Genomic DNA, 138,904 nt, shown 5'->3' on the forward strand with positions numbered 1-138,904 from the left:
ATGGCTGGGATGGGCTCCAGCACCCCCGCGACCCTACAGATGATAACTGATGCAGATAATGGATGGAATAGATCCTTTTTAAAAAAAAAAAAAAAAAAAATCATTATTTTATTTTGTGTATTATATTTTAAGGGCAGCACGGCGGCGCAGTGGTTAGCGCGTGTGCGGCACAGTTCTGAGGTCGTGGGAACCTCCTGCGTGGGTTCAAATCCAGCTCCCGGCCTTACTGTGCGGAGTTTGTATGTCCTCCCCGTGCTTGCGTGGGTTTCCTCCGGGTACTCCGGTTTCTTCCCACATTCCAAAGACATGCATTTCAGGTGGATTGGCCGGTCCAAATTGTCCCTAGGTGTGACTGAGCGAGTGAGTTGTGCCCTGCGATTGGCTGGCAACCAGTTCAGGGTGTCCCCTGCCCACTGCCCGATGATTGCTGGGATGGGCTCCAGCACCCCCGCGACCCTACTGAGGATAAGTGGTGCAGCTGATGAGATGACATGAGATATTACATTTTTATTTGTAATATGTGCCACCAGGTTGTGCTTGCCCAAGACACACCACAGTAATCTAGTGGTTAAGGAATCTAACCCACAAAAATACCAACCATTTTCTCCCAACACCATTTTACTTAAATGAGGGGTGGGTCAAACTGACTGAGTTTTTTGACAGGACTATTAGCCAATTGGTTCATTGCTGATCCGTCAGTAGTTGAAAAGCTCAGGCAACATTTAAGAAATATTTTGTTGTGATAAAATGCAAGATTAGATGGAAAATTATACGCAAAATAATATAAATTAAAATGTGTAAAGCAAAAGAAGCGCAGTCTCTATGGAAGGTTGAATGCACTCTGGTTTGGAGCCATCAATATCATTAAGAATAACACAAATTTGGCTCATTTTCCAGATTGATTCATTTTGTAAACATACCGTAGTGAGGGTACCACTTCCTGTTGTGTGTCTCGGGCAAGTACAGCCTGTCAGTGCCCATTCCTCTCCAGGCCTTTTATATTTTTTGGTTTAGGGAGCGCTTCCCCTCATGACGGATAGTATTGGTTTACATGGAAACCAGTAGCGGATAAAGCCTCCTGATCTGCCTCAGATACGGCATCTTCATCAGTAAGTCGCTGTTGTTTTTCCTTTTCTCAACAATGAGTACTAAATGACTACGCCACTCATACTGACCAGTCAAGCGCGCCTTGCAGAGGATGGCAAGAGATCGAGTCAGGAATATAGTGAAAAGGAGAAAGGGAAGGAAAGCAAGAAACAGAAAGAGGGGGGAAAACAGAGTGTTGGAGAGTAAATGAGAAATGGCGAAATAGGGAGAAAAACAGAGTAATGGAGACAAAGTAAGAGAAGGAGAGAGGGAGAAATGGATGGATGTAAAAAGACAGTGAGAGAATAATATTAAGGGAGAAAGAGTGGGAGGGATAGAGATAGAGAGAGAGAGAGAAAGAAGAAAATAAGTAAGCATTTCGAAGAGTACCGGCTCATAAAGCCGTTTCGTTCGCGAACGTCCCATCACTAGAGCGTGCTGAAGGTCACATGAGGGAGAAGGAGATGCGCGCGCTCACGCTTTTTCACGTCCACGCGAGCTGATTCATGCGACGCCCACTCCTACACGAGCGTGGCTTGCATCATTCCATCCATTGTCACCAAAAGTTGGGCTTTTTGGCGTTTATTGAGTCCTTCCGTATGTTTAAACATCCAGCTGTATTGTATGGTGCAACTGACAAACGTGCGCTAAAGAGCACGAGGAAGAACACAAACTACAGGTATAGTCTCAAAGTGACCGATTTTCAATCAAATATTATTTAATTTTACTTCAAGAGCAGTAGTTGGGCAAACTACAGCTCGTGGGCCACATGCAGCCCGTCAGGTTTTTTCATCCGTTCCACTGACGAAAATGGACAAAATATGATGACAACATATATACTAGTAAATATTGTATTAATAATAAACAAAAGTTTTCCTGCCCCATTCTTCTTTTTGTGTGTCTAGCAGCAAAAATATGATTACAGAAATATCAAATTGCTACATAACAGAATATCAAATTGCTTAAAAATGGGGACCTAATATATATTTGTCTTCATTTTGAAAAGAAATACAATAGAATAGAAGAATAGAATATGCCTTTATTGTCATTGTTACAACATGGAATATGCTGTGACAACGAAATAGGACGACTCTAGGTCCACATTTACAGTGAGGATAAGGAAACAAAGAGACAAAGGAACAAAGAACTAACTGACTTTGTTGTAAGTAGGCTTTGTTTTCCTCGGGGGGTCAAACAGAGTTGCCGGATACAATAGAAATGCTACTAGAGTAATACTATAATACAAAAATATTACAGAAATATTAAAACTACAAAAATACAACTAAAGTAATATGAGAAAAATACTAAAATAGTACAAATATACTTGTGTGGGAATACTTCAAAAATACTACTACATCAGTACTACAAAAACGTCACAGGAATACTGCTACGAAAATACAACAGAAATATTCAAAAGTAAGAAAAAATACTAGAAACTCTTATGGGAACACTTAAAAATACTTCTACATAAATACTGTATAAAAGCATCACACTAATACTATAATACAAAAATACTGCTGCATAAATTTAACCAAAGGAGTACTACAAAAACACCTCAACAGAAGTATTATGACAGATATACTACTACAAAAATACAGGAATGCTAAAGAAATGTGACTGCAGAAATAAATGAACTCACCTTTAAAATCAAACTATTTCCAGATGTATCAGGACCATTATTGGATTTCTTAGCAGGTTATATGGATTTACGTAACCAGGATACTGACAAAATTCTGATTTTAAAGGTATATTGTGTAAATCGTGTTTCCTATTGAATTTTGTGAGACTCTGGCGGATGGAAAGTCTGGAGGTGTCCGGGTACATGCTCATTTATATAATATGGTATACTTCTTATTCACATGCATATGGTTGGTTGGTTGTGTCCCTTACCATTTCCTGTGGTGTGTTTTGGGCAAGTACAGCCTGGTGGTGCCCATTTCTTTCCAGGCAAACGTGTTTCCACCCGGTCTCGTATATTTAAAAGTATTGTTCTATTATTGACAATTCAAAGTTATGAGACTGGTGGGGCCAATTAAACCCTGGTGGCCCGTCAGAATTTTCCTATTGTATGGTTTGACCACTAGATGGAACTGTATTGTTAAAAAGTGAAGGAAAACCAGTGCCAAATAAGCACAGCACAGTGTAACAGCAAGATGACAAACGTGGCAACGACTAGGTGTGTGAAATACAAATATCATGATAGATCAGGGGCAGCATGGCGGCACAGTTCTGGGGTCATGAGATTGAACCTTCTGTGTGGAGTTTGCATGTTCTCCCCCGTGCTTGCGTGGGTTTCTTCCGGGCACTCCGGTTTCCTCCCACATTCCAAAAACATGCATGTCAGATTAATTGGCCAGTCCAAAGTGTCCTTAGGTGTGAATGAGTGAGCGAATTGTCTCCCTGTGTGCCCTGTGACTGGCTGGCAACCAGTTCAGGGTGTCCCCTGCCCACTGCACGAGAACAGCTGGGGTGGGCTCCAGCGCCCCCGCGACCCTACTGAGGATAAGCGATGCAGATAATGGATGAATGGTTGATTGATCAGGTTTTTTTGCCCAGTATTCAAATCAATTGTTTTATTTGAATGAATCAAGGTTTTAAAAATTTCACATTGTCCCTTTAGTCCAGGGGTCGGGAACCTTTTTGACTCAAAGAGCCATAAAAGCAAAAAATATTAATTTTATTTTGGGAAAGAGCCACACCATATATTATGAGACAAATTTACTAAATTGCTAAACCCGCGCCCCAGACAAAAGCTTAGTCTTCAGCACATTTATTTTTGATGATTTGATAAAAATTATGAAAAAAGAATAATGCCAGAGCCCCTGTCCCAAAATCAACAAACATACCACTTTAAACTTGTCTCTTTCTTGCAATGACTCAAGATCGGTTAAACTCCTTTTGACCCTTTTTTATCATACATATTGGTTTCAAAACCAGATGCAAGCATTTATTTTGTAAAAACGTCACAACATTCTGAGAATAGGAAGCCTTATGTGCTTACCTTTGGCGAGAGATGGGAAGGAGTGCTTGTACTTTTTGCATGGCTTTGATGCTAGGTCCTTAGCTTGGCCTTTTGGCCTTAGCTTGGCCTTAGCTTGGCCTTTTGTGTACTTTCTATGAAGTCACTATCTTTGATTTTTGCATTTCGGAGATGGAATATGAGCTTGCTCTGTCCACTCCACGCACCGGCCCGGTATTGCAGTACCTCCGGGAACGGTGCATTCGCAATGATCGCAGCAAGGCTTTAGTGCTAGGACCTTAGCTTGGCCTTTTGGCTGAGAGTAAGTGTCCCGGCTCCTAGGCTTTGTAGCGTATTATGAACTGACCGATAATGGATAATGAATAACGAAGATAGATCAATAACCCTTAAAAACCCCAAACCCCCCCCATCCCTCCCACTCACCCAATCAAATGACTAAGTTCTCTTCCGGTGTTTTGGCGTATTTACAGTTCTGTGGATTCATCATAAGGTATCTGAACACTGAACACAGATTACATAGTGAACTTTTATATAAAGGATTCTTTAGCGTTGTACAGCTAAAACGAGTTTTTTTTTCCCCATTTTTTTTGTGTGACACCTTGACTGTAAATTGTAGTGAAAAACGTGCCATATATATACTGCGAAGTAATTGTTTGTCAGTAAGTTTCGGTCTAGCTTTACGTGTAACTTAATAGGATAGACGAAACAACTTTTGGACAAGATGGAGAAATTGTACATGCAATCAAATCTGTCTCTGAGCCACAGATACTCGTAGAAAGAGCCATATATGGCTCGCGAGCCATAGGTTCCCGACCCCTGCTTTTGTCGGACTATTTTTTTTGCACAATGTCAGTACAATATATGGGCTTTCCAGTGTGATACTCCCATTCAAAGCAAACAGCACGTACTTTGTATTAGAAGGAGTAGCTACTATTAGATGAGGAGTGGTGGGAAAACTCTTTGGAGTCAAGGGCCGCATTGAGTTGTGGCCAAGGGGCTGGTCCTGGAGACTTGTACTATATTTTCACTTATGAATAAATATACATGTATGTTATATTTATATTTGTTTTTAAATAGATTTGTTTTCTTAAATTGGTTTTGAAATGTTCTCAAAGAAAGACAAGTTTTGTATTTTGGAGCAGTAATCAATTTGTATTATTTCTGATGAAATAATTTTTAGTATTTCTCTGATAGTAGTTTCTGTTTTTTCCTGTAGTATTTTTGTAATTTTACTGTTGGAATCATTTTGTAGTATAGCTGGATTTTAATATTTCTCTAGTATTTTTGTAGTATTGCTGTGGTAATGTTTTATTTAGTAGCATTTTCCCTCTACTGTGTTTGTACTCTCGCTGGAGTAGTACTTCTGTAACATTGTTGTTGTAATATTTGTATAGTATATCTGTGTTAGCATTTTTGTACTATATCTGTAGTATGTTCGTAATATTGCAGTGGTAATATTTTAGTAGTATTTCTATAGTAGGGTATTTATTGTACTACTGTCGTCATATTTCTGTATTTTTATAGTGTTTCTGTTGATTTTTTTATATTGTGGTAACACTTGTAGTATTTGTAATATTTTCATAGCTTTTTTTTGTAGTATACCTGTTGTCGCATTTCTGTAGTATGTATTTCTGTAGTATTTGTAAATTTTTTTATAGCATTTTTGTGATATATCTGTTGTCGTATTTTGTAGTATATTTTAATAGTATTTCTATAATATATTGGTGGTAATACTTTTCAGGGATTTCTGTAGCATTTCTGAAGTTCTATGTTTGTTAATCTTGGTGTGATATTTTTTATTGTATTTTTGTAGTATAGCATTACTGTAGCAGATTTTTTTCCTTTCAAAATATGTCTGTTTTTAATAATATGTTTGACTCACAAAAGGACAAAGATGGCCCTAGAAAACCAACATCTATTTGACGAAGATCTGCGCCCCCTGGTGGTCAAAACAAAGTGCAGCAGAATACAAGCTTGGAAAGCAATTTTATTGTGAAAACCAATCCGCTTCACATCTGTTCAGCTTTTACAAAAATCCTTCCACTGATGTCCATCTTCAGACAGGCTTTATTTTGAAATCCGAGCCGGATGCCCTCTTAAAAAAGGTTTAAAAAGAAAAAGGCGTGTATATGACTGCGCAGGTCTTGCCACACTCAAAACTTGCGGAACAATTTTGCAGTTCCGAATCACGGAGCGAGGCGGGACTTGGTGAATAAAACCGTATGGCGTTCGAAGGTCGCTTGGAGGTCGCTTGAAGTTGGTTTGAAGGTCCCACCGACATGATTAAGCGGCCAACATTTCCGCCTTTTTGCGTGGACGATCTGTTGCTGATGCCGACACGGGTGAGTCACCAGCTATGTTGGGTTTAAAAATAATAATACATTAATAAAATTCATTTAAGACAAATAGAAGAAACATAACACGTACTTATATAAATCTCCATGATTGTTCATTCATAAATGCATATGATTGCTACTGTTCCAAAAACACTGATTTCCATTTTGGTGCGGAATGGATCGTGCTACAAATGCAAACATTTTTTTAAATGCCAAACAATAGAGCAGGGGTCTACAACCTGGTGCCCCCTAAGGACAGTTAAATAATTAACCTTGTAATAACAGTACTAACATTATATAGATTTCCCAAAAATTCCAGTTCATGGTCTTTATGGACAAAAAAAATATATTTTCAAGTCATGTTAATTTGTATAGCCCTTAATCACAAAGAGTCTCAAGACTGCACAGATCAAAAACTATTGCAAACTACAGACTATTATGACACAATCCCCTTATATTGTCAACATAAAATATAGGTTATTCATATGCTAGAGAGAATAATAGCGCAAGTTGCTTTGTGAGTGGCTTGGCCTAGCTTTGTCATCACCAAGTGGACATATTTTTGGCGAGAAAAAAAAATTCTTTAGATGAGGGGTGTCAGTCATTTTAGCTAGAAAAGAAATCTCACAGGCCAGGCTAGTAGATAAAAGAAATAAAGAAAGAGAGGGAGAAAGAAAAATTGAGAGAGTAAAAGAGAGAACGACAGAAAGAGAAAAGGGGAGGTAGAGAATTTGAGAACACTAAAAGAGAAAGGGAGAACAAATTGGAGAAGAGAAAGGTATAGAAGAGAGAAAGAAACTACAAAAGAGAGAAATGAGAAATAAAAAGGGACAAAGGGAGAGAGAAAAAAGAATGAGAGAAAAGGAGAGAAGAGAAAAATAATTAGAGAAAAGTAGAGAGCAATAAATATATAGAAAGAGAGAGAAAAAGTGAGCAAGAGATGGAGGAAAATAACGAGCATAAGAGAAAGAAAAAAAGAGAAAAAAGAGAAAGGGAGTGTCATGCTTGCCATGGCAAATCGAATTATTTTTCAACAGTAGAACGAGAATCTGCATGTATTAAACACGTGTATTCATTGTTTTTTTTTTACAGTAAATACAACAAACTGAATTCCAATGTATTGGTTTTGTAAAGCTCCTTTTTTCAAGCTTGGTAGCTAGCTGTCCTCCATTTTTAGTTAGCTAGCTATTTTTGCATGCCATACAACTAATATTTGATATTTTTGCTAGTTATCAAGTTATATTTTGCCCTCCTTTCTAGCTAGCTATCAAGCTTGTTTTTTTAGCTTTATATCTGGCTATTAAGTTGGCTTTTTTTATTTTTTTAAGCTAGTGATCTATCCTTTTTTTACCTGTTTTTCTCTAGCTAACTATAAAGCTACTTCTAGCTAGCCATCTAGCTGAAAATCCATATAAAGGTGGGTTTCCTTTGCAATGCTGAGAGAAGCACAAGAGAAAAGTGACTTTTGGAGAGAACGTTGTCTGGTGTCGCCCCAAAATATACGCAGAGAGGAGATATGGCAAAAAGGGAACGCTCTTTATTGTACTAGAAACACGTTCATGATTTCCCGTTATTTCAAGAAACGTTCAACGTGCTTTTTCTCACATTGGCGTCTTATACTGTGTTCAAAACAATTCATGATGGTCGCCCACCCCGGCTCACTCAGCATAACAACTTGTGAATTCCTGCAAAACCATCCTCCCATGACTTCTGCCAGATGTCTACACACAATAGGCTATTGTCAGCTACAAGACTGTTCAAGTTAATTTACGGTTAAACTTTCCTTATTAATTATGTTCTACTTTCTACAACTTACGGTTTGTTTATGTCAACTGGATGTCGTTAAATCCACGCACCACGTGCAAATCACCCACTGTAGCTGTAGTTGCTGACTGCCATTTATCACCAGGAGAACATTGAGGAAAACCTTTGGTGTTTTTGCAGAGGTTTAAAGAAGCTTGAGCTCTTTAATAGATATGAAGTAACAGTGAAATTCCTATTTAGATAAACCTTTTCATCAAAAAGAGTGGAAAAAAAACATATGCTTTTGAAATATCAAATCAATCATTCAAATTACTGTTTGTCTGCTATTTTTGTTACTTTCCAGCTGCGTGTGATACCCTAAGTTAAATAAATTAGTCTTGTGAAAATTAATTCAATTGTTGTTTTACCAATGCATGGTCAATACATACTACGAGATATTCAATCTTAGTGAAGCAAAAGTCCCTCAATAATTGTTTTGTAATCAAATTATACATCACTGAATCATAATTGTGAGCCTCCAAAAACACCCCTAGCACTTCATAGTCATAGTCTGAAATGTTTTTTTCTTTAATGGCCCCCAGGGTAAAATTAGTTTGACCCCTGCAATTAAGGGTACGTCTTTTTAAAATGGCAGCTACGATATGAGAAAAAAACAATTGGCCTATCAGTTTGTTCCGTACATAAGGCGCGTTGTATTCTGAGGAGCACGTTCCAATTTCCGGCCAATTTGGGGTTCTTGGGTGTGCCTTACAGTTCGGATAATACGGGAATGTTTACGCAACGTTCTTCCAGAGGGTGGCACTGATGACTTACCTGCTTTGTAATCAGCAGCCTCGGGAGCCGCAGGGAGTTCGTCTGAGGGGACGTCGGGAAGAAGCAAGTCTCCCTGCAGAAAATTGACAGAAAACATCAGACAGTGCCTTGCAAAAGTCCCAAGTGCTTTTTGACATATTGCCATATTTCAAGGTTCAAACTTATAGATAAAACTGAAAATATTTTCTAAGAATATATAAAATGTGAGCGTTTGAGTCCTTCCGTATGCTTGGAGAGTGTGTAAGAAGTAACACCCAGCTAAATGACCAAAATATAGACATTGCAAAACAATTGGCCCACTTTCACGTAATACTTTTTACAAAATCATTTTGCTGTGATCACGGCTACATGTCCTTTAAGCTAAGTAAGTCTCAAATTTTGAAACAGAAATATTTGCCCATTCTTCCTTACCAAACATCTCAAGTTCCCAAAGGTTTGATGGTGATTGTTTGTGCACAGCATTTTTCAGATCTTTCCAAAATGCTCGATATTTTTTGTACAGTTCCTAACCAATATTCTATTGTATATTTTGTTTTATGTTTAGGATTGTTGTCCTGTTGGAAGGTGAACCTGCGCCATATTTTAGGTGTCTTGTAAGACTTCATATTTTCTGCCAGAATTGCCCTGCATTTGGCTTTATCCATCTTCCCATCATCTCAAACCATCTTTCCAGTCCCTTCTCAAGAAAAGCAATCCCAGAGCGTGATGCTGCCACCACCATGTTTGACGGTGGGGATAGTGTTTTCAGGGTGATGTGCAGTGCTGCTTACGCCAAAAGTAATGCTTTGCATTCAGCCCAAAAAGCTCACTTTTGGTCTCCTCTGACCAGAGCACCTTGTTTCACCTGTTATTTGTGGTTTCTTGCAAATTCCAAACAAGCTTTTTTTAATGGTATTCTCTCAAAAATGACTTTTTTTCAAGCCACTCTTCCATATACAGGGCAGATTTATGCTGAGTATGTCTAACCTTATGCACAGATTGTCCCACCTCAACTGTGTGTACCTGGTCATCCAATGTGATCGCAGGTCTCTTGGTTGTTTGTCTGATTAGTTTTCTCCTCATGTAGGCCAAAAGTTTAGAGGAACAGCCTGCTTTTGTTAGGTTTGCAGTGGTTATACGCTCTTGGGGCACGATTGGCTCAGGAGGTAAAGCATTGTCTTGGGATCAAGAGGTCGCAGGTTCAATTCCCGGCTCCTCAGTGTTATATGTCGACGTGTCCTTGGGCAGGACGCTGAATCCCTAATGCCCCTGATAGCAGGTAGTTGCCTTCCATGGCTGACGCTGCTATCAGTTAGTTAGTGTGTAAAAGGGAAAAGTGTGAAGCAAATTGCAAAGCGCTTTGGGAAGTCTTCATTGACTTGAAAAGTGCTATATAAATGCAGACCGTTTACATTTACTTTCCGTTTTGATATTATTGCTTGCACAGTGCTCCGGGAGATGTGTGAAGATTGCGAAATCCTCTAATATCCCATTCCTGCTTTGAACTTTTCCAAACTCTGCCTGTTGTGTTCTTTCGTCTCCTTTCACGGACCTTTGAGCCCATTACAGAGCAAGTCCATTTTAACTGACACTTAATGATACCCAGGTGCACTTTGTCATTGTTAGTCATTAAGTTCGATATTACATCATTCTAAAGTCATCAGGGAACTTCTGGAGTCAGTTGGCTGAGGCGAGAGGACACGGGGCCACTATTTTTGCACAATTTTCATATTTTGTTGAACAAATAATATAACGTGTTAGAATGATTGTATTGCACATATTGTTGATTCTAAGAAGGATTTTTAGTTGTTTAGCTTTAAGTTTGAAGCCTGAAATGTGGATGCATGTCAAAAAGTTCTAAGTTTTTTTCCAAGGCATTGTCAAACCATCCGATGATAATAGTATGAAAATAAAAATGAACCTGGGTGATGGCCTCCAGCTCAGCCAGGACGGCGTCTTCGTCCTCTTGCGAAAACGAGCCGGCCAAAATCTCATCTATTTGCTGAGCAGATGAATGTAAAATCAAAAAAGTGACTTACTATGATTATTGACAACCTGCGACGTCTACTTACCCTTTGGTACTCGACGGCGTCGTGCGTTTCGTCCATGATGCGCTCGACTTCTTCGATGGACATCGCCTTGAAAATAAGAAAAAGACCCCTTTAATCTTCGGTTTCTTTGTATGCTGCGTCGCAAATTACTTTTAAAACTGAAAAGCTTGGACTTGTGTGTTTCAATGTGTTTTGCTAATTCAGTAATCCCTTGCTCCATCTTGTTTTACTATTTGTGGTTTTGCTACTTCGCCGAGTTCCAGCGTGCAATGTGTTATGCATTCGGATTCGCTAACCAGTAACTCTGTCCCTTTTTTGCCTGAGACTGTGCCTTCAATAACGTTGCAGTCTAAGTTGTACACATACATGAAATGGATAGAAGAATCTTATTACATACACGCCAATCTTATTCAATTTCGAGTGTCTCCTAAAGCCGTCACATCAACAGAACACTCTGGACTGACAAAAACACCTAAAAGCAGAGAAAGATGCTTTCTACCACCAACAAAGTTGGACTTCGACATGTTAACCACTTGACGTTCCTGTAAAATTCGACTAAAATCCCAATCCAAAGTAATTCGAATGTTGTTCTTGAACCATTTGAAGAATATGGACGGTTTTGGTTTCTTTTGAAGGGTAAAACTCTGAAGTTTTGTCCCAAACCAAAATCCTTACTGCTCGTATGGCCAACACTTGGTCATCTAAATTGGAACACACAGACATAGAAGGTTTTTATTCTCAGCCAAATTCTTTTGCTATTAAATGCTTGCAATTAAGTGCAGCATGGGCATCTTCGCTGGAAAATAGGTGAAACAATAACTTAAAGCTTTACCTAGTAGCTTGTCAAATTTGATCACAATTTGAGGATTGGAGAGTCATTGCAGTTTTTTTTTCATAACGTCCTCATGATTGCAACAAAGTATCATGTAAAGTGAAGTGGATTGGGTCCCTAAAGGGACACGGTTTTAAATTTAGTACCTCAGTATTAAAAAAATATTTTTTTTTCTGTAAAAAAACAAAATTGATATGAACACTAAATACAAAAATAAATTAACTATCGTACCAATGTTAATTTTATAAATTTCACAAGTCGAGAAATTTGTATTTTTACATATTGGAATACATATCCAGTAGTCGCCACTATGTTTGTCTGGCATCTTGCTGCTATACCCTGTGCTCATTTGGTACTAGTTTTTGTTCACATAACAATACAGTGCTTCTTGTTTAACAATAGAGGGTCATCCAGTGGTCAAATATAAAACTCAGGCTTTGCTTTATAAAGTAGTGCAATAAAACGGCAAAAATATTTTTGGGATTACAATTTGACAGTACCCCAAGGTATTTTTTAGACTGAATCAAGACCGCTGATAATATTGGGATTTCAAAGTCGGATTAAAAAAAAAGGGAGTGATTAAGATATAGCGTCAAGTGTAGTTAACCTATTTTGGGGAATCACGTTCAGATGGGGACCGATATATTAAGTTCTTATAACACTAGTTTGTCGATCAAGCATGTGTGTTTGTGATTGAAAGAGCAGACAAACCACGCTAAAGTGGGAGGCTGGGTGATTAGCTGTTACCATAACATTAGTTTGTCAACCTGGTTCTAAAACAGAAGTGCCAACACTTTTCAATTTCCAAGCTCAGTTGAACTTTTGATGCACTTTTTGTTTATTAGTATAACTTATGTTGGTTGCATTGACGCTTTTATTCATTTATAGTAAGAAAAACAGCGAGCTTTTTAAGTTTTTATGTAGAGTTATACAAGTTGCTGAAAAGCCCAATTTGATTTCCCGCACTGTTAGTATTTGGTTTATTGAAAGATTAGTCATGTTAGTTGTGTTGACATTCTAATTTATTTACTGTAAAAGGTTTCAGAAAGCTATTAAAGTTACAGCAAATTAATATAGGTTTCCAGCCTCCTTAATACTCATAATCTGCTTCAGGACCGGCCCTGAAAAACCCATATCAGTCGATCCTTAGTTGTGATCACCCACCTCGTGCATTTTCTTCAGACATTCGTTCCCGACTCGGAGGCCATCGATGACTTTCTTCTCGATCAGGGCAAACTCGAGGTCTTGAACCTGAAACGTCGACCAGATGAAAGGTGAGGCCCAGTGAGTTTGACGGGCGCCGTTACCGATGACTTACCATTCGCTCCAGGTTGCTGATCTGGTTGTCTGTCTTGTCCAACAGTTGCTCTTGGTAACGCTTCTTTTTGAGCAGGAGCAGCGCTTTGCTAAGTACGAGAAATACTACGTCACTCAAAGTAGTAACAGGGTTTGTACACCTTTTTTGTGGCCAAATTCAAGCACCTTTAAAGGGCTTTCATGGTTATTTTCCAATTTCTTTATTACCATTGACTCATTCAGGTCCATAGATGTATTTTCACTTCATTTGCGTTTTTAATGTCAACACTCAATATATTTTTATATAAAATATTGGAGTGTATATTATATATATTATATATATATATATATATATATATATAAATATATATATATATATATATATATATATCAGAAAATATAAGATTGACAAAAAAACCTTTAAAATAAACAACATTTTCTGACTTTTTTTGCAATGACCTTATGTATACTTTTGCCATGGACTTCAGTAAAAATATAGTAAAATTAAAAATAAAACAAGCAGAATTTTATGATAATGGGTAAGATTAATATTTTGTTGCAACGTGTGTGCAATTTTGTTAGATTGAAGTAAAAATATAAAATTAGAAAAAAAAACAAATGACATTTCTGACAATAGGGTAAAATCATAATTTACTTTTGCAATGCGAATATAATACTGTTAAAAATAGAGGTAGATGGATTGTATACAACCCCCAAAATAAAATAACTTCTGGGACTTTTTTTTTTAACTGGGGAGCCATGAGCTGCTGCACCACCAGTGCATACCACCAACTTTTTAGATCACTTCCACCCGCTAAATCCACTTCTCTGTCATAAAAATCCTAATTTTAGTTTCATATGGTAGGCTTTTTTTATAGGAATGATGCAGCATTATTCACAAATCCAAGCTGGAAGGTTTCTATGCCAAAATATCTGATGATAATGAAGTGCTCAAAGAAAAAACTTTATGGACGCTTCTGAGATTTCTATTCCTTCTGTTGTAGATTTTAAATTCAAAAACTCTAAAAATCTAGTCTACAGCTCTTTGAGACTTCTTAGGATTAAGGGGGTCACAAAAAAACCTGACTTGACAACATTTTATGACAATGGAGGATTTAATATAACGCAATTTCACGACTATAAGGCACACCCCCCCAAAATAGCTTTCCCCCGTATATTTTCCATACATAAAGCGCACCAGACTATAAGGCGCTATAGTGGGAACGTCAACAAAATAGTCCGATAGTTCAGTCAAACTAATTAACCCCTTAACATACCAACGGCTCGCAAAGAAGCAAATACGTGTCTCGGACACGAAATACCACAGAGTCTGTACAATGTCACCAATCACTCAAATGTGTCATTCCACATATCATTAGGATGGTTAAACTTATTCGACTCAAGAAATGCCAAGCATTTCTTAATTTCCATTTTACTTTTTGCTGACAACCGTGTGGATGGCATAGTAAGAATTTCATTGTGCAGGGAAACATTGTTCTTTACTGTGCTTATGACAATAAACACTTTGAATTGAATTTAAAAATAGACTCATCACAGAAACAAAGTTCAGTTGAAAACAAGATGCTGTAAACTATAAATCCGCGGTAGCTCACCAAAGTCGTCTTGCAGCCATCACGTTCAATAATAGTACGCAACCATGGTCCTCCTACATCCGTGAGTGTAGTAAATCCAGCAGTGTAAAATAGTTACACACTCCAAAACACGCGATAATGCCGACAAATAAAAGAAGTGATTCGCAGAGAAGCATCTGCATCGATGGACATTGCTTGTTGCTAGCTGCCTGTTCAGCTCCATAATTCCTGTTTACAAATACAGACTACAAGTCGTAAAAAAATGTTCTCCAGACCGTAGAGCAACCAAACTTGTGATTCACATTCATCTTTTTCGGCCAATTGCATGCCTTGTTTTGCCTCGCTTTACCCTATGCGAGTCTGTAAATGCTAAAAAGGACCCGCCTTCCTCACCTCCGAATAACTTTGGCCAATAGTGACCGATTCAAATAATGATCGACACATTGGTTAGGGGGGGGTTTTTAAGGGTTATTGATCTATCTTCGTTATTCATTATCCATTATCCGTTATCGGTCAGTTCATTATACGCTACAAAGCCTAGGAGCCGGGACACTTACTCTCAGCCAAAAGGCTAAGCTAAGGTCCTAGCCCTAAAGCCTTGTTGCGATCATTGCGAATGCACCGTTCCCGGAGGTACTGCAATACCGGGCCGATGCGTGGAGTGGACAGAGCAAGCTCTTATTCCATCTCCGGAATGCAAAAATCAAATGCAAGGCCAAGCTAAGGACCTAGCATCAAAGCCATGCCAAGGCATAGCTAAATATCCTTCATTAAAGTCCACAGTCTAAAAATCACAGCCGGTAATGAAACAGTGGTGTATATATCCCAGCATACACCGCAGACTTTGCCTACGAGGGAAAATCTAGTCGGCGGCTGCTTGCCTTAGTTGCGAGACCTTACGACTCAATATTGATCCATATATAAGGCGCATGGTCAGCTTTTGAAAAAAAAATAAAGGCTTCTAGGTGCGCCTTATAGTCGTGAAAATAAAAAAAAAACTTATTGCAATTTCTTTAAACCAGTACTGCATTTTGCGTGCTAGGTTTTCTTTGTGCTTAACCGTAAAGTCATGGTTTAACCTTAGGAAACGGCGCCTTCTTCTTTGTTGGGGTTGCCGTAAGTTTGAGGCATAGCGTGCTTCCTGTGAACTTGCCTTTATTGGCTAATGAAGTTAAACTTGCCTATGATTGGCCGCTGAGAACCGAACTGTAACTATTCCGGTTGGCCAAACACTCAGTCACTCAGATAAGACAAACAAACATGGTACTATAAATACTTGTGAAAAAAAACCCAGTGTCTTGCGATTACACAATTGCACTGCGTCCTGGCATGGGGAGAACATGCAAACTCCACACGGGGACACTGCAGTAGTTGGACTTGAACCCTGAACCTCCACACAGATTGTGGTGTTCTGAGTCAATTAAATGTTAAAAAAATGGGTGATACTTACTCTTTCTTGCCATTTTTCAGAAGCTGCTTGGCTAATAGTCTTTCTTTTTCTAGCTGCAGGTCGATCCTTTTCTGGTACTGCCTCAGTTTATCTCGTTGCTGTTTCAGTTGCTGCGAGCGGGAGAGAAGTTTCCAGTAAATGTCTTTGATTCCATGCCCTGCACTTTCTTTGTGATATTATTCAAAAAGTTTTAGTTATGTTGATAATTTATGTGTCGGGCAAATTGTAATACCGCATATGTGCAGGATTTGCACAATTATCTGACGGAATGTTTTAACGTTACTGCTAATTTCATTAACTGTATTAACTAATACCTCATCTATTTTGTTGCGTTAAGAACAGTGGTGAGCTAGCTACGGTCCGCGGGTCAAACTACTACAATGGTATTACACACGCTTCTAATCAGTGCTAACTTTGCAGTCGCTCAGTGACTGTGGCCTTCAACCAGGAGAAGATGTCAACAGGTGGTGTCCAACTGTCACTGGGCGTTTCCACCCTAAACTACAACGCCGTCAAGTTGGCGGGCTGGCAGTGATGGCCAGTCACTGTCCATCTTCTCCTGATCTCCAGCTAAGCTCCCCTCTCCTACTCCAGAGCCAGCAAGAGGCTCTCTCCGCGGCTTCCCTCACCCTACGGGCAGCTGCCTTCCCCTCCCTTCCACTTATTCCCAGAGCTGTTAATGTGTCCCATAAAGACTGTGCTGGGAAGCCCCTGCACCCGGCCTCCACTGGGAATAGCCAGGTCTGCCATCCCTTGTCCCTGCACTGTTGGACCAGTTCTTGATATTTGGCGTTTTTCCTTTAAGGGGCTTCGCTGCATCCATCTTCCCACGGTACAGTTAGCTCAATCAGGATGATCTTTTGGGCCTCTACTGACCAAATCATGATGTCTGGCCTCAAGGAAGTTTAGACTACCTGGGGAAAGTGTAATTTCCTTGCCAGGTCTACCCACATCTGCCATGCTGGCGCTGTTTGCAGGAGGCTCTTCTTGGTCTTCTCGGAGGATGCTGTTTTTTCCCCTTCCCTGACGAACTGGATGGAATGTATGTGACTAGGTTGAGGTTGGTGCTTCTTCCGCCTTTCCTTCTCCAAGATGTAAGCAAGTGTACCGAGGACCTTGTCGTGGACCTTGTCGTGGCGCCAGTGGTATCTGCCCTGGCTAAGAGCAGTCTGGCATCCTGCCAGTATATGCGCCAGTGTCCCTCTCCCACCACATAGCCTGCACTGACAAAATACTACAACATGATAAGACACCGAAATACTACAAGGACGATATACAACAGCAACAAAATACTGCAATGACAGAATTGTAAGTGTGAAGCACATTGTAAAGCGCTTTGGGAAGTCATTGACTTGAAAAGCGCTATATAAATGCAGACCATTTACCATTTATAATACAACAAAATGCTGTAAAGACAAAACACAAAGACAAAATACAATATTAACAAAACACAAAATACAACAACAATAAAGTACGACAACAAAAAAACAACAATGGAATACAACAATAAAACAATAACAAAATACAAAGACAAAATCACTGCAATGACAAAATGTATAAACAGATGAATACATTGAATATATGTCATATTTATGTATTACATGATTTGTTTATGTATTTATTTATTTGTATAGCACATATTTGTGGGATAAATACATTGAATGTATGTCATATATTTATTTATTCCGTGATTTATGTATGTGTTTATTTATACAGTACATAATTGTGGGTATATTTTTAAACATTTACGTCTACTATTTCTACACATTTTGGACAGGAAACATGAGTGTTAAAATCGTTTTCCAGCAAATTTCAAAGCGACAACTTAAAAATAATATCACAAAAAGACTAATACGGGAGAGAATTGAAGACTGGAGTTTCCCAAGCAAGTAACTTACCAAAACGGCCTTGTCTTGTTCCGTCACTCGGCTCTGTCTTTTCTTGCCAAAAATATTTCCCATCGTGAAAAAGCATCACAGCCGCAATATGACGGCCACCAAAACGATCGCAAAATCAAGTGATCAAATCATTGGATTTATTTTCCCTGATACGCGTAATAAAAACTAGCGGCAGGAGCAGCGAACGCTGCCTAGCACGCAATGCTAAATTTTGCCACACCAGAAGACGGAAACAGCGAAGGCTCAAAAATAATGGGATGGGTCATTCGCGAACGAAAAGACTTTAGAATCCGGCTTCTTTCGAAACGCTCTCTCTGACCTCTTTCGCTTTCTTTCTTTCTCCTCACTCTCTCTCTCTCAAACACTTTCTCTCTCTCTCTAACTCTTTCCCTGTTTCTCCCTATCTTTATCTCCACTTTTTCTCTCTCCCTTTTACAATCTTCATCTTTTTCCTTCCCCTTCCTCATACCCGCTATCTCCATCTTACTCTCTTTTTCTTTGCCTCAAAATTGCTCTCTTTCCCCAATCTTTCTTTCTCTCTCACTATTTCCTTCTCTCTCCCTCTCTCAATCTTTAACTTTCTTTCACAATTTTAGACTTTTGCTCTCTCTCTCCCTTTTTGTCACTCAATCACTCTTTTTTTTCTATCTCAGCATTTGTCTTTCTTAATCTTTCTCGCTCCCTCACCCACTCTTTCCCTGTATGTCCCTCTTTCCCCTCTTTCCCTCTCTTTCCTTCAGTTCTCTCTCTCTCGATCTCTTCTGTCTCCATCTTGCTCTTTGCCTCAATATTGCTCTCTTTACCCAATCATTCTTTCTCTTACCCTCTCTCTTTCCCTCTGTCCCCCGCCCCTCTCTCTCAACATTTTACTTTCTTTCCCACTTTTAGACTTTCTCTCTCTCTCTCTGTGTCGCTCTTCCCCCCACTTTTTTTTCTGTCTCTCCATTTGTCTTTCTCAATCTTTCTCTTCCTCACCCACTCTTTCCCTTTATGTGCCTCTTTCCCAATTTTTTTCCCACTCTTTCCTTCAGTACCTTCTCTCTCTCTCTCTGTTGACTGGGCAATAGGAGTATCTTAGCAGAAAATGAGCAATTTGACAGTTAAAATGAGGTCAAAGTGTACTGTAAATTGGCTATTATAATATTATGTCATAATATATTTTCAAAATGAATTAATTTTGTGCCAAATGGTTCATTATTACTGGTAAGATATAATTAAAACCAAACAATCTAAAGAACTAATTGGGAACCGAAAGAGCTGCCCTTTTCAGTGACCAGAGCTGAAAGAGACTGTTCTCCAAAATGATCCGGAATTTCCATCACTACAAAAAACAAAACAATTATTAGAAGGCGGAAGTGATTTAGTCGTAAATCGTAACAGAATTCCATTAAACAGATTAAAGTGTTTCTCAAGCATTTTTAAACAACAGATTTTCGCAAAAATTTTGGAAAATGAATTCCAGTTTCATGGTTCGTTTTTTAAATATATTATTTAGCGCCAAGTGGTGTTAAAAAAAACTTTGAAATAACCATCATTTCAAAACACTTGGCGGTTGATAAATTAATCTTTTTTTTTTAAAATGTTTCATTGTTTCTCTGTTTTCCATTTTTTTCTGGCTTTTAAAAATATTTTCCCTACCTATTTCTTCTTTTCTTTTCTTTGTATTGTTTTCCTCCACTTTTTTCCGTTTTTTTTTTGCATTTCTTTACAACATCGGCGTAATAGCTGCTTTGAATTGGCTTGATGCAATTTATAAACGTCCCAACTGCTGGGAGTCTCAGCTGGACAAGTCTATCGTGGAGCAGGCCCGACGGAAGATCCTGCAGATCCTCAACACGGGCTCCCTCAAAGAACTGAAGAGTCTGCAGCAGATCGGCGACAAGAAGGCCAAACTCATCTTGGGCTGGCGGGAGGTCCAAGGCGCCTTTTCCAAGCTGGAAGATTTAGGTCAAGTGGAGGGCATGACGCCAAAAAGGTTCTCCACCTTCATGAAGGCAAACCTTTTGAGCGTGATGGGAAAGTGAGTGCCCACTATGCAGCTTTTTTTTTTCTTTAACTTTATTGGGATGTAAATATGTACATATCGTGTAAATGACTTTGAGTGCATCTGGAAAGTGTCCAGAAGATGGCTTTTTATACATCTCACATGCAAACCATCCCAGCCATCTCCGGGCAGTGGGCAGGGGACACCCTGAACTGGTTGCCAGCCAATCGCAGGGCACACAGGGACAGACAACTCATTCGCTCATTCACACCTAGGGACAATTTGGACCGGCCAATTCACCTGAAATTTATAAATGTAAGTAAATGTAATTAAATGGTATGTAAAATAAGCATAACATTTCCTTGTGGTCGAACAGAATTAAATACTTCCTTTACAGTTACATTGAGAAAAAAACTTAGCTATGCACACAGGTATATATCTTATACACACTGAATATTACAAAAAAATACAAAATGTTCTTAGACATTTTGGGGATAATTTTTCAATTTTGCTCAATGGCATATCGTAAAATGTTGTTTTTGATCAGGGCACTCTTCTTTTCCTCATTTTGTGGTATTTGAGTTTTCCCTTGCCCTCATGTAGGTTTTAGATCAGGGTATGGTGTAATAATAGCCTGTAGTTTGCAATGATCTGTGCAGCCCGTTGAGACTCCTTGCGATTAAGGGCTATACAAATAAACATGACTTGACTCTTTTGAAAGGGTGGGGGAATCGATCCATAGATCGATATTATCGATACTGAGCAAGTACTTGGATAAGATCGGTACCATTGTTTTGGGATTGATATTCTCTTCCCGTTTTAACCAACACTAAAATAGTGTTCATAAGATTATACATTCATTATTACTTTTAAATTTGAGATAATTGGGCTCCAGCACCCCCGCGATCCTACTGAGGATAAGTGCTGCAGATAATGGATGGATAACGCATCTTTTATGATTATCCATATATCTGAATGTAGTTTTTTTCCTTGTTTTATTTACTTGACGTCTCAAGTGTCACTATCTAACTCAACTTATCTCTACATTGTTCTAAGTGGCGTTCTGATTTACTGTCGAGTGGAGGCCTCGAATCTTATCAAACCAACTGCAGGATTCAGTATGGACAGAGTACTGGTGAGAAGCAGGACATTGGAGAAATTTCCACTGAGTTATGTTCCGCTTTTGTCATAGCCCAAAGCGATCCGCCCCTTCTAGAATACAAACGAATTAAAAGTGCACTTGTGAAAACATAATTGTCTTGTGCAATCGCAGCCCAGAATATTCAGTTTTATTTGTTTTTGTTGTAATAAAAACCTCAACAGAATTGCAAATCGGTGCTTTTCGTGTATCTCGTCTTGAATGTTTCAATAAGCAGAAGACAATGGACGGATGTACTCATACAGAATTACACTTTGGCGAACATTTTGTGTACAAGAAAACACAATCTTCAGGTACTGTATTTCGAATATTTCAAAGTAAACACATCACAAAAAGGCAGCATTCAATAAATAATTTCTGGTGAAACATCAACTCAAGGAGATAAAAGAATCATTGACGGCAGCTAACTTCTGGTGGGGCAACATACATGGTCCGCTTTGTTGCGTCCATCTTGGAAGGGTTATACTTACAGGAAGGATACGCTGTTTGAGGTGTCTTTAAAAAATTGAAAGTAGAATATTTCTTCTATTAAGTATGTGTTAACAATGCCCAACTTAATTCATGGATCCTATATATTTTTCCTAACCGTGCTTTTCTGGTTTTAGCTTACTTTTAGCACTACTTTTCTGGGACTCGCAACCCATTTGGAAGCATGAAAGGGCTGGAAAGTGATTTCATGCTTGTTCCTGTTTTTTTGTTTTTTTGTTCGTGTAGCCTGAAAATGGTTGAAGTAAGAATAGGCTTGTTTCAAATACAGTCCAAACGCCAACCTAACCCCCATAAAAGATGAAAAAAACCCGTTTATTAGTACTTGAGGAATGAGCTGACTGAGGCTGCGATCATGACGTTTAAGCCAGGAGATGGCGGTAGAGAATAGCAAAATTTCAAGTTGCACACACCACCTTTTAAAACAGAACTAAGGCCCGTTCATACTGACCTTTAAAAACACCAGTGCTTTTTCGACACAACACTCTGAACTTTTTGTGGACCTTAAAGTGACAATTACCTTTGAAAAACAATATTGTATTGCAAAATCAGTCGTCTCCAAATACTTAAAATAGCTTTTAAAAACACAGCAAAACCCCCTTTCGCTTACTTTAGTGGATACTTTCCACCCGGCCGTCCGAGGCATTGAGCAAAAGCCTTGTTCGCGCTGCGCTGTCATTTATTTAGGACCATTCACGTTCATGGATCCCTTAACCACCTGGGTCACCGAGGCACCACTGAGGACGCAACTCTAGCAAGCTCTCTCCGCTGCTGAGGGTTCCCCAATTCTCCTCAAATACAACCTGCAACACTTGAACGGACATCTCAAAATCTGTCCGTCCTGTATCAATTTGTGTATCCTTTCATGACATGTTTGTAGCTGTAAGTAAAAAGAACGTTTGTGTCATGTTAAGTTTGTATGTTCAATAAACAGGAATAGATTACAGCTAACGCTAAGCTACAAGGTTTGTTCGTGTGCTTGAAATCCATGAATTTTTTTTAAATTTTAATGTTGTTTTTGGAAGGAAGTGCTTGGATTTTGGGTGAAGTGCTTGTAAATACTTGAAATTGTGGCCATGTTTCACAACAAGTCTGATTGAAAATGATGCCGACAGTGCTCTGTGGGGCTTTTGCCTTGCCATTGTGATTTTTCCTTCCTCGTGGTTAAAACCAGCTGTCATGAGTTTGTATGGCTTAGGCCTATGAAGTGTCATTGCTCCCTATGTGTTGAGCCTAGGAGGACAGGTGCATGCTATACCCAAACAGGGCATACATAAGGGACCATGCAAAAATGAAGGTAGCATTTCCCGGTAATAAATTGAAAAGGGAAGAACTTTTAACCCAAAAGAAGCCGGACCCATTTCGTTAACGAAAAATTACGTGATAGTCAGACATGGCCATTTATAACAGAAAGACTGGGGTGTTCAAAGGGTTCTTATGGGTAATTATATTGACCAATAACATTGAAACAATGCACAAAATTAATTAATTTTGAAACTGTGTAATGCTAGTACATTATACAACCCTTTTTTGTTTCAAATTACATTGAACTTTACCTATTTTAAAATTTCAAATTGTTTATACTTAAAATGCAACACAGAAAAAACGCCACTGATAATACCCAGTCACAACAGCTTTTGAGAGAGAGTTCAAAAGAGAGGGAAAAAAAGAGGAAGAAAGAGAACGGGGTAAAAAATAAAGAAAGAGTAAAGTGGGAAGAGAGAGACAGCAAAGGTGAGAAAAGAAAAAGAGCTAGAGGAAGAAATAAAGCGAGCTAGAGGAAGAAAGAAAGACAAAGAAAGAGAAAAGGCAAAAAAAGAAAAAGAGGAGAAAGAGAAACAAAAAATGAGAATGAGAGAGAGATGGCGACAGAGAGAGGGGGTAACAGAATGAAAGTGAAAGAAAAAGAGAAAGTGGAACTAAAAAGAGAAAGAGAATGAGAGAGAAATCGGGAGATAGAGAATGAAAGAGATAGACCATGGATGAAAGAAGGACAGAAACATAAAAAAAGAGAAAAAGAACGAGACAGAGGGATAGAACAAGAGAGGAATGCAGGGAGAAAGAGTGAATGAAAGAGGGAAAAAATGGAGTAAGAGAGAAAAAGAGAGACAGGCGGTTAAGGGATCCAAGGAGACACACACCATAGGATTTCAGACTATACACAATCGCTCTATTGTAGCATTTGCAGCGTGAAGGAGGAATTTCCTCAACTGCCTGGAAAGTTTTTTTGTACTCCCTCAAATTAGCGTGAAAGGGGGAACAAAATATGAGTGGCGACATGTTTTCACAAACATACACGGTCCATTTTTGCGTCACAGCTGTCGCACGACACTTTCGCTGTGGTTGTCATTCAGAGATTGCTCGTTGGTCAGGCGACTCCACTGGAAAGTTGTGCTGAGCGAGCCAGTCTCCTCACCCTCCTGCTCCTTGGCGAAATCCAGGAAGACCTGCACAACACGCAAAACACCATTTTATACACGTGGCAAGATGTATTCAGGAACATCAGCCTGGTTCTTTGATCTTAACTGCTTGCTATACAAGAAATAAGAACCAAGAGACCGCATATTCTCTAAAAACTGTTTGCTGGATGCCGGAAAGATTGAAAACACAGCTGTGGAGCCTCCTTTAGCATGACATGGAAAAGGTCTGTCTTATATACTGTAAGATAGTGCCTAGTCTTATAATGTCTTGGCCGCCCACCCACGCACGGCGGAGGGGCGGCCAAAACAAACCTCATTAATTAATTGTTGTTTTTTGCAAAAAAAAAAAATGCAAATTAGCTTTTAACCAATGTTGAGAAATGTTGTAGTGTGTCTCACTTGTTCCAACGTGGACTGCGAGAAGTTGTACTCTTCAATCTGGAACGTTCGTTTGACTGCACAAAAACACGTGACATCACACTCAAATGAGGAAATAACAACATTCCGTGTGCGTGTATTTGAATACATGTCGTACACGTGTCTGTTTTGTGTGTGTCGTCATTCTTTCACAAGTGCATTTATACATATGTATACATTTTATTTATATATATATATATATATATATATATATATATATATATATATACATATATATATATATTTCCAAGAAACTTTGTGTTTGTGGGTAAATGTGTGTGTCACATTATGTGTTAGTATGCATTTTTGTGGAAATGTGTGCAACTGGACGGTGTCTGTTTTGTGTAAATATTCGAGAATGTGTTTGTCTCTATACATCCATGTAGGTGTGTTTATGTGTATGCATTTTTGCAGGTTTCTTTTTGTATGTTTGTGGGTGAAAGTGTGTTATCTTGTGTGTGTGCATATATATACATATATTATACATATACATTATACATATACAGTGGCTTGCGAAACTATTCAGCCCCCTTGAACTTTGTGACCTTTTGCCACATTTCAGACTTCAAACATAGATATATAAAACTAAAATTTCTTGTGAAGCATCAACAATAAGTGGGACACAATCATGAAGTAAAACACACTTTCTTGGATATTTAAACTTTTTTAACAAAAAAAAAAACACGAAAAAGTGGGTGTGCAAAATTATTCAGCCCCTTTGCTTTCAGTGCAGCAAACTCTGTCCAGAAGTTCAGTGAGGATTTCTAAATGATTCAATGTTGATCTAAATGACTAATGATGATAAATGGAATCCACCTGTGTGGAATCAAGACACTGTATAAATGCGCCTGAACTGTGATAGTCTCAGAGGTCTGTTTGAAGCGCAGAGAGCATCATGAAGAACGAGGAACACACCAGGCAGGTCCGAGATACTGTTGTGGAGAGGTTTAAAGCTGGATTTGGATACAAAAAGATTTCCCAAGCTTTAAACATTACAAAGAGCACTCTGCAAGCAATAATATTGAAACGGAAGAAATATCAGACATCTGCAAATCTACCAAGATCGGCCCGTCCCCCTAAACTTTCAGCTCATACAAGAAGAAAACTGATCAGAGATGCAGCCAAGAGGCCCATGATCTCTCTGAATGAACTGCAGAGGTCTACAGCTGAGGTGGGAGAATCCGTCCATAGGACAACAATCAGTCGTATACTGCACAAATCTGGCCTTTATGGAAGAGGGGCAAGAAGGAATCCATTTCTTAACGATATCCATAAAAAGTGTTGTTTAAAGTTTGTCACAAGCCACCTGGGAGACACACCAAACATGTGGAAGAAGGTGCTCTGGTCAGATGAGACCAAAATCGAAGACTCTATGTTTGGCGTAAAAGCAGCACAGCTCATCACCCTCAACACACTATCCCCAAACATGGTGGTGGCAGCATCGTGGTTTGGGCCTGCTTTTCTTCAGCAGGGACAGGGAAAATGGTTAAAATTGATGGGAAGATGGATGGAGCCAAGTAGAGGACCATTCTGGAGGAAAACCTTATGGAGTTCGCAAAAGACCTGAGACTGGGACGGAGGTTTGTCTTCCAACAAGACAATGATCCAAAACAAAGCAAAAGCTAGAATGGAACGGTTCACCAAAAAACATATCAAGGTGTTAGAATGGCCAAGTCAAAGTCCAGAACTCAATCCAATTGAGAGTCTGTGGAAAGAACTGAAAACTGCTGTTCACAAACGCTTTTCATCCAACCTCAATGAGCTCGAGCTGTTTTGCAAGGAGCAATGGACAAAAATATCAGTTTCTCGATGTGCAAAACTGATAGAGACCTACCCTGAGCGACTTGCAGCTATAATCGCAACAAAAGGTGGCACTACAAAGTATTAACTTAATGGGGCTGAATATTTTTTCACACACACTTTTTTGTTTTTAATTGTTAAAAAAGTTTAAACTAGCCAATAAAGTGTGTTCCACTTCATGATGGTGTCCCACTTATTGTTGATGCTTCACAATAAATTACAATTTTATATATTTATGTTTGAAGTCTGAACTGTGGCAAAAGGTCACAAAGCTCAAGGGGGCCAAATAGTTTCGCAAGCCACTGTACATAGGTGTGTGTGTGTATATATATATATATATATATATATATATATACACTGTATTTTTAAGTGTTGTTCTTTTTTATGTGTGTGTGCATGACTGACTGAGCTCCAGTTGCAAAAAGGCAGTGGCCAGAGACCGGACGTCCTCCGTGGGGATTTTGTATGCCATCAGCGTGGTGAAGCTAACGAAGAAAAAAAAATAAGAAGTGTTAAAATGCTGATTTCTACTGTGGGGTATCGAGAAGGGATGCACAATTCTTATTACACTGATAGTTCAGTGTATCCAAACCCCCGTGCGTGGACAGTCTAGGGCAGGGGTCTCAAACATAGAAAGAATAGAATTAGAATTTACTTTTATTGTCATTCTTTGTAACAATACACACAGAACGAAATGTCGATACACGTGACCCGTACAGTTAAACTGTAGCGAGCCGATGCAGCCGCAGCCAAACAGGGCGCAGCCATTTTAGTCACTAGGTGACCAAACCCCCTAATTCCAACCCTTGATGCTGAGCGCCAAGCAGGGAGGCAATGAGTACCAATGTTGTAAGTCTTATGTATGACTCGGCCGAGGCTTGAACCAGCGACCTCCCAGTCTCAGAGCGGGCGCCCTACCATCTAGGCTACCGAGCTGGTAACATGCAGCCTGGGGGCCAATTGGAGCCCGCAGGGTCACCTTAATATAAAGGTTTAAGGGACAGTTGTATTATTTAGCACCTCCTAGTGGCAGAAAACAATCATTCATTAGAAAGAACAATATTGATTTAAAAATAATGCAAAATACAGAATCTTATATACATGCATTTTCAAAAAGTACTAGTTCGAGAAATTCGCATTTCCTTAACATAACATGAGCTAATTGTAAGCCATCTTGTTGCTACGAGTAACAAAAAAACTCAAAAAGGCTAGACAAGAAAATGGGTGAGGTAAAATTGTGCATTTTAGTCTCTTTGAGTCTTGTTTGTAGTTTTCCTTGCACTCGTTTTTGGTTGCACTACACAATACAGCGAAATCTAGTGGTCAAATAATACCCCCCAGGCTCCCTCAAGGGTGGCGCGGGTGTCATTAACAGGGATGTGATTTGACCAAAGTGAAATTATCTGAAAATTAGCGGGGGGGGGGGGGGGGGGGTGATTGCTAGCTGGGGGGGGGGGGGAACCAGGTAGGACCAGGGCAGTAAAAAGTACAATAAGTATAGGCCCTACAGTAAAGTGTTGGTGTAATGTACACATGAAAATCTATTATTGTAATTGTTAAATATTTATGGCCATTTTTATTACGTTATAATATTTTCGAAAAAAATGGGAAAACTGTCAAATAAATTTGAAAAGTTTACCACCTACCTCAAAATTCACGACTCTATCAGCAACTGGTACAGGTTGTTGGGGTGGATCACGTCTCTTTATTACCGCTTCCGATTGTGATGTCAATAAGGGATGGAGGCCGTAAAGTTTTGGAGTTTTCGTTTGGGCACCGAAACTTCCAGCGATGGAATAATTTGTCGTTCTTGACTGGAGTTCTTTCACGTGTTTTTTGCTCTTTGCGTGACTTTCAAGAGCTTTGAAACCTCTCCCACCATAGTCGATGGTATCATGACACCAAATGCAAAGTGCTTTCCCGGCACGATCGATCTTCCGAATAAAGTCATTGAACAAATTCGTCACAGTCTTCTTTCCAACATTCGTAGATAATTCCTTCTCCAACCAGTCCCATCGAAACTTGTTTTTTACAATCTTATCAATTTCTTTAGCTCGCGGAGCATCTTTGCGTTCGATCACGGACATCTTTCTTTAAACACCCGGCAAAAACGTGTGAGAAATGAACAATGGCACACTCCTATAACAAGCGCGTTTATTGGTCAACACGAGACTTCAACCAATCGCAAGTACGTTTCATTTCAGTTACGGAAACACTCAAATGGCATGCTGTCGAGACGAAATCGTTTTTTTTTACCAATTAAAACACCGGAAATTTTAAAATTTTATTTTTGGAGATAAAAAAAGCGGAATTCCGCGAATTAGCGGAAAAATCACATCCCTGCATTAAAGAACTTTTTTTTCCACAACCAATTAGAATGACACAGAAGATTTGCATGAGCTATTTTTTTTCTCTTAACCAGGTGTACCCATGAAAAGAGCCATAGGTTACCAACCCCTGTGCTAAAAGAAGGTAAAGGAAATTTCCCGCCACATTTCTGTTTTCCAATAACGTCCACATGAGGGTGACAAAATATCATCAAGTAAATTTAGACAGTGTCCTGAAACCATTTTCAAACCCGTTTGGAATCAACAGCGCAAGATTATTTTTTAAACTATGATTTAACAGTACAGAAGTTATTTGTACTAATACGTTTGTGAAAGTACTTTTATTCGTTGAAAAATGCTTGGGCCAGTAAATAGGGTTTGTTCTGTGGCTTTAATCTATAATAGAGTATTTAATAAACAAATAAAGGTTTCCTCTTTGTGGATTATGACTATTGCACTTCCTTTTCGGAATGCAACCCACGCGAAAAACGTAGGATTTCCTGTATATTTACGACTTTTCACCAACCTCTCCTGTTTGGAGGCGTGTGGAAAGATAGCGATGATCTCCTTGTGCAGCAGTGCCGCCTGCTGGAGGTCCTCTCCGAGTTTCAGCTCCAGGGTGTAGCCTCGGCCGTACTTGGCCTTTAGATGCTGGATGGAGCCCAGGCACCTGTTGAGGGGGTCAGTAATAGACCAAAGTGATGGATGCCAACTGCCGTTAAAGGTATCACAAAGTCCAATTTTTATTTAATTAGGTATTAACAGTGTAGTGTCTTTTCCCCCCAAATCGTGCAGATATGTTGCAAAATATTCCACGCACTGGGAACTCGAGAGCCTCTAAGTCAACTCTTTGGGCTTTTTTAGCTGTAGAGCTGTGATATAATTGAGGGAACACAACAATCCCATTAACACAACATGCGAGGCCAGCTCCAGAACAGACAGACATTGTATTGAGCAGTGATTGCATACAGCAAATTTCTGCTGCTTAGATAAATTGGAACTTTTTTTACCCTGTGGTTGGAGGCCTTATAACTGATTGTCTGAGATAAGTGTAAGTTCTGCCATTACAGCGTGTGTTCCTTCTTTGCCTTTGCCTGTTTTAAGTAGGCGATTGTGGCTTTTTTTCTCCACAGCGCATGTTGCGGGTGGTATAACATTGTACGGCTAGTTCAAATTCAGCGTGGTGGCTGCCAAAAGCTTTTTTTACTTGTTGTTTGGTCAGCCAGCCCCGCGTTTTTCCGTTGATCGGTTTGTTTTTAGCCCCATGTTGGTCGCTCTCTGCGTGTTATTTTTGCAAGTTAGCTGCTATTTGGCCACTCACCCTTTGTTGTACACCCTCTGTTGTACTACATCCACCTGTGACATAACGCTAAGGCATTCTCTACAAAAACAACCAAAACATGGCCTGAACACTCGTAACCTCTTTGACTAATTAACACCTAAACCAAAATGGTGACTGGCTTGCAATGGTGCTGGTGTTCCTCCAATGATGTCACAGGTCAGAAAGTCAAAAACGAGACAGGTCGTCTTCAAAATGCATTATTTGGGAAAATAATTAAAATATACCAATGACATATATATACATTTTATGCAAAAAACGTGTATTATTTCCTCACATTTTGCACGTTTAAGAATTTGTGAATAACTTTAACCTCCAAAAAGAAAAAGTTTAGACGAGATGGGGCAGGACGCACCTGAGACGGCCCGAAACCAGAATGGCTACGCGGTCGCACACAGCCTCCGCCTCTTCCATGTAGTGCGTGGTCAGCACGGCGCCACGTTGGCGATTTCTCATGGCGGTGCGGATGGCCTTCCTGTGCATGCACAAGCAGAGAACACTAATAAATGTGTGTTAGCTCCTCATATCAACTTGGAAAAATGTAAAAAATGTGAAGTTGAACAAATATGCACAGCTCCTAAAAAACTAAACTATTTGAAGAAAATAATTCAATCCCAAAGAAATTATATTTAGTTCAATAAGTCAATTATAATTAACGAGTAGTGTGTAGGGCGGCACAGCAATAAAGTGGTTAGCGTGTACGCGGCACATTCCTGAGGTCATGGGTTTAAAACCAGCTACCAGCCTTCCTGTGTGGAGTTTGCATGTTTTCCCCATGCTTGCGCGAGTTTCCTCTGGGCACTCCGGTTTCCTTCTGCATTCCAAAAAAACATGCCTGTCAGGTTAATTTGCTGGTCCAAAATTCTCCTTAGGTCTGAATGAGCAAGTGAGTTGTCTGTCTCTGTGTGCCCTGCGACTGGCTGGCAACCAGTTCAGGATGTCCCCTGCCCACTGCCCGAAGATGGCTGGGGTTGGCTCCAGCACCCCCACGACCCTCCTGAGGATAAGCAGTGCAGATAATGGATGGATAGAGAAGTGAATACAAAAACCCCTCTCTACTTTGTGCTTCGGTTATCACTAGTTAAATACTTCACGGATTGTGAATTGAATTGTCGTTATAGTCATTGATACTTGTGCATTGTGCTCTGCAGAAGACAGCATACAACGTGGGGGCAGGTTACAGTGGGCTTTGTGTGTTGGGTGGGTGTATGTGTGCGTGACAGTGGTAGGCTGGTGGAAGCCGTCAGTCAAACAGGATTGGGGCGCTCAAGTGATTTAAATCTAAAACATAAAAAGTATGGAGCACAGATAGTATTTTTGCTGCTCTTCACATTGGATTGAATCAATTAAATCGGACTCTAAGGAAAGTCAGAAGAGTGCAAAGAAGTGGTGATCACCAGCAGGTGCTCCGTGGATTGTTTTCAGAACCGGTAAAAGACTGACGCGTATTTAAGAGAGAATATATTCGCGAGGCTGCAGGTCCAGCCTACTGGACCGGCTAGGCTAAAGACTCTTTTATGCTACCCCTGCTAAACATGTATCTTACAAAAGCCAGATCCATTACCCATGAAACAGATAACCCTGAGTTACAACAGGTAGGAACCCACTACATTAAGGACGGTTGTATTTCATTCACCTGGCACAACCCAAAGACACCTGACGCTAGCATGCAGCTAGCCGGCCGCTCTCGCGTTCTTACACAAAGGAGACCTCCTCTAATTCCGTTGTACTATTGTTTGACAATAAAGACAATTAATTCAACTGCAATTCTAAGTAACGGTGAATTCTTTCAAAAGTTGAGATATTTTCATGCCTGTAATAATAATGACTGCCTGTAATAATAATGACAACTCTACCAGCAACAATGGGGCAGAGTAAAGTTGCATGTAATAGGAAGAATGAAAAATGTGAAGAAAGACAATCTGACCACACATGCTGTTTGGACTTGGGGTCCATTCCGGAGGAGGGCTCATCAAGGAGGACCATCTCAGGGTTCACGATCATGCTCAAAGCGAAGCACAGCTGGCGGGGGCACAGCATTGTTTAAGACAGTCTTTTGGACGTGGGACAAAACCACCATTTTACAAGACGTTCTACTCACCTTTCTCTTGAGTCCTCGGCTCAAAGATCTCGTCTGGTCATGCACGTGCTCCTTCAGCTCCAGTGCATTCACCACACTGCATAAAAGAAACATAGGAGCCACAAAGGTCACGAGCGCAGTCTTTTAAATCGGAATGTGTTTTTTATCACAACAGTGTTGGACCCACCGCTGGATGATTCCTGGCACGTCGCGTCCCTTCAGCCCTTTGATGGCGGCGTACATTTCCAGGTGCTCCTGTAGTGTGATCCTGGGCCAAAGAGGGTTGACCTGGGGGCAGTAGCCTACATGCTCCACACCTAGTTCTCCAATCAGCACCTGAAAACATGTCACATGTTTGCATTCAAACAAACTACAGTGGTACCTCTTAATACCAGCACTTCTGAACACAAGAATTTTGATACTATTTGGAACAAAAATCTTGCGCCACATACGAGGTAAATTCAAGATCACCAGCATGCCCAGAGGCCAGCGCTCGAGACCGCTCACTGCTTACCACCAGCATCAGCTTGTCCCAGTTTGTGCATGCAAACTACTACAGGGAAAAAATAAATCAGCAAAAAATGTTGTGTGTACTTTCCTTTATAGTTACAGTATCTTGAATTTTAGGTGGACAGTAAGTGCTTACAATAAATTAACTGTCTCTCGATCTCATAACTGTCAACCTCAGCCAATTGCTCCATGTATTAATGGTTGCAATCACCCTTATTAAGCAAAAAAAAGAAAAATGTATGACCGCTTTTAGGGGGGGAAGTCAATCAATGTTTTTCCCAACAGTATTCATATAATACATGACATGAGCAAAACGGAAGGTTTGACAGTACTTTTAACAGCAGTTATCAATAAAAAAATGGTAAATTGCTTCTGTATCATTGGCATTAATGTCAGGTTGCTAAAGTTTCCTTTGATCCATGAGGAACGATAACAAGTGCATGCAATTTGGTCTGGTACCATGGTAACCACCAATGACAACACAAAAAGATGACTTTCATGTCTGTGTTGCAATCTCGCACGATTCTCAGTATGGTTGCCCTGGCGCTGATGTCTAGAAGTATAGGGCTCACGGTTTACGCCCTGAGACCCGTTTTCTTTCGGCGCAGTATTGAATATATATGCTCGTCTTTGTAATCACCATCTTGAATGGTCAGATGTTATTTGAAAAAATGCCACGTAGACAACCTGTAGCAGAACTGAAAACGGTGTTACCACAAAATTGCCCACGCGGTTGCCGCCAGGTGTGCACTGGACTTTAAATGATAAGAATTGGACGGAAAGTATCTTATTTTTCTGTCTGTTTAAGCCTGTGGCTTAAAATCTAGGGCAGCTGGTAGAAATACAAAATTGAGTTTTGTTCTTAAATTAGAGCATGTTGCTTTTAATCAGGTGCGCTTTGTAGTCTGTAATTTACGGTGTTCATATAAAAAAACACATTTGCTGTTTACCCTCTTGTTCCCAGAGACACTGTTTTTTTCAATAAAGAACTAGATCGACTGCAAATCACTGTCCTGTCCTGTGGATGATGAGACACACATGATGTTTTTGTTGAAATTTCAGAACATGTAGAAAAATTTAGAAGTTTTAGAAAACTACTGAAAAATTGCAAAGGAAAGCCCACCTGTCCGGCTCTGGGCTTTGCATCCCCACACAGCATGTGCATGATGGTGCTCTTCCCGGATCCATTCGGGCCGACCAGTCCAAGAACTTCACCTGAACAAAGGCACGAATAAGACAGACATTCCCATTGCGGCCGAATGAGCAGTTGACTCAGGTCAGTTTTCAGAGCAAGCTACATCTTTGATATTTTAACTGAAGATACAGTAATCTCCCGGTACTTGATTGATGATTCACTGCTCTACAGATTTTAAATCGAGTTGTCATTGATACAAAGCATCGTGTATTGTGTTCAGAGCAGACGGCACACAACAAAAGCTATCATAGGGGCAGATTAGGGAGGGCCTTGTGTGTTGGGTGGGTTTGACTGTGTGCACACCTGTGATGGGCTGGTGTATGTTGGCAGTCAAAAAACAGGGCGAGCGCACAATTCAATGTGTCAGGTTCAAGGAGCAACTGAGGCGGCTCTGGGAGAGGAGGCAATAGCAAGGCTGCAGGTCCGGGCTATTGCTAAGGCCAGGCTACATAACTATCACATGCCGCCCCTGCCTAGCCTGTATCTAACCGATGTCAGATCCATTACCAATGAAACGAATGACCTGGAGCTGCAACTTGTAGGAAACCGCTACATTTGTGACCCTTGTATTTTAATCATCAGCCAGCCGCTCTTTAAATCGCTTTCTTGCACTGAAAGGAAAAGCCTTCCAAATTTGTTGTACTTTTGTATAATGACAACACAGACCATTCGTTTAACTGCAATTCTATGTTCTGTGTTTTTATTTGTAGATCTATAGTTTTTATTCTATTACAGTCGTATACTTTTATTTGGTAATTTTGAGGTAACCTCAGGGGCTTTTATAAAAGCCTATTCACTGATTTTTCACAGGGGGGTTCTGGTCCCCATTAACCATGATAACCGATGGATTATTGTATTCAGCTCAATAATTTGGAATACCAACTAGAAGTCAAAGTAAAACAGACCTTTGCGAACGCAGAAAGAAACGTTCTTGGTGGCCACTTTTACACGGGAGCTGTGAGCCGAACCTTTTCCATGACCTATGTACTGCATCCTCAAGTTGCTGGCGACCAGCAGTGGCTTCTACGAAAAACAAAAAAGCTTTGGATTTAAGAATACATCATGGGAATTTTTTCTTCCATGTTCACAGGAGAAAAAACAAAGTAAATAAATTTAAGTTTTCACTTTCAACTTTAACACATATAACGGAGTGCTCAATTGTGATGGAAAGAAATCAAGGAAAATGAAAAACGTAAGAATTTAAGATAGAGTTTGACACCCTCACGGGGAAAATGAATACATTGGAAGATGTCACACTTGTGACTTTATTGAAAGTAGTCAAATAACTGCTGAAGCACCTATTGATAGATTTCAAGAAAATGATAAAAAAGAACATTACAACAACAACACAACAATATACCATAAATCCTGGACTACAAGCGGCTACTATTTTGATACATTTAGCCCTTTGTTGGCTGCTCGTCCTCTGTTGTACTATTACTGCACCCACCTGGGGATGAATAAAGTATCTATCTATCTACCTGCGACACAAGGCCGAGGCATTCTCCACAAAACCTACTAAAACTTGTTCTGAAACAACCTTCTCGACTAACTAACACGTAAACCAATACAGTGACTGGCTTGCATGCATGCCAGTGTTCCTCCCATGACCTCAAAGCTCAAGAAGTCAATAAACCAATGAAATATATATAGATTTTATGCAAAAACCATGTACCAGGTCCTTACATATTATATATTTTAGAATTTAGGAATAGAGTAATCTCTCCCTGTATCGCGGTTTACGTTTTGCCCTTCCGATACTTTGCGGATTTTCATTGTGTCATGCAGTGTTTCTCAAACATTGTGCCAGGGCACACTAGTGTGCCGTGACACCTTGTCTAGTAGGTCGCGAGAAATTGACCAACTTCATTTTTGCAAAAAAGCATGCCATTGTTCAGTATTTTTTATTTCTTCCAGTCATCGGCCAAGTAACTAATATCAGTAGGTGGCAGCAAATTGCTATTTTTTCATTCCTTTAATATACTAATCATATGCTCATGAAATACTACAGGGAAATATATTTAATAACTAAAAATCATAAGGTTAATCTTTAGTAGACACTCAAAATAAAGAGAGTAGACATTAATGAATTTTGAACTTCCAAGGAGAATGAGAGAAGCCTTCAAATAAGGAACTCTAACCTGCTCTTCTAAAGCCCTCTCACTGAGCCATTTCTTTTTATTAAATGTAAGTTTGCACAGAAAAATAACAATCATACATCAAATATTGTAAAAAAAAAACTTTTTTAAAATTTGGCTTATTTATATTATTATTTCCTTATTTTATATATAAAAAAAGATACATAGTAGTAAAAGAATTCCTCAGGCTGATACTTATTGTTCATTTTATTTTCATTATCTTTTTTTTCATGTTTAAAAAAACCCATTATAAATTCCAAAATGGCAGTAAAATTCTACACCAAAATGAAAAATAATCTGTATTACCTCCTGAGCTATGGTAGCTACAAAGGATTGAAAAAAAACTATACTGTTAATTTTAGCAATATGATCATCTACATCAAACAGCAATAGCTTGGCCGCAGGCCTGGCCTACTGCTACAGCTAGGCTAGACCCCTCTGACAAGCTTCCCCTACCAAACCTGTACTGTATCTCACCAACAACAGATCTATTACCAAAAAAACTGATGACGTAGAGCTACAACCAGTGACAAACAATTCATTCATGACCCAAGTATTACCTATGCAGCTAGCTGGCTTGTCTGTACATTGCTTTGTTACACTGAAAGGAGAAGTTCTACTATTATATAATGAAAATAATGACCATTCATTCAACTGTAAATATGTGTGTAATATCTAAGAAATAAATACATGTTTTTACTTTGCGGGATTTGACTATTGCGGGAATTTTTGGGAACGCCACCTCCGCGAAAAACAAGGGATTACTGTACCTTTAGGTCATTTGTAATCCACTTGAATTGCTACTTTTAGTTGAGTTTAAAGAAAATCATGTTCACACATACAGTATGGTGCTTTAATAGAAATACTTGGAACAGGTATAAGAGCACAGACATTTGTGTCTCAGTAGTAGGAAGTAAAAATTAAATCAGACATACATTGTTTGCATTGATTCAAATGTCAGGTTACCTCATCACAGGACTGGCAGCCGAGCACCTCCTTGACTTTGGTCTTTTCCATCCAAACGTCTTCGTCCTCGCCCTCTTCCGGGCCTTCTTCGGGGTTGCGCTCTACTTTGGGGCGCTTTGAGGCCGATATCCTGCCGTGAGACAGACAAAACTTTAAAATGAGGAAGTAATTTCAGTTAGCGCAAAAGTTAACAAGGAGTACAGGAGAGCAATCCAGTGGTACCTCTATGTACAAACCTAATTCGTTCCAATATCGTGCTCGTATCTTAAATTGCTTTGTAACAAGCAAATTTTCCGGATATGAAATCCGGGAATTACCTTACTATAAGGCGCACCAAATTTTAAAACCAACACACCGTATTGTCTGATATTTTTCATATATACGGCACACTGATTATATGAGGCTTTAAATAGCGACTGCAGTAAGATCTTTTGTGTACGGGCACATATTAATGCATTCATACTGCTAACTCAAATCTCCTAACATGCAATCGGAATTTAACCTGAGTAATGGCGGTGATAACAGTAAAAGGAGAAGTTCTACCATTGTATAATAATCATCACAGAGACCTGGCTCAATTCAAGTATTACCAATGGGAGCATGCAGCTAGCCGGCTGCCTTCACTTCAGGACTAGCCCACAAGTAGTGCAGAAGACATAAAAAGGCATTAGAGCTATCTCATCATCACACTATTTTTACTCACGTTGCTACAACACTGATTTGCGTAGTCCATTCTGATATGTGAAACAGTCTCTCGACTTGTTCACTATGCAAATCTTCAATAAATGTTAGAGAATGGAAAAAAGAAAGTATTTCAACAAAAGACTATTTAACATATTAGAATGCACTATGCAAATAAGTGTTGTGGCACCGTATATAGTGCGAAAATGAAATAAAGTCGAATGCCTTGTCGTATGTGATTTATACCACTGGTGGTCTAGTGGTGAAGTGTCAGCACTCTCACCACCACTGCTTGTGTTACATTCCCATTGCATAAAACGTTTTGGAATTTAGGTCATCAAATTTTATCGATTGCTAAAATAGGGTCTTACCATGAAACATTGTATGGAAACGTATACCAATAATTACTGTGTGCATTTCCAATCATACCCGCCCGCCGTAATCTTCAGTACATAAGGCACCCTGGGTTATAACGCGCACTTTCAAATTTCTGGCCGAATTGGGGTTTTTGGGTGTGCCTTATAGTCCGGAAAATATGGTAATTAAAAAACGAATTGATCTGTTCCTGACATCCACAAGTTAACCCTAAATAGCTAAATACATTTTTCTGATTACTATAAGTAAAAAGTAATTAAACATAAAATAAAGTAATGAGATAAATAAGATTCATCATGAGCTGAAATGAAATAGTATGTGTGGTGCGGGAGAAGCACAAGAGACTGATGATATATAAGCACTTACACTACGCTTAACATTCAAGTTACTGTAACTTTAAATGAACATACACAAAAACATTTTTTACGGCACCATTTTTATTCTCTTGTCTGTTTCACTTTGCTTTTTTTACTTTCTTTTGCCCTTTTAGCTGATTTAAGCAGATTTAAAACAGGTACCAATTGCCTCCCTGCTTGCATTAGGGGTTGGAATTGGGGAGCTTGGTCACCTAATGGCTGTAAAATCGAGAAAAATCCCTACTTCCCCCCCAAAAAACAATTAACAATGAAACGGATGATCTAGAGCTACAACACGCTTCATCCGTGATGCTTGTATTTTAATCATCGCGGAGACCTAGGTCATTTCGAGGATACCCGTTGCCATCGTGCAGCTAGCCGGCCTCTTTTTAAATTGCTTTCTTGCACAGAATGGAGAAGCTTTCCAATTTCGCTGTTCTATGGTTAAATGATAATAAAAGGTGATAACTTTGTTAACTTAGGGATTACTGGGTAACCAAAAGTGCAGGATCGTGAGTCTGATGGCGGGAAGCGCATGCACAAAATGGTATGACCTGACGCTAGCAAAAAGCAGTAACAAGCAGTGAGCAGTTTTGAGCAGTCTGTAGTGTTAGCCTCTTTGAATGTTCATAACTTGGATTTCCCGTTGTACGTTTAGCAAGATTTTTGTTCCAAATACATCTCGTATATGGACATTCCCGTGTCTGTATACGAGAAGCAAAAAAAGGACATGGGAGAAAAGTTGTGGGATGGGGCTGCTAACCTGCACAAACGATCCGTCCTGATGGTCCTTCCGCCATGACGCAGCTCCAAGTAGCGTAGCACGAATATCAACATGAAGCACTGCAGGTACGGCTGAGTGTGCAAAAAAATAGGCAATAGAAAAAGGATAAAAAATGAAGGTCCCCCAATCCCAAAAACCAAGGGATTTTTGTATCCCAATTAACGCTGTGTTAATTGATGAAAAGCTATGTTGGATAGAATTTTACTATCAGTAAATATTTATATTTATATATATATTCATATATATACTCGCATATCAGCCTACATCACATGTAAGCCGAACCCCTAAAACTACTTAGAAAATGCCACATACTACCAAAACCAGTTTTTCTCAACTGGTGGGTCGGGACCCAAAAGTGGGTCGAAGCAATTGTATCTACTAATAATTCGATCTGCAACCTCAGTGGAAATGTTGAAATCCAAGCTTAAAACACGCTACTATTCTAAGGCATATGAATAACCTATATTTTATGTTGACAATATCTGGGTATTATTATTTGCCCTCATGTAGGTTTTAGATCAGAGGATGGTGTCATAATAGTCTGTGGTTTGCAATAATCTTCGGTCTGTGCAGCTCTTTGAGACTATGTGATAAAGGGCTATACAGATAAACATGACTTGACTTAATAATTTCCTCATGAGGTATTACAGAGGAAGCTTTATTTACATATTATGTTTGACTACCGGTAAGCTATTTAAAAAAACATTGCAAAAAACAATAAAATAAAGCAAATCAAGAGAAATCCATCCATCCATTATCTTCACCGCTTATCCTCAGTAGGGGGCGCTGAAGCCCATCTCAGCTGTCCTCGGGCAGTGGGCAGAGGACACCCTGAATCGGTTGCCAGCCAGTCACAGAGCACACAGAGACAGACAACTCACTCACTCATTCATTCAGACCTAGGGGCAATTTGGACCGGCCAATTAACCTGACATGCATGTTTTTGGAATGTGGGAGGAAAACGGAGTGCACGGAGAAAACCCACGCAGGCACAGGGAGTACATGCCAACACCACTCGGGGAGGCTGTGGTAGCTGGACTTGAACCCTAAACCTCTGCACAGTGGGGCTGCACGCTAACCACCTATCCAACCCGCCGTCCGTCAAAAAAAATAATGCATATAATTTTGCTGATTACCTTTTTATTATTTAAAATAAACAATTCAGATTTTTTTTGACAGAAAGATGTTTTTTTGCTCATTTTAAGTAGCAATTTAATTCTTTTTCTGGAAAAACAAAATAAAAATATAGGAAATAGGGCTATAGGAATAGACATGACATAAAATATGGAAAACCTTAAAAAAATATAATAAAACTCAAAATAAAAGGTGATCACAAATGTTAACAAAAACATTAATGTCAATTTAGGTAACATTATAAAAGTTTGAAAAAAAATACATGAAACCAGAAAGGATTTTTTTTTAAACTATTCGTGTTCCTCGAGATTGAAAATTATTTTGGGGGAATTTATTTCTCAATTTTACTCATTGCCATTGATATGAAAACACTGCCATGTACTGACCTTAAACAGTCACTTTGCAGGTATTACAGGTTGTGGGAAATGTAATTTTTGGTCAAAGGACATTTATTTTTCTCTGCTCAGATATTTTAAGGCTCCCGTGGGCAACAAAAAAATGATGTGGTGGGCAATGAGTTTGACAAAGGTACTCTATAATGCGTGCACCATCAGAAGTAAATTCATTCTACAACAAACTTTAAAAAGTTACTGAGAAAGCAAAATTTGTTGACTTACTGCAATGACAGAGATGACTGTGCTCTTCTGTACAGAGTCCACATCAAACATGCTACTTGGGAGGAAGGTGACCTGGCCAGAAAAAAACAAATAAATTAATAATGGAATACACCAATACCCTAAAATGTAAGCATGTGAGATGTGACGTTACACTGTTACCTTGATGATGCAGCTAAGGCAACCCATGAGCGGGTAAAGCGGGTTTAAGAGGCACACGACGTTGTGCAGTATGTGCGTCACCTTCTGCTTGTAGGTCACCATAGGAATGTGGACAAAAGAGGCTGATACCACGCACACCTATAGTGCAAAACATTTCCGGACCGTTGGATTTTGTATGTAGATTGATTCGAAGGCGTGGTAGAGAAAACATTTTCCCACAATTTTCTTAAGAACGATTGCTTTTGTGGACTTAATTATAACCAAGTGGTACAGGTGGTGAAGAAGCAAAGCAACCGCAAAAATTAATTGGCGAACTAGACCAATGGTTCTTGTACAGTATGTCACAAAAGTGACCCCCCTAACATTTATGCAGAGATTTCCTCATAATTTTAATTGAACAACACTGAAGAGACATCACTTTGACGCAATGAAAGGAAGTCTGTGTATAGCAGTGTAAATTCATGTTTCCCCTCAGAAAACTCAAAATATAGCCATTAGTAGCTAAACCCCCAGTAACAAAAGTGAGTACATTTTGAAGTAAAAGTTCCTGATGTTTAATATTTTGTGTGGCCACCATGATTTTTCAAAACCATTTAATCCACATTTCATCAGAGCCTCACAAATTGCCACCGGAATGATCTTCCACTCCTCCATGACAACATGGCTGTGCTGGGGGATATATCTTGTGCCTCTCCACCTTCCGCTTGAGGATGCCCCAAAGAGGTTCTATTGGGTTTCGTTCTAGAGCCACGCTTGGCCAGTCCATCACGATACCCTTAGCTCCTTTAGAAAAGCCTTTGTCATCTAAGAAGTGTATTTGGGCCCCAAATACAAATACGATGAGGTATGTTTTGGGGTCATCATCAGACTAGAACAGTGCCCTGCGACCCAGTTTCTGGAAGGAGGGGATAATTCAATGCTCCATTACATGCTTGAGTTCATGTTTTACTCAATGAAATGCAATTCCCCAACTGCAGTTGCACTCATGCAGCCCCAAACCATTCCCAACACCATGCTTGACTTTAGGCATGACACAAACATGTTTGTACTCCTCGCCACTCATGCTTCACACCATCTGAGCCAAATAAATTGATCTTTGTCTCGTCAGAGGATAGCTTTCCAGTAAGCCATGGCCTTTGTTCAGATACTTATTTTAATTATGTCAAAGTGATGTTGCTTCAGTGATGTTCTGTTAAACATTATAATGAAATCTCAGCAGAAACGTGAGGGATTTACTAATTTTTGCAACATACACTTTTGGTGCACGTGATGGAAATCTTGGGGGTAAATGTGATTTAAACATACAAATGCATTCATGATAAAATCATTTAAAGACACTATTGAAATAATGTTACTTCCTAAAAACATAATTACCGAGCATAAAATTAATTTTGCTTTTTACCTTTTTAAATATACTTTTGTTTCTGTAAAAAATAGTCACAACAAACCTTCACTGCGAAATAAATTATTTTGCTTATTCTAAGGATTTATGTTATTGTAATATATTCATATTATTCTGGTCATTATAGATAATTTTGCTAATTTTAAGCAGTATTTTCCTTTCTTTGCTTTCTTTCCCAAATCAACTTTTCCATTATTTGCCTTATTTGACTTAATTTTTAACTTTAATTCATGGTAAAACAAGAAAAAAAATATTGAATAAAGAATTTAGTTTTTCTTAGAAAAAGAAACTGTTTTTTTCAAATTTGAACTCAAAAAGACTGGCAAAATTGTCTGCTATGGAAGCTCAAACCAAAACTGAGAAAATGTTAAAATCCCCAAACGCTTTGCGTTTTCTAAATATATTTGCTATGCCGAAAACAACTGTAATTAAAAGAAAATAATGATACTTATTTTGACGGGCATATTGCGTGATTTTAATGTTTACTTTCCTGAATCACCAAAATGAAAATAGACTACGTTTACATGCAGGTAAAATTTGGTATGAGATCGGAAATTTGGTTTCTGGACCAATCATGATAAAACTTTTACATGACCTGACTAAAATTACCTTGAATATTGACTGAATTGTCTTTAGTGTCATTGATGACAATCTAGTGAAACATTGTATTCAAAGAGATTAGATATGACATTAATGTAATAAAGACTTTAAAGAGAAAATAAAATAAAAGACGGTCAAGATAAAAAGATGGGCAAGTTTAAGTTTGACCTTGAATGCACAAAAAGCTTAAAATATCTTTCAAGAACATACATTTTTGAATATACCTATGGCAGAGGTCCAGGCCACTATTAGTACAGCGCCCCACTAAATATTACTTACCATCATACAGACGACAGAAAAGAAGTCTCTGTTGCTTTGGACTCGAGAGAAGCAGAACGAGAAGACATATGTGAAGAGGATGACGGCTGGACCGAAGCCGGCAATACAGAACACCTGTGAGATAGAAGGACATTCCCTAAGTTCAATAACACCTTAAAATCTCCAGTGAAATGAATGAATTCACATCCAGTTCTTATTTTAAGCTTGACGCTCAACGGGCACCAACGGCATGGGGATTTTGGTGCCGTGACACGTTTTCATCTGTGTACTTTTCTGCTCCAAATGTTTTACATTACGTGACTCAGTCAAAAATTTAGGTGTCATATTTGACCCCAATCTGTCCTTTCAAACACATGTTAAGAATATTACTAGAACAGCTTTTTTCCATCTTCCTAAATATTGCTCAAATTCGCCCTATGCTGTCTCGTCAGATGCGGTGATTATGATTCACGCGTTTGTTACCTCCCGTCTCGATTACTGTAATACACTACTCTACGGTCTCTCGAAGTCCAAAATCAAGAGCCTTCAGCTGGGACAAAATGCTGCAGCGAGGCTTTTTACTAAGACAATAAAGTTTGATCACGTTACCCCGATTTTAGCTAACCTGCATTGGCTCCCTGTTAGCTTAAGATGTGAGTTTAGGGTTCTCTTGGTAGTATACAAAATCGTACATGGACTTGCTCCTTCATATCTTTCAGATTTAATTTCACCCTATGTTCCGGTCCGGAGCCTTCGCTCTGAAAATGCTGGTCTACTAGTGATCCCAAGAGCCAAGAAGAGATCCGCAGGTTCGAGAGCGTTCTCCATTCGGGCCCCGTTGCTGTGGAATGCTCTTTCCTCTGAGATTCGATCTGCAACTTCAGTGGAAATGTTTAAATCTAAGCTTAAAAAACATGAAGGCTTCGTTGTGTAAAATGTGAGTCCTATATTTCAAAACGACAGGGAATCGTCCTATGGAAAATAGTGCCAGATTGCAATACACACACGTGTCTTTTAGTGTTGTTGTCTCTGTGGTAAGGGACCAAGTTACATTTTCCTGTGATCGTTTCACGGGTATTTAAGGAAACTTCACCAACCTGACATTAATATGGAAGGTGTAGCGTTTTCGATAAAAAACTTCCAATGCTGTTCAGTTCATACATTGAGGATTTAATGGCACAAGCTATTAAAGTTTGCAAGCAGCACGCATTGACAACCACCCACCCACCGTATGGTTATCAGACAGCAACCCTAAAAATGCTCTCTAGAAGAGGCCACTGTTATCTTAAGGTTAAAGCTTGTCAGTTTATACTCACAAAAAAAAAAAAAAAACTAGCAAAGAAAATGCACCTTCATTTAAAAATTGAAAATTACATCAAAACTGCAATTACGGTCTGAAAATTCGCATTTTTCCACAGATGTGTCTTTCAGTTTAGTTGTTATCATCGGTGTTTGCCGCAGTAATGAACCAAATTGCATTGCGTTGTTATCATTCCTCCACGGAAAAACAGGTCGAAAACCGGGACAGGAGAGCAAAAATGTGGTCGGGGTCAGAAACGGGTCGTAAATTGGGATGGGAGAGCAGATGTGGTCGGGATCAAAACGGGTCGTAGCAGGAGACAGACAGGGGCAAAAACGAGACAGGTGGGAGTCAGGGTCAAAAAAGCCTAGTTTACATTGAGGTTCGCAGACGGACTGAAAACCGGGGATTGACATCTGGGGGTCCCTGACATCATTATAAGGTCAGAAATATCATAAAATAAAAACAATTGATATCCTTTAATGTTTTTTAAATTTTTTCCCAATTATTTAAAAAATCTGAAACAATATCGACAAAATGATTTTAAATTTCACAGATAAATTTGCAAATTTCAAAGATATGGCTGGTAATATGCGACCATCAAATGACACTGTATGCCATACAGTGTATGGTGTAGTGTAACCTAACACAAATGTTTAAAAACAAACTATGGAGACTCAAAGTGACAAAATGCAACATTTTACTTCACATTTCTTTCCTGAGCGAGTGTTTTTGGGTACCCGCATCAGCAAGAAAAGAGACAATTATGTCAGCATTAAGGTGAGCCTCATCCTATGTACGGGTATTTAAAAAATGCATGTCTATATGATAGCAATGTCTGAAACTCGTGACAAAAAGTTACCGGACAACAGGGCAGACAACTCTGAAAAGTTGCCTGCCCAGCCATAAAGTTGCCTGCCCCATTTTTCACAACTTGAAACACAATAAGACAACTAATCGCAAAACAAAAAAACATCTTTACAAAGTATTAAGGATTGCTAATCGGAATATATAACAGAACAACACTTTAAAATTAAATTTATTAAAAATCAACTTAAGAGCATTTATTGCATGTGTATGACATTGCTGTTTTCCATCTGCCATCAGTATGTACCTGTATTTACTCATCTTCATTCATGCAATGTTTGCGTTGCGTCGTCTGCTACAAGCCACGTGAACCCCCCTTTCCACGATGCTTTTAATGTACGTTTACGTTTTGTAGCATCATAAATGTTGCTTTGAATCTTTCTTCTGGGGCTAAGGGCCCGGTCACACAGCCGTTTGCGTCTGTATCGCGGCTGAATCACGACCAGAAATTTCTGCCCGTGAAGCAGACGCTGTTGCCCGCGTTGAGATCGCGATACAGACGAGATACAGCCGTGCTTTACACGCGGCAAGAAATTCACACGCGGTTGGCCGCGCGAAAAAGTTTTGCGCTGCTCAAAACATTAGACCACGGGTAACCGCAGGCGGTACACGTGGTACACACGCGGATATGACGTGGTACAGACGCGGAACGACGTGCTACGGCCGCGGCCAGGGCGCGGTTACACGCGGGTAGGACGCGGAATTTTAGCGGGTAATCGCGGGTAGAGCACGGTCATAGCACGTTTGTTCTGCGTCTGTATCGCGGCCGAATCATGTGAATTAGCGTGTGTAACGCGTGTGACGGTCAAACGCCTTTCTCCGCGTATATTCAGCGCGATTTGCCGAGCACACGTCAGTTGTGCTCGAGACGTCAAGGGGTGAACATGGATCCCCTTTCACCGTAGTGACCTCGTCTTAATCCATTTTTATTTCTTGACATTTCTTTTCATTTCATAACAAGATAATAAAATAAAAATGAAAAACTATTACAACAATAACATATTGGCTTCTTCTTCGGTGCCATAGCTTGAAATCTTGATCTTCACGGGACTGTGTCTTGAGCGGTTATGATTTCTACAGCCCGGCTCGGCAGCTTTTATACCCGTGGTCCACACGCGGAAAGGATGTGGAACTGACGCGATGAGGAAGCGGAACAGCCGCCGGCGTCTGTTTCGCGGGCATACCACGGATGAACATCGGGTTGGCCAATTTTGCGCATTTTCCACCGCGGGCAACAGCGTCTGCTTCACGGGCAGAAATTTCTGGCCGTGATTCAGCCGCGATACAGACGCAAACGGCTGTGTGACCGGGCCCTAAGGTTTTGGCTTGATTCCTAACCACTTATCTATTTTTCTTGTGTTCTCTGTGCGTCTAGTTTGAAAAATGATATGCAAATGACCTTCTAACGCTCGGGAAAGTTCGGAAGCACAAAGTTATTCGATGCAGGCTTCTGATTGGCTGCCGAATATGCCAAACAAACCAAAATTCCGAAATGTCCAAACCGAACGAAGATTTCGAAGTTGGAATAAAGCAAACATTTGATTAAAAAAAAAATAATAAATAAAAAAAATAATATTTTTCTTTCTTGAAAAAGTTGTCGGCCACCCGGGCGGAGACGTTTTGTAGGTTGTACGCCCGACGTAAAAGCTGCACGCCCCGGGTATTTTAAGTATTAAGTATTTTTTCTAATTTTTTAACTCAATATTGTTTTTTTTAATGAGTGAAGTTTTTTTTCTATGAGGTGCAAGGTCTAAGAATAACCTTTTTTTTTTTTTTTAACATAACACAAGCCCTACGTATAAGGGGCTGACAGAATTGTCTGCCATCTTGTTAATAGGGTACCTAAAAACCTGAAAGAGGCTAGGCAAAAACTGATAAGTAAACTGGTCACTTCGAGCCTTAACATAATAAACCAAACAGTGACATATAGATCTAACATTTCCAGGTATTGTGAACTTCGGATCAGCATGCACATTTTCAGAAAATAAAAAAATAACATTATGTAGTACACTGACCACAGTGCTGAGGTTGCTGGGGGTGAGCAGATCGTTGGCATGGAAGGAGAAAAGGATGGCGGTCATGCCGGATACAACGAGGTAGTAGAATGGCACATCCACCGCCGCCCGGCCACACCAATACGCCGAAGGGAGAAGCCCAGACACGCGTAGCATCGAGCGACACTTCAGCTAGGAGGGCAACGCAAATTAATAGCAACCAGTGTTGAGACTAAAGGAACGCGTTCCTGGAATGCATTTGTTCACTGTAACGCATTATTATTAAAACTTAGTAATGCTACTGACTTTAGTACAATGGTGCGTTGCTGCGTTATTCTGCTATTTTATTAAATGCAGATCATGAATTACACCGTCCTCTGCTTAAAGAATACTCCTGCATCAATCACGTTGTCACATACAACCCTCGATCTGCCAGCAACATTCTAAGAAGGATTCTCCAGGTTGAGAGAATATGTTTGAAACACCAGAAATACTGTGAGCCCGGCTAATATCACTGACGGTGAAGCCAGGTTGTATCAGTTGATTTTAAAAGATAGTGTGCTTTATAGTGAGGACAATATGGTAATTACAATTTAGGTACAAACTGTGTACAGAAATGATGGATAAAACATTAATAATACTGAAATCCACAGGTTTCAATACATTTGAAGGACTCATCTCATTGAATTTGATTTTTCATAATAACTTATTTGAAGAGATAAATTACCTTAAACAATGAAGAAATAAAGAAAATGGATTGTATGTGCAGCAAATACATAGAAATTGTGGATGATACATACTTCTCGGTCCCGTAGGTGCTCCATGGCAAAATATGCGGGCATGCCAGCCACCAACATCCCCAGTAAAATGGACTCAATGAAGATCATCAAGTATGATGTGGCGTTGGGGATTTTCTGATGAATGGACATGAACAGAACTTTCTTTCACAAGGATAAAATATTTTAACTCATTTAGTGCCATAACGTATATATACGTTTTCAGAAGCATTGTCCCCGAGTGCCAAAATGTAAAAATGTTTTGTTTTGTTTCGTCAGAACAGGTTAAAAACAATTATAAAAGGCTTTGGCGCAGCTCATCAGTAAGTATCAAGCCTCTGGGAATTATTTCTCACCAACGCCAGGTCCATTACCCATGAAACTGATGACCCAAACCTACAATTCAAGGGAAACCGCTACATTCCGGACGGTTATACTTTTTTTTTACAATCGATTAATTGGTCATTTTTTTTCAATGAATTGATGTATCGGATTTCTTAGAGACATTTTAAAATTTGAACATTGAAGTCTTGGACAGATAAAGAAATAGTGCACAAAACAACAGAATATTTTATAATAGGGTTGGTTGGATCCCTTAACCACATGGGTCGTAGGTGGCAACATTTCCTTTGGTTTGTCTTGGGCAAGTACAGCCTGGTGGTGCCCATCCCTCTCCAGGCCAACATATGTTTCCAGACAGTCTCAAATCGGGAACCTTTCGTCTTTTAGGCGAATGTGCTAACTATGGCACTACAGAAACATATTTGATAATATAAAAATCCAAGTGTTTGTCAATTAATTTGACAGTAAACAAAAATACATCAAATATAGTCTATACACCTGCAAATATGTAAGCTACTCTTTTCCAACCACCTTTTCCAAAGATCTTGTGCACTCTTCCTACAAACCAAAAAAAGAAAGAGCAATATATTTAATTTTACGTGAAGATATATATAAATATATGAAAAAATGTAAATCCACTTTTTAAAATTTTGTCAACAAATTATTTTTGGGGTTAAACCTTTGAATATGATGTAAAATATGCTTAAGAGCCCTTTGTGTAGAGTTAAATATATCATTATTAGATTTTGTACTTTATTTATTTTATTTACTTAATTTCATTTTTTTTCCTCTCTACTTTTGCAGCACTTTTTGTTCCCTTGAAAATTGTTACATGTTAAAACAGTCAAACACTAATAAGTTGAAACTTTCATGCCGATTGTGTTTGTAATGATGCAATGTTTAATATTTAAAACAATGTCAGGTAACTTTTTTTATAAAAATGGTGTTGTTTCCTTCTGCCGGACCAAAGTAGTACTGCAACCCTACCACTTGCACAACGAGATCCAATGCACTTATTTGCATTGATTTATGTACCTAGTGGCTCTTAAATCACGTGATACAACGAATCAATGATCTTGTTAGTTACCAAAGCTTTTATTAATCGATTAGTTATTGGAGCCTTAATTTGAAATCATCGCGGAGACCTGGCTCAAGCCAAGCATACCAGATGCGAGCGTGCAGCTAGCCAGCCGCTCTTTTACACTGAAAGAAGAAGCCTTCTGATTTTGATATACTTGTTTTTTAAAATGACAAAATGCATTTATTCAACTCCAATTCTTTGTTTGGAGTTCATATTTGTAGATTAATAGTTGTTTGTCGGCAAGGACGTCATTTCGATGTAAATTTGACACTTGAGGGCTTAAGGTGCGATGCTAATGGGTATTTTTACCTTTCACAAGGGGTTCTGGTCCACAAACTGCGATAACAGGGGATTACTTAACCGTTAAACTCCCTCTTTTACATCTGTTAGGTGTTATATGAATACTGTTGGCAAAAAGATCGACTAAGATCTCCTCTAGAAGGGCATCGTAAATATTTTCAAACGTCACCGCTGTTTTGTATTCAGAGTGTATGCCAGTGTCAGGAAAAAGGGCAGTTGGCCGTTGTCTTCTCTCCCAAAAGACCTTTATCTTCTTGATATTTTCATATTAATACAGGATTGCGATTGAGATCGTATTTTGGGAAAGACCATAACACATAAAACAATTACTCACATAGTCAAACGGTCTGGACCAAGTTTGGATGCGTGCGGTGCTGTTCAGACCTCTGAGCAAAGCGTTGCTGAGGATGTTTACTGTGATCGGTAACGAGTGGACCGTGGTGCTGTTGAAGGCCAAGCTGTACCTGAAGCCCTGCCGAAACAAAAAAACTCTCAGATCAATCTACCAAGAAATTTGCAACCAACCAAAAGTGAGCACCAATACAGACACCCAGTTAACTCATTCAATGCTAGACGTTTCTCTGAAATGGGAAGAGCCGGTGTTAGCCAATTTTTGCCATTTTGACTTAGTTTGATATGAAATTCAAGTATTTTCAAGGATTTCAAGCACCCCACAAACCGTGGTTTTACCATTGCTTTGTAGACAGTTAAAGATTGGTAAGTTTCTTGAAATATTAGTTTTCAAGAAAACGCTGCTTTCCATAAAAAAAAAATTAAACAACACGTGAAACGTCATCTCTCTCTGCCCCAACGATGATGAAGGGACTTCGTAATCTATTTTAGAAAGAAAAAAAGCTTTGTTGAACCGTCTGTAATTATCCATATCTTTGCTACTCTCACCACGCTGCTTCACTACGCCTACTCGCCATATGAGGCCGCCTACACGCTGGATACAGGAAGCCACACAAGGGAGTCACCATCCTTGATGTGTGGACAAAGATCTGATCAAAGCCAATCCTGAAATCTAATGGTGATACTGAAATCATTCCAGAGGCCTAATACTTACCGATGAATTGTGCTAAACCCTTTATGAAACAAAAAATATATTTTTACGTTTTGGCACTCAGGAAAAACGCTTCTGAAAATATATAATTATGGCATTATTTGAGTTAATGTGTATCTTATACACACAAAGGAAGATTGGGAAAAAAATTGGCACTGAAAAAAAATTATTTGTACTTCTTTTACTATTACATATATTGTTATCATTTTTCAATCATTTTTGTATGGCGGACCAGGTGAACAAGCCTGACGAACCGCAAAAGGCCTGCAGGCTGTACTTTGACCACCCAACTGACCCTATCTTCTAACACTAACTCCCTATGTCCCTCTAACCTCCTAATCCTACCATAACCTTGCACAGATACCGATACTTGGCATTGCTACCTACTGATGTCTAAAAACTACAGGCATAATTACCTGGGGAAATTATTTTTTTGATGTGAAACAGCTGCTATAAAAAAACAGTGGTAAAAGGTGTGTGGCAGCGTCCTTAAGTGACCTTGCTGGATCCCGTGACGTTGATTGCCGCACTGTGTGGTGCCGCTGCCATGTAGTTGTCCACATTCTTGACCTCCACAGCAAGGTTCTGTCCTTCCAGGTTGCGAACCAAGTCCGAAATATCGGTACCTGCGATCATGTCAAAACGCAAAGCTTCAGACCAAAAACTACAAGCACAATTAGTCTCCCCCATGCCAGCATGTCGATACCTGTGGAGTTGCAAACCAGGAGTGTGCTGGCGTATTTACGGGGTGGCTCGTTTCTTCCCAGGAGGTAAATGGGCAGGAAGTGGCGCACTGGTGAGTGAATCAGGATGTTGCCGATGGACAGAGAAAGGATCATCATAGACGCTACAAACACCAGAAACAAGGAGAGGCTGCCGGCCAACCGGCAGGAACACATTAGTACGGCAAGTAGTTGTGCATCGATGTACAAAGAACCCTCGCTACTTTGAGCTTCGGTCATAGCCTGTTAACTGCTTTAAAGTTGGAATGGAATTGTCTTTTATGTCATTCATATCAACGACTTAACATTGTGTTCTAAACAGACAGCACACAGCAAATGCTTTCACTGGGGCAGAATAGGGAGGACCTTGTGTGTTGGGTGGGCGTGACTGCATGCCCTATTGTGATTGACAACATACACCAGCTGGGCGGGCACACAAGTGAATGCCTCCGCACAAAACAAACTAGGAAACATTGCAGCCGCTAGCTTTTGGCAGCTCGTTACATTCAAAATAAATTTACCAGTTTAATCTGACTCTCAGAAAAGTAAGAAAAACAAAGAAATGCTGATCACCAGCGGGTGCTCCGTGGATTGTTGCTCTCTGCGTGCATTAAGAGAGAAAGCAATAGCGGTGCTACAAGTCCGCATTCATGGTTCATGGATCCCTTAACCGCCTGGGTCATAGAGACACCGCCTTCTGTAAGCACAGTCTGGTGGCCCACATCCCTCTCCAGGCTAGTGTTTTGGGTAGGAGTTTGCTCCGCCATACGACACTCTGTCCTAAATAGAAAATTCTACATCTCTTGTGAAGGAATATCTGACCCTAACCACTTTCCTTGCCGGCAATATCATCATCCAAAAAAGTCCGTCATGCGCAAATGAGACGGACGAGGATGTGGAGCGCAAACATTGGGTAATTGTGTAACATTTCAGAGGTCTAAACGTCAAGGTTTTCTTCTCAAATGTGTTTGTCCTCCGGGCAAATTCTAGGCTTTTGACCAGTATACAAAGACGTTTAACTCGGACGATTTTGACTACGAGGATCTAGAAAAATTCTGATTATATTTGGGCTACAACTAAGGATTATTTTAATACAGGTCCCTTGAAACAAAGACTAAGGCTCAGAGACAGTTTTTCCCCCAGGCTCATCACCAACCAGAAGAAGCCCACAAAACAGTGAAAATACATATTTTGCGATTTATTTTGGAGTTTCTTTGTTGCTGCTAAATTATATTGCACTGCTTTTCATATCACTACTGTTACTGTGCACTATTTTTATTGCACCATTATTATCAATAGTCTCTTAGCACTACTCTGTAATGATTTTTGACTATTTATCCAGTCTTTTATCCTTTTCCTCTCTTTTAAGTCTTTGTTTTATATTTACCCTGGAATGCCATGTCTAATCTCGATGAATTCAATGTTTCACGTTTATATCAATGACAATGAAGACATTCCAATTCATTTCAAAATGTGGTCTCCAGTCGTCCTCTGTTGGATCAAAGTGGTACGTTCCACAGCAAAATTCAATACTCTCTTATTAGAATTGATGTCAGTGCTGAGTGGCGGCAGAATCGCGCAACACAACGAATCGATGATGATATTTGTTGCCAACGCTTTTAATAATCAATTTTAATCCATTCGTATTCGCAGCCCTAGTTTATATTTTGATGAAGTGTAAGGCAAGAATTAGAACATAATTAAAACAAGAAGTGCAGAATGGACTCTAACCTGATGGCTTTTGTGTTTCATCGAAGCAGTCCTTGGTTCCAGACAATACAATGAAAGACATCAGTGGCACTTCCTTTGCTGGATTTGACTACATTTGCTTCCAAAAATTCACAGCAACGATCCAGGGCTAGTACTATCACCGGAGTTCTGAATGGTAACAGCACTTTTTGTTTTTTTTTGGCACAAAAATAGCTGGAAAATTCAGCATGACGGCAGTATAAAAAATGATTTTGGCTTATCATTTGTAGACCGCAAATTCCGGTTAATATTAAAGCGCACGGGCAGCAGGGCGGCGCTGTGGTTAGCGCGTTTGCGGCACAGTTCTGAGATCATGAGTTTGAACCTCCTGTGTGGAGTTTGCATGTTCTCCCCGTGCTTGAGTGGGTTTCTTCCGGGCACTCCGGTTTCCTCCCACATTCCAAAAACATGCATTTTAGGTGAATTGGCTGGTCCAAATTGTCCCTAGGTGTGAATGAGCGAGTGAATTGTCTGTCCCTGTGTGCCCTTCGACTGGCTGGCAACTAGTTCAGGGTGTCCCCTGCCCACTGCCTGGGGATGGGTGGGATGGGATCCAGCACCCCCGCAACCCTACTGAGGATCAGCGGTGCAGATCCATTAAAAAAATGGATGGATGGATTAAAGCGTACACTGTACATCAGTTTTATTTTCCTTTTTTCATCGTGGAATTAAGTATTGAGGGTTTTCATTTCAGGTAAATTATAAGTCTTTGCCAAAATGTAGAATCATTGCCTAATTGGATATGCCCTCATCAGTTTGCCTACAGGGCAAACCGCTCCACTGACGACACGATAAACACCACTTTTCATGCGGTGCTAAGCCGTTAGAGAAACAGGGAAGATATGTCAGAATGTTCTTCCTGGACCTCAGCTTTGCATTCAACATCATCGTCCCTGAAATCCTGGTGAAGGAACCTTTGCACCTAAGGCTTCTCTCCAACTGCCCGCAGGCTGTGAAACCTGGACGCCACGTCTCTTCTACCCTGAGGCTGAGCCCCGGATCCCCCCAAGAATGTGTCCCAACCCCTTTACTGTTCACGCTATATACTTTGGACTGTTCGCCAAACCACCCCACAGACACGATTGTGAAGTTTTCTGATGAAACTACCTTGGTGGGACTTGTGTTTGATGGGGATAAGACAGCATATACAGGGAGTGCAGAATTATTAGGCAAGTTGTATTTTTGAGGATTAATTTTATTATTGAACAACAACCATGTTCTTAATGAACCCAAAAGTCTCATTAATATCAAAGCTGAATATTTTGGAAGTTGGAGTGGGGCTTTTTTAGTATTAGCTATTTTAGGAGGATATCTGTGTGTGCAGGTGACTATTACTGTGCATAATTATTAGGCAACTTAACAAAAAACAAATGTATACCCATTTCAATTATTTATTTTCATCAGGGAAACCAATATAACAGCTCAACATTCACAAATATACATTTCTGACATTCAAAAACAAAACAAAAACAAATCAGTGACCAATATAGCCACCTTTCTTTGCAAGGACACTCAAAAGCCTGCCATCCATGGATTCTGTCAGTGCTTTGATCTGTTCACGATCAACATTGCGTGCAGCAGCAACCACAGCCTCCCAGACACTGTTCAGAGAGGTGTACTGTTTTCCCTCCTTGTAAATCTCACATTTGATGAGGGACCACGGGTTCTCTATGGGGTTCAGATCAGGTGAACAAGGAGGCCATGTCATTAGTTTTTCTTCTTTTAGACCCTTTCTTGCCAGCCACGCTGTGGAGTACTTGGATGCGTGTGATGGAGCGTTGTCCTGCATGAAAATCATGTTTTTCTTGAAGGATGCGGACTTCTTCCTGTACCACTGCTTGAAGAAGGTGTCTTCCAGAAACTGGCAGTAGGACTGGGAGTTGAGCTTGAGTCCATCCTCAACCCGAAAAGGCCCCACAAGCTCATCTTTGATGATACCAGCCCATACCAGTACCCCACCTCCACCTTGCTGGCGTCTGAGGCGGACTGGAGCTCTCTGCCCTTTACCGATCCAGCCACGGGCCCATCCATCTGGCCCATCAAGACTCACTCTCATTTCATCAGTCCATAAAACCTTAGAAAAATCCGTCTTGAGATTTTTCTTGGCCCAGTCTTGATGTTTCAGCTTGTGTGTCTTGTTCAGTGGTGGTCGTTTTTCAGCCTTTCTTACCTTGGCCATGTCTCTGAGTATTGCACACCTTGTGCTTTTGGGCACTCCAGTGATGTTGCAGCTCTGAAATATGGCAAAACTGGTGGCAAGTGGCATCTTGGCAGCTGTACGCTTGACTTTTCTCAGTTCACGGGCAGTTATTTTGCGCCTTGGTTTTTCTACACGCTTCTTGCGACCCTGTTGACTATTTTGAATGTAACGCTTGATTGTTCGATGATCACGCTTCAGAAGCTTGGCAATTTTAAGAGTGCTGCATCCCTCTGCAAGATATCTCACTATTTTTGACTTTTCAGAGCCTGTCAAGTCCCTCTTCTGACCCATTTTGACAAAGGAAAGGAAGTTGCCTAATAATTATGCACACCTGATATAGGGTGTTGATGTCATTAGACCACACCCCTTCTCATTACAGAGATGCACATCACCTGATATGCTTAATTGGTAGTAGGCTTTCGAGCCTATACAGCTTGGAGTAAGACAACATGCATAAAGAGGATGATGTGGTCAAAATACTCATTTGCCTAATAATTCTGCACTCCCTGTAGGAAGGAGGTGGAAATGCTGATGACGTAGTGTTCGAAAAATAAACTAATACCTAATACCACAAAATCTAAGGAAATCATACTGTAAGAGGGAAAGCACAGACCCCAGCTCCACTCATCATTGATTGAGACTGTGTGGAGAGTCCACTCTAACAAATTCCTGGGCATACACATCTCCGACGACCTCTCCTGGTCCACCAAAAACAGGAGAAACAAAAGCTTCTGGTGTCCTTCCAAAGCAACAGCATACGGCGTTACCGTGTGGTATGCTGGGCGCATGGCAGCGAGAGCAATCAACACAGCAGTGAAGATCATTGTCTGCTATCTGCCCTCTCTCGAGGACATTAGACTGCTTGTGATACCGTAGCAGAGCCATCAACATTATAAAAGACAATTCCCACCCCAGTCACCACCACTTTGATGGGCACTACAGGTCCCTCAAAACAAAGACAAACAGCCTCAAAGAAAGCTTCTTCCCCATGGCCATTCCCACCCAAAGTGAGCACAAAAAACTGAAAACATATGTTGCGACTTTTTCTTTTTTTTGTTCTTACTAAATGTTATTAAATAAATCTGTCAATAAATAATGTGTGACTTGTTTTGGGGATTTTTGTTGCTTCTATGTGTTGTTGGACTTCTATTAATTGCCCTCTTGTCACTATGGACTGTTTTCATTCACAAATATTGCAATGTTATTATAACTTAGGCCAGTCTCTAAGAACTACGTTGTAAATATTTTTTTCCCGAATTTTATCCTGATAGATATTTTCTCTTTATAAAGTTTTTATGACATGTTTACCTGGAGTGCCATGTCTAGTCTTGCTGCATACAGTGTTTACTATATCAATAACAATTCAATTCAATTAGTTTTCCTTCCTTCTTCAAGGAATTAATTGTCAAGTGTTTCCTTTGGGGTCAATTTTTTTTTTTTTCTGAAACTCAAGAAATCATAACCTCATTGCATTACTCACACATATAAGAAGGCCTTCCTCTCACGCCACAAGTTGAGTAAGTGGAGCCAGACCACCGAACTGAACTGCTGCCGCCACAACGCAACCCCACACGCCAACTCAGACTTGTCCAAGAACATCAGAAACCGCTGATCGTCCTGGTCATCATCGCCGGCGCTACTTCCCACCGCCACGCCCTCAACCTCTACTTCCTCGTTGAAGACACTGAAATCTTTGAGTAAAACAGAGTTAGTTCAGATGTCTTTTTTGATCCAAAATAATTACCGTATTTATTCACGTGAAACGCACACTCGAACACTGATTTAGGAATAAACATCAAAATTTATTTTCAATTTTTCTCAGCTCAAATTTTGAGGTTGGATGCAACAGAAATCCTACTCAGGTCGGGGAAGTGAAAGTGCGTTTCCCCGACAAGTGGACCACCAGTGGTATAGATTACTGGTTTTCACCTGCTCTGACTTTAGGACCCACCATTGACCCAAATGGCAAGCTACAAACAAAATATGAATAAAAAAATCCACTTCTCAAATGTATCCGATGAAATGATTGCGTATTATAAAGCAGAGATAGTACAATTTTGAACCTTTTTAAAAAAACGGAATGACCAGCAAAACAGAAACAGTTCGAGACCGGGTGGAAACATTTGTTGGCCTGGAGAGAGATGGGTGCCACCAGGCTTGTACATCCCCAAAACACAGCACAGGAAATGGTGCCTGTATGACCCTAGTGGTTCAGTGAACCAGCCACCCACCCAAAAGAAATAAAACCGACAAAATCACATTAAAATAAGAGTTTGTCCCTCTCAAACGCATCGATTGACTGAAAAGTGAGAAGAGACCGAGCAGGGCATTAGCCGCATCTACTGTCAAAGCCCCAGTGTCTAATATTTAACCACTAGATGGCACTGTATTGTCTAATGCGAACAAGAACCAGCAACACAGAGCACAGCGTAGCAGCAGGTTGCCAGACAAACATGGTGGCGACCTTAGGTTGGGATTACACTGTGTAAAAGGGTTATACATTTCTCGAACTATGATTTGTTATTAAAAACTAACATTGATATAATTAGTTCATGTATTTTTGCCTGATATTTAAATCAATGTTTTTTTTATGGAATGAAAGTTTGTATTGAACACACTGTCACTTAAATGTGTGTAATTGGCCCTCTATTTTTTTGCTTCTTAGCATTATTTTTCCATGGCAAAGTCTCGTGACCCACTAAAAACATGTACGCAACCCATAGTTGAGAAACCCTGGTATAGATAATATATAAAAAGGCATTTGATTTAATCTCATCAACACACTTTTATACTTGCTTTACCAGAGACTCTGCATTTCACATCTTACAATGACAATAAATGTATTGTATCCTTCTCTCCTATTCTAAGCATTAAAAGTGACAGTAAGATCATTTAAGACAACAAAAATTATAATACAATACCAACCTAAAATTTACAATGCACTTATTAAATGTCCTTCAAAGTCCAATTATTCCCTCGTGATGCTTTTTTGTGTTTAATCAGCCATGTCGGACATACAGACCGTGGGCCGGCCTGGCTTTAGTAGGCCCAGCCAAGTAGTTTGATCTAATGTAGTTGAACCTTTTGCCCATACACGGCTAAAATTATTATTTTGTATTTCTTTTTTATTCATTTCAAACCAGTATGACAATTAAAACAAAATGTGTATTTTTTTCATAGTTCCCATTTGAGTTTCAAGTTTTGACACTGACCTGCTTGGTCCCCTTCAGTCTTATCCTCCAGATGCAAGAAGACATCCTCCAGCGTTGTCATGGAAACGCCATAGTTGACCAGGCCGAGCTCAGGTCGGGAGTCAAGCTCAGAGAACAACCCTGTCACCAAAAATTAAAAATTGGAAAATAATGAGAATCCTCAGAGGTACAATAAAATACAATAAAAATATGGAGTACCGTATAGAAGTGTAAAAAATAAATTACCTTATTTTCCGCACCCTAAGGCAATAGTCTTTTGTGTTTTTTTTTTCCATATATAAGGCACAAAGGACTATAAGGCGCATGGAACTAAACCTACGGGTGGTTGGATCGATCCAAATATTAGTATCATTGTTCCTACGCAAGTAATTGGATAGAATCGATCAATGCACCCATCTCTCTACCTTTGGCTAAAAATTATAGAAGCGAACAGAAAGCACAGTGCGGTGTGGACTATTTTTCAAGTACAGAGAAGGACAAAGCCAAGAGTCATTAATGTGGTAAAATTGGTCGACTACTGCAGCAACACCCCAAATTGACATAAACACATGAAAAAAAGAGAGCAATGAGCTGCAACCAAAAATGTAAATACAGACGCCTTCCGACTTACGTACATTAATTACAATACAATACAGGTTACTTATACAAGCCTTAAGTATACCTATAGAAGCCATAAACATACAAAATATAGCACTGAAGCAACTTAAGAACAAATTGAACTTACAAACGATCGTCCAGAACCGAACTCATTCGTAGGTTGGGCAGCGTCTGTATGTTACAGTTCCTGAACAAAATTCAGTAACTCCGTTCACACTAAACTAAATAACGTTGCACAACCCAAAAACCATAAATGACCTGATGTTAACATTAAAAGTGCGGATATGATAAAAATGTAACAGCTGAATAGGTCTATGTTCAAGTGCAATCGTGTGAGAAGGTCATCATTATTCAATAGGGAACAATGGTGGAGAATGTGGTGAGTAATGGTGATATACTGCAACAATGCAACCAGTTCAGTTATTGTTAGTTGGTGGGTTTTGATAATTAAAGTTCATGAAACCCTGGCAGGACCAATTAAACCCTGGTGGCCCGCAAGAGACTTCCAATGGAATAGGAAACACTGATTACTTGTAAACTTGAGGTGTCCCAACCACACGCAGACCCTAACTCCAGAAGCCATATGTAAATTGAAAAAAAAAAAAGATCACTGAGCTTTTGTCTAACTACATAACACCACAGCTAATAGTACATAGCTCTGTCAAATGGAAAAGTAGCACCCATTTTCTGACTTCTTTCGGCAATAAATTATACAAATGCAATACTGGAGGCTGTAACAAATTCATGACAAATCATTGACATGTCATGTTTATGTGTCAGGTGAAGGCTCCTTGGGTGTACCTGCAAAGGCGCCCGTGCTTTCGAGGGGCAACGTGAAGTTGAGCTCTGCCTCCAGCCGCCGAGTGAGTTTGGCTTTGGATAGGTGCTGCTGAACCAATGAGCAAATCTCATCAGCATTACAATGATCATCCAAAGACATCCTGGTTGGGGGCAATGTGGTGTGAGTATAGTGTTGAAGTGATGTAAAACTGGGAGGTGACATGAATCATAAAAGTACCTGAGATGATATCCGACGCCGCACTTAGTTTTGAGGTACAAGGATGAGCCCACACATTTCAGCTGGCCCTGCCAGATTACCGCTTTGCGATCTAGAAACACAACAAAACCTGTGGATACGAGTTTTTGAGGTATGCAAATTATAAGCTGATGTCATGTACTGTAGGTTACGGACAGACAACATGGAAAAATCAAACTTTTATCCAAAGCTTTTCTATATGTTAACACATATTCACATTCCTGACATTATACTAAACTTAGGAAATTCAGTTTTGACTCGGATACAAATACATTTAAATCAATGCATTTTTGTTTCTACAAACAGAGCACATCAGGTTCAAAACCGCTTGCTCAATTTAAGAAGGAAACTCAATTTTATCTTGTTTCAAGCCACATTGGATTTAAAGCCGCAGGCTTCAACCGGCAAAAAAGTGAACTTATTTACGTCAATTTCTGAAATTTGAATCTTGGCTGCAGAACACCAACAGCGCCGTGACCCCGCACTACTGAAGCAGTTTTTCAGTTCTGCTGAGAGTTGTAAGTTCACGTTTTCCGATAATGTCACCATTCAAGATAATAATTACAAACACATGCATATATTTACTACTATATTGACAGAAAACAAGAAAAAGGGCAGTATCGCATAAAATGGGAGCCCTGACGTTCTAGACAACAGCAGGAGGGCGTTTATACTGTGGTTTTAGTGCCAGAATGCAGCACAGATGCGTCTTTTGAGTTGTTTTGGTTCCTCGAGGATTATAGGAAACTTCAACGACCCGACATTGACGCCGATGATACAGAAAGAGGATTTTAAGGTTTTTTATAAATAACTTCCCATGCAGTTCAATTCAGATGTATAAGATGAGGACTTGATTTGTGGATGGAAAGGTTTGAATATCGAGAATATTTCGTAAATATATCATAAAGTACTGTCAAATCTCCTGTTTGGCTGTTATGTATAATAAGAATAATATTGCCATAAACCAATTTCTGTAGACAGGCGTCAAAAATGTTTTCAGACGTAACCCCTGTATTTTGAGAGCATGTGTCGTGGAAGAGAGCAGCTCGCCGTTTTCCTCTGTGCCGTCGGGGGAAAAAAAAGAAAAGGAATGAGCCACACATTATTAATGCTGAAGTGTTTAAAATGTTTTTTAAAAAAAGTATCGGCTTGTAGTCTTTAATTTACCCTAATTCAAAACTACGAACTTCGAAGTAGAAATTATTTGAAACTAAGCTCATGATAAATATACTGTATACCCACATACCGGCGAGGATGTCAGCCTCGTCCATGTAGTGTGTGCTGAGGACCACAGCTCGGCCGGCCCGCCGGCTCTTCAGGAGCGACCACACTTGATGCCGCGAGCATGGGTCCATGCATGCCGTCGGCTCATCCAGAAGCAGGATCTAGAACATAAGTGTCAAACTCACGGCCCACGTTCCACATCCGTTCCAAAGTAAAATTTTTGCGGCCCCGTAAAATAATTTAACATCCATCTACAATAATGGCACGGATGTATGAAACGCTGATAAATTTCCCATTACGCAGCGCTTCAGCTGCCTTGCCGCCGCGAGACTTGCCGGAAACGCATTGATCGAGTTGGCTTGGGCCTGACAAGCGCAGCCACTTTTAAAACTATCCACTGACGAAGTTGAAAAACAAGTCTTTAGTGTCAGAGGCAGAGACGTAAGATGAGCTTCTATTTATCACGATGTAATGGAAGGCTAAATGGAGAAAAGCAGGGTGACGTTTCTGTTGCTCTGGATTACGCGGATTCTAAACCCTCACAACGACCAGGAAAAAACGTTTAGGAAAACAGAGCCTTTTAAAACCGATTGGAGGCTGAATATGTTCACAGACCATTTCGGTGAACCCGTTTGTCTGCTTTGCGGAGCTAATGTGGCTGTACCTAAGGATTATAAAATGAATATACGAGACAAAACATCAGCAAAAGCAAACAAAAACTGAATGCAGAGCAGAAAATAGAGAAAGTTGAAAAGTTAAAGAAAAATATGAAGATACTACAGAAGTGAAAGCTGCTGTGAAAGCTCCAAACCTAAATAAACTTGTTGCCAAAAAAGTATGTGAAGCATCAGCTTTGACAAAATGGCATAAGAGCAAAGAAAATGGAATCTTTTAATTTGTTGTTATTTTATTTTTTGGTTAAAAGCAAAAATGTATTTATATATTTATTTATTTTTACATATTTTGATTTTTTTATAGCTTTGAAAGGAGATATTTTTATGTATTTATGGAAAGTATTTTAAGTTATTTAATGTTTAAGTTTATCCTGGAACAAATTTCTGTCGGTTTGCAGTTCATATTTATGTTAAAAAACGTCAAATTTTAGTGTATTCAATAAAAGTTGATGTTATTTGGCTCGCGACCGGAGGAGTGGTATGGGTTTTGGCCCTCTGTGCAATCGAGTTTGACACCCCCGATCTAGAACATGCATGCATGCATCATAATTCTCAAACAAAATTTACAGAAAGCATTTGAGTGAAAATTACAATGGCCTAGAATAAAACAACATGATGTACCTTAGGATCCCCAAGGATGGCAATGCCCACTGAGAGCTTCCGCTTCTGGCCTACACTCAGATTCTTGGCCTGAGCCGCCATGATCTTATCCAAGTTCAGATCCTTCAGCACTTTGGGCACCTTTCCAAGTAGGACAATTGTCATTATAGGTACAGTAATATGCAATGAAATTTGTCAATTTTTCCATGCAATTTTCACACACATTACACATTTTTTCTTAAAAAAAACAAAAAAAAAACAGTGTCCACTGCTGCTGTTGAACGGACATTTTCAGCCTTAAATCGAATAAAAACGTATGCCAAAAATACGACAGAAAAGGCTCGTCCTTGATGGCAATACAAAAGAACTTCTTGGAGTAACAGAAAAGCACAGATAATCTGTACGACAGTAATTTAAATGTCCCTGAAGAAAGATCAGAAAGAAAGAAATAAGAGGAGGATGGATTTTGCATAAATAAAAATAATTTTGGTGAGTAAAATGTGACTGTATTCCTAATAATCATTGCATTTTTATAAGGTTATTATTGATGCTTTTTCATATGTGCAGCAGCTGCAGCGGCAGTATATGTTTTACAGTCATGAAATAGTTTTTAAGGGTTGAATTGATTCAGATGTAGCACTATTGAAGGCCTAAGTGTGAAATGCATGTCCCACAACTGAAAACAATTTACACCAAAGTATTAGTAAAAAGCTGTGCATTCCAAACCATGTGCCAGTATAAATGCAATGAATGTCAATAGTGAGCCTCACGTAAGGATGTCAATACCAGAATGAGCATACAATGGTGAGTTCAAGTGAGCCATAGGAAGTGGACTAACTCTTCTGTTTCTGCACAGTGAGGGCTGAAAGATGTGCTTCAGAATTAAACTAACACAACCTTTTTAAGAATGTGTTATCAAAAGCAGTCCCATTGTAATCGTCAGGTCAGCGGGATGAAGTTTCGTGCACGTCCTCAGGAATGTGGTGGCTCGGGGGAATGCTATCATGGTAAGCAAAAGTTCATGCATCGTTCAGTTAAGCGTTCTTGCAATAAAATGTTATTTTTCAAGCAAAGTGTCTTTGTGTTTATGGAACGCTTTGTTTAGATATTTGAGGTATCACAAATGCAAAAAAAGCACCTAAGTGAAGGTTATGCCTGAAATGCACCCTTTCACAAAAAGAAACAAATATTTTCAAGAAATATTTAACTCTTTTTTACTAAACAATGGTGAACGAGATACTTCTTTTATAATTAAAGATGACCGTTATGTCCTATGCCTATATAGCTACAAAACTAATTTCTTTCAAAAATGAGTCAAAATGGCAAAAATTGGCAGGCACCCATTTGAGAGAAACATCTGGCATTGAATGAGTTAATGATTGGCAGGCGACCCCAGATTTGAATCATAAAAACATCAAAAGGACAAATCATGTCCACAATATGCCTAAATGTTCCAGATTCCTTTTCCTCAGCCTAGTTAAGGTCAGTGTTCATGAAAAAAAGACACAAGCCAAAGTGGCATCCATGAGAGAGTTATTGGGCATAAACCACTGCTGTCACAAAATAACCCAGAGTTGTCTCAAATCTGCCCAAAAATCTTGTTTATACTCAAAGCTTTTGGAGAAACATTTTGCAGACTAAAGAGTCAATAATTAAACTTTTTAGAAGGTGTGCAGCCAGTTACATATGGCGTAAAAATGGCAGAGCATATGGAAAAAAAGAACACAATTCCAAAAGTGAAACATGGTGGTGGCAGTGTCATGGTCTGGGGCTGCTTTGCTGCCTTAGGACCAGGAGAACTTGCTGTGGTTGACTGAATAATAATTTCTGATGTGTACCAAAAGAGCCTGAATGACAATGTTCAGCCATCAGTTTGTGCCATCAAACTCAAGTGCTCTTGGATCATGCAACAGGACAATGATCCGAAACACCAGCAACTCCACTTCTAAATGAGTTTAAAAAGATATGAAAAAATCAATTCAGTTAAGATGCTGTAGTGTGACCTTAATGGGCAGTTCATGCTAGAAAACTTTCTAATTTGGAATATTTGAAACAACTTTGAAAAGAACAGTGGGCCAAAATTCTTCAACAGCATTGTGAAAGACTCTACCGATTGTCGTAAACATTTGATATGTTATCGCTGCCAAAAGTGGCAAAACTTGCTATTAGGTCCAGTGGGCAATTCCCTTTTTTTTTTACATAGGGTCAGATAAGTTTTGATTTATTTTTGTGCCTTAACAAATAGAACTGTATTTTGTATTTCCTTTGGTTGTCTCTGTGTGTGAAAAGAATTGGTTCGATGTTTTGAAACATTTGAGAGTGATAAATATGCAAAAAACACAGAAATCAGGAAGGAGGAAAATACTTTTTCACGGCACCGTATGTATTATAGGTAAAGTCAATGTGGCATGGTTACCTCAATATCAACATAGGTTGGTGGGATCCCTTTAATGGCAGCAAAGATTCGCAGATGCTCCTCTACGGTGAGGACGTCGAAGAGGATGTTGAACTGCGGGCAGATGCCCACCAGCTGCTTCATCTCATGCTCATCAGCGATTTCGCTAACCAGCTGTCCGTAGATGGTGGCTGAGCCAGCGCTGGGTTGGCAGATGCCACACAAGATGTTCATCAAAGTCGACTTGCCAGAGCCGCTGTGGCCCAGCAGAGCCGTGATCTGTCCCTCATAAATGTCCAACGTTAGACCTGCAGCGCGGGAACCGCACAATGTAACGCAAATACATCACAGTTTGGGATAAGGCGATATTGAATTTAGAAGTTTACTTTGTTTTAAATGGCCACACTAGCGGAAAAAACACGTTCTGATGAATATTGTGTTTGTGAAAGAAGCACTAAAACACAGAGACTTTTTACACTTCTGAGTAGGGCTGGGATTAATCCAACTCATTTGATAAGTTCATAATTGTTGAGTGACAAACTGACCCAAGAGGATCCAAAACAACCTCCTTGACCCGCATTCTTTTTTCTGCCCCCTCTTACATGTACTGTATTACCAAACAGAAATATTTTCAAGTAAGCACAGAACGAGTGTTCCACTCCACAAATATGCTGAAAAATATTCTGCGCGCCAGGGGAGTCGAGAAATTTTGTCTCAAAGTTGACTCATCTGGCTTCTTTCTTGTAGAGCTGTGACATTATTGAAGCATACACTTTCAACCTTGCAAATCACGTTAACACAACGTTTGAGGAAGGTCCGAAAGAGACAGCATTTGTAGATAGATAGATAGATACTTTATTCATCCCCGTAGGGAAATTCACATGCAGTATTGTAGTAAACAGTGATAATATATTGCTTATTTCCGTTTGGAGAAATTGGATCTTTGCCTGTCCTGTCGCTGAGAGCCTTGTGACCGTTTACCTGCCGGCGTTACAGCAGGCGTTCCTTGTTTGCCTTTGTCTCCTTTTAGGAAGGCAATTGTTGTTTTTCGCCGTGTGTGTCGCAGTTCGTGTAATTCTGTCTGGCTAGCTCCCTGTGAGTGTCGAACTGCCAAAGGAATTGCTGTTTTGTTTGTTCCAGATTGGAGTTCGTTTGCTGCACACCGCGTAATGGTTGGCCGGATAGCCTGGCATTAGCCCTGGTTTTGCAGTGTCGCTTGGTTTATTCCCGGCTGGGTTCGTGTTTGTTGCCGTAGACACTTTTTGTTGATGGTTCCTGATTAGGCTGGCTACTCACTGCATGTTTTTCCGACTGCCAGCTTTGCATTTTTCTGCCGAAGGTGCGGTAGCTTTTCGTTGATTGGTCCTAGTTAGCACCCCGTTAGTTCTCTGTGTGTGTGGTTTTTTTTTGCCAATTAGCCCTTTGTAGGCTTGCTCACCATTTGTTGGACCATTACTGCCCCCACCTGCCCTACAACACCTAGGCGTGCTCTGCAAAATCTACCAAAACTTTGCTTGAAACACTCGTAATCTCTTCATTAAATTAACATAAAAAAACAATATGTTAGTAAGGCTACATAGAAAATTTGGGATTCGATTTCTTGGTGCTTTGCAAAAGTGTGGCTGACCTGTGAGGGCTTCCACGCTGTTGTCCTTGTCTCGGAACACTTTACTGATGTTGTTGATTCTGCCAACAACATGTAAAGGCAGTCAAAACGTGAGATTTTAGTCATGCACATTTCTTTCAAGCAGGAGTTACATATCCTCCAAAAATTAAAAGTCAAGGACGAGCCTTCAAAATATCTTTGAACAATCTACGAACAGCCCCTCGGCCGCAGGTTCAAACCATTCTTCTAAAATTTTTCAAAACCAGACAACAATTTTTTTCCACCCTAAATTTAATTTTAATTACTGTACTCAAATCAGCTTCTGATTATTAAACAGTTGTTACGGATAACAAAGTGGATGAAGTTTGGCTAGCGAGCAAGATGTGGCTCTTTTCATGATTACATCTGGCTCAGAGATAAAATAAGGACCAAGCTAATCATGTCTCTATCATTTCATTTGTAGCATGATGATTTGGTTTTGGTCCAGAATTTATAGGGCATAGTCTGAAATACAGATTACAGTCATGCTGTCACCAAAAGACCCCATTTTGACTGTATGCCTCTATGTAATTCTACATATTCAAGTTTATTAAACAATGTATGTTCACTATTCAGACAGGATGAAAACCCATAGAACAAACTCTAAACATCCAAATACACCAGCCAAGCACCCGGGGCAAATTAATTGGGTGAACGACAATGGTGGGTGAACACTTTAAATATTTTTCTTTCCAAAAAAGAAAGCAAAGTCTCTTTGTCATCGTCAGGCAGAGAGGGATGACGTTTGTGCACATCTGCGATCGCTATGGTGACCAAAATCATGTAATCTCGTCACCAGAAGCATCACGGCCGAAAAGTTCTTCCAAAGTTGATGCGTAGTTCATGCATAAGTTCAGTGTTCTTCCAATAAAATGTAATTTTGCAAGAAGAGTGTCCTTGTTTTTATGGAAAGCAAGGTTTAGATATTGGATGCATCACAAATGCAAAAAAAGGACCAAAGTGAAAGTTCTGCTTGAAATGCATTCTTTCACTTAAAGCCATGTTCTCCAGAAATATCATGGAAACGAGTATTTTCAAGAAACTTAGCAATGTTCAACTGTTGTTTTTTTTAAACAGTAGGAAAAGCTAAACACAAACCTTTTCTTTTCATATGTCCTATGCCTATATAGAGACAGAGCTAAATTTTCTGTAGGCCTTCAGAAATTAAACAAAATGGCAAAAATTGTATGGTACCAACTCTTCCGATTTGAGAGAACTGTGAGCCTCCGAAAGATTCCCAGACCAACAGCCAGGGCACACTTTTTATAGCATGATTTTACTAACCCGCCTCAGTGAGTGTTTTTTCTACCATGTGGCCCCTGAACAAAAATAAGTTTGACAATGCTGCACTAATGTTAACGGGATCTGACATTTGTGTTAATGACTACTGCAGATTTAGTTTAGGTGAATTTGCACCGACTGTTGTTAATTGACCAATGCAAAACACAACCAAGTCAAACCAGCGTTACCGTATAGCCTCTTTTCCCCGGAACTCTGGTGCGACGGGCTCCTCTGACTCGCTTCTGCTGGGAGCGCCATTTGCCTCGGGGTCATATAATGAGCACACTTCTGCGTAGCGCTTGCTGCGTTTGGACCAATAGGACGGCTTCAGGAAGTACAGCAAAGACCTCCTCATCCGAAAATCACCTGCCACACAATCCAATGTAATATAAAACTCAAAATAGAATTCAAACACCAAATCAAGAATTACATCCGAGCCGAGTCCCGAAGCCAGACTAACCTGGCAAAACCTGGTCCAGGTAGAGGGCCAGTAGCAGGTAGAGAACACTGTCAAAAACCAGCATAATGAGCGGCACATAGAGCGGGTGCGGCCCGCTGGCCAGTGATGAGAAGACGGCGCCCTCTCCTTGAGCCTCCAAGTACACCACCTGAGTTTACATAAGGCATGTCTCAATTGCATTTGGACAAGCCCCGTCTGGCAGGTTGTGAGTTGGTCACCTGCGCGATCCCAATCGAGAAGGCAGCAGGGGAGAGAAGGCATAGGATCCAGACTAGCCCCTGGGGGAAATCTTCCACCAAGATGATGAAAAGCGAAAATGAGCCAAAGCACACAGTCAACATGGAACCCACGGTGCTGGCAAACTTTGGCTTTTTGATTAACGGTGTCAGCATGAAGGAGAAGAAAATCTGTGCACACATAGACAACACGTTTTACATTTGCTCTGAGTTGTACGTTTTGGGCAGATAAGATTAGATTTAATTTTGTGGTCTCCCTTAGGGAAATTCACTTCCACTGACTGTATCGGGGGAAAACAACTCAGATTACATTACCGAAACAGCAGAATGACAAACATATATGACAGTGGGACAAAGAGGGCAGATTCATTGGATGAGTCAGCAGGGCTTGTTGTTTAGAAAGGTAATGACAGAGGGGATCTCCCGAGGCAGGCCCTTCTGATTATTCTGTATCTACGCCCTGGCAGTAGTAAGATGAAGTATTGGTGTAGGGTCGGGAATCTATGGTAAGCAGTGTTCATTTTACCTCTGAAAAGTGATGGGTCCCGGGGACTCGCATGCTCAAAAATCTATGGGTCCCAACAGAGATCTATGGGTCCCCAAAATTTATTGTTATCGAGGTTGAAATTGTAAATCGGCGACAAATATATAAATGAATATATAAATCTATATATTCATTCAGTTTTAATCATCGCACTTAATTGGTAATACAAAGCCGTTATCACTTCAGATTTTTCAGTTCACAAAAATATTGTACATTATACAAAAAAATATTGCTGAAATATTAGTCTATATATTGCATGCAGTTTAAATCATTTCGGCTTTTTCAGTTCATATATTCTTCGTGGTTTCTGTTCTGCCACAGTTGTTATGCCTTCTCAGGGTCCAAATGCAGCAACGAAATTTCCATAGCTAATTTGTGGTTTTCATTGTCGTTGTACCGATCCAATGTGCTTTTCTGAAAGTTCGTTTTGCGAAATGATTAATGCAATCCAGTTTTTTTGTCACGCTAGGTGCACGCATCACAGAACATGTAGCCTCCATTATCATCCTCCTCATAGCGTAACCAGGAATATAATTTAGTCCATTTTGGCAGAAATGTCCTTTTTTCTTGCTAGTATTCTTTTGTTTACCTTTCGTCGAATCGTTCGCTTTAAAACACGTCTTTTCCTTGCCTTCGCGGTCTTCTGAAGAATTTCTCTGCTGTTTTTTCGTGCCGGAATTATTGCCATTGTTACCACTTTCTGTATTATGTTTCGACTTATTACCGACACTAAAGAAATTACAAATTTTTTGTTGATTTGCACCAAATACCAACTGTTTTTACAGAGGCATACTTCTCTTTAACTCGACAACCACCAAAACAATGACGTCATCTCGAAGCAACGAGATCTCGTTTGCCGAGATCGGCGCGAGACCAAAACAACAATGGCTGATCTGCCTGCCGAAAAGTTTGGAGTGCGGTAAATCTTTGTTAAAAAAAAAAAGTAATTGGGTAATAATGAGAATTTGGTGTCAAAAAAGTTGCGTCCCAGGGACGCACGTTGATTTGACACAATGCGTCCCCAGCAAAAATGATGCGTCTAGGACGCAGGGACGCGGGCAAACAAAAACACTGGGTAAGCGGGCTAAATATGGCTCTTTTCATGAGTACAAATGGCTCGGAGATCAAATTTTCACACATGCAAGTAATCTCTGTGTTGTTCCAAGCCTGATTTGCGTAAGCCCAATCATGGTCCATACAATACCGAAGCACACTAGAAATGCGGTTGGTTCAGTGAGTAGATATAGTGCAGTCTCAACTACGGTTTACAGTCAAAGTGTAACTTCAACAGACCCTGTTTGGCTGTACAGCGCTAAAGAATCCTTTAAATAGAAGCTCACTAAACAATCCATGTTCACTGTTGAGATACTTTGTGATAACTTTGTTTTAAAAAATTGTATGAAAGAAAAGACAGTCAAAATCAGCCTTAATGATCTAAAGTAACTACAGGAGGGAGAGAAGTTTGATGTGGTAAGGACCATTTGTTGATATGGGACTCAAGCACTGGCATTAATATCATTTTAACAAATTATTTAACATCAAACAGTGAAAAAAATATATTTTGTCTGAAGAGCAGGTTTGGCACTTTTGTTGAATTTTTTATTAAAATATAAGGTGTTGCTCTCTCTCTCTCCAAAAAACAAAAATATTCTGCTATGATGGCTCGTCGGGTCAAAAAGGTTCCCAAACCATTTAGTGGGTGAGTGATATCCTGGACTATTGTGTTTGTCAAACGGATAATGGACCTGTTAATTAAGTCAGTCTGTTGTGGGTAGGCATATGATTTTAGCTGCTGTGTAAGTGATAGGTGTGAGTTAGGGAGGTAAGACTCACAGAGGAGATTCCGAAGAGGAAGATGAGCAAAAAGATGAGCAGGAAGTTGCTACCGGGGAAGAGCGCCGTGCATGTGGCGACAACAGCCATCAGCACAGACATGGCGCACACCAGGACAGCATACAAGATGCCCCACGACATCCTGCGAGGAAGACATCAGGTGTGAAAAAGTCAGCCTGAGCAAGCCGGCAGTCAAAATGGTTCACCAGAAGGCAGAGTCGTAGAGCCCCATCATGGTCATGGCGTCTTTGATGCGCTGCTCTTTCTCGGCCGCCACGTTGACGATGAGGAAGGAGACGAAGGGGGTGAAAGTCAGCACCAGATAGATGGAGATCAGGGCACGCGGGAACTTGTGCACCTCCACCCAGCCCGGCTGACCCATCATCACTGCCTTCACGTTCATCTCGCTCCACACCGGACGCTTGGTCTGTTCCTGGCGGCGGGCACCCAAATCTTTAGTCTGATCGGTCAGGAGTCCAGAGACCCAAAACATAAACAAACTGCGCTGACTAGCTTTTGCTAGACATGACTTCATTGTCGGGCAGCACGGCGGGGCAGTGGTTAGCGCGTGTGCGGCACAGTTCTTAGGTCTAGGGAACCTCCTGTGTGGGTTCAAATCCAGCTGCCGGACTTACTGTGCGGAGTTTGTATGTTCTCCCCGTACTTGCGTGGGTTTCCTCCGGGCACTCCGGTTTCCTCCCACATTCATTTCAGGTGGATTGGCCGGTCCAAATTGTGTGAATGAGCGAGCGAGTTGTCTGTCCCTGTGTGCCCTGCGATTGGCTGGCAACCAGTTCAGGGTGTCCCCTGCCCACTGCCCGATGATTGCTGGGATGGGCTCCAGCACCCCCGCGACCCTACTGAGGATAAGCGGTGCAGCTAATGAGATGAGCTTTCATTGTCAAATCTCAACCAGTTAAAACTACAGTGTCATGAAAAAGTATTGTGCACCTGTCTCGACTTCTGTGTTTTTTTGCATGTATTACTTACAAAGGTTTTAGATCATCAAACCAATTTTAATATAACACAAGGACAATCCAAATAAATATAAAATGCAGTTTTGAAATGTTGATTCGATTTACTTAGGCACACCAAAAAAAAACGATCTGGCCCTACGTCAAAAAGTAATTGTTCCCTGTACCTAGCTGTGAGTTAGGCCACCTTTGGCAGCGATAAAAAAATATAAACAGACTATCGCAGATAGTTCGACACACTCTGCTCAGGACTTAATGGTCTTCTTTACTAAGAAGATTCAATGCATACAGGAAGAAATTGCTAAAGAAATTATTAATACCACACATATTAAAGGACTGAAATTTACAGATGCACGACAGGGTGGCTGCCTTGGGAAAATGGCCGGTTTTAGTGAACTGTCACTTGATGATCTCAAACAGGTGGTAAATGCGGCCAAACCGACAACTTGCCAGTTCGACCCGCTCCCAGGTTCACTTATTAAAAGTCTTTTTGGCGTCCTTGGACCTTCAGTTCTAAATATTATAAACATATCACTCTCCTCAGGTGTAGTTCCAGCAGCTTTTAAGTCCGCCGTTATTAAACCCACACTGAAACGACCCAACCTTGATCCAGAAATATTAAGTAATTACAGACCTGTGTCAAACCTACCTTTCCTCTCTAAAGTACTCGAAAAAGTAGTGGCACAGCAGCTGAATGCTTTCATATCCGAGAATAACCTTTTTGAATCCATGCAATCAGGATTCAGGGCTAACCACTCTACTGAGACAGTTCTGATCAAGGTAACAAATTATCTCCTAATGTCAATGGATTCTGGCGCTTCATCACTTTTGCTGCTGCTGGATCTTAGTGCTGCTTTTGACACAGTGCACCACAATATCCTACTAGAACGGTTGGAAAAATGGATTGGTCTCTCAGGAACCGTCCTCTCGTGGTTCAGATCCTACCTCTCAGATAGGACGCACTGTGTTAAATATGGTGAAATGACATCTGAGCCCTTTAATGTTACCTGCGGTGTTCCGCAGGGTTCAGTGCTTGGCCCCCTTCTTTTCAACATTTACATGCTTCCATTAAGTGACATTATTCGCAAGTACAATATCAGCTTCCACTGCTACGCAGACGACACTCAACTCTATCTTCCGTTGGAGGATTCTTCCACACTAAACTGTGGAAATTTGGAGGCCTGCCTCACTGAGATAAAAGAGTGGATGTCACTCAATTTCTTGCGTCTTAACTCTGAAAAGACCGAAGGTCCATCTAAATGCCGTGACTTATTCTCAAAAACTGCTGTGAACATTGACAAATGTCACATCACACAGAGTGACTCAGTTAAAAATTTAGGTGTCATATTTGACCCTGATCTAACCTTTGAGATGCATGTAAAGAAAATTACTAGAACCGCTTTCTTCCATCTTCGTAACATTGCCAAAATCCGTTCAATACTGTCTCAGTCTGATGCGGAAACTATAATTCATGCATTTGTTACCTCCCGTCTCGATTACTGTAATGCACTACTCTCCGGTCTCCCGAAGTCCAGAATCAAGTCTCTTCAGCTAGTACAAAATGCCGCAGCGAGGCTTTTAACTAGGACAAAAAAGTACGATCACATAACACCGATTTTGGCTAACTTGCACTGGCTCCCAGTGAGCCAAAGATGTGACTTCAAGGTTCTCTTAGTATTGTACAAAATCATACATGGACTTGCTCCCTCTTATCTTTCAGATCTGATCTGCCCCTATGTCCCGGTCCGAAGCCTACGATCTGAGAGTGCCGGTCTTCTGGTGATCCCGAGAGCAAAGAAGTGTTCTGCTGGTTCGAGAGCGTTCTCCATCCGGGCACCGGTGCTGTGGAATGCTCTTCCCCCTGAGATCCGATCTGCAACCTCAGTGGAAATGTTTAAATCTAAACTTAAAACTCACTTCTACTCCATTGCATATGAATAATAACCTACTCTTCTTGTCGGCTGAAAAATAGTCTGTGTAACATAGTGTACTAATCTGTGAAGCCCTTAGAGACTTATTGTGATTAAGGGCTATACAAATAAAAATGACTTGACTTGACTTGACTTAAACGTTTATGATAATTGGTCATGAGTCTTTCACAATGCTGTGGAGCCCTCTCTTCTTTGCAAAATTGTTTTAAATCTGCCATATAGTAGGGTTTTCTACCATAAACTAGAGGCCACACCACAGCATATCAATTAGAATTGAATCCGGATTTTGACCAGGCCACTCCAGAACCTTCATTTTTTTTCTTGCTGGCGTGTTTTGGATTGTTGTCCTGCTGCATGATTTTGATTTATTAGTCCACAGAATATTACCTCAAAAGTCTTGAGGATAATCAAGATGCTTTTTGGCAAATGTGAGACGACTCTTTGTGTTCCTTTGGCCAGTGTCTTTCTTAACACTGACCTTCACTAAGGCCATCGAGGCCTGCAGGACCTTAGATGTTTTTCGAGGTTCTTTTGTAACCTACTGGATGAGCCGTCGTCACACTTAATCAAGGTTGGTCCACAACTCCTGGGAAGATTTGCCACAGTTTGCCAGTTTTCTCTATTTGTGGATCATGGACATACAGTGGTTCGCTAGAGCCTTACAGCCTTGGAAATGGCTTTATGACCTTTGAAATGGCCTTATTATGACCTTTTCCCGAGTTTAATTACTTTTTGCTAATATCTTCTGGAATTTCTTTGGATTTTTGCATGTCTATTGTGTTCATGAGATTTTGTATCCCACTTCCCTCTGTCTAACAGATTAAATATAAGTGATTTCTTGATTTAACACAGGTGGTGGCAGTCAGTTTTGGGTGTGGTCTGCAGAATTGAACTCAGCTTTCCCAAACTGTAGTTAGCAACATTACTTTGTGATTTAACAAGAAAGGGCAATTACTTCAGGGCTAGATAGGCCTAGGTTTTTTTTTTGGTACCTTAATAAATCGAAACAACATTTCAAAACTGCACTTTGTGTCTTTGTGTGATGTTAAAACTGGTTTGATGATCTGAAACCTTTGTGAGGGATAAATATGCAAAAAAAAACATAATTCAGGAAGAGGGCAAATACTTCTTCACGGCACTGTATCTTGTAGTGAATAATCCATTATTTGTCCAGCCTGGGGCGTGTGTGGTGCAAGAGGGGCAACAAAACAACATAATGTGCCTTGCCTGGATGATAGCTGCGTCGATCAGTGTTTGGAGGCGGACGAATCCTGAATGCCAATAATTAGCGGCTCGGCAGTTACCGCCACTGCTCAGACAGTCTGCTGCAGACAGCAAAAAGATAGAATAAATGCAGATTAAAACAGTCAGGACTGCCCTGATCCACCTTGCTTAGCGCCGACATGTTACCCGACTCAGTGAATTCGTTGGGCTGCGGAAGCTGTGTGTAGGGGAAGCGCAGGCTGTAGGCAGTGGTAGCCATGTCGTTGAACACTACGCCCACTAAGCTGGATGGCTGGTGGACGCTAGCATTTTCCAGCTCTTCTTCACTGCTGAACATCTCCAAACCATCCGGGAGGGCTGCCGGTAGAGGCAATATCCTAAGCTAGAGCCTGAACCAGAACCTAACCCGAAATCCGGGACGACTCGCGCCTAAAATGTCAATCATTAGTTTGGGTTTAGGCCAGGCCAGGCTTTTCTCATGCTGACTTTTTAAATTAGCCATCTGTTATTGTTTTAGTTTATTTTTCTTTATGGAGGATTCATTGCGCGGATTCTCCACAAAGAAAAAAAAATACGTACAATGACAGGAGGCTAATTAAAAAAAAAGGAAGCGAGAGAGAAGCCTTTCCCCTCCTCAATATTAAAAAGTCCTCATAAATAAATCCGGGTTTGCTTTGGGCTCGGTTCCTCAGATCAAGTTAATTTGCCAGGCTTGCAGGTCCAGGCTTCAATACCTGTGGGTCGGGCTGGATTTTTCTTTAGGCCCAATCTTACCTCAAGCTCCCTGCAATATAACGCCCCCTCACTGACTTGACGGAATACGTTATCTATGTGTGCTGCAACTAACAACTATTTTAATGGTGGACTAGTCACAGACTATTAAAATGATTAATCAAATAATCGGAACATTGTTATTATTTCCTAAATTTAGAATTAAGTTGATTTAATTATGTGGCAAATGATAAAAAAAAACTGGGTAAAATGAAAAATACATGTTTTAATAAACATACTATGGATTTGTACAAAAATTACTAATCACTATCTAAAACCAATTGGGCATTGCGATCGGCCAGTAGACACATAAATAAACCTCAGTCCATTCTTTAGGCGAGTAAATAATAAATTACAATAAAAAAATGTTTTATACCTGGAAATAAACAGAGGTACATTAGAAGCAGTGTATATGCATATACGTATATGTTCACCTGTCTGCTTTACGGCATGAGTCACTTCCGCCCAAATCTTATCAGTGAATGAATTCAAGAGGAGTGGTTTACACAGCCTCATTCCAACCAATAATCTCTTTATTTGACAGAAACCCTGTGGGTGAGGACTAGGCCACTTTAAAACAATATTGTTGTGTGGTACCCGGGGTAATCCGGGACCTGGAACAGTAAATAAGTAAAACATAATGTCCATTTTGTGAAGCACAACTGGTCGTCTAACAAAAAGTACTTCACAATTTTCTTCAAAATATTATAAAAAATGACGTTTGTAAGTTTTAACATTTTAACAAATGACGTTTGTTCTTTGGTCTGCGTGCATTTGATTTTTAATCGGTTTGTCAGGCAGAGTCTGGCATAACGCTTAAACTTCCTTTCATAACGAAATATACGCATTAAAAATGTACAAAGCATGTCATCAAAACTATATTGGGTTGAACGTACTTTGAATCTTAACAAGGTGAGGCAGACTGTTTCTTTCAAATGTCATGCTCTTCAAATGTTCCTGCATCACAGATCTACCGCCATGAAATGCAAGGTCTGTTTTGCAAACTTTGCAAGTAGTCTTTTTATTGTCCTTATCTTAGGTTAAATACTTCCTAACTTGTGAATTTTTAGTATGAGCAGTTGATGCTGACACTGGCATTTCTGTCTGTTCATGTTACCGGTCGAGACAGAGACACTATTGACTATTACTCATGACCGATTATATTGTGGAGATTCCTTTCTCTGTTGGCAAAATGCGTCTGACGACGAGTTGTCAACAATGGAATTTATCGTCAATAAATGCTGTTTTCTAATCGTTGTAGACCTAGTGTGTTTATGTGTGGATCTTACGCAGCTCCCGAGCTACTTCGTCCATGATTCGGCTGGTGATGTTGGTGACAGGCGTGTAGCCAAGACTAGTGAAGGTGAAGGCATTGAAGTTCGGCGGCTCCAGCTCCACAGTTGGCACTCCGGGGTAAGATACATGCGGATTTTTAATGCTGATTATGATCAGTAGAACCAGGAGCAGCAGTGGCAGGATCACTTCCTAAATAGTGGGTTTTCATGAGTTTTCATGCAGTAAAGCAACCAGGGGTCTCATTTATAAAACTGTGCATAGGAAAGATCACTAAAGGTGGCGTTCAGAGGAAACACAGGTGGTATGTGCGAACAAAAATGTTCCTATTTATAAAACAGTGCGCACACACGTCCCACCCCTGTTTCTCTATATAGATCACAATCAACTCTCAAGTTGGCGTATGTGGGGGAACCGCCTCTTTATGCTTATAAGACGGAATACCCTCAAAAAATATTTAAACATACCAAACGCATAGATGGTTGAACCAAAGAAAAGAACCAAAATGTGTAACTTTACACAATGCAAAGTGGAGGTTAATGTGGGTGAAGTGGATTGTTGAAAACATTTTTGGTGTTGGTATCATGATTGCCAAAAAGGCAGAGGAGTGGCAGCATGTGGCAGATGCTGTCAACAATGTTGCCTCAGACCATGGCAGAAATAAAGAAGTGGTCCGACATTAAAGTAGAGGCCAAGAAGTGGATTACGCTACACTGCACAGGTGTGTGCGCCTCAGGTGGGGAAAGGAGACCCTGGAGCTCACCCCCACAGAGAAGAGGTTGGCAGGGATACATAGGTTGTCCCTCGAGAGTGGAGTGAAAATGAGTGGAAATACAGAAGGTTGCTTCCAAATGGCGGAACCAAGTCTTTTATAAATGGGGCCCCAGGTCTGAATTTCTTGAATTTAAAATGACACAGACCTGTAAGCTCTGCTGTTTGGTCCGCCACTTGATGAGCAGGTTTTTGTAGAGGAGACTTTTGGTTTGCTGCCACACTGGAGCATTTATGGTACCGTTGACACGATTGGCGTACATGTCTTCACCCAAGCACCTCTGCCGGCCTCACCTGTAACACACATGCACATCTTTAAAAACAACAACAGAAAATACCAAACAGGCACTCAGTCACAAATGGATCACGTGGGAATCTATTCACCCTTTCAGACAGCAGTCACTTGAAATCACTCAGTGTTTGTTTTCTATACATCCAGTCTTTAAAATGATATAAATCATGGTCACATTACAATAATTTAAGTATAACAACAATTCAGTGCTTTCTGCTGAGATGACGATGCTCTTAGGTCATAAATTACTTTATCAGACTCAAAGAAGCCGATATTAGTGTTTATGTGGTTTTTATCGTGAGCTAGTTTATTTTTTTTTGGTTTGAACAAATTTATTGACACTAATAACAGAAAACAATCATGACAATCTCAACAGCAATTAAGCACATTCACAATATTATATTCCAATATTACGTTTTTAACAGCAAACACAATGTGAGGTTTGAACAACCCTTCTCGAAAATCTTAATAGCAATCAAGCATATTCACAATTTCATTATATAACATCTTTGTTAGTGTCAATAGATCCGTCCAGGCCAAAGTCGATTGTCCTCGGTCTGAACAAATCCACCGACACCAACAGCAGCAAAACAAACACGACAATCTCAACAGCTATCAAGCATATTCACAATTTTTTTATATCTGACAATATGACGTGACGATATGACGTTTTAACATTTTTTCCTGACATTTTCAACATCAATTAAACAATTTCAGAGTTATTTTCTTTTAACAGTAGTTAACCAGCGTGTAAAAGGCAATACTATTGTGCAAGGGCATAGCTCTGCCATCCCACCCTCCCAAGCAGCATTCTTCCAGTCCTCTGTGTGGGTCCTCTCCCTTCTGCGTGGGTCCTCTCCCTTCTGGGTTCCACAACCCAGGCCATTGCTGCCGGGACTCCCACAGTGTAGCTCTGGCTCCCCCCTCCGGGTGGGTGCAGACGAGTCTTCTTTATGGCTGCGTCCTAGGCCCGCCGCTCGCAGATTGTATGGTATCTGCAGCCATTTGGAGCACAGCCACGGGGATCTGCCTGCACCTCCATACCAGCAGGTTTCTGGAGGTCCAGATGGCGTCCTTGATGGCGGCAAGAGTGAGCCAGTCCCTGGCAAAGTCGTTCCGAGGCCTCCTCGACCGACTCACCCCGTAAAGCACGTACTGTGCATCAGGGACCTCCCCTGCTGGCAAGTCCGGGAACTTTCCTAGTTGGTCGGCCATTGTCCACAAGACCTGGGCAGCGCTGCACTCGCAAAAAAGGTGCCTCACCGACTCCTGGGCGCCACAGCCAGGTCGAGGGCACGTCGAAGTCGCTGACATTCCTCGGTGGTGCATTACGGCTCTGACTGGGAGAACTTCATGAGCCACCATCCATGACAAGTCTCGTAGTCTGTTTGGGAGGGCAGGATGATTCACGTTGCTCCAAACCGTTGTGGATTCGCCAAACGCAAGCCCCCGCACAGGGCTTACTGTTGCTCGCTTTTGCACAATAGCAATAAGGGCCCTGTGGTTTTGTAAAGTGTGACATTCTTGTGTTTCCAAATCAAACTTCTTCAAAAAATCCCGAATAAAGAGATGTGTTGGTGGTAGGTTAAATGAAACTGGAATCAAACGATTGTTTGGTACAAGCTTTAGCTTCCGCAAATATGAGCCCATCCAAAATCGGGTCATTGCTTGACTTTTCGGGTTGTTGGGTGGGCCCACAGCGTTTTGGAAGTGGAGAGAGACATATTTGCTTCCCAGGAAAAGCTGGAGGTCAGGCACTCCTTTCCCCCCTTTTTCCTTTTTCTTTTTCATTGTATCTCTTTTTATCCTTTCCCACTTTGAGCCCCAGACAAAGCGAAAGATGGCTCGGTCCAGTTGTAACAGCACGTTTCTTTTAGGCATAAAAACTAAACTGATTGACAAAAGCATTGAGAGGATGATCGCTTTAATGATTAGGACCTTCCCCTCTATTGTCAGTTTTCTTAGTGACCAAAAAACAAGTCTTTGCTTAACTTTCCTTGTCACGTCATCCCAGTTGGTCTCGCCTCCTCCATCCGCATTGAATTTTATCCCTAGGATTTTCTGGTCTGTCTTTAACACCGTCAGCGGGAGTCCTGCCTTTTCTGTCTCTTTCCACATTCCATAAAACTTCACTTGTGATTTTTCTCTATTTAGCCTTGACCCAGACGCCCTCCCAAACAGGTCAGTCAAGTCAAGGGCTCTTCCAACAGATGCGCGGTCAGTACATAAAATATTAAAATCATCCATGTACAAAACACACTTGGTAATTTGTCCCCCACTTCCTGGGATATTGATGCCTTCGACAAATCTATCTTTTCTTAACATTTGTGCCAAAGGTTCAATGCAAAGAACATAGAGAAGGGGAGACATAGGGCAACCTTGACGTACACCGCAGTTGATCTCGATTGCTTCCGATAAATTCCCGTTAATCATGAATTTGCTGTAGATGTCTCGGTATAGCAGTCCTACCCACTTGATGTATTTTTGGGGAAAACCACATTTTTGCAATACCCTGAAGAGGTATTGGTGCGAGACTCGATCAAAGGCTTTTTCAAAGTCTAGGTTTAGGACCGCTAGTCGCATGTTTCTGTCTCTCGCATAACAAATGGTGTCACGGATCAGCATGAGACTGTCGCTGATCTTCCTTCCCACAATGGCACAGGTTTGGTCTGGATCAACCAAGTCTCCCAAGACAACAGACATTCGTGTTGCTAGAAGCTTGCTGAAAATTTTACAGTCCACGTTTAAAAGCGTTATGGGTCGCCAGTTTTTTAAGTCAATTTTGTCTCCTTTTTTGTGCAATAGAGTAACTATCCCTATTCTGAAACTGTCTGGCATATGGTCTCGACTGGAAAATTCGTTAAAAACAGTTAACAGATCTGGTGCTAAAATATCCCAAAAAGTCCGGTAAAATTCGAGGTTGAGTCCGTCCTCCCCGGGTGATTTGCCTTTTTTCATAGTCTTTATGCAATCATTCAGTTGGTCTTGGGTAAAGTCCGATGTTAAAAAGGGGTCTTGACGCACTGATCTTGAAATTGTGAGGGTCAAACAGAGTTCCCGAATGTTTGATCTTACATTACACAGTCCAGCGTTTTTCCGAATTGCTCAGTCCACAATTAGTAGATTTGGGAGTCCACAATTGAAAGGATAATACATGCCCCATTTCATTCTCATGTGTTTCTTTCTTTTCAAATAATTTTTTGTAGTAGTCTTTGACCAATCTTGTTATTTCACTACTTTCCTTTGTTTTTTGCCCGTTTTCGTTTTGAAGCTTAAAAAGCACCTCATTTTTGCTCATAATTTTTTTTTAAAAATAGCGTGTACATTTTTCCCCTTCTTCTATTTCTCTTTCTCTGCTTCTTATTATGATGCCTTTGCTCTTTATTTCCGCCAAAGCGTTTAGTTCTTGTTTGGTCTCTTTGATTTCATCATTAAAGTCCATCCCCTTTTCTGTTAGGATGAAATAGCGTTGGAGTCTTCTTTGTAGTCCCGACATGCGTTTCATCTCTTTAAGTTTCTTGTTTTTCCCTGCATTTTTAAAAAAGGTCTGTGTTCGTTTCTTTGTCATTTCCCACCATTGTGCTCGTGAATCATACGAGTCTTGAAGGGTCTGCCAGTCTTTGTACAGCTCCCTGTATTGTGCGGCTAGAGCCTCATCCTCCAGCAGGGAGCAGTTTAACTTCCACAAACCCTTCCCAACAGTCATACCTGAAGGAAATGAGAAAGAGCAGGACAGTAGCAAGTGATCCGAAAAAAAAAACTGGAATTAATCTTGCATCACTCTGTGCTAAACCCCTTGTAAATATGTAGTCTATTCGAGAGGCTCTGGCATTGTCACTACTGAACCAGGTGAAGCCCTCCTTTCCTGGATGTATGGATTTGAAACAGTCCACCAGTTTAAATGTCCGGCACATGTCTTGTAATAAAGTTGATGTTTTATCTACTTTAAACTCCTCATCGGTCCTCTTTCTATCCTTCCTACTTAGGATGCAATTAAAATCTCCTCCCACGATTAGTGGTTGATGGCCTAGCATATGCGACTGGATTTCCTCTAAAAGTTCGTACCTGAGTTGTCTGTCGGCATGGCCGTATATGTTAATGAGGTTAAAATCATTCCCTATATAAGAAAGTCTTGCTAAGATTGCGCGTCCGTCTCTCATCACAGTACTCCCCTTTATGATGAGTTGAGGGTTGTTTATTAAAATGGCTACCCCATCGTTACGGTTTTCATTCGAGCCACTCCATAATGACGGATATGGCCAAATCTCTTCCCACTGTTTATAATTTTTTAGAAAGGGGATGCAGCATTCCTGTAGTAAAAACACATCTGTTCTGATAGTTTTTAGGAACGATGTGAGCCTTAACCTTTGATCTCACACTTCTCACATTGATAGTAGAGAATGTAATGCTCATAATTGTTGTTAAAGTATTTAAACTAGTTAGATAAAACCGGGGGATCTGAGTCCATTCTTTGGTGATCATCGAGAGTGTCACCTGTGTCAGACACATCACTTAAGAGTAGTACCTCATTTTGAGACTCACCGGGGAAAACTCTGGGACCCTCTGACTCTCTGTCTGTGGTTCCAGGTCTTCCCCTTTTTTCTGGGTACGGGGGTGAGCCAGAGGACCTATCAAGGGGTCTCTTACTTCCCTGCCCACAAAGGGTCAGATTTTTTCCCTCCCCGACTTCCTCCGTCTCAACTTCATACAGTTCCCTTGTGGGCTTATTCACCGGCAATCGGCTTTCTTCTAAATCTCTTATCTTTATTTCTGTTTTTTTCACCACTCCCAATTTTGTCTTACTTTTACCCCTCTTTCCAGTGCCCGTATGGGTTTTTGGAGAGTCGTTCGCCTTTGATTTGTTTGTCTTCTCCAAATCCCGGCAATGGCGTAGCAAACAAATTTGCTAATTTGGACTCTCTTCCAGGCCCTTCCTGATTAATATGTGTTTTCGGAGTGGCAGTTGCTTTTTCTATTTGTTTGTCATGTCCAAATTCAGGTATTTTATGAGAAATCGAATTAGGATTTCCAGGTTCTTCCTGTTTCAATTTTGATTCTCTGGTCTCTCCTCCAGGGGTTTTGGTAGGTACATCTGTTTTTTCAATTTGTTTGTCTTGTCCAATTTCTTTGTGCATTTCTTGATCAATTTCATTGGGTATTTCCATAACTTTATTCATTTCCTGTTCATCTTCATTGGGTATTTCTATAACTTCATTCATTTCTTGTTCATTTTCATTTTGTATTTCCATGACTTTATTAATTTCATTGTCTTTGTTATCTTTATTCATTTCATTGTCTTTGTGACATTTATTCATTTCATTATCTATGTTGTCTGACATTATTTCATTGTCTTTGTTGTCTTTGTTAACTGCCTTCCTAGCTTTCAATTTGTTAGCAAACGAATTCGGGCAGTTTCTGAAGAGGTGATTCGTTTCTCCACAGAGATTGCATTTTCTGCTATTGATGCATTCCTCAAAGGAATGTCCAATTGTTCTGCACTTTCCACAAAAAATTCGATCACATACCTCAGCCAGATGCCCATGCTCACCACATTTGCGACAGAGTTTCGGTTGCCCTTGATAGTGGATAAAGCCACGGTTTTTCCCCAGGAATATAGTCGACGGGAGTTGTTTCAGTCCCTGAAAGCCCTGAGGATCTTGCCGTAGTTGGACGGGTACCCTCCAGGCACCAGTCCAATAGCCTTTCTCACACCTCACCTTCATAGCCTGGCCTTTAACTGAGCAGTATCTACTCAACCAATAACAGACGTCATCAGCACTGATTATTTCACTAAACATTCTAACAATGACAATCTTGTTAGCATTATCAGTCAGCTTCTCCACTGTAAATCCAGAAAAATGGGACCTCACTCCCTCAAAGCGATTCCAAAACTCTTGATAAAGAGCTGCCGTTTCAAAACTCACATCAAAGCCTTTGCCAGAAGTCATTTTTATGACAGCAGGTACCTCCTCCTTTTTAAACTTCAGAATCTTTTCAACAAACTTGTTAATAAAATCCATCCTTGACATTCCCTCCGAAATTGCCACAACCTCTTTGAGCAAGAATCTCACGCAGTTACGTCTCCGCCCGCCGGTATAATGCCCGGCCATGGCAGGACTCAACTGCTTTACTTCTAACTATGTTAAAATGGTTAGAATTGTAAAATTAATAATTAACAATACTCTTAAAACCGACGCCAATGACAGTATAAACGCATAGAACGAGCAGTGCTAACCTGATGCGTCCACCCCCACTGCCCGACTTCATAAGTATGAATAACCAAACAATGATAAGCGAGAGTGACAAAATTGAGTATTTGTTACAGAAAAGACTCACGTAGAATTAAGATTATGAAGGCATTTAATGCCTTTGTGAGAGTTGTTATGGCTCACATAGCATTCGTGATTACTTCCGGTTACCGTAGGACACACCCCACAAGTGCATAATAATCCAATCAGAGGACTCAGTGTGATGAATGACACAATAGGGCGCCAATTGAACAAGCATGGTGTGAAAAAACACGACAGAACATAAACAATAACGATTATAAATGTACAAATGAATTGCTTTCTCACTGGGCTTCTATTTTAGTCTGCGTTCGGTCATGATATATTAAATAAAAAATAACAGACATTTTTAGCCAGGCTGGACAGTTTGACGTAATAATGGCGAAACATAAATAAAAACCTCGCATGGTAAATAATACAGTGTAGTGGGTTGTACATAATTCACCCACGGAACTATTGTTTAGTAGGCGAGTTCCTAGGGGGACTTTTTATTCGACCGGTTCTAGCCACTCTCGTGTGTTTGTTTTGGTTATCGCAAGTTTACATGTTATTAAAGCAGCGTCCGTTGGCACCTTTGTTTGACACTCCGCCTACGACTCCCGTCTCTGCTCGCTACATTGGTGACCCCGACGTGACCCAATGTAGCGAGCAGAGACGGGAGTCGTAGGCGGAGTGTCAAACAAAGGTGCCAACGGACGCTGCTTTAATAACATGTAAACTTGCGATAACCAAAACAAACACACGAGAGTGGCTAGAACCGGTCGAATAAAAAGTCCCCCTAGGAACTCGCCAACTAAACAATAGTTCCGTGGGTGAATTATGTACAACCCACTACACAAGTACAGTATTAGTGCAATAATTTTCTTAAAGGGACAGTGTGAACTATTTAGTGCCTCCAAGTGGTGCAAAAACCTTCGTTCAGTAAAAAAAAAAAATCAACAACATTGATTTGGATAATAGGCAAAATAAATTAACTATTGTATTAATGTTAATTTTTATGATTATTTATAGATCGAGAATTTATATCTAGGTCTAAAGCCAATAAGCAGAGGTTTGAACAAACAAAAACATACAATTCATCACTATTGGCGACTTGTGTTGGGAGTAACACTACTTTTTTCGGTAACAAATACTGTAAGGTGTTAGTAATAAAATTTTATACCTCAACTGCCATTATAATATGGTGCGTAACTCTGCTAATTTTCAAAAGATCATAAGTTATTGTGTAGTCTTCACTTTAACTATAATTCCTTTGATCACATAGTATCATAGCCTAAATTCAAATGGGCCAGCATCACAAGGCTGATTACTACACTAATAAAGGGTAAACATCTTTACAAACTGCAACTGAATACAGTTACAGCGGTGTTGTCTCAAGTACAAAGTACGAGAAGTTGTGTAATTTCTCCTTACTGATTTTCTTTCAGACTAAATTAGAGGTTGGATCAAGCCTAAAGATTTGAGCCCAACCCGACTCGGCCCGCGGGTATTCAAGCCCGACCCAGCCTGAGCCCGACCAATGATCAACTCGTTTTGAAGGACGCAGCCAGAAGCAAACCCGAATGTTCATATTTTATTTGTGAGGACTCAGGAGGAGGAGAGGTGATTTGGGCTGACTCAAACACACAACTCTCTGCTGCGCACCCGCTCCTCTGGGTCCGACGGTGGCGCCTCCGAGCGTGTGGGCTGCACGAGAGCGGGACGGAATCCACGGCGCGGATCCTCTTTTGTAACGAGATTTTAAGTTAAACAAGAACGTATAAACCTTTACATCTTTTATGGGTGGTTAGCACGCAGCCCTACGGGTACTGCAGCCTCCTGGGCAGAATTTACACGTTCTCCTTGTGCCTCCGCATTCCAAAAACATGCACGGCAGGTTAATTGGCTGGTCAAAATCGTTCCTAGGTGTGAATGAGCGAGTGAATTGTCAGTCTTTGTGTACCAACCAGTTCAGGATGTCCCCTGCCCGCCGCTCGAAAATGCCTGGGATGGGCTCCAGCAACACAGCGACCGTGTGAGGGTAAACAGCGCTGAGAATAAATGGATGGATATATATGTGTATGCATAGATTACGTTAACCGACAATTTTCCATCATAAGTACCTGACCTATCATATCAGTGTTAGTCTTTAAAAATTATAGGTCTAAAAATTTGAATTTATATACATAGCGGAATCCATACCTAGTAGTCGCCGTCATGTTTGTCTGGCATCTTGTTGTTATGCTATGCTTGTTTGGAACTGAATTCCATTACTAGGGGTGAAATATTACTCAATGTATCTTTATTTTTCATAGAGACTCATAAGTTGGGGGTAAGGCCACTGTTGCATCGGAAATCTGTTAACGGTAAGGCCACCACCACATGGAAAATGTTTTTAATTCATAATTCATTAATCAAAAGTTGTTTCAAATACTCAATATGTGGTATCAGTACTAAGTCGCGATTTAAAAAAAAAAAACACTGACTGCAATTTTAAGCCTTTTTCCTCAAAAACCAATTATTGTCAGTAACACAATTTTTGCATAAGGTTAATGAAAAGTAATAAAAAGGCCTCAGGGGAGGGCCCTTAATGACAGGTTTGACTTTCTTACCTGAAGGCTTATCTTTCTGTCCTTGAGGCAAGTTTAAAATCCATTGATTTCTTCTCTCATTTTGAGTGTATTAATATTCAAACCTTTCAGTTTAGTAAAAACAATTCCTTACTTTGAATGATTAATAAACGATTCCACAAATCATTGTGAATCACACAACAGTTTTTTAAATATTTTTTGTTTGAACAAATTTATTGACACTAATAACAGCAAACAAACAATGTGAGGTTTTGACAACCCTTCTCGACAATCTTAACAGCAATCAAGCATATTCACAATTTTGTTATGTAACATCTTTGATAGTGTCAATAAGCTTACCCAAAAAAACAACAAAACAAAGTACAAGTTATTTGAAACATGTTTAATAGAATTAGTTTAGCTCAAAGGTTCAGGTACGTGGTTCAAATTCTTTTCTAAATGGTTTAAATAAACAAGTGGCATTAGAGGGAATCTAGCTCAACAATATCGTCGAATTGAAGGAAGCGCTGAATGTTGGTGGGTACGGGGAGCCTTTGGACGACATCTGTCCTGGTGACCAGGTCTGGTCCAATCATTGTCCTGATCTGCAGACGGCACAGGTGTGAAAGATCCGGGACCGAGTCTAAATGGTGGAGACCACATGAGAAATTGACCAAAATTAATGTTTTGAAGATGAGGTGAATCTTACAGTTTTCGATTCTGACTAATTTTCAAAGGCCTAGAGAAAAATTTGTTTGTAGCTAAATAGGCATAGGACATATCAAAAGTCAAGTCATGTTTATTTTCAACCCTTATTGTTTATTAGAAAATTCTTTAGTAACCGCTGGTAGCGACAAAACCTGCCCCACTCCTAAAAGAACCCACTGTAGGAAGTTTCTTGAAATTACTTGTTTCTAAGAAAACTTAATAAAAACAGCTTTTAGTAAAAGGCTGAATTTCAAGCAGAACTTCAGTTCTGTGCTTTCTTTTGCATTTGTGATACATACAAAGAGTAGGCAATGCTTTCCATAAAAACAAGGGCACTTTGCTTGCAAGATACAAATTTATTTTATGAACGATGATTTCAGGGCCCGATTTTTCCAGTGAAGTGTTTACATGATTTAGGTCACCATGGCGATTGTGTTCCCTTGGGCCTGCACAAAACGCCATCTCTCTCTGACCATGGGAGGACAATGGGACTTGGCTATTTTTAAAAGGAAAAAGCTATTGCCCATTTGTCTATGCGGTACACCAACTAGATGCGTGCAAGTGGGGGCTGCCTCAATTTGTGGACAAAGGTCTAATCAAAGCCACTCCGGCCATATAATGGTGATTTATCATACTGAAATCATTACTAGATACTTACTGATTAGCAGTGCCCAACCCTTTATAATAGTTTTTATTTTTTAATAAAACAATTAAATGTATTAATACATTTTGGCACTCAGTGACACCGCATTTATACATTATGGCACTGAATAAGTTGAGGATTGTAACAGTGGAAAATGTCAGTGTGGTTACCAAATTGTGGCTCCGGGCTCCAGGTGTCCTCTGCCCGTCTCTGGCACAGAATGTCTTTCAAAGGTCGCGACATTGTTGACCAGTTGACAAACTGTAGCAGAAAGTTGATCAGCTTGCAGTCTGCCTGCTCCAGGCTACAAGCACAAAGAAATGGACGAATAATGGACATTACTAATGTTAAGTACATGGGTGCCTGACAGAAAACAAATACTGAAACCAGTCATCACAATACAACTGTGATACCAATACCCATGAGATTACTCAACAATTGAAGCTACTTTCAATATTGGAGAAAAAACAGCAAAATCTTTGAAGTGACAATGTGTATTATTTGACCATAAGATGTATGGCGTAATTCAACTGAAAACAAGTGCTAAAAGTGTATAATTGCAAAAACCCTTACGATACCAAACTGTAATACGATACCAAAATGTATGTAACATCCTACATGTCGACATTTCTTGTGTAAATATTGTGCAAATTATAACTATAACCATATCCTCCTTGTTTTATAACCTTATCTTCTCTGTTCCTTTATCTTCTTGGCTTTTTTACCTCACTGTGATGTATGTTAACCCATTTTGTAACAATGACAATAAAGGTATATTCTGTTCTATTCTACTCTAAAAACCACAAGGATGAATGTATGTATCCTAAATTAGATTTGCAACAGCCTGGAAAAAAACAAACATTGTTTAAGACAGAGGCTGCGGACAAGTGGAAATTTGATCACTGGCCCCCGGGCCAGACTTTGGACATGGATGGATTAAAGGTACGGTAATTGGTTTAAAATGTTTTCATTTTTATTATCTAGTATAAGCACATTCATTTTTATGCATATTTTGAGTACATATCTTCGTTTGCAGCTATTACAAAATAGTTTTAGGGGTTTGGCTTATATATGATGTACGGTTATATGCCAGTATACATGTTAGTTTATAATATGTATCAAAACATAAGTTTGTGATCTTCTGATTCAATTTCAACAAAAAAAAGTTTGTCACAAGGTACTAAAACAAGCCTTAATCAGATTGCATTCACTTTCTGACAGTATGTAAATCTTGAAAAATGAACCTACAATGAGGCAAGAAAGCAACTTTATTTTCAGTAGAAAATTTAAAAAATCTGTGGGCCAAAGCCACCCAATCCCTGATATAACTCACTAAAACTGATGATTTGGTGTTGCACAAGCACCATCAAAAAATACCCTAAGTTTCATTAAAATCAAAATGTTGGCTGATTCGAGTTGAAAGACCCAGTAGTAAGATAGTTGCCAGCATTTTTGTGCAAGTAAGAGGAAAGTGACGAGACTTACAAGATCGGCTGTAGCAGCAACTCTGGTGTCAGTCCGGCCTTAAGGAGCAGCGGCAGCCAACTTGCGGCAAACTTGTGCTGCTCCATCGCTACCGTCAACATATCGCAGTATTCCGCCTGACTCAAAACTGTCTTGCTGTGTAGGTTGGCATCGCCCGGGAGCCGTGGTGGGTAAATCCACCTGACAATTGGGAAACATGCAGTGTTAGCGAATAATCATCGCAACCGGCTCCTCGAGTGCTTACGAACACGGCGGTGGAAAAATGTTGTTCACCTGTGGTCCAAGACCAGCTTGAGCAGATCTTCAGTGTCCCGGCATAGCAACTGTCTCCATGTGTGATCACGTATCTTAGCTCCCGCTGCTAGCAACATCTTGACAGCTTTGCTGCAGACAATACCAATGAGAATAGTTTTTTTCGCGGAGTCATTGGGAGAATTTCAGGGGGTATAACTAACCTTAAAGGTAATCCCAAATTCTAAAACTACAAAATGCGAGCAAATAGTACATGTCTTTTGCAAACAATGTATAAATGTATTCCAATTGTTTTCCAGGATAATGCATTTTAAAGACAGCAGTTTTTTGTTTATATCATTCTGAGTTGTGACGTCATCTGAGGAACACCAGGACCCTGGCAAGCCAGTCACCATATTGTTTTATGTGGTTATTAGTCAAAGAGGTTACGAGTGTTTTAAGTGAAACTTTGGTAGTTTTTGTGGAGAATGCCTAGGCGTTGAGTCGCATGTGAACGCAGTAATGGTACAATAAAGGACGAACAGCCAAATAGGGGCTAACTGGCAAAAAACAATCATGGAATTGGCGCATTTGAGAGGGACTGCATTTCATTTTATTTGGGTTTAGTTTGTTTGATTTCCTTCTTCTGCCCACTATAATGGGTCCCAAGAAAGTTATTGATAAGGGGAAGAAGAATGGAAAATAATGATCAAGTTATAGAAGGAAACGATTGTGAAATAAGGAAATGGTGTACGGATGTCTGCCATTGAAGCGCTGCTAGAAGGTACATTAAATTATACAAAAAAAGTCATACTTTTAGCTTTTTATCAACATATTAATCTTTTCGAATTAAATATTATAATTTCTTTAGGTACATGTTTTATTGATATATATTTTTTTAGTATGTGCCTATTCTAAAGCAGATTGTAGAATAGATGCGGATGCTTATATGCCAGTATACATGGTACTTTTGGTTTTGCAAGTTTTGTTTTTATACTGTATCTGCTTAAATATGCCCAACCCTTTCATTGGATAAATTTCAAAGTGGATTTTTTTTTTCTTGTTGGGTCGCAGCTTGTCATTAGGGTGGTATAGTGGGTCCTAGGTGCATAGAGTGTTCCCTGCGCGGGTAGTGGCTTGCCTGTATTTGCAGAGTAAGGCCTGCGTGAGCGGCGAATGCAGGCCCAGCAAGTGGCCGCAGTCCTTGGGATCCGGGCTGAAACCTTGAGCGAGAAGCAGCTCCAAGCAGGGCGCATGGGTGCCGTGCACAGCCAGGTAAAGCGGGCTCAAAATTTCCTCGCCGCTGTCATGCGTGCGCTCTGTAGTACCCACAAGACGCCTGAGAATACTGGGCAGATATGAACAGTTATGCGCCAAAAACACTGGAACAAACACAGGAAACATTTTGCAAAATAGCAACATTACATTTTGTATATTTTGTTTCCTATTTCTCAAATGGGATAAAATATTGGCGCTCTCGTTATTAAAATCTACCATCAATTCCGGATTAAAAGACGCTACATTTTAGCTACATTTTAAAAACTGCGGCTTTAAATATGGTGCGCATTATTTTTATATTCTATTTGTGGCTGCACCGATGAAAAGTGAGATGCTCTTTTCCAAAACGCATGCGCTCTAAATACAAAACACTGCCGTGACATTCAGAAACTTTTTTAACGCCTGAGAGAATTTGGTCCCTGTTTTTGCTGACATTTTTCATATTATACATAACCATTTCATTTAATTTTAAGACCTTTTCAAGACCACATCCAATGAAATTTAAGACTAATCTAACGTGGAAGGCAGGTGCTGAGTTGTGATGGATCGATGCCACCTGCCCGTGACATTTGAGAATTAAATTTAAAACTTGTAATATAAATTTAAGTCCTTTTCAAGGGCTTTTATTTTTGGTTATCAGATTTAAGACTTTATTAAGTTTTCAAGACCTTGGTGGAACTCTGATAACAGGAGCAAAACAGGAGGTTTGACAGTACTTTAGTGAATATTTATTAAATACCCATGATATTTAAAAAAAAAAAATCACCTAACAATTAAGTCATCAATTCATACATTCGAACTGAACAGCAGAGGAAGTTTATCAATCAAAAACGCCAAACTTTTCTTTCCATATCCTTGGTGTTGATGCCGGTCTTTGAATTTCCCTTTAATCTTCGAAGAACGATAACAAGTTAATGCAATTTGGTCCATTTCTGTGGCAACCAACCACCAATGACAACAACACAAAAGACACCTCTGTATTGCAATCTGGCACTATTCTCCACAGTATGGTTGCCCTTGGGTTGTCGTCAAGACATACAGGGCTCATATTTTAAATTTGTGTTTTCTTTCAGGGCAGTAGTAAATAATTGCCACCTTTAATAGTCACATGATCAGAAAACTTGTGATGTAAAAAGAAAAAAGCAGAACAGAAAATGAAAAAGCAAAAAAACGCGCCAGTTGTGCGGCAGCACGGCACCATTCGCGTTGTGCAGCCACAGCGTCAGCGACAAATTCTCCGGTCTTAAAATGTAAGAAATTCACGTGAATGAGTTCATTTCGGGGGCTGTTTAAGCCTGTGGCTTAAGCTATGGTGCGGCATAAAGTGAGTTTCAGTCTTAAAGTTGAGCATGTGACTAATAATTAGGTGCATCAGGTATGGTCCGGAATTAACAGTAATTTTTCCAAGAGGAAGTTTTTTGAAGGGATACCCGAGGTGGCCGAACTGTGCAGCAGCGTGGATAGGAAGCTGGGGCCACTCGAGGCTGCACGCCAAGTTGGCATCGGCGCCGTGCTCTAATAGCAAGTCCACACAAGCCTGGTGACCCTCCTGGGAAGCAAGCAGCAGTGGTGTGGCCAGATCTGAGGCCTGCGTGTTAACATTAGCACCTGTGTTAAAAAGAGAAAATTATAAGTCAAGTCACACATATATTTGTATAGCCTAGGAGTGTCAAACTCATTATATCTCAGGGGCCATAAGGTAGAAAGTGCTGTCACGCCTGCATTGACCAGCTGGCAGAGATGGGAAGCTGCGTCATTGCCGTCATGGACTTTCTGGATTAGTTTACAGGCTGGGGGCGTCGTTGCTGTCATGCACTTTCCGGACAAATTTCAACATGTTACCTAGTGTTCTCTTTTATTGACGTTTACTATGTTTGTGTACTGTATCTCAATGCTAAGCTAAATCTATTCCACCCTGGTCATCCTGGAAGGGGGATTACCAATTGTGAGGCCCCTTCTCAAGGTTTCTTTTTTCCTCACGCGGAGTTTTTCGATAGTGTAATTGTAATTCTGTGCAGTCCTTGAGACTTTTTTGTGATTAAGGGCTATACAAATAAATGTGACTTGACTTTATCAATTGTGCTTTTGAAAAAAAAAAAAAAAACAAACAAAAAAAAAAAAAAAAAAACCCGACAATAATTCAATTATATTCAATTACAGTTCATTTAACTCTGGGAAACACATGAAGCCTAGAAAGAGAAAAAAATGCACACAAACACTTATTTAAGTGTAAATGATTAAATTATTCATAAGTCTTTGTCTGCATTTTTTTTCTTAATAAAAATGTTTGCCTGAATTCAGGAACTTCACTGTTAGATTTATTATCTATTATAGAGAGGGAAAAAAGCTCCATTAAACTTTCGCAAAAACACCCAGGTGCTGTTTTTAAATTTTGTATTTTTTGATCCAGGTGCTAACTTATGATTTCCAAACACGGGAGATAAAATGCATATTTTAGTGGCAAATGTTGTGGTAGAGACATCCACTCACTACACGTGAGTGCAATCTTCTTGCTTTAAACAGCACGTGCGTGACTTCTATTTTAAGTAAAATAACATCAGGATGGGTGTTACCTCAGATGTTCTCTGGTTAATGTTAGTCAGCAAATACAGATACAGTGGGTTCTTTTAGGAGTGGCGCAGGTTTTGTCGCTACCAGCGGACATATTTAAAAGTCCAGGTCATGGTTTAACTCGATGTGGCTAATTTTTTGATCGTGCTTCCCTCAGCATTGTCTCGCGGGTTGGATTAAACACGACCGCAGGCCTGATCCAGCCTTAGGGCCAGATGTTTAACACCACGCCCATAATCACAGAAAATCTCAAAGGGTTGCACAGACCCCATAGTTCTTGTAGTTACAACCTCCAGTGGTCTCAAACCAGTTATTTTAAGGAAAGATAAGGTCCGGAACAAAAGTTCAGGTATTGCTGACAGGGATTGAGTTACCCTCAAACAGTCTTGATATCAAAATCAGTCTTCATCATTCTGAAAAGCCAGCCTCTTACCGGCATTGATTAGAAGCTCCACATATTCTGTCCGTCCGTACTGAGCTCCCACGAAAAGTGGCGTCATTTTGTAGTCATCCTGCGCCTCCAAGTTGGCCGACTGGATCAGGAGGCTTACAATTTCCACACGATCCTATACAAGAGAGCACAAATTAGATAAGGGCTAGAACATGAAAATATTAAACCAGGACAGCTATGATCATTTTATCAATCAAATGATCTGTTGATAATCTCACTATCAAATTGAATGAAAAAAACATTTTTATTACCTTTGTTTAAGACAAGGAAAAATGAATTATGATTCATTTACTGGTTTGGTCAGGAACAAAGGGAAAAATATTGACTTTTACAGAGTATAAGCAATGCTCTTTTTACCCAAAGCTCCATGGAGAACAATATAAATCAGAGAATGTTTTATGTCCCATTTCTATTATAAAAATTATATTGAAGAAATGTGAACAGAGGGTGAAAAAAAAGTCCCAAACCACTGCTTAGTGCAGAGTGAGGAGGATGAGTAAGAGACACAAGCCCCTATTCAGCAAGACAGGTCGAAGCACCCAAGCTTCTCCCTAGCAACGACCACTCTGCATTGCTGACTAGCTGGCAGCAAAAGTGGGAGGGAATGAACCAATTATGCAGTGGGGCAAATAAGTATTTAGTAAACTACTAATTGTGCAAGTTCTCTCTCTTGAAAGTATTAGGGAGGCCTGTTATTGTCAACATGGGTAAACCCCAACTATTAGAGACAGCATATGAAAAAAAAGTCTCCGCTAGAGCAGTGATGTTTTGGGGCTGTTGTTGGGCAACATGTACTTTCAACTCCTTCCACAGATTTTCTATAGAGTCGAGGTCTGGAGACTGCTTGGCCACTCCAGGACCTTAAAATGCTTCTTACAAAGCCACATTTTTGTTGCGCCTGGCTCTGTGTTTTGGATCAGTGTCATTCTGAAAGACCGAGTCACGTCTTATCTTCAATGCCCTTGTTGAAGGAAGGAGGAGATCAAAATCTTTCTATACATGGCCACATTCATTCTTTAATTTAGACAGATTAGTCGACTTGGTCCCTTTGCAGAAAAACAGCCCCAAAGAAGGTTTTCCTCCCATGATTCTCAGTTGGTATTGTGTTCTTCAAATGATCTTTAGCTAACCGCAGACAGGCCTGGACGTGTACTGGCTTCGGGAGGGGGTCACGTCCGGCAGTGCAAGATTTGAATGTCTCTGGCGGCGCATTGTGTTACTGTTAGCCTTTGTTACTGTTGTTCCAGCTCTCTGAAGGTCATTCACTAGGTCCACCCAGAACTTCTTGTTATCAAATCTACGCCACGGGATGAGATCTTGCATGGAGCCCCAAAACGAGGGAGAATATCAGTCGTCTTGTGCGTCTTCCATTTTCTAGTAATTGGTCCCACAGTTGATTTTTTTACACCGTGTGGTTCATCTATTGCAGATTCAGTCTTCCCAGCCAGGTGCAGGTCTACAATTTTGTCTCTGGTGTCCTTCGACAGCTGTTTTCTCTTGGCCATTGTAGTCTGGAGTGTGACTGACAGGGGTCCTTTATACCGATAACAAGTTAAAACATGTGCCATCAATAATTGTAACGAGTGGAGCATTGTTGGACATCGTTAAGAAATAGACCTCTTTGACAGCCAGGGATTTTGCTTGTATAAAGGTGAGACCACAATTTCCACTCTAATTTTTAAATATATTATTTCAAAATCAAATAAGGTGATTTTTTGTTTTGACTTTTAAATCAATGAAATTTGTCTTTTAGGCCAGTTGAAAACTAAACATTACTGACAGAGCCATAGGAAAATATTACATAATTTATCAGATTGTATTGGAATATATTTGTTAGCTTTTCAATAGGTTCAATTAGGTTCATGAGACGACATGAATCATTTTAAGATCTGCCAACACTTGATCAGTCCGGGCCTTGACTTGTAGCTTAATTTTGTATTTTGAATTTGCCCTTTTCCTTAGCCCTCAGAAGTGGAAGGGGGAAGAGAAGGATAAATGAGTCGGAGAGGGCGATTAAAGAGGAAGTAGTGGGATTGGTTTTAAGAGATTTGTTTTTCTACTCTTTTCTTTATTTTCCTCATGTTGAGGTTTTTGATTTTTTCCTTGCCCTTATGTAGGTTTTAGATCAGGGGATGGTGTTATAATAGTCTGTAATTTGCAATAATCTGTGGTCTGTGCAGCCCTTTGAGACTCCTTGTGATTAAAGGCTATACAAATAAGCATGACTTAAACTTAATTTTTTTAAACTCTATTGCATGGAGCAGGGCTGTCAAACATATGGCGTGCGTACCAAATCTAGCCTGACATTATGCTAAAAGAAGCACAGGGGAAAAACTTAGCCGCACCACGTCAAACCATGACCTGCAGTATTAAATATGTCCAGTGGATGTCGCCAAAGCTAAGCACTACTCGCATAAGCAAAACCCAATGTAGCTGTATTTGCTGACTGCCATTTATGAACCAGAGAACATTTGAAGAAGCAAAGCTTCCAAATAAAGATTAAAGATAAACATTTTTATTAAAATGCAATTGTTGTTTTGCCTTTTTTTTTTTTTTACAAATTCACAGTTGATAAACAATAAAATAAATTAAATCTTGACAATAGAAAAAAATCCTAGAGAAAAAAAACTCATTTATCATTTTAAATCCTAATTTGATTGTGAGCCCCTGAAAGATTCCCAACATACATGTCTCTCTATTTCTGTATTTCTCTTTTTCTGTCTCTCTTCTTCTCTTTGTCTCTCTGTCTCAATCTTTTTTCTCTTTGTCTCTCTCTCTCATCTTTATTTATGTCTCTCTTTTTCTCTATCTCTCTTCTTCCCACCCTCTTACTATCTTTCTCCTTCTCTTTATTTATCTTTTAACCATGTGTCCCCTGAGTTTTGATTAGTTTGACAACCACTGAGACAAGAGTAATACTGACGGGAAGGGGGAGTAATGGATATGAGTGTTGATCTACAAATTGCTGAGGGAGATTTTTGTTTCTTCTAGTTTTATTAAAACATGTTGCATTTAATAATGTTTATGTTTTGTATTTTATTGTAGTTTATTTTATTTTTTTTTAAATGGGAAACAAGATAAATAGGGTTGAGGAAATGAGACTTGTGTTCTTTGTGGTCCTTTCAGTCCTGTCAATTATTTTTTTCCTTGAAAAATGGGTTACATCAGAGGTGTGAAACATAAGACCCGTGGGCTGGATCAGGCCAGCCAAAATATTTAATCCGGCCCACAAGACAACGCAGAGAAAGCACATGAGAAAGAAAGAGCCAGACAAGGAACTGCAAATTTGAATATGTCACCACTTGATGTCACCAAAGCCAGGTGACACTCTTAAAACAACTGTAGCAGTATTTCTTTCTTTCTTTCTTTCACTCAGTGTGTATCTCTTTCTCTCTCTGTAACTCTTTCCCTCTTTCTTTCTTTTTCACTCTTTCCCAATCTCTTAATATCTCTATCTTCCTTTCTCTTTCTTTTTGACTTTCCAGCTTTCTCTTTCCCAATCTATTTATTTTTCCCTTTCTCTTTCTCAATTTTCTTTCCCTCTCTTTTCCCTTGCTCTTGTTTCCATCTCTCATTTTCTATCTTCCTCTTTGTGTCTCTATCTCTTGTGTTCTTATTCTCGGTTCCAGTTTATTTAGTTTTCTTTTTGTCATTCCATCTCTTTCTCTTTCCCAATCTATTTATTTATCTTTCTGTTTCTTACTCTTTCTCATGTTTTCTTTCTCTTTTTCTTCATTTCATTTTTTCTCTCTTTTGCTTTCTCTCTCTTCTTTATCTTTTTTGTCTCTTTCTCCGTCTTTCTTTTGTTTCTCTTTCTCTTTGTCTCCCTCTCTTCTTTTCTTTCTCTTTTCCTCTATCCTTCTCTTTCTATCTCTTTCTCATACTCTCTTTCTCCCTGCCTCTCTATCTTTCTCTCTCTTTCCTTCTCGCCAATCTACTCGTCCGACCCCGCTGGAGTGCTTTTTGTACCATGTTGCCCCTGAACTCAAATTAGTTTGACATTCCTGGATTAAATGAAACATTCAAATCAGAGTCAAATCCAACCTTATAAACGGCTTGATGAAGACACGTCCAGCAGGAGGCCGTGTGCGATCTGTTCACCATGGCGCCCTTAGCCAACAAGAGCCTCACCACATCCTTGTGGCCATTTGTGACCGCTGCAGAAACACACTTGTCACCAGGCGTCTGGAGGAAACTTCACACAAGTAGAGGTAAGATCTTAAGCCCAAACCTGAGTCTGACCCAAATTTTGGCCCGGCCGGGCCTAAAATGTTAATTACATTTGGGTCAGGCAAATAAAATATGTTTATAAATATTGTATAATAAAATGTTGTGCGGATAAAATACCAAAAAACCAAACAACCAAAAATGCGAGTCGTAATGCTTGTGTCGTAATGCTTAATGCTTGGGCCATGACGTGCAAGAAACAAAGTCTCTTGTCACAACCCACTGTGATGTTGCTACGCTAGAAGTTGCCTAACCACAACACATACTGTAACTAAACTCTTGCAATGTCGGTTCAAAGAACTCTTTCCTGTTTTTGTCTATTATTCACCAGTCATTGTTATTTCTTTGTCTCTCCGTCTCTCTCAAGTGTCTCGCTAGATTCTTCAGTTTGACATTGACATCAATGTTCCCTTTCCCTCACCAAAGTAGAAGGGGGAGAGAAAAATAAAGTCGTGAAGTAGAAGCACAATTTCCTTTGTCCAAGCAGGAGAGAAACTTCATCCCTCCAAGAAGACCCATGAGGGCCTTCTCACAGCTGCTAGGGACTGGCAGCTCCTGGTGTACATTGCGATTTCAAGACATCATCGCATCTACAACAATCTGGCCAGAAATGGTGCTGATGTCTGGAGCCAGAAAGCAGGTTGTGCTCCTTAAGCTCACGGTCCCCTGGGAGGACCAAATGGAAGAAGAGGAGGAGAGGAAGAGGACAAAGTATGCCGATTTTGTGGCTGAATGCCAAAGAAATGGGTGTGGGCCCGCTGCGGGCCTATTGAGGTGGCTTGCAGGGGCTTTGCGGGCAGATCCTTACATTGTGTCCTCGGGCTCCTTGGTATTTGTGGACTGCAAAGATGAAGAGCATTTAACAACATCATGAAGCAGCTGAAAACACTCCACGCTGGCTCTGGCCGAGGAGGGGGGAGGCGTGGTGTGGTGCAAAATGTGGGATTGATCACCCTCGGCTGGGTCGCCTGGGCAAGGTGACTGACTAAGACCCGAAAGACCTGGTGCCCCTGGGAGAGTCACTGACTATGTGTCCAGGTTGCATCATCTAATAACGACTTATAGTCCGGAAAATACTGTACTGCTGCTGCGTTTTGTGGCCCAATTTTCAACCTGTCAAATTGACCGAGGGCCTTGAAACTTTCCTATCAACTCTGAAGAAAATCCGTCAATAATATAAAATGATCAGTTCATGGAATCTCTGCAGAAATATGAAGATAAAATATGTAAATCAGTGGTCCCACGGGCCGGATACTACCGGCCTCTACATTGGTTCTGGACAATACCAGAGATTATTTTGACACACATAGTTTTTTTTCCCTAAGTCTGTGGGTGCATTTTTTAAATAATGGGATTAGAACTCGAGGGGGGTTTTGGGGTTTTTAAGGGTTATTGATCTATCTTCGTTATTCATTATCCATTATCCGTTATCGGTCAGTTCATAATACGCTACAAAGCCTAGGAGCCGGGACACTTACTCTCAGCCAAAAGGCCAAGCTAAGGTCCTAGCCCTAAAGCCTTGCTGCGATCATTGCGAATGCACCGTTCCCGGAGGTACTAGTTCCAACTGCTAGGGCGCCGAACTCTTACTGTTGGACTATTTATATTAATGACAAATGAAAAGAAATCAGGTTTTGTCACAATTTTTAGTCACGGTACTAGAAATGAATTTCACAGTGAATTTCATATATTATATTGACAATAAATTTAGAACATACAATGCTTAGAATAAAATGTATTGCCATTGTACCTTTTGAAACACAAAACAAAATTAACATTTGTCTCTCGTACCGGGCCTAAAAATAGTATGATAATGAGATAAAATCTAATGTCTTTACGCGAAGCATCTTTACCGTGGGTGGTCCAGTGCTCCATCAAATTGGTTTTGCTAAGACTGTGGACGACGCAACAGAAAGTTAATATTCCATAGACTTTTTTTCTGTGAAGAACCCACAGAATGTTATTTGGTCCTTACATGTTTCATAGAGTTTTTTATTTTCTGACTTTTGTTCTGTGAAGAACCAAGAAAGGTTATTTGATTGTGGCATTCTGGAAAACAATTACTTTTAACATTGCGCGGTTCACGATACCCAAAGTTTTGAGAAGGTCTGGTTCACGTTAAGAAGGTTTTGGGGTGGTCAAGTAGGATTTCAAAGAGATTTCAGTACCCTCATTCAGGTTCAGCAGGCTATTGGAGAACTGGACCATAGGTGCTAGCATCTGCAACACAGTCTTATGTTGCTAATTCAGAGCAACAAAATGTTACATATCTTGAGTAGTTCACTACGCCAGTTTATTATAGTTTATATAATTCCTGAATATGCATTTTCTATGAAAACTACAAAACACTTAAAAACAAATCATGAAATGTTCATTTTTGCTCCTCTAGATGGTGTACTTTGTTTAAATACAAAGGCTAGTTCAATACAATTTTCAGTAAATCTAAACAAAGCGTCACCTAAGGGATCAACCAATATCACAAGGGTTTTATGAAGTATTACTGTAGTAAGATCTCTCATCTCATCTCATTAGCTGCACCGCTTATCCTCAGTAGGGTCGCGGGGGTGCTGGAGCCCATCCCAGCAATCATCGGGCAGCGGGCAGAGGACACCCTGAACTGGTTGCCAGCCAATCGCACTGTAGTAACATGTTTGTAGCATTTCTATATCAGTAGGTTTGTAGTATTTCTGTTGTAATAGTGTAGATGTATTGATGAAGTAATTCTTTCATAGTATTTTAGTAGTATTTTTGTATTATTACCTATATTTCATGTTGATGATGTCAGTGTATTGTCCGGGTAGTCCTAGGAGACTTCTTGTGAGTTAGGACTATAAAAATAAACATAACTTGATTTGAAGCACCCCTGTAATCGTCACACTTTTTCTGTACATACTGACCCCCACCCCTCCGCAGAGAAGGGGAAAGTCATGTGGCTTTCAAAGGAAAAAGTTTAGGTTAACTGTTTACATGGTCATGTTTGAATTAGATTTTGCTACAAAAGACGGGTGTTAATTTGTCTCATCTCATCTCATCAGCCGTACCGCTTATCCTCATTAGGGTCGCGGGGGGGCTGGAGCCCATCCCAGCCATCTCCGGGCAGTGGGCAGGGGACACCCTGAACTGGTTGCCAGCCAATCGCAGGGCACACAGGGACAGACAACTCATTCGCTCATTCACACCTAGGGACAATTTGGACCGGCCAATTCACCTGGAATGCATGTTTTTGGAACGTGGGAGGAAACCGGAGTGCCCGGAGGAAACCCACCAAGCACGGGGAGAACATACAAACTCCGCACAGGAAGTCTGGAGCTGGATTTGAACCCACGACAGGTTCCCGTGACATGAACTGTGCCGCACAAGCGCTAACCACTGCGCCGCCGTGCTGCCGTGTTAATTTGTAATCATAAAAAAAAAAAAAAATCTTCACACATCTGAAATTTCTGGTTTGCTTCGGGCTATGTTAACCGTCTGGGGGCCAATCTTACGTCTTCTCAACGAACACACAGACTGCATTCTACCTGCATAGAGAGGACTTGAAAGGTCGTTGGTGAGTTGGTCCACGTCGGCTCTGGCCTTGAGGAGGCGTTGCACAACCTTCACGTGGCCGCGCGCTGCCGCCAGAAAGCAAGCCGTCTCGCCCTCATGGGTGGCAGAATTCAAATATTCCCGGAAGTCAGACGATGAACCGGCTGCAATCAAGACCAGCACTTGATTAAGAGAACAGCCCTCTCAAGAGCAGGGAGGATTCACTGTATTACTATACATGAAATAATTAGTTGGCGGCTTCTGTCTTCCAAATAATGCACATTACTCATAACTTTGAAAATACAGCTAGCGCATTTTTCTGAACTCTGTGAAATGGAGGTGAATGGCCTTGCTGTAATCAGAATTAATCACGAAAGGAGGATTGCTTATGCTGATATTATCGATAATTTTATATCATGGAAAGTAAATGGTCTGCATTTATATAGCGCTTTTCAAGTCAATGAAGACCCTTAGTTTTTCTTTTCATTATACAACTACATATTATTGAATGTTTTTTTCAAATGTTTGTGATTGTGTGATTTTTCTGTATTAGAATATAAGTAAATTTTATTGTTCTCTTCACAGTTTTTGATAAATGTTTGCTTGGAGGCAGAACGGCGGCCGAGTGTTCTGAGGTCATGGGATCAAATCCAGCTATCAGCCTTACTGTGCAGAGTTTGCATGTTCTCCCAATGCTTGCATGGGTTTTCACCAGGCACTCCGGTTTCCTCCCACATTCCATAAAAATGCATGTCAGGTTAATTGGCCGGTCCAAATTGTCCCTAGGTCTGAATGAGCAAGCGAGTTGTGTGTGTCTGTGTGCCCTGCGATTGGCTGGCAAACAGTTCAGGGTGTCCCCTGCCCACGGCCTGAATATAGCTGGGATGGGTTCCAGCATTCCCACGACCCTACTGAGGATAAGCGGTGCAGATAATGAATGGGATGGATGGATGGATGGGTTTGCTTGGAGGTGGTCTCGCCCAGGGAGCAATTTAGTGTACAAAAGTCAATTCCATTGAAGTTGGGAAAAAGTTTAAAATGTCAGTAAAATTAGAATAGAATGACTTGCAAACCTTTTCTAACCCATATTTAAATGAATACACCACAAAGACAAGATTATCCATGTTCAAACTCATAAACTTTATTTCCATAAGCAAATAATGATAAACTTAGAATTTTATAATTGCAACAAGTGCCAAAGTAGTTGGGAAAGGGGCTTCTTCACCATTGTGTTACATCACATTTCCTTTTAATAACACTCAATAAACGTTTAGGAAGTGAGGAGACTAGTTGTTGAATCGTTGATAGTGGAATCCTTTCCCATTCTTGCTTTATGTACAGCTTCAGCTGTTCAACAGTCCGGGGTCTCCTTTGTCTTATTCTGCGCTTTATAATGCGCCACACATTTTCAATGGGAGACAGGTCAGGACTGCAGGCAGGCCAGTCAAGCACCCGCACCCTCTTACTACGAAGCCACGCTGTCGTGAGACGTGCAGTGTGTGGCTTGGCATTATCCTGCTGGAAGAAGCAAGGGCGCCCATGGTAAAGATTCTGTTTGGATGGCAACATACTTTGTTCCAAAACCTGAATGTACTTTTCTGCATTAATGGTGCCTTCACAGATGTGCAGGTTACCCATTCCTTGGCCACTCATGCACCCCCATACCATCACAGATGCTGGCTTTTGCACTTTGCGTGCATAACAGTCTGGGTGGTTCTGTTCTTCTTTGGACCGGAGGACACGACGTCCACAATTTCCAAACACAATTTGGAAAACTGACTCATCAGACCACAGAACACTTTTCCACTTTGTATCAGTCCATTTTAGATGGGCTCGGGCCCAGAGAACCCTGCGGCGTTTCTGGATGTTGTTGATGAATGGCTTACGCTTTGCAACATAAAGTTTTAACCCACACTTACGGATATAGCGTCGAACTGTATTGACTGACAGTGGTTTTCCAAAGTGTTCCTGAGCCCATGTGGTGATGTCCTTTACACATTGATGTCGGTTCTTAATGCAGTACCGCTTGAGGGCTCGGAGGTCACGGGCATTCAATAATGGTTTACGGCCATGCCGTTTACGCACAGTGATTTCTCCAGATTCCCTGAACCTTTTCACAATATTATGGACTGTAGATGATGATATCCCTAAATTCCTTGCAATTGTACTTTGAGGAATGTTGTTTTTAAACTGTTCAACAATTTGCTCACGCAGTTGTTCACAAAGAGGTGAACCTCGCCCCATCCTTGCATGTGAATGACTTAGCTTGTTCGGGTCTCCCTTTTTTATACCCAGTAACAACTCTCACCTGTTGCTAATTCATCTGTTCACCTGCAAATAGTTGGTTGATTTCCATTCATCCACTTTCTGAGTAGTTATTGACACCTGTCCCAACTATTTTGGCACGTGTTGCTGTCATCAAATTACAGAGTTGATGATTTTCTCCCAAAACAATAAAGTTTATGAGTGAAGACAATAAATATGTTGTCTTTGCTGTGCATTCATTTAAATATGGGTTGAAAAGAATTTGCAATTTACTTGGATCAATTTTTATTTGCAATTAACACACTTTCCCAACTTCATTGGAATTGAGTTTTGTAGAACCGCCACTGCCAATGCCAACTGCCAAGTTACATTTTGATTCTAAAGTGTTCAACTTTACAGTGGTACTTCTTTATACGAGCACCTCTTAACATAAGAATTTCGATACACAAGGTTTTTTTTTTTTTTTTGCTATACGATGTTAAATCTAGTTCATGAGCAGTCCCGGAGGTTAGACATAGAGACTACTCACTGCTTCTGACCATAATAAACCTTACAAACGCAATGTGGCACCCACCTAACAGCAAGACAAACTTTGTAGAATACCAGGACTATATTAGCAAAAAAAGACGGGCAAGATGACTAACTTATTCCACCATTTAAGGCAGCATCGCCCTCTAGAATATGCTAAGGGGCCGGTCACACAGACATTTGCGGCTGAATCACGGCTAAAATTTTGCGGTTTTTTTTTTGCCCGTGGTTGCCCGCGATGGAAAATGCGCAAAATTGGCCAACCCGCTGTTCATCGGTGGTATGCCCGCAAAACACGCCGGCGACTGTTCCGCTTCCTCATCACGTCATTTCTGCGTCATTTTCTCGTGTGGACCACGGGTATAAAAGCTCCCGAGCCGGTGTTGTGCCCAAATCCGACTCCTACGCAACACATCCACCCATTCATCACCTTCGCTTGTGTGCACAGACACATCCCGAACCCAACCAGACACAAATCTGTCGTAGGCTTCCATACTTTTGTAATTTTGAAAATCCTTCAGTTCACAAAAGGGACTTGGGTGGGAAATAAGATAGTTAACAAGTTCGATGTAAGTCACACACGGCAACAAATCGGGATCAGACTTCCAGTCCTTGTTTTTAATTTTGTAGGGATCCAATTTTCCAATAAAATGCAACTTCGCAGCGTACCGCTCGCGTGCTTGCTTGTCTAAACTCTCCACGTAGTTTTCCACAGTGTTGATGGACAAAATCCGTACACAAACGAAGCTAGTTGAGTAAATAAATAGACAAACTGAGTAAATATTTGCTCCTCTCGCTATCACCGCTTGTAATCGACAGACTTCCAAGATGGCGGCACGAAGCCGTGTTACTATTTTTAGCACAAAGCGCGGAGCCCTCTATTACCATGCTCCACCCACGATTACCCGCTGAAATTTCCCGTCCTACCCATGTGTAACCACGCCCTGGCCGCGGCCAGAGCACGTCGTTCCGCGTCATTACCTCGTGTTGACCATGTGTGCGGCACGCGGTTTAACACGTGCTCAAACTTTTGAGCAGCTCAAAAGTTTTGCGCGCGGCCAACCACGTGTGAATTTCCGACCGCGAGTAAAGCACTGCTGTATCTCGTCTATATGGCGGTCTCAAAACGTCCAACAGCGCCCAACAGCATCTGCTTCACGGCCAGAAATTTCTGGCCGTGATTCAACCTTGATACGCTCGTGAAAGGCTGTGTACCCGCGCTCTGAAGAATTGAGCAGCGCAAAACTTTTCCGCGCTGCCACCCGCGCGCGAATTTCCGACCTCGTGTTAAGCACTGCTGTATCTCGTCTGAATGGCGATCTCAATGCGTCCAATAGCGTCCGCCTCAAAGGCAGAACATTCTGGCCGTGATTCAGCCGCAAATGTCTGTGTGACCGGCCCCTAAAGGAAAAACAATTCAGTCCCAAACGAGTGTTACGTTCAACAAGCTCCAGCCCAGAGCGCAACAAAAAGCCATCAAGCAAGGCCCTACCTGCATATACCTGCAACTACCTACCCCCCTGAGAAGGTTTTTACTTGAGTATTGTTCATCATGTTTGTGTATGTTGTGTATTGATTTGTCACCATGCGCCTTTGTTCTGACATTTGTTAACAGCATTGGATTTTGTCTACTTTCACTCAGGGGCAGAAATTAGACTTAAAATGTGAGAGAAAAAAAAGATGTGATAGTTATCACGATAATTATCAATATCAACCATAAATAAATATTTTATTGTGATAAGAATTTTTGTCATACCGTCCATGGAAAATGGCCATCTTTCGGCACGTTTTCGCTGAAAAAACGTAACTGTGATTGGGTTGTAATGTCTTGAAATGACAACTTAAATTTTTTGGCTTCATCCTGCCGGCTGCAAACATTTTTAACATGGCATGCTTGTTTCCCTCCGTGGTTGCATTAAGTCTACGTGTGCTTCGCCAATTTTCCTCGTCTTAGCTTTAGGGATCAGGAGAAAACGTTTGTTTGTCTCGTCTCTGCCTTTCTCCTCGGCCATGTTCAATGTTTTTTCAAAGGGTCACTTGAGGGTCCGCTCCACTTAGTGTCAACACCTCATACTTAATGCTCTTACTGTTTGCTATGGATGCGGAATGTAAACAAAACACTCTGCAAATGAGAGCACCACTAGTGTAGTAGAGGTTGAATTGCACTTGATTCTGGTTAAAACGACAACCACAAAAAGTTACCCGATTTCAAAGGCGCCCAAACCACCCTTGTGCTACACTAACAAATGGAAAGAAAAACAGACAACAGGCATGTAAGTCTCCACTACTCTCCGCACCCTCATTCTTACCTAATGTGTTCTACCACAAACAGCTTTGCTAAAAGTAAGATAGCAGCAGATAGGTGCAATGGAAAATAAATTATAATGGTTCTTTGAACTCAGTTGGGAATACTTAAAAGAGAAATATTCATCCCTTATTATTTTCAATGACGCCTAAAACGACACACTCCACCTTTATCTATATCATCAAGTTTCTCTATGTTTGATTTTAAAAACTGTTTCTTTGTAATACAAACATTATATACAGTTTGTAACAAGCATTATGTACAGATTTCTTCTGTACTACGATAGGTATTTCTATATGGCTTCTGCGTGTATTTCCTCAAATCTTTAAACAAAAACTTAAATGAGCTAAGATTAGTGAACTGTGCAATTTATAAAGGGTTTTTGGTCAAATAGAGCCCCACCACTGTATACACATTTTAGCAGCAGATTACAGTAATCTATTATTTCTTTATAGACTATACTAAGTGATGGCAGCCAGACTTGACTTTGAAGAAAGGAAATTTACAGAGGAAGATCAAATGTACGCTCTTTTTTGGGGTGAAAATTTGGCATTTTAAAAGTTTATTCAGCGGATTTTCATCTTAAAATGAATTCTGAAAAGCATAGGAATCCAATGCAGTGATTTAAATACTGGTATATTAACTAGCCCAGTTGCGGTTGCAATTACCTGTTCTAATAGCGGCAGAGAGAATATCCTTGAGACAGTCCACCTTGCCTGCAGCTGCCGCCTCGTGGATGGCCCTCCAGCCTCGGTTGTCCGCACAGTCGATGCTACGACCTTCCCGGATCAGCTGCTGCAAGCGGCTTCTGGAGCCGTACCGAGCTGCGGTTGCAACGCTGGATACACAGTCCTCGTAACATTCGCTGAAGTCCATCCCAAGTTGAACCTAGAATGGCAGCAACGTTTTGTGTCACAATCCTTACCAGTGCTGGACACGCGGATACGTTTCTCAGTAACAAGTTCTGTAGAGTGTGAGTAATGAATTGTTCTAACTTTACTATCGTTATAACTGGGTGAGTTACTACGTTACTCCGCCGTGCCGCCTCCAAGCAAACATTTATCAATAGAGATATTGTCCACAAAAAGTATAGGTTATTCACATGCTATAGAGTAGAAGTGTGTTTTAAGCTTAGATTTAAACATTTCCACTGAGGTTGCAGATCGGATCTCAGGGGGAAGAGCATTCCACAGCACCGGTGCCCGGATGGAGAACGCTCTTGAACCAGCGGAACACTTCTTGGCTCTTGGGATCACCAGAAGACCGGCACTCTCAGAACGAAGGCTTCGGACCGGAACATAGGGGGAAATCAGATCTGAAAGATATGAGGGGGCAAGTCCATGTATGATTTTGTATAATACTAAGAGAACCTTGAAATCACATCTTAGGCTAACAGGGAGCCAATGCAGGTTAGCCAAAATCGGCGTGATGTGATCGGACTTTTTTGTCCTAGTTAAAAGCCTCGCTGCAGCATTTTGTACCAGCTGAAGACTCTTGATTCTGGACTTCGGGAAACCGGTGAGTAGTGCATTACAGTAATCGAGACGGGAGGTAACTTATAACCTTTTATTCTTTGTTCCTTTATCTTCTTTGTTTTCTTTTATCCTCACTGTGAAATGTGAACCTGGAGTGCCACGCCCAATTTCGTTGTCACAATATGTTCAACCCATTTTGTAACAATGAAAATAAAGGTATATCCTATTCTATTCTACTCTATAAATGCAGATTATTAATCAACGTGTGCTTCAAGTGTTGAGCACCGTAGTTACACTCATGTAACCTACATCTGTCAAACGGGTAAAGCAATTCCAAAAGGGTGATTTTTAACCTACAAAGTACAACTGAATACAGTAATGGTGGTGCAATATTGAGCACAGAGTACAAGGTCATTGATTTTCTCCTCATATAGATATTCTCTCTATATATCCGCATCCAAGCCGAATTAACAACCATAAAATGAAAAATTTAAATCAGTTAGTCAGATTCTATGTGCATTTTTGTTTGTGTGTCACCAGTAACTCATGATACGCAGTGCAGTGTGAGGGGAGCGTGGCTTATAAAGAAACAAAAAGCTAACAGAAAACAAATAGGGAAAACATAAATACAGAATTCATGGTAAAAGTGTGCTAATTGTGGTCTTTTAATTTGTAAAATAATGTTTGCAATACATCATGCCTGGAGAAAAAGAACGAAAACAGTATTCAGAAATGGAGAAGGAAATATGTGGGTGGTTTGAAGCCAAAATGTAAATGGAGTGTCTCGGCTAAGTGTTTGCAAACTCTCAAAATTGCACAAACAAGCCAATGAATAGGAAGCATTTTACACATTTTATTTATTCTATTTTTATTTATTCTATTTTTATTCTTTTAATGGTGTGGCTATTACAAAACAGCTTTAGCTTCTATGCGAGTATATACAGTCGTTTATAACTAGATAGTTACTTTCAGAGTAACGTACAACTTTTTGGTGACAGTAATCATGCAAGCACTGGTTACTTCTATCTTTCTCTACGCTTGCAAGATATGGACTCTCATTGCAAAACTATAAAAGGAAAGTACAAGTTTTTTAAATGCATTATTACAGGAAACATCCAAGAACCAGCAGCACAGCCCATCAGACAACACCATCAGAGAAGACAAGTGACGTTACGAAGAACTGTTGTCAACTATGCGCAGATACAAACTGCAGTAGTACAATCACGTCACAAGATCATTAGGACTGACCAAGGTCATTCTCCAGGGCAGAATCCAAGGGGGTAGGAGTCGAGGAAGACCGAAAAAGAACTGGGCCAACAACATTAATGAATGGACTGACGCCAACTTTGCTACAACAGCGTTAGATCAGTCAGCATCAGAGAAAGAATAGAATAGAATATACCTTTATTGTCATTGTTACAAAATGGGTTGAACATATTGTGACAACGAAATTGGGCGTGGCACTCCAGTGTCACATTTATCATCTAAGTTACCTCCCGTCTCGATTACTGTAATGCACTACTCTCCGGTCTCCCGAAGTCCAGAATTGAAAAATAGTCAACATTGTGCAAAAAATAGTCAACATTGTGCAAAGTGAGCATAGGCATGAATACAATTTTACATCTGTAAGAGGTAAAAAAAGCTGTGCGGAGTTGCGTCCCCAGTAGTTCCCCGACAACCTATGCAGGCAGTCAAGAGATCACTGAACCGTAAATATTTGGGGTAACTGAATTACTTCATAAATGAAATAACTAGTAACTATTTACTTCCTCTCGGCAATGCACCAAACACGAATCCTCACACTGCACTTGTTACAGATTTGAGGGGAAAAAAAATCAAGCCGAATGCGACAGAAACTTACCAAGCCGGAGGAAGGTTAGAGGAGACTCGCAGTAACCGAATAAAGCTGTCGGTAGTCCAGAAATGATTTGACGAAAGGCTCGAATAACTGGCAAGTCGTTTACTATTCTTCCTGAATACTTTTGTATACTCAAGACGCATCCGTGAGATGTGTTGACACGCGACGTCAACAAATGCAGAAGCTATAACCTGCCATTACTATTATCAGTCGCGCTGTTAATACGTCATCAGAACTCGACAGAAGCTCAGCCTCATAGATGCAGTCCCATAGTAAGTGAGGTGTGATTCCTCCTACACTCTAAATATAATTTTGCGTGGTAAAAAGAAACATTTGTGTATTTTTTCAGTAATGAACCGGGAGTTCTGAGCCGGTTGAAGGCTAAATCTTCACAAGACATGCGAAGACGAAAAAGAACAAGACGCCGTCATTGACACTTTGAAACGGGAGGCATGGCAGGTAGGAAGAATGCAAATTGTTCACTGGTATATAAAAATAAAACATTGGATCATTCAAAGGCCAAACGTTTCTCGCCAATGTGAATGAACGTGGTTGATGCACGCTTTGCCATGCCGACGTTTTTTGCCTGCATTCTCCCCGCCGATGCCGACATAATTGTTTTTCTGTTGGTACCAACAACTTCATCAAACAGTTCTCATCACAGAACAAAAACGTATTTCGACATGATAAAAACATACAATGCACATACGTCATGAGACATAGCTTTCAAGGTTACGCTATGTTGTTTTTTTAAAAACATCAATTACACACTTTACCTTGTGTATTGTCTGTTCACGGACTTGCAACATCTTCGCAGGCCGGTCATCCTCTCAAGATATCTTCATTTTCCTTATGCTGAGGTGTTTACATTTTCCTTTGCCCCCCTTTAGGTTTCAGATTTTGAGATGGTGTAATGGAAGTCTGTAGTCTATACAACCGTTTGAACTTGTGATTTAGGACTATACAAATAAACATGACTTGACCTTCTTGTTATTCATAGCTGACATGCCAAATACACTGATTTTGTAACAGAATAACAGCAGGAGTTGATGAAGGATGGTAAATACGGTAAGCCTGAATGTTGTCATGTGGCAAGATCGCCTGATTTTATACACTAAGACTTTGGGTATAATCCACCTAAAAGATACCCTATTTGAAGATTGGTGTTAGAAAACCACCAGCAACATGCCTTTGGGAAAAAGTGGGCGTACGCTTTTGGCGGTATTTCCAAGTTGCATTGTGCATAAGTGAGCAACAACTAGTTTTATGTCTTTAAATATGAATGTTTGTCGATGACAAAGATGTGGTTGATTCAGCGGTATAAATGTCATGATTTATGTATAATATAATAACGACCACTCCCAAGGTTAAAACTTTGACCATATCCCTGAGCTGAAGGTAAATACACTCGTAGCCTACTCTGATGTGGTATTCAATCACATTTTTATGAAATAAACTCTTTACGCCTCCTGTTTTGAAACCTGCATTATTGATAAAAATTCTTCTAAAAATAATTTTCCAAGATTATACATGACTGCAAGTAGGAGACAAACTTCAAGTGGGATATTTGTTGCTATGTGGCACAAACAGGCTCACACATAATATTTCTTTAATGTATTTTTTAAATCATTAAACTTCACATAGGGAAAGACAATGGACTAAACAATTAGCTTTTTAGCTATTTATTTCAAGAAAAAAAAAATCATCTACAGTAATCCCTCGGTTATCGTAGTCAATAGGAACCAGAAGCCCTAGTGAAAATTGAAAATCCGCGAAGTAGCATTGCACCTTCATCAAAGCCCCCAGGGGTCAAACTTACCTGAAGAGGACATGCTTAAAGACTGAGAATATACGACCGTAACACAATAACAACTATACATCTGCAAATAATAACACAGAACACTGATTTGTAGTTGAATCCATGGTCCTAATTGTCACTATACAAAAGTACTAGAAAATTGGAGGGCTTTCCCTTTCAGTGCCATATAGCAATTTAGATAGCGGCTGGTTAGCTGCACGCCATGATCAGATAACTTCGGCTTGAGCCAGGTCACCGCGATGATAGGACATGATTAAAATACAAATACTGCATAGTGGTTTTCCAGGAGTTGTAGCTCTAGGTCATCAGTTTCATGGGTAATGGATTTGGCGCAGGTGAGATACAGGCTCGACAGGGGAAGCTTGTGAGAGTTATTACATAGCCTTGCCATAGAATTAGACAGGACTTGCAGTCTCACCGATGCATTCTCTCCCAACACCGCCTCAGTCGCTTCCCGGAACCGATAACGATCCGTGGAGCACCTCCTGGTGATAAGCATTTCTCTGCGCTCTCTGACTTTCTTCAGAGTCGGACTTAATTGATGAATATCTTTTCAATATATCCAGCTGCTAAAAGCTAGCTAGCACTGTTTGTTTTGGGTGCACCCATTGACTTGTGCGCCCGCCCTACTGTTTGACTGACAGCATACAGCAGCATATCACAGTTACACACACACACAGTCACGTCCATTCAACACACCAAGTCCTCCCCAACATACCCACATGATAGCATTTTCTGTGTGTTGTCTGCTCAGAACACACTGCACAATACGTTGATATCAATGACAATAAGGATGATTCAAAAGCAATGAACCAATGATAACCAAAGTGTGAAGTAGCAAGATGGTAGGGTTCACAGAAAAAAAATCCAAACTTTGGGCTTTCATTGCTTTCAGAGTGATAAAGGTTCCTGACCTCTGTTCTGAAGACTCTCCCATCAAATTTGTATTTAACGCCTTAGCACCCATGACTAACATTGTCCTTGTGTGGGCTGCAACTATTTTGAAATATGACGTGTTTCCTCTTTACTCAAAGTGGCTTGTGGGGCCATGGTGAACGTGAAGATAGGAGCAGCGTGGAGGTTTCGGAGCGAAGAGCGCATCCTGTATGAAGTAGTCCTTGCGGTTGACGCCACTGCTCCGGGTGATTGCAATGACAACGAAGAACATAAATTGAGGTAGAGACTCCAGTAAGCTACTGCTGTTTCCGGATTTTTTTCTATTTTCTTTTGTTTTTTGACTCGGTACCATAGACCTCAAAAGACATTTAGTTTCTACTATCAAAGAAAAAACCTTTTATTAGTGTTGGGATGTTTCTAGCTTTAATTTTGAAAAGCCTTAGGATTGAAACAAATTATTCTTTACTGCAATCAGTAAAATAATTTGCCTCTAGGTGTTGCTTGTGCTCCACCATAAATCTTTTTTTCTCTGAAGGATGCTAGAATTTCCTACATTGATAAATATTAAATTGTTATTACTTAGACAGGACTTTTTAGTTTCTGATATGAATTCAAATCCCAAGAAAATGGAATCAACGAACCAGGCCGATGGAAATAACACACACAATTTATCAACACAGAGAGTAAAGATAGGGGGGTGAGTTATGGGAGTTTTCGACCGCTGAAAGTGCCTAGCACAAAAAGAAAGTTTCCCGCTGTAATGCTCATCGATTTGGGGAAATTCCCTTGTACAGAAAAAAACACTCATTCCCAAGAACCAGGAAACTTGGATTTAATTCTAAAACAGTCATCTTAATGGGGTGTGGAGAGATTTGGTCACAACGTGTGGCCCATGTGCTGCGCCCAAGCACCCACAGCAAGCACCCACCATGCGGGGCAGTAGACACAACCTAGTAGGAAAGAGAACAAACTATCGTTCAGTTCCTCTTTATATATGGACCAGGGATGCTTGACCAGATCATGTCTGAATTCCATCGTTGTCATTTTTTCTAACAGAGTGAGGCATCTTAATTATTATGATTTCTGATCAGAGTTGCTCATGCAAAATAGCGCTTCTGTCTCGGCTGAATACGTCATATAAAACAACAACTTACAAGATTTGCAGAGCAGACCTTTTGTATCATGACAGTAGCTTGGTGATGCACAAACATTTAAAGAGGAAGTTGGACAGTTGAACGGAATGGAGTCTGGCTCGCCTCAGTTAGAATCAAGTGACATTCAAGCTAATACGGTTTAATGACAGGCATCGTACATTTTATACATGTTTATTTTGCCATAAAAGAGAGCTTGAAAGTTGGGCCAGACTGCTTCTCAATTATATTTGAAATGAGATGTATGCAGTCTGAAGAACAAATGTCAGTTGTAAAACGTTGTTTGTCCTTCTAAAGAAAACACATTAAAAGAAATATATTTCCCTCCCCAATCTTTTTCAATTACCGTTAGTTAACATTTTGGATAAGCGCCTGGGAGCCAATCGGCAACGCTAAAGAGCCACATGAGGCGCTTGAGCCGTCGGTTGCCAACCTCTGTGTTAGGGAGTTGTACAGCTTTACTTGTTTCCTGCCTTAACCAAGCATTTTGTTCCCATGCCCCAGCGGCAGCGGCGTTTTGTTGGAGCGAGCGGACGTAGATGGCGACGAGCCCTGCGTCCTGACCCTGAGCTGCGTTCCCTCCGGCCTGGCCGCCATCTCTAGCCTGACATTGATCAGCGAGGCCCGGACTATGGAGGTCTACCTGCCCACCGGGGAATACTGCGGAACGGGGCGGGGACAGAAGCAAGAACATGCCCTGCTCAATGACAGGTCTGTAAATTATTTCAATTAAAGTCATGTTTGTCTCAAAGGGCTGCACAGAACACAGATTATTGCTAACCACAGACTATTATTACACCATCCCCTGATATAAAACCTACATGAGGGCAAGGAAAAACTCAAATCCTATTTGCAGGGTTTGTACGGGTGCTTAAAATATCTGGAAACACATCAGTTTCAATGTTGTGTCATCGAGGTTTGAAAAGTGCTTGCATTATGGATGAATCGCTTGTAAATGCTTGAAATTGTTCCAATGTTTCTTGGCAGACCACGATAGACTACGCATTAAATGAAGAAAAATAAAGCATACTAGCTAATGAGAGAAAAAGATCTCTGCTGATGAAAGGTTGCATGGCACAGCAACTCACCCCCTGTGTACTGTGGGCTTAATGTTTGGTGTTAGGTTGGAAAGAGCGAAATTGAACGAATGTTTGGTGAAGGTGAGTGTGTTCTGGGCTCTAGCCACCCCCAATAGGGGATATGGCTTGGGTATATAGATATATAGTTATATTGGTAGCAGACCTGCCAGCAGAAGATACAGCAAGGGAGGAATCAAACCTAATTCCTGCCAATCAGCATAGAAAGTATTCAACTGTACCCCACTACGTCATGTTACAGAGATACTAAATAAACAAGGCCATAATGTAAAACTTTTTGAAACGGAGTAAGATGATGCACGGTTCTCTATGTAAAGATCACGTATACAGCATGCCTGGACCATAAAATAAAAAACGTTTTTCAAACACAAAAAAGAACCATTGATTATGATGAAATATTTTAACTGTAATCATGAAAATCCGGTGGCTCTTTGGAGACATCTTCAATCTTTATGTCCCGTGTCTGCTTTTTTAAAGCAAATATCAACAATATTTTAGACATGTTTATCAGCCTTTATATTGATGAAAAATTGTCTCATGTAATAGCACAAATTTTGTTCAAAAAATCAATTTCCTTGTGTTTTTTTTGTTTTCTTTTTTTTTTTTTTTTTTTTGAGGGGTAGGGGACCTTTCTACAGGAAGCAGCTGTGCCTGGACGACGCATCTTTGTCATGTGACGTGAAGGTAATAAAGCAGAAAAACTTGCTTTCTTTCAAAAAATCTCCCATGTGCCTAAATGTATAATTACAACAAAAAACTGTGGGTTACACGATGTTAGTAGAAAAATGTTATGGTGGTTGGAGCCAAGTGTGCCTCGGCCTGCGGCATATATCCGGTGCGGCTTATGGAAAGACAAATCGAGTTTCTTTCTTGAATTTGAGCAGGTTCCTTTTAGATGAACTCTGTAGCCTGTAATCAACAGTAAATGCTTTTTAAGGAAAATGGGAATACTGTAATATTCATTGTATTTTAAAGGAAATTTTTTAAAAGCACTCATTATTTGTTAAAAACCTGGTCTGCCCACAGCTACTCTCCCTGGCGGGTCGCAGCAGCGTGTTTTTGTGCGGCTTAATGGTGGCGCTTCGTCCCCTTCGACCCGGCCCGACTCAAGAAGGATGCACTTCCGCCGGTGCCATCGACATGGGCCAGGTCCACAGTCTGCTGGAGGAGATGGGTGGCAGGCTCTCGCCAGGGGCTCAGAATCTCATGGACATGGTTGTTCTCCAGCAGAAGGTGCATCGTCGTGCTCAACATCTACAATTTATTTATTAATTCTCAGTATTGGGCTGAAAAATAGTATGAGTTAAAGTTAGGAGTTACCTCATATAGACAGTAACTCAGTTACCCCACAAATTGCTGACACCAAAAAAATAGCGCAATGCTCCTAAAGTAACTATCTAGTTACAGATTACAGTTCATTCTCACTCAAATAATCCGTCACCCTAAAACTGCTTTGATATAGCCAAATAATAAAATAACATTTCAAAAAAACCTTTACTTCAACCTGTGGAAGTTATCTATCAAAAGCAGTTCTCTTTCTGTATCGTCAGAGTCATTATCAGGTCTCTGGAGTTTCCTTTAATCCTCAAGAAACAATGACAAGCAAATGCAACTTTCTGTTAAATGGCAACCACCAATGACCACAACATAAGTGTTGCAATCAGGCACTATTCTCTGCAGTGAAACCTTCACATTTCTTGACCTTTTCAATCTTGAGAGCTTTTGCTGAAGAACACCTAGCTAAAACACTCCATATCAGTTTTGTCTCTGGGTTTCAATTCACTCGAAAATCTCCTCCATTCCTGGGTACTGTTTAAGAAAGACGAAAATCCAGCATGTGTTGACTATTATTTCTCTGCTAATATTTGCCCCATTAATTTTGGGTTCCTTTATTGTTCTTTTATAAGCCACCAATGGAAACCACCCATGACCACAACACAAAAAAAAAACGTCTGTGTTGCAATCTGGCACTATTCTCCACAGTAAAACCTTTATATTTCTTGACCTTTGTATTCTTGAGAGCTTTTGCTAAAGAACACCTAGCTAAAACACTCTGTATCCATTTTGTCTCTGGGTTGAAAATCTCCTTCTCTATTCCTGGGTACTTTTTAAGAAAAATGAAAATCCAGCTCACGTTGACTGTAATTTCCTCATCACGTGCCGGCTACCATTCCCTACTGGTGACACACAACTACATCTGTCCATATAAGCTTAACCCATGATTTTTCTATTTTATAGTCGTAAATTCAACTTGGATGAGAGTACGGTAGGGAAAATAGCTCAATGACAAGAAATTCAGCAACCTCATACTCTGTGCTTCAGACAGCACCACCTGTATTCAGTTGTACTTTGTATGTAGATCTAAAGCTTTTAGAGGATGTTCTAATACATAATATTCAATTAATGGCAGAGTACCGCACCGTGTGGTAATGACAGTAGAGTTACACAATGTTATCAAAAATGCGCCTCAGTACTCATTACCGAGAAAAGTAAGTTCCTTTAGAACGCGTTGGTCCCAACACAGTTATTTTTATAATATAGCAGCTATACTGCTTGTACGCTGCTGTTCGAATAAAACTTGTTTCTTCCCTGACAGAACCAGAGCAGTTTCCTGCCCCTCCTCATGAACAAGGGCCTTTTGTCCGCTTTTGCCCCGCCCTCGAGTTCGGAGACAGCCACCACTGTCGCACAGGTATAATGGTGGCATGAATGTTCAAAATGTGAGATCACACCTAAATGTGAACTTACATGACATAAATTGTTTGGTAAAAACTCGTTTTAATAGCTCCTTCCCCTTCTGTCATTGTTTGCATGCTATCCTCATTATATTTTGAAAACCACTAAATGGTGGTTTTAGTTCAACCATACACTGTTTTAATATTTTGGTGATTTTGTCAAAGATCAGATCATATTTGATGGTGATTTTTTGCAGAAATGTTAGAATTTACAAAAGGTTTAGATTAATTTTCATTCCATTTTAGAATACCTATTTAGTGATAAAGCTCTGATATAATTTAATGTAAAGAAACCACTTCTTTTTAGGCAATAACCTTCAGTAAAATGCGTATTTATTTTTGATTCACTATTTCCTGCGTCAGCATTCTGTGGACTCGGCCCGGCCCGTCCTCGGAACCGCACCAAATGGCCTGGCACCAAATGGCCGGCTAGCTGAAATAATAGGGCGATTCGTCTCGGGCAAGCAGGAAGGCGAGGTTCTCTGTCAGGATCTTTTTACTCAGCTCACTCAACTTCAAGTGAACGAGAACAACCAGAACATGCACAGGTTTGACAGTTTTTTCTCTTCTTTTCCTTTTTTAATGGTTCCAATTAAAATATTTGGGAAAAAAAAAGTACAAATTAAACAACGCTTTGCAATTTAAAAGCCAAAATCCACATATGACTGTTAATGTGTTGACCCATTCATTGCACTATCCTGACTGTCAGTCTTAAACACGTCCAGTCAAGCAGTCCCAATTACTTTTCTAGCTAGAGATAGATAGATAGATACTTTATTCATCCCCGCAGGGAAATTCACATATCTAGCAGCATCCCTGAGCTGAGAACAATACAATAATAAAGCAAAAAGAATACAATATACAAATACCCAGTGTGACGTGCAAATGCCCACTGTAGCGTGTTGTATAGAATATCTAAATAGTGCTACACAGAATACATATTGCAATAAAATTCGGTTATATGCAATGTAGGGGGTGTGGTTTAATGTGGGTTTTTACTCTGCCGGCTAGAGCCTCATGGCATGAGGAAGAAAAGATCTCTTCAGTCTGTCCGTAGTACAAGACAGTGACAGCAGTCTGTCGCTGAAACTGCTCTTCTGTCTGGAGATAATGCTGTGTAGTAGATGCGATGGATTGTCCATGATTGACCGCAGCTTTTCCAGTGCCCGTCTCTCAGCTACTGTTGTCAGGCTGTCCAGCTCTGTGCCCACAATAGAGCTCGCTTTCCTCGCCAGTTTATTGAGACGAGAGGCATCCTTCTTCTTGACGCTGCCTCCCCAACACGCTGTCGCATAGAAGAGGGCGCTTGCCACAGAGGTTGATGGATGGGTCTGAATCAGGTCTTTTTCCTGTGAGGGCCACATAATTTTCTTTTCAGTGATGAGGGGCCAGGGTCTGTTTCTAACAGGAGTGCCTGAATATAAAACCGTTGTTTGCCAGAAAGCTACAAACAAATAACCATTCTGAACTTTTCACAAAAGAAAAGTCAGAAATAAATAATACCACTATTAATGAAATAAATAATAACCAAATAACACTCTGTGAGTTCTTCACAGAAAAAAATTCAATTGAATATAAGCTTTCTGTTGTGCCATGCACAGTCTAAAACAGGTCCAAGTTCAGTTTACTTGTACTGGACCACAAGTGGTATAGATGACTTGAGAAAAGGCAGTTGATTTAATTTCATTATTGCACTATTTTTAGTCACAGTACCAGTGGCAAAATGTAATTTTGTTGTGCGGATCACATTTTACAATGACAACAAATTCTATTCTTATTTTCTATTTTTAGGATTGTATCGTTTCCATTTTAAGGATTGTATGTGACAAATCTATCCTTATTGTAAAATGTGAAATGCACTACAAAATTTGTCCCGCAACCAAAGATACTGTGATGATGAGAAAAAATCCAATGCATTTTTGGATGTCATCACATCAATCTAGTAGTTCAGTGGTTAGATTTTGGCGTTCTCGACTCGGGTACAAATCCCTTTTTGTGGCTGGGCATCCTTTTGACAATTTACACCAATTAACCCATTTAGCCCAAGCGCACACCTAGGATTTTCCAACTCTAGGCCCTGGAGCGCTTCGCCGCATTTCTACCATTTAGAGTGGAAGTGCGACTAGATTGCTCAGGAGGTAGAGCGCTCGACCTGGGATCAAGAGGTCGCAGGTTCGATTCCCACCTCCTACCTGTTTTATGTCGAAGTGTCCTTGGGCAAGACACTGAGTCCCTAATGCCCCCGATAGCAGGTAGTTGGCAGACGCTGCTATGGGTTGGTTAGTTTGTAAAAGGGAAAAGTGTGAAGCACATTGTAAAGTGCATTGGGAGGTCTTCATTGACTTGAAAAGCGCTATATAAATGCAGGCCATTTACATTGTGTAGAACTTCCTCAATTGGTTATGGAAAGTATTTTTATGGGAAATTAGCGCGACCCTTTAAAAGGATAAACATTTAAAGAGCGGAACTAAGAAGTGATTTTTTTTCTGTTGTTTTTGTCAAGACACCTCTTTTAGACCAGGGGTGTCAAGGTCAAAGAGATTGAAGGGTGAAATTAATAAAAATGGAACTTCAAACTAAAGGCTGGACTGTTGGAAAATTGAAAGAAAGTTAAAATTACGCATACAGTCTAGTGAACCTCATTAAACTTACTGAAAAGCAAAAAAACATCCATCCATCCATCCATTATCTGCACCGCTTATCCTCAGTACGGTCGCAGGTGTGTTGGAGCCCATCCCAGCTATCTTCGGGCAGTGTGCAGGGGACACCCTATAAAACCTATTCCAGATAAATAAAGAAATATATTCTTATGGCTCTGTTGGTAATCTTTGATTTTCAACAGACATACAATTAAAATTCCCTTGACATAAAAATCCCCATTACATGAACATTAAATGAAAGTAGATGCTATTATTGACCCACCAAGAGCAGGCTAAAAAAATAAGTAATATTCCATCATTCACTAAACCACAATATAATACAGTGCATGGGAAGTAATATTCAGCTAAAATAAATACACAAAGCAAGGCAGCTTGGCAGCGCAGTGGTTAGCGCTTGTGCGGCACAGTTCATGTCATGGGAACCTGTCGTGGGTTCAAATCCAGCTCCAGACTTCCTGTGCGGAGTTTGTATGTTCTCCCCGTGCTTGCGTGGGTTTCCTCCGGGCACACCGGTTTCCTCCCACATTCCAAAAACATGCATTTCAGGTGAATTGGCCGGTCCAAATTGTCCCTAGGTGTGAATGAGCGAATGAGTTGTCTGTCCCTGTGTGCCCTGCGACTGGCTGGCAACCAGTTCAGGGTGTCCCCTGCCCACTGCCTGGAGATGGCTGGGATGGGCTCCAGCCCCCCGCGACCCTAATGAGGATAAGCGGTACGGCTAATGAGATGAGATAAATACACAAAGCTTTTTTTGTGTATGAAACAATTATAAACAAGATCATCTCAGGGGTCAAAGAAAACCTTCTTGAGGGCCTGATGAGGTCCGCGGGCCTTGACTTTGACATTTGTGTTTCAGACAATGAAATGAATGTCAAATATTGACTGCTTTAAAATGCCCTGGAGAAAGAATGTTTACCATTTGATTTCAGAGGTTATATTGGCACAACTTGAAGGTAATACACCTGTACTTTTCTTATTGACGTTTTTTTTTTAACTTTTTTACTGAAAAACTTTAGTCGCACTTGATTTGGAAATCACAATTGACGCTCGGACCACAAAAACGAACGTCAGATCATAGAAGATGTGGTTGCAACAGGGACCAATAGCTCTTTATGAGTTCAGGCTGGTGCATTATTATGTATTTTACCTAACCTCCAAACTTTGCACAAGGAATAAAACATGTAAAAACTATAAACAGGGATGTGATTTTTCCGCTAATTCGCGGAATTCCGCTTTTTTTATCTCCAAAAATAAAATTTTAAAATTTCCGGTGTTTTAATTGGTAAAAAAAAACGATTTCGTCTCGACAGCATGCCATTTGAGTGTTTCCGTAACTGAAATGAAACGTACTTGCGATTGGTTGAAGTCTCGTGTTGACCAATAAACGCGCTTGTTATAGGAGTGTGCCGTTGTTCATTTCTCACACGTTTTTGCCGGGTGTTTAAAGAAAGATGTCCGTGATCGAACGCAAAGATGCTCCGCGAGCTAAAGAAATTGATAAGATTGTAAAAAACAAGTTTCGATGGGACTGGTTGGAGAAGGAATTATCTACGAATGTTGGAAAGAAGACTGTGACGAATTTGTTCAATGACTTTATTCGGAAGATCGATCGTGCCGGGAAAGCACTTTGCATTTGGTGTCATGATACCATCGACTATGGTGGGAGAGGTTTCAAAGCTCTTGAAAGTCACGCAAAGAGCAAAAAACACGTGAAAGAACTCCAGTCAAGAACGACAAATTATTCCATCGCTGGAAGTTTCGGTGCCCAAACGAAAACTCCAAAACTTTACGGCCTCCATCCCTTATTGACTTCACAATCGGAAGCGGTAATAAAGAGACGTGATCCACCCCAACAACCTGTACCAGTTGCTGATAGAGTCGTGAATTTTGAGGTAGGTGGTAAACTTTTCAAATTTATTTGACAGTTTTCCCATTTTTTTCGAAAATATTATAACGTAATAAAAATGGCCATAAATATTTAACAATTACAATAATAGATTTTCATGTGTACATTACACCAACACTTTACTGTAGGGCCTATACTTATTGTACTTTTTACTGCCCTGGTCCTACCTGGTTTCCCCCCCCCCCCCCCCCAGCTAGCAATCACCCCCCCCCCCCCCCCCGCTAATTTTCAGATAATTTCACTTTGGTCAAATCACATCCCTGTATAAAGAGCAGGGGTCCCAAAATTGATTTACCTGGGGCCCGCCGGAGCTAGGGCTTTATTGTGGGTTGGGCCAAATAAGGTTTTCCACCAAAAAGTTTGAATAAAAAGATTCTTCTCTTATCATTTTTTTTCCTACACAAAAGAAGATCTAAAAATGAAAGTAAAAAAACGTTAAGAAATAATATGAAAATAACAATATAAATCAGTAACAAATTAATCCAGAATCATTTGGGCTGCAGTGTGTATTATTTAGTGGCTCCTAGTGGTACAAATGTCATTCATTAATAAAAGAATATTGATTTGAATACTTAGCAAAAAATACATGACCTTAAATTGATGTGAGTCTTTTTTTAAATACTCGTCGGGTGAGGAATTTTTATATATATTTTTTTTAAAAAGGTGAGCCTCACCTAGAGGGAGATCACATACTGTCTGCTATCTTGCTGCTACAGGTAACAAAAAAACTGACAAAAGGCTTAGCAAAAAAAATAAATAGAAAACTTGTGCTTTATGGTCACTTTAAGTCTTTGTGGTTTTCATTCTTATTTGAGATTTTAGCACTTTTCTTTTAGTTGATAGAATACTACAGCATTTAGTGATCAAATAATCCACTCTGTCCATTTGATTTTCTTTCCTATTGAGGCAGGGGCCTTAAACTACAGTAAAACTTGGTTAATCTGGATTCAAATGGACTGGGAAAATTATCCGGATTATCCGAGTACCCAGATTAGCCGATTCATCCATCCATTATCTGCACTGCTTATCCTCAGTAGGGTCGCGGGAGTGCTGGAGCTCATCCCAGCTATCTCTGGGCTCATCCCAGCCAATTAACCTGACACGCATGTTTTTGGAATGTGGGAGGAAACCAGAGTGCCCGGAGGAAACCCACGCAAGCACGGGGAGAACATGCAAACTCCACACAGGAAGGTTCGATCTCATGAACTGTGCCGCACATGCCCTAACCACTGCGCCTCCATGCTGCCCCCTCAGAATAATGTTTAGTAGAAAATACATAAATAACTCACCTGGTTTTAATTGAAAATGAATTCACACATTTATATTCACACAAATAAAATGAGAATTGTAGTGTGTAAGAACAGGAGTCTGAGGCGGAGTAATAAATGTCTGAGCAAACGGGAGCTTTATTGACATAGCTCTTCATAACAGGGCACAACTGCAATAGCACGTTGCTACCCCTTTAACCGTAAGAAAGGACAGCGGACAACTTCCTAACCTGTCCCACTGGAACTCTCTACTCTCTACTGGGTGAATTATGTAAACCCACTACAGAATATTAATGAAACAAACATACTGCGTTTTTCAGAATATCTGACAATGTTTGAGGTTTCATGTAAAAATAAACCGCAATATCCTTCTTCTTCATGCCGGCCTAATCGTTACAGTATCTTATGATCAATGTTCCCTCAAATTTTCCACGGGTTTGAGCGTTCACACAAAGTCGGTGAGCAACGCTTGAAACAACAGTGAGCAACCATAATCCCAAGTGTGGCAAGATAATTAATTATCAAACATGTCCAAAACTTGACATCAAGTTACATTTTGCTGAGTTTCCGGCAATGCAAAATTATTTTTCTCTTTTGAATGAATTGACTCATGTACTATTGCAAAGGTTGTACGGCCTACAAACGTCGTTTGTTTTTACAACAATTCTTTCCCTAGATTTCCATTTCTTTTTTTTCCTGGTATCTTTTGTCGCATAATACTAACATTTTTGAGGGCTTATTTAGTCGGTTGTAAGATACAGAACTGTACTTAATCACATTTTTTAGTGGAAGTACAATGTTGGCAACAAGATTCGCTTGATATAATTGTAAATTATTTGAATGCAACACAAACTTTTTCTTTTTTTTTTGTGTTTTTTTCTACTTTTTTTTTAAATTCCTTTAAAAAAAATCTCATTGTGTTTATTTTTTCCAAGCTGTAACTTTTTTCTTTTTGTTCTCTCTTCACTTTTTTCCTACATTTCTTTCTTTTCTTTTTTTCTAGCTTTTTTCTAAATTTTTCCTTCTTTTTTTCTCTTCCTTTTGTTTCTTTTTTTCCTCAGCTTTTCACTTCTTTTTCATTTTGGTATTTTTTTCTTTTTTGTTCTATTCCCCCCTTCTTTTAAGTCATTTTGTGCATAATTTTACATAATATTTGGTCATGTTGGGATTAAAGAAGCAAAAACAACCTGAAGAACCGTTTAGGACCCAAAAAGCCAAAAATGTAAGCTACTAAATGTTTTACAAATTATGTTTCAATGTGCTTTTAGTGAGCCGAGCTGAAGAAGCCGGTTCTCGACAAACTCTACTAACTTCACTCAACTTCGTTCTACTTAGACTCGACTTCAAAATACCGCATTTATGACACAACGTCAGGGGAACCCGTGTATTTTTACCTTCATGCACTGTAACTTTGACTTAAGTCGCTTCTTAATTAATAATTTTGAGCCCTCTTTTTTGTGCGCTGGCTAGATTTTCTTGTGCGCTGAGAATGTGCGAGCAGTGCGCTATTGCGCACGCGCGCAGCTTAGAGGGTACACTGCTTATGATCTTTCATTTTTCTTCTACTGTCCGGTCCTCTCGACTCTTGTTCTTTACTGAAGCATGATGTGACACTCTTGCGTAGTTTACTTCAGTGTCGTTTGCACGAATAGATCACAACTCTAATCGAAGCGCAATGAGATAGCGTCAGTCTGTGATAACAAGAAAGTTGACCCACAAAGACGCATAGAGAAATTAATTTGTCTATGGACTAAAGGATGGCATACACTTTCCAGGAAAGTTGCCTCATACAGCCTCATCTGGGAAGATGACGTCAAAGACGGCATGTCCTGAATAGACATGGCAAAATGCGTAGGAATGGATAGAAATAATTAGGATTTTGATCCGGAAATTTAATGCAGAATAGCTGTAGATCCGGATTATGAAATCTGGAATATGAATAGATTGTTCGTAAGAAATACATTAAAAAATCATCCGGGCCAAACTTTTTATCCAGATTTCGCGAATTTCCGCATAAACCAAATCCGGATTAACAGAGTTTTACTGTATCATCTAAAGGGCTGCAAATGGCCCCCGGGTCGCGAGTTTGAGGCCACTGATATCCATTATCCCTCATTTTTTGCTGTGGTTGCATTACAAAAAGAACCCGTAATAGTCATAATCCGCGACGTAGAAACCTTTATTTATTTATAAAATACTTCATTATACATTGAAACCAAATAACAAACCCTATTTAGCTATTTAAACAAATAAAACTGCTGCATTTAAAAAACGTCTATTTTTTGTTTTTTGCAAATAACCTTGCACTGTCAAATTCTAATTTTAAAAGTAATTTTGCTGCTATGCTGTATTATACTAAAAGGCATGATTTAATTCATGACATTCCTTTTTTTACTTTAGATGATATTTTGTCGCCATCACGTGGTCGTTGTGGAAAACTGCTTATAACTTCCTTTAGCGTCATACTTTGTTGGCGATAAAAGCATCTTCCTCTGCAGGTGTTTTTGTCGGTCCAGACCATTCTCGTGACATGAAGGCTTTTAGAGAAACTTAAAATTGAAAAAGATTTGGCGTCTGTAATGTGGTTTCATCAAACTGATTTACATATGTTTGCAATGTAGACCGCAACCTTTTGATGCACAGGCCGACTCAAAGAGAAAGGGGGTGCTGTTTAGCCAATCAGAATGCAGAACACAAAGGCACAATAAAAATCAGTGAAGAAGCGAAACCATGAAAAGTAAACCGCGATACAGGAAGGGATGATTCTACAATCATTCAAACAATATATAAAAAGAAAAATAATGTGCAATGCCGGTATTATTTACACATTATTTTTCTTTGTTTTGTTGGATTTCTTTGTGTTCGGTCTGTTGCAGTTGAAAACAAATATGTGATAGGTTTTTGATTAGCTTAGCTTTTTGTGAAAGCCAAAAATGTCAGCTACTAAATGTTTTACAAATTATGTTTCAATGTGCTTTATAGGCTGAGATGACTATGACTTATTATCCGTTGACAATATAGTTGAAACACCAAGAAAGTTAATTTCTTTAGTGGGAAGGTTCAAAGACATTCTTCGGCCTGAGAAAAATATAGTGGCAGGCGTGGTCGTCTTTAGTGGTTTAAACAAGCCTGAGAAATTCCAGCTCTCCATCATTTTTTATTCTGCGATGTTTTCTGTTAATTCAAGCAATACATACAGATCATGTAGACCAGGGTTGTCCAAAGTCTGGCCTGGGGGCTAGTTACGGCCTATGATCCCTTTTTTACTGTCATAAAATTAATATGTTGCACCGCAATATTGGTGATCGCAGTACGAAATACACATCAACAAAAAAAAAAAATCATCTCTTCACCAGGTGATGGCAATAGCCCTTTGGTCACCTTGTCCTTGGCTTTCTGTGAGAATTTTACCCCACCCCATTTCTGAAATGGCGACTGTTAATAGAAAAAGGAAGGTCGACTCTGAGGGCAGCAGCTTCCAGGACAAATGAAAATTGGAGGGTTCTTTTTTTTTTAAACAACTTCGTCTAACAAATTTTCCAGGAGAGGCACTGCTAGATGAAACGTGCTGACTACAAAAAGCTAACTTCAAACAAACGCTGTGAAAAGGTGAAGCAACTGGAAGCTGTTTTAACGGCTTTTTCACGAAACCTTGCGAGTTAAATGAAAATGCTATGAAGGCGAGCTATAAGGTTGCGACGCAACAAGATTGTCAAGCACTGCAAACATTTCACGGAGGGTGAATTTATTAAAGACTGAAGAGTCACCCCTGACACATTTTCAGCTAACCAAATCCGGTCCGCTTTCTGAAAAGTTTGGACTTTTCTAATAAGTCTTAATTGACAGATGATTGAAAAAACAATGAACGTTCCCAAAGGGCAAAGAGAGGCAGTGGAGCTAACCCCACCTAGAACCATATGCGTACGCCCATGCTCGTGGCCATAGCTGCCGAAACGCCAACCCTCTCCTGAACAATGGCGGACAAAAGATTTCCTTGTGGTCATAGTCCCACAGACCATGCATTCATGTTGGCCGAGTCAGCTGAGCATTATAGCACTCCAATGGGAGCAGAGGCACAATAGGAGCAGACATACAAAATCCGGCGAAGTACAGTATCAAAACTTTTTTCTGTTTTTAATTTATCTTAAAATCCTTTGGTGACAAGTCTGTTCTCTGTTTATACATCCAGCTCCTGGGTTTTGGCCAATAAAAGTAGTGCTTTACCAACATCTTGGTGCTGAAGAACTATGTTCAAGTGAGTTGAAATGAAGAATCCTTGTAGTTGATTAACTTATGGTATTATTACACCTTTTTTAGTGTTTTTTTTTGTGGTGGTTTGCAGCAGGTTTTAATTTCTAACGCTATAGTATTTGCACCTTGCCAAAGACATGACCACCAGTCTTATTTGTGATTACCAGGTAGCTAGTTAATGCCTTATTAATTTATCCCTCTGTATTGCTTAAGTTTGTTTGTATGGGGTCGTTCGTCTGTTCAACTTGGGGACCAGTGCAGCATTTATCTAGAAGCAACACTGTCCTATCCTGGATTTTGTTGCGCCAGTTTTTTTTCTGTCTGCGTTTCATTTTGCCCCTTTCAACTATGCATGGGAAAATAATCTTGGGCTGTCCTGACAATCTTGCCACGTGACCATGCCATTACACTTGTACGTCAGGTCAATGTGCTTTTTGACGTTTTATTTGTCATATGATCTTTTTAGCTGATGCCAAGAAGTTTTCTGTATCGCACCTCCATGGCCTGAATTTTCCGTTTTTCTGTGGGAGTCCATAAATTACAAGCATAAAGGAAGATCGAAGTAACCATTGCTTGCATGAGTCTTGTGATGATATATTAGAGGGTGTTGGGCATTACTTTTGTTTTTTTTTGTGTGCTGATTTCCATCCCATACTGGGTTGATGCTTTGTCCAGGCGATTGATAAGATCTCTGATATTCTGTTCTTCCATGCTGGTACAACAATATGATCTGCAAAACTGAGATTAGTGACGGTGTAGCCCCAACTGTTCTTTCATGTCAGTCCACAGCTTTGGTCACGGGTCTCTTTAAGTTGGATACAGAAGACTGCCTCGTCTCACACTTACTGTGGTTTGAAACCACTCCCCATATATTGGCACTGAACTGCTGGTATTGGTGTACAGCGAGCGATTTAGTCCATGCAAATGGAAACTGTCAGATCATGTTGCTTAGTTTGTTAAGATGTTTTTAGTTAATTCACCTCCAGGAATCTACAGGTACCAACTTTGCCATGACCCATACTCAGGCCAGGAATGGTCAACAGTGAAAAGAGCATTTCAGATCGCGCCCTCAGTGGTGCTGTTTTTTCTCCCAGCCCAAGCATTTATTACAAAAAAGGGATTATTATTATTTTCAATTGATTAACTGAATAATTATTAGGCAGAATAATATATCTATGTCCATTTGACTGTGATTACATGTCTCAGGTTTCATGATCACAGTAGACGAAGTGAGATACATTTAAAGTTTAGTAGACACTTAAAATAAGGAAATAAGACATTAATGCATTTTGCTAGGAGAGAGAAGCCAAATCTCCCAAAAGGGATTGCACCCTGTTCTCAAAGCCCTTCCCTGCGCCCTTTTTATTTTATGTCCTAGGTTACTTAAACAGATCTGCCCTGAAGGGTGTGAAATTTAGAAGAACCACCAGATGATTGACTGGTAGTTATAATGATGTAAACAGTTTATAATAGTCAAAACTACGTACAACAATGCATAATAATACTCAAAATAAGGAACTTGCATCCTATAAAATCTCCTTTGCACTGGTCCAGAGTTATAAACACAATACACTCATCAAAGTTACTGTTGCAAGTGAAACACTGCAGGAGTTTGCAAGGGAGGTCCATTCGGGAAATTTGAAGAGCAAAACATTGGAGGCTTTTTTTCTTGTCAGCAATTTCTTAGTAGCCTGTTGTGATTTGTGTATTGTCACCTGTACTGGTGACAAGTGTATTTTCTTGAATCCATGCGTGTGTTTTAAATGCTCATTTTAATGCACATCTGTTTGTTCTTTTTTCCGCATTTGTGCCGGCCAAGTTCAAACACTTTTGGAGGAACATCAACTCTTACATCTGCTTCAAGTGTTCCCGCTTTCATTTTCTCTTTTTTTCATGCCTGAGGTTTTGTTGCACATCTTAGTGTACCACAGCGGGAAGAAAATCTTGGACTCGTTTTGAAAAAAAAAAAAAAAAAAAAACTTTTTGTGGCTGTTAACAGCAAGACTTTTGCCATGGTCAAGACTGACGGTCAGTGTGGTTTCCTGTTGTTTTATTTATGTTTGTTTTTTTTCAAGTTTGGTTTTCAAAGCCAGAGACAAAAAAAACATCCAAAAATATTGTTTCAATTCAGCAACTGGACAAAATAAGCATTTTTTCCCAAATACCAGCATGTTTGCTTAGCATCCCAGTTTGGCAACAATGCAAGGGAAAGGATGACCTGACTCATAATAAAACCACAACTAAAGACGAGGGTTTGGTTGATCAATCCAATTATCTGAGTGAGTACTTGGATCACATTGACACTTATTGTCTTGGGACCGATGCCATCTTCCCATTTTAACTATCTCTATAGTAATGTTATTCATGGCTGGTAAGGTAGTGGGTGGGCAGGCATGACTGCCTTATGTGGCTTCGTGCTGTCGGCTGGTGACATTTTTAACATAGCAATCTCGTCTATGCTTGCCTCCTGGTTTGCTAGTTTAAGATCAGGTAATTGTGTAATTTTGTAACTGTAATCCTGTGCAGTCCTTTGAGACATTTTTGTGATTAAGGGCTATATAAATAAATTTGACTTGACTTGACTTGACTTGACCCTCCAAGGTTGCAGTGGAGTGCTATGAGAGGATACTTTTATTTGGCCCTTTACCCTGTCTCTCTTTGCCTGTCTCTGCATCAGTGTTATTTTTTGGAGTCACTTGAGGGCCTGCTACACTTTGTGTCTACACCTTATACTCAATGAACTGAGTGGAGGCTAAACATAAACAAAACACTCTGCCACTGAGAACGCCACTGCCCCAGAGTGTAGTGGAGGTCCAATTGCCATTTATTCTGGGAAAGTCAAACAAAGTTCCCTGAAATCAAACGCATGCGCGCCATTTGACACAGCCTTTTTGAGATCTGTTTTTTTTTTCTTTTTAGATCTTTAGTTTTGATTTTGTTACAGTTGTATTCTCTCAATTTAAAGGACGTCACCTCGAGATAATTTAATCTTTGGGGGCTTTAATGAAGGTGCGATGCTACTTGGCGGATTTTCACTTGTCACTTGGGTTCTTGTCCGCATTGACTGCGATAACCGAGGCATTACTGTACACCCATTTTCTTACCCTAGATTGTTTTCAATGTCCCCCAGGGCGGCGGAAACGTCATTGGAGCGCCGCTTAGAGGAAATGGAGCGCCATTTGAAGGAGCACGTGGACCGTCGCCTCAACGCACTGGAGCACAAACTGGACCAGGTGCTTTTTGCTGTCATCCAGCAGGGGGCACCTAACGCCCCACCTCCCAAAGCCGAAGACCAAGAGTCCTAGCGTCCCGCAGAGACGACGCCAAACTTTTGCACTAACTCTAGTAACAATATGAAACTCATTACCTTGACTTACTAGACATTTTTCGATTGCAGCAAGCAGGGAATGCTTGAGTACGAAATGAGCACTCCTTTATAGAGATAACTTGCATATTAGAGGTAGGACCGGGCTTAAAAAATTAAAGCCTGCACCGAGCCTGCTGGTTTTAAAGCCTGATCCAGCCCGAGCCCGACCAATTAACTTAATTTGAGGGCCCAAGCCCGAAGCAAACGCAAATTTCATATTCGATTTGTGAATGCGTGGTAGGAGGTGGGAGGATTTTAGCCGATTGTTTAAATTTAGGGTTGGTTTTGAGCTAGGCTCGGGCTTAGAATTTTACCTCCTATGCATATGCACATCAATTATGCATATTGACAACGGGGAAAACATTGATCACCAGGCATGCCTACAGTTAACCATTTGTACTCAGTGTTGGGAATAACGTGTTACAAAGGAACGTGTTCCTGCAACACAATTAATATTCTTGGTATCGAGTACTGTAACGCGTTATCAACAAAATGTTGTAACTCTACTGTCATTACTACATGGTGCGTCACTCCCCTATTTCATAAATACAAATCATTAAGGTATAGGGTCCTTCTTGTTGATGGGTACTTTTTCTTCATTTACGTTGTCACATACATCCCTCGGTAGAGTAGGGCAACTCCAGGAGAGTATATTGATCAACGAAAATACCTTCAAGATACAATTTAGTACAGGGGTACGAAAATACCTTCAAGATACAATTCAGTACAGGGGTCACCATCTCATTCACAGGTTACAAAACAAGAACCTTACCCCCTTGTCAGTAAATTTCACTTTTTTTTTTTAATTTTGCGGAATTTTTCATTCCAATTTACAACTCAATTATACTTACAATACAAAAAAAACTCACCCATTGTCAGATAATGTTGCTCATCATTTTTCTCATTTTATATTTCTAATAGTCTGTAGTTTGCAATAATCTGTGGTCTGTGCAGCCCTTTGAGACTCCTTGTGAATAAGGGCTATATAAATAAACATGACTTGACTTGACTTGAATTTATGACAACATTACACGCTCATAGAAAAACAATCATATTGTTACTCCATTGTCAGTTCATGTTGCTTATTATTATTATTTTTATTTTACAATATTTTCACTGAAATTCATAACAATGGCAATAAATATATTTTCTTTTTTATTTTATGTTTATTTTACAACTATATTATACTTTTAGTGGGATTTTGTCAGAAAGGGCAGTTTTTTATAAATTTTAAGATGTTTTTACTTACATTTAGAACTACTTTAAAAATACGGTATTTGTTTTTCTGCAGGTTGTATATCATTTTGCTTAATTACTTTTGTTGGTGCAAATCTAGGTGGAGAATATATCTTAAAGGGTCAGTCAGTATTATTTGACCACTAAATGCACTTTTGGATATTTTGTTCATTTAACTTAAATTTGTTTTATAGTGGTAAAACATTTTTATAAGATGAGCAAAATGATATGTCGCTTATTTTAAGTGTGATTTTCCTCATTATGAATATTTCTACTAAATTGTAATACAAAATAGGCAAAGTTGTCTTGTAGAATTGATGAGGATTCTTTGAGTTTTGGCTGAAAAAAACACAAATAACGTAAAGAAAATCGTCAATGGCACTGAATGAGTTAATTACTAGAAATTCTCTGTGCCTGTATCTGAATAAAAATAAACAGTGTGTACTTGGTTACCTAATTCCCTACTGCATGAGATACAGAGTTATGTAAACCTGACGACATGTCGCCGGTATCGAGAGAAAAACATGACGTAATACTTGCTTTTTACTGGTTATTCACAAAGCTTAACAGCTTAGCTCAGCGCCTGATGTCTCTTTTCATTAATTTGGGTTTGCCATCTAGCTCTTTGTTTACATAGACTACTAAAAAATAATTCTAAATTCCATTACTGATTTCACAGTATGGAAAAAGTCATCCGCCCTACTTAATGGGATGCTTTTCTTGCAGTCAACATTTGCATTCATCTATTTTTAAGTGTGCATTCTTATGAGCGTGAATGATCGGTGCATCTTTTGAGGTCTTTGTAAAAAAGTTGAAAGTTATATTTTGTCTGTTAAGACTGTGATAAGAATGCTGAGTCAAAAAGCACTTTTTTTCCACCACGCCTATCTGCTTTTCTTACTTTAAGCAAAGCTGTTTTGGTGCAGAACACAATGGGTGGCCTAAACTGGGATTGAGAGTAACTTCATGCTTGTCCCGCGCTCGTCTTGGGATCAAGGGATCCCAGTTCGAATCCCGGCTAGCCCGTGTTACATGTCGAAGTGTCCTTGGGTAAGACGCTGAACCCCTAATACCCCCAATAAGCAGGTTAGCGCCTTAGATGGCTGCAAGGCCGCTATTGGGAAATGTGTAGCACATTGTAAAGCGCTTTGGGGAGTCATTGACTTGAAAAGCGCTATATAAATGCAGATCATTTCATTTTCATTTCATTTCATTTATTTACTCTTCTATTTGTTGGTGTATGAAAGATGATTTATAATTAGCTCTACATTTGCTTTAATTGTTTTGGAACTATGCACTAGGAAATAAAAAGTACAACATCCAGCTGTTAGCTATCAAGGTAACATTGGCAGTTGTGTACAGTTTAGCAGTTTACTCGCTACCATCAATTGATTGTAGAAACAGGAGAAAAACAATTATTTAGATAAATCGTAAAGTCTCCTTAAACATTTAATTGCGATAAGTACTACCTTAAACATGTATCCCATCACTGAAGTTACACGTGCATTATTACTTTTTAGTGCACACATCAACAGTACTCAGCACACATGACAAAAGAAATTGTGACTATATAACAAGAAGCAAGTACATTGGCCTTGTTACTCTGTATCAATCCTGCTATTTGCTTGAAAGAGTTCACAATTCCGTCCTTTGCTTATTTTTCACATCAATGCACATTTGGTTGGGCAATCTCGTCTCCGGGTTGCATATATCCATCCATTATCTACCACTTATTCAAGGTTGGGTCACAGGGGCAGCAGCCTCAGCAGGGAAGCCCGGACCTCCCCATCTCCAGCCACTTTGACCAGCTCATCCGACAGGATCCTGGGGCATTCCCAGGCCCGCCTAGAGACATATAGAGACTTTCTCTAGCGTGTCATGGGTCGTCCCTGGGACCTCCTGCCGGTGAGATATGCCTGGAAGGAGGTCAGGGACCAATCTTTATCAGATTCCAGAGTCACTTAGCTGGCTCCTGTCAATGAAAATGAGCAGCAGGTCCACACGGAGACCCTCCTGGATGACCAAGCTTCTCACCCCATCTCTAACGAAGAACCCAACCACCCTGTGGAGGAAGCTCATTTCATCTGCTTGTATCCGGGATCTTGATCTTTCAGTCACAATTCAATGTTTGTGACCATAGGTAAGATGTCTACCATGTCATTGGGCTGGCATATAGTTGACCTTTCCCTCACTGTCTCCATGCAGATGCACAGTAAAAAGAAAATTCTCATGTCAAAGGACAATTACATTGTTATCAACTGAGTTGCAGTGACCAATGCATTGCTTAGGAGGATTTTGACGTTTTAAAGTTAGTAGCCTACTTAAAATGTGCGTAGTGAAGCTACTTCTTGAAAGTTTAGTGTCAGGCCCAACAATTTCTTGGGAAGGCAAATGCAATTTTGATTTCAAAATTACATCGGCAAATATATTTTCATCTATATCAGAATCTTTATTCTTTATTATAGACAGTTAAAACATGTTCTTTGTTCCTTTATCTGTTTGTTTCATTATTCTCACTGTAAAATGTGGAACTGGAGTCGTCCAATTTCGTTGTTACAATATATCCCATGTTGTAACACTGACAATAAAGGCATATTCTATTCTATTCTATTGTATAATTGTCCTTAGAATTAAAATGGTAAAGTATTTTCCGTTAACTTATCAACATATACAGTGAAGAAAATAAGTGTTTGAACACCCCGCTATTTTGCTATTTCTCCCACTTAGAAACCATGGAGGGGCCTGAAATTTTCATCGTCGGTATATGTCCACTGTGAGAGAGAGAGGTAAACTGGAAAGAAAAATCCCAAAATCACAATCCATAACAATTGATTTGAGTGACATAGCTGCAAATAAGTATTTGAACACCTGAGAAAATGAATGTCGATATTTGGTACTGTAGCCTTTGTTTGCTATTACAGATGTCAACGTTTCCCTTAGTCTTTCACCAGGTTTGCACACACGGCAGGAGGGATCTTGGCTTAGTCCTCCAGAAAGATCTTCTCTAGATCAGTCAGGTTTCTGGGCTGTCGGAGTTTGAACTCCCTCCAAAGATTTTCGATTGGGTTCAGGTCTTGAGACTGGCTGGGTCATGCTAGAACCTTGAAATGCTTCTTACGGAGCCACTCTGGTTTTCCTGGCTGTGTGCTCCTGGTTGTCATGTTGGAAGACCGAGCCACAACCCATCTTGAATGCTCTGACTGAGGTAAGGAGGTTGTTACCCAAAAGTTTACAATACAGGGCCCCCAGTCATCCTCTCTTTTATGCAGTGCTCTCGTCCTATCCCATATGCAGATAAGCACACCCATGCTTCACAGCTGGGATGGTGTTCTTCGGATTGTACTCTTCTTCTTCCTCCAAACACGCTTAGTGGAATTATGACCAAAAAGTTATATTTTGGTCTCATCTGACCACAAAACTTTCTCCCATGACTCCTCTGTATCATCCAAATGGTTATATGCAGACTTAAGACGGGCCTTGACATGTGCTGGTTTAAGCGGGGGAATCTTTCCTGCCATGCATGATTTGGAATCATGACGTCTTAGTTGGAAACGATGGTCCTAGCTCTTTTCAGGTCTTTGAACAACTCCTGTCGTGTAGTTCCAGGCTGTTTCTTCACCTTTCCTAGAATCATTGAGACCCCACGAGGTGATATCTTGCATGGGGCTCTACTCCGATTGAGATTGACTGTCTTGTTTAGCTTTTTCAATTTTCTAATGATTGCTCCAACAGTGGACCTTTTTTCACCAAGCTGCTTAGCAATTGCTCCATAGCCTTTTCCAGCCTTGTGGAAGTGTACAACTTTGTCTCTGGTGTCTTTGGACAGCCTTTGGTCTTTGCCATGTTACGTTAAGTTCAAGTCTTACTGATTGTATGGGATGGACAGGTGTATTTATGCAGCTTATGACCTCAAACAGGTTCACCTGATTCAGGATGATACGTGGAGTGCCTTGGACTTCAAATGGGCGAATTAACAGGTATTTCAGGGTCAGATATCTAGATGATACACAGGTGTTTAAATACTTATTTGCAGCTGTATAACACAAATAAATCATAAAAAATCATGCACTCTGATTTTAAGATTTTTCTTTTTAGCTTATCCATCTCAAAGTCGACATGCACCAACGATGAAAATTTCAAACTCCGCCATGATTTCCGAGTGGGTGAAATAGCAAAATAGCAGGATGTTCAAATACTTATTTTCTTCACTGTGCCTACATTTCTTCCCAATAAAAATGCATCATAAGAGCTCGTTGCTGTTCGATTCATTCAAATTCCTCCTCCAGAGGTAGGTGGGCCGGCTTTGGTTATAAAATTCCCGACCTGAAAGAGGGGCCCACTCCGGCTCTGGGGACCCCTACCCCAGTCTACTAATCCAGGAGGAATGGTTCCCGATATCCATGTGATATTGCAGAGGTGTGTCAACCACGACACAACAACCAAAGCCTTGATGAACTCAGGTAGATCTCACCCACCCCTGGGGCCTTGCCACCCCTGTTTAAATACATCAGTAACTTTCGATTGTTCTCAGCTCAGGGATGCTGCTGGAAATGTGAATTTCCCTTTGGGGATGAACAAAGTATCTATCTATCTATCTATCTATCTATCTATCTATCTATCTATCTAACCCCAGACATATAAGAGTCCATCTCAGAGTCCCCAGGATCTTCTTTCTCACAGGAAGACACGTGGGGGGAATTAATCAGGTCTTTGAAGTTTTCTGCCCACCGCTTTACGACGTCCTGGGTCGAGGTCAGCAGCGCGCCATCTCCACTATTCACAATGTTAAATGCACACCACTTTCTCCTTCCAAAACGTCGGATGGTGGATAAGAATTCCCTCAAAGTCGCCTTTCATAGCCTTGCCAAACTCCTATTCCTACGTGTTTGCTTAGGTGACTACAGGAGCCATATTCCTCTCTGCCTTGGCTTAGTATCGGGTATACCTGCTAGCTGCTTCCGAAATTCAACAGGCCATGAAGGTTCGATATGACTCCTTCAGCTTTGCGGCATCCCCTAACGCGAAAGGCATCATTTTTTTGCTCTTGGATCCCTGCCCAACATCCAAGTTTTTGCTTTAATTTAACACCGATCACGTGTCAACATCCCAGTCCCTGGACACTCATAATGAATGTGTTGACTCAGGGTGCAATGATGACACAGGCCAGAGGTGACAGCCACGAGTAAAAAAGTTCTCAATTCCGTACAGCACCTTTAATGGTGGTGTCTCTAACCTAAAATATTGTACTTCTTGATGCCATATTCTGGCTGAAATTATCATTGCAGCCTCTGTCAAGCTGCTTGTGTTGTGTGTGCAAGTACGTGACTTTCTTAGATGCACCAGAATAAACTCCTTTTTTGATCGGTTTGGGTTGGTGTTTGGACTGTACCTGAAACAGTCATTTTTTTACTTTAACCATTTTCATCCTTGAATGAAAAAAAAAACCCTTGAGCATGTGTGTGAAGTTGACCCCACAACCC

General features: G+C 40.2%; 4 protein-coding genes, 1 long non-coding RNA gene and 2 pseudogenes across 12 annotated transcripts; 3 read left to right on the top strand and 4 right to left on the bottom strand.

Annotated features, from left to right (window-relative positions):
• The first annotated feature begins 4,142 nt into the window (after positions 1-4,142).
• On the top strand, positions 4,143-4,313 carry LOC148347012 (U2 spliceosomal RNA; annotated as a pseudogene).
• A 1,722-nt stretch (positions 4,314-6,035) lies between these two features.
• On the bottom strand, positions 6,036-18,376 carry LOC148347013 (charged multivesicular body protein 6-like). The gene is made up of 8 exons (XM_088324034.1): positions 18,078-18,376; positions 16,180-16,289; positions 13,160-13,247; positions 13,006-13,092; positions 11,031-11,096; positions 10,880-10,960; positions 8,980-9,052; positions 6,036-6,420 (listed from the first exon to the last, which is right to left on the bottom strand). Exons 1-8 carry the CDS (start codon positions 18,138-18,140, stop codon positions 6,350-6,352), a joined length of 639 nt encoding a protein of 212 aa, XP_088180160.1. The 5' UTR covers positions 18,141-18,376; the 3' UTR covers positions 6,036-6,349.
• LOC148347014 (U2 spliceosomal RNA) lies at positions 15,341-15,493 on the bottom strand (annotated as a pseudogene).
• A 2,936-nt stretch (positions 18,377-21,312) lies between the features above and the next one.
• On the bottom strand, positions 21,313-85,076 carry abca5 (ATP binding cassette subfamily A member 5). Of its 4 annotated transcripts, none has more exons than XM_088323304.1 (38): positions 84,988-85,076; positions 78,509-78,653; positions 77,585-77,780; positions 75,711-75,881; positions 75,528-75,622; positions 71,602-71,828; positions 71,396-71,537; positions 69,001-69,189; positions 68,783-68,930; positions 68,511-68,688; positions 67,024-67,082; positions 65,418-65,704; positions 63,023-63,142; positions 61,750-61,888; positions 60,486-60,576; positions 60,269-60,408; positions 58,871-58,990; positions 57,139-57,349; positions 51,694-51,860; positions 51,486-51,613; positions 50,259-50,396; positions 48,226-48,339; positions 47,447-47,617; positions 43,286-43,399; positions 41,005-41,142; positions 40,846-40,917; positions 39,074-39,165; positions 36,899-37,028; positions 34,700-34,817; positions 33,723-33,814; positions 32,277-32,425; positions 32,111-32,186; positions 31,937-32,031; positions 30,365-30,484; positions 29,197-29,340; positions 26,749-26,828; positions 24,526-24,581; positions 21,313-24,153 (listed from the first exon to the last, which is right to left on the bottom strand). In XM_088323304.1, the coding sequence occupies exons 2-38, from the start codon at positions 78,620-78,622 to the stop codon at positions 24,019-24,021; spliced, it is 4,956 nt and encodes a 1,651-aa protein (XP_088179430.1). In that variant the 5' UTR covers positions 78,623-78,653; positions 84,988-85,076; the 3' UTR covers positions 21,313-24,018. The 4 variants fall into 4 exon arrangements, with proteins under 4 accessions (XP_088179430.1, XP_088179427.1, XP_088179428.1 ...); XM_088323301.1 differs by having other exon boundaries at positions 75,528-75,625; XM_088323302.1 differs by having other exon boundaries at positions 75,528-75,625; positions 84,887-85,029.
• LOC148347016 (uncharacterized) lies at positions 48,239-54,600 on the top strand. Its single transcript, XR_015847931.1, has 3 exons — positions 48,239-48,315; positions 51,755-51,893; positions 54,214-54,600. It is a non-coding gene; the product is annotated as an uncharacterized LOC148347016 (long non-coding RNA).
• Positions 85,077-87,709: 2,633 nt separating the features above from the next.
• On the bottom strand, positions 87,710-111,637 carry asb3 (ankyrin repeat and SOCS box containing 3). The gene is made up of 11 exons (XM_088323175.1): positions 111,041-111,637; positions 108,373-108,592; positions 102,600-102,770; positions 98,899-99,011; positions 94,837-94,969; positions 93,263-93,440; positions 91,696-91,902; positions 90,597-90,707; positions 90,324-90,503; positions 89,009-89,142; positions 87,710-88,130 (listed from the first exon to the last, which is right to left on the bottom strand). Exons 2-11 carry the CDS (start codon positions 108,578-108,580, stop codon positions 87,970-87,972), a joined length of 1,596 nt encoding a protein of 531 aa, XP_088179301.1. The 5' UTR covers positions 108,581-108,592; positions 111,041-111,637; the 3' UTR covers positions 87,710-87,969.
• On the top strand, positions 111,273-133,346 carry c19h10orf88 (chromosome 19 C10orf88 homolog). 5 transcript variants are annotated; one of them, XM_088323177.1, is made up of 9 exons: positions 111,273-111,309; positions 111,387-111,496; positions 113,891-114,032; positions 115,409-115,615; positions 116,619-116,685; positions 117,028-117,234; positions 118,598-118,693; positions 119,100-119,284; positions 131,952-133,346. In XM_088323177.1, the coding sequence occupies exons 2-9, from the start codon at positions 111,490-111,492 to the stop codon at positions 132,124-132,126; spliced, it is 1,086 nt and encodes a 361-aa protein (XP_088179303.1). In that variant the 5' UTR covers positions 111,273-111,309; positions 111,387-111,489; the 3' UTR covers positions 132,127-133,346. The 5 variants fall into 5 exon arrangements, with proteins under 5 accessions (XP_088179303.1, XP_088179302.1, XP_088179306.1 ...); XM_088323176.1 differs by having other exon boundaries at positions 111,294-111,318; XM_088323180.1 differs by adding an exon at positions 128,760-128,825 and having other exon boundaries at positions 111,301-111,496; positions 131,952-132,095.
• Positions 133,347-138,904: the final 5,558 nt, after the last annotated feature.

Source organism: Urocampus carinirostris, chromosome 19 (genome assembly GCF_059441175.1).
Source record: "Urocampus carinirostris isolate Australia breed hairy pipefish chromosome 19, RoL_Ucar_1.0, whole genome shotgun sequence".
NCBI lineage: Eukaryota > Metazoa > Chordata > Actinopteri > Syngnathiformes > Syngnathidae > Urocampus > Urocampus carinirostris.

Coding starts and splice junctions, on each gene's coding strand:
- c19h10orf88 (XM_088323177.1), top strand. Junction 116,686..117,027: donor CTTTGTCATGTGACGTGAAG/GTAATAAAGCAG, acceptor GTCTGCCCACAG/CTACTCTCCCTGGCGGGTCG. Junction 118,694..119,099: donor CAGCCACCACTGTCGCACAG/GTATAATGGTGG, acceptor TTCCTGCGTCAG/CATTCTGTGGACTCGGCCCG.
- asb3 (XM_088323175.1), bottom strand. CDS start 108,580: ATGGACTTCAGCGAATGTTACGAGGACTGTGTATCCAGCGTTGCAACC. Junction 91,903..93,262: donor GCACAGTTCGGCCACCTCGG/GTATCCCTTCAA, acceptor ATATCTGCCCAG/TATTCTCAGGCGTCTTGTGG. Junction 88,131..89,008: donor GAGCCCGGAGCCACAATTTG/GTAACCACACTG, acceptor TCCACCATTTAG/ACTCGGTCCCGGATCTTTCA.
- abca5 (XM_088323301.1), bottom strand. CDS start 78,622: ATGTACGCCAATCGTGTCAACGGTACCATAAATGCTCCAGTGTGGCAG. Junction 48,340..50,258: donor GGTCCAGACCGTTTGACTAT/GTGAGTAATTGT, acceptor TCCATTCATCAG/AAAATCCCCAACGCCACATC. Junction 39,166..40,845: donor CAGTCATCTCTGTCATTGCA/GTAAGTCAACAA, acceptor TTGCACACTCAG/CCGTACCTGCAGTGCTTCAT.
- LOC148347013 (XM_088324034.1), bottom strand. CDS start 18,140: ATGGGAAATATTTTTGGCAAGAAAAGACAGAGCCGAGTGACGGAACAA. Junction 16,290..18,077: donor AACAAGACAAGGCCGTTTTG/GTAAGTTACTTG, acceptor TCCCGCTCGCAG/CAACTGAAACAGCAACGAGA. Junction 6,421..8,979: donor GGCTGCTGATTACAAAGCAG/GTAAGTCATCAG, acceptor AACCCAACATAG/CTGGTGACTCACCCGTGTCG.